This window comes from Anomaloglossus baeobatrachus, chromosome 12 (genome assembly GCF_048569485.1).
Source record: "Anomaloglossus baeobatrachus isolate aAnoBae1 chromosome 12, aAnoBae1.hap1, whole genome shotgun sequence".
Lineage (NCBI taxonomy): Eukaryota > Metazoa > Chordata > Amphibia > Anura > Aromobatidae > Anomaloglossus > Anomaloglossus baeobatrachus.
The window spans coordinates 129,027,010-129,171,188 of record NC_134364.1 but is presented as its reverse complement, the minus strand read 5'-3'; the positions used below and the strand labels follow the sequence as shown (position 1 = coordinate 129,171,188).

The 144,179-nt window shown below is 52.6% G+C and overlaps 1 protein-coding gene across 4 annotated transcripts; it reads right to left on the bottom strand.

The window, feature by feature from the left end:
* Positions 1–60,131: 60,131 nt before the first annotated feature.
* Positions 60,132–140,460, bottom strand: INTS3 (integrator complex subunit 3). 4 transcript variants are annotated; one of them, XM_075330555.1, is made up of 31 exons: positions 140,406–140,460; positions 139,021–139,148; positions 136,388–136,471; positions 135,380–135,463; positions 81,857–81,970; positions 81,659–81,743; positions 81,476–81,542; positions 79,513–79,657; positions 77,646–77,775; positions 77,044–77,141; positions 73,742–73,933; positions 73,583–73,670; positions 72,642–72,721; positions 71,998–72,089; positions 69,644–69,750; positions 69,349–69,480; positions 69,104–69,260; positions 68,954–69,008; positions 68,764–68,867; positions 66,810–66,854; positions 66,613–66,732; positions 65,553–65,706; positions 63,592–63,660; positions 63,188–63,263; positions 62,987–63,100; positions 62,856–62,904; positions 62,315–62,482; positions 61,780–61,880; positions 61,456–61,528; positions 61,173–61,326; positions 60,132–60,466 (listed from the first exon to the last, which is right to left on the bottom strand). In XM_075330555.1, the coding sequence occupies exons 2-31, from the start codon at positions 139,087–139,089 to the stop codon at positions 60,389–60,391; spliced, it is 3,084 nt and encodes a 1,027-aa protein (XP_075186670.1). In that variant the 5' UTR covers positions 139,090–139,148; positions 140,406–140,460; the 3' UTR covers positions 60,132–60,388. The 4 variants fall into 4 exon arrangements, with proteins under 4 accessions (XP_075186670.1, XP_075186667.1, XP_075186668.1 ...); XM_075330552.1 differs by lacking the exon at positions 140,406–140,460 and having other exon boundaries at positions 139,021–139,276; XM_075330553.1 differs by lacking the exon at positions 140,406–140,460 and having other exon boundaries at positions 63,188–63,257; positions 139,021–139,276.
* Positions 140,461–144,179: the final 3,719 nt, after the last annotated feature.

Here is a 144,179-nt window from a genome sequence, read left to right as displayed (position 1 = left end):
ACCTCCTGTACTATCCATCTACTACTACTCCACCTGCTCAATGTTCTCAGTACTGCACCACTAATAGTAGCGGTCACTGTGTGGTCCATTACTGGTGCAGTACTGAGAACATCCAGCAGGCGATAGTAGAGGTCCATCTACCACTACTACTCCACCTCCTGTACTGTCCATCTACTATTCCACCTCCTGTACTATCTATTTTAGCAGCCCCATATACAGCAAACCAGGGAGGAGCTGCAGTATAGACTGCCCACTCGGGAGGAGCTCCAGAAAATAGACTACCAGGGAGGTAGGATGTTCTCAGTAGGATGACTACCACCTGCTGGATGTTCTCAATACTGCACCAGTAATACACCACACAGTGACCTCTACCACCACCTGCTGGATGTTCTCAGTACTGCACCAGTAATACACCACACAGTGACCTTTACTGCCACCTGCTGGATGTTCTCAGTACTACATCAGTAATACACCACACACTGACCTCTACTACCACCTGCTGGATATTCTCAGTACTGCACCAGTAATAGACCACACAGCGACCTTTACTACCACCTGCTGGATATTCTCAGTACTACACCAGTAATACAACACACAGTGACCTCTACTACCACCTGCTGGATATTCTCAGTACTGCACCAGTAATAGACCACACAGTGACCTCTACTACCACCTGCTGGATATTCTCAGTACTGCACCAGCAGGGCCGTATTTGCCACTAGGCACCCGTGGGGGAGGCTGGGGGAGAGAGAGGCTGATGCTGGGGTAGAGAGAGGCTGATGCTGGGGGAGGCTGGGGGAGAGAGAGGCTGATGCTGGGGGAGAGAGAGGCTGATGCTGGGGGGGAGAGAGAGGCTGATGCTGGGGGGGAGAGAGAGGCTGATGCTGGGGGAGGCTGGGGGGAGAGAGGCTGATGCTGGGGGAGGCTGGGGGGAGAGAGGCTGATGCTGGGGGGAGGCTGGGGGGAGAGAGGCTGATGCTGGGGGAGGCTGGGGGGAGAGAGGCGGATGCTGGGGGAAGCTGAGAGGAGAGAGGCTGATGCTGGGGGAGGCTGGGGGGAGAGAGGCTGATGCTGGGGGAGAGAGAGGCTGAGGCTGGGGGAGAGAGAGGCTGAGGCTGGGGGAGAGAGAGGCTGATGCTGGGATAGGCTGGGGGAGAGAGAGGCTGATTCTGGGGGAGGCTGGGGGAGAGAGAGGCTGATGCTGGGGAGGCTGGAGGAGAGAGAGGCTGATGCTGGGGGAGAGCGAGGCTGATGCTGGGGGAGGCTGGGGGGAGAGAGGCTGATGCTGGGGGAGGCTGGGGGGAGAGAGGCTGATGCTGGGGGAGGCTGGGGGGAGAGAGGCTGATGCTGGGGGAGGCTGGGGGGAGAAAGGCTGATGCTGGGGGAGGCTGGGGGAGAGAGAGGCTGATGCTGGGGGAGGCTGGGGGAGAGAGAGGCTGATGCTGGGAGAGGCTGGGGAGAGAGAGGCTGATGCTGGGAGAGGCTGGGGGAGAGAGAGGCTGATGCTGGGGGAGGCTGGGAGGGAGAGAGAGAGGCTGATGCTGGGGGAGGCTGGGGGAGAGAGGCTGATGCTGGGGGAGGCTGGGAGGAGAGAGGCTGATGCTGGGGGAGGCTGGGGGAGAGAGAGGCTGATGCTGGGGGAGGCTGGGGGAGAGAGAGGCTGATGCTGGGGGAGAGAGAGGCTGATGCTGGGGGAGAGAGAGAGGCTGATGCTGGGGGAGGCTGGGGGAGAGAGGCTGATGCTGGGGGAGGCTGGGGGGAGAGAGGCTGATGCTGGGGGAGGCTGGGGGGAGAGAGGCTGATGCTGGGGGAGGCTGGGAGGAGAGAGGCTGATGCTGGGGGAAGCTGGGGGGAGAGAGGCTGATGCTGGGGGAGGCTGGGGGGAGAGAGGCTGATGCTGGGGGAGAGAGAGGCTGAGGCTGGGGGAGGCTGGGGGAGAGAGGCTGCTGCTGGGGGAGTGGGAGAGAGGGGCCAATGCTAGAGACAGAGGACAAAGGTTGAGGGATAGTGCAATGACAAAAACGATGGGGGGGGAGTGTAAGGACTCAGAATTGAGAGGGGGCAGCATTGGGAGCTCATTATGGAGAAGGGGCAGCATGTGTGGGCTCAGTATGGAGTGGAGCAATGTAGGGGAGTCAATATCAAGAGTGGGGTAGTGTGTGTGTGTGTGTGTGTGTGTGTGTGTGTGTGTGGAGGGGGGTCTCAGCATAAGCGTTAGTGTGGTGGTCTTAGTATGATGATTGGGGCAGCATGGAGGTGTCATTATGGAAAAGAGTAATGCAGCATTAGGAGCTCATGGAGAGGGGCAGCATGCATGGGACATTGTGAGGAGGGGGCAGCATGTATGGGACATTGTGAGGACAGTACAGATCATATTTCATAATCGAGGAAGGTGCGGTGGGAATAATTTAGAAGTGAGGACAGTGTAGTGTTTTAGTTTATTAGGGGCAGTGTGACAGTCGCAGTATATAAGTGGGGATGGTGGGAATATTTTATACTCATGCTATGTTTGATGTGCCTGTGGTGGTCCCCATTGGGGGGGGCTTGGTGCCCATCATTTCTCATTTATACTTTTTAAAGTGTTTTACAGAATAGATCTGCCTTAAACAGATGTCGTGTGCGAAAACTCAGTTTTAAGGAGCGCGACCACTTAAAGTGCCTAGGGCAACATGAAGGCAAAATACAGCCCTGTGCACCAGTAATAGACCACACACTGACCTCTACTACCACCTGCTGGATATTCTCAGCACTGCACCAGTAATACACCACACACTGACCTCTATTGCCACCTGCTGGATATTCTCAGTACTGCACCAGTAATACACCACACAGTGACCTCTACTACCACCTGCTGGATATTCCCAGTACTGCACCAGTAATACACCACACACTGACCTCTACTACCACCTGCTGGATATTCTCAGCACTGCACCAGTAATACACCACACAGTGACCTCTACTACCACCTGCTGGATGTTCTCAGTACTGCACCAGTAATACACCACACACTGACCTCTACTACCACCTGCTGGATATTCCCAGTACTGCACCAGTAATACACCACACAGTGACCTCTACTACCACCTGCTGGATATTCTCAGTACTGCACCAGTAATACACCACACAGTGACATCTACTACCACCTGCTGGATATTCTCAGTACTGCACCAGTAATACACCACACAGTGACCTCTACTACCACCTGCTGGATATTCTCAGTACTGCACCAGTAATACACCACACAGTGACCTCTACTACCACCTGCTGGATATTCTCAGTACTGCACCAGTAATACACCACACAGTGACCTCTACTACCACCTGCTGGATGTTCTCAGTACTGCACCAGTAATACACCACACAGTGACCTCTACTACCACCTGCTGGATATTCTCAGTACTGCACCAGTAATAGACCACACAGTGACCTCTACTACCACCTGCTGGATGTTCTCAGTACTGCACCAGTAATACACCACACACTGACCTTTACTACCACCTGCTGGATATTCCCAGTACTGCACCAGTAATACACCACACAGTGACCTCTACTACCACCTGCTGGATATTCCCAGTACTGCACCAGTAATACACCACACAGTGACCTCTACTACCACCTGCTGGATATTCTCAGTACTGCACCAGTAATACACCACACAGTGACCTCTACTACCACCTGCTGGATATTCTCAGTACTGCACCAGTAATACACCACACAGTGACCTCTACTACCACCTGCTGGATATTCCCAGTACTGCACCAGTAATACACCACACAGTGACCTCTACTACCACCTGCTGGATGTTCTCAGTACTGCACCAGTAATACACCACACACTGACCTCTACTACCACCTGCTGGATGTTCTCAGTACTGCACCAGTAATACACCACACACTGACCTTTACTACCACCTGCTGGATATTCTCAGTACTGCACCAGTAATACACCACACAGTGACCTCTACTACCACCTGCTGGATATTCTCAGTACTGCACCAGTAATACACCACACAGGGACCTTTACTACCACCTGCTGGATATTCTTAGTACTGCACCAGTAATACACCACACAGGGACCTCTAGTACCACCTGCTGGATATTCTTAGTACTGCACCAGTAATACACCACACAGTGACCTCTACTACCACCTGCTGGATATTCTCAGTACTGCACCAGTAATAGACCACACACTGACCTCTACTACCACCTGCTGGATATTCTCACTACTGCACCAGTAATACACCACACAGTGACCTCTACTACCACCTGCTGGATGTTCTCAGTACTGCACCAGTAATAGACCACACAGTGACATCTACTACCACCTGCTGGATGTTCTCAGTACTGCAGCAGTAATACACCACAGACACCTCTACTACCACCTGCTGGATATTCTCAGTACTGCACCAGTAATAGACCACACACTGACCTCTACTACCACCTGCTGGATGTTCTCAGCACTGCACCAGTAATAGACCACACAGTGACCTCTACTACCACCTGCTGGTTATTCTCAGTACTGCACCAGTAATACACCACACAGTGACCTCTACTACCACCTGCTGGATATTCTCAGCACTGCACCAGTAATACACCACACACTGACCTCTACTACCACCTGCTGGATATTATCAGTACTGCACCAGTAATACACCACACAGTGACCTCTACTACCACCTGCTGGATATTCTCAGCACTGCACCAGTAATACACCACACAGTGACCTCTACTACCACCTGCTGGATATTCTCAGTACTGCACCAGTAATAGACCACACAGTGACCTCTACTACCACCTGCTGGATATTCTCAGTACTGCACCAGTAATACACCACACACTGACCTCTACTACCACCTGCTGGATATTCTCAGCACTGCACCAGTAATAGACCACACAGTGACCTCTACTACCACCTGCTGGATGTTCTCAGTATTACACAAGTAATGCACCACACAGTGACCTCTACTACCACCTGCTGGATGTTCTCAGTACTGCACCAGTAATACACCACACAGTGACCTCTACTACCACCTGCTGGATATTCTCAGTACTGCACAAGTAATACACCACACACTGACCTCTACTACCACCTGCTGGATATTCTCAGTACTTCACCAGTAATACACCACACACTGACCTCTACTACCACCTGCTGGATATTCTCAGCACTGCACCAGTAATAGACCACACAGTGACCTCTACTAGCACCTGCTGGATATTCTCAGTACTGCACCAGTAATAGACCACACACTGACCTCTACTACCACCTGCTGGATGTTCTCAGTACTGCACCAGTAATACACCACACAGTGACCTCTACTACCACCTGCTGGATATTCTCAGTACTGCACCAGTAATAGACCACACACTGACCTCTGCTACCACCTGCTGGATATTCTCATCACTGCACCAGTAATAGACCACACAGTGACCTCTACTACCACCTGCTGGATGTTCTCAGTACTGCACCAGTAATACACCACACACTGACCTCTACTACCACCTGCTGGATATTCTCAGTACTGCACCAGTAATAGACCACACACTGACCTCTGCTACCACCTGCTGGACATTCTCAGTACTGCACCAGTAATACACCACAAAGTGACCTCTACTACCACCTGCTGGATGTTCTCAGGACTGCACCAGTAATATACCACACACTGACCTCTACTACCACCTGCTGGATATTCTCAGTACTGCACCAGTAATACGCCACACAGGGACCTCTGCTACCACCTGCTGGATATTCTCATTACTACACAAGTAATACACCATACACTGACCTCTAGCACCACCTGCTGGATGTTCTCAGTTCTGCACCAGTAATAGACCACACACTGACCTCTACTACCACCTGCTGGATATTATCAGAACTACACCTGTAATAGACCACACAGTGACCTCTACTACCACCTGCTGGATATTCTCAGTACTGCACCAGTAATACACCACACAGTGACCTCTACTACCACCTGCTGGATATTCTCGGTACTGCACCAGTAATACACCACACAGTGACCTCTACTACCACCTGCTGGATATTCTCAGTACTGCACCAGTAATACACCACACAGTGACCTCTACTACCACCTGCTGGATATTCTCAGTACTGCACCAGTAATACACCACACAGTGACCTCTACTACCACCTGCTGGATATTCTCAGTACTGCACCAGTAATACACCACACAGTGACCTCTACTACCACCTGCTGGATATTCTCAGTACTGCACCAGTAATAGACCACACAGTGACCTCTACTACCACCTGCTGGATGTTCTCAGTACTGCACCAGTAATACACCACACACTGACCTTTACTACCACCTGCTGGATATTCTCAGTACTGCACCAGTAATACACCACACAGTGACCTCTACTGCCACCTGCTGGATATTCTCAGTACTGCACCAGTAATACACCACACACTGACCTCTACTACCACCTGCTGCATATTCTTAGTACTGCACCAGTAATACACCACACAGGGACCTCTACTACCACCTGCTGGATATTCTCAGTACTGCACCAGTAATACACCACACAGGGACCTTTACTACCACCTGCTGGATATTCTTAGTACTGCACCAGTAATACACCACACAGGGACCTCTAGCACCACCTGCTGGATATTCTTAGTACTGCACCAGTAATAGACCACACAGTGACATCTACTACCACCTGCTGGATGTTCTCAGTACTGCACCAGTAATACACCACACAGACACCTCTACTACCACCTGCTGGATATTCTCAGTACTGCACCAGTAATAGACCACACACTGACCTCTACTACCACCTGCTGGATGTTCTCAACACTGCACCAGTAATAGACCACACAGTGACCTCTACTACCACCTGCTGGATATTCTCAGTACTGCACCAGTAATACACCACACAGTGACCTCTACTACCACCTGCAGGATATTCTCAGCACTGCACCAGTAATACACCACACAGGGACCTCTACTACCACCTGCTGGATATTCTCAGCACTGCACCAGTAATACACCACACAGGGACCTCTAGTACCACCTGCTGGATATTCTTAGTACTGCACCAGTAATAGACCACACAGGGACCTCTACTACCACCTGCTGGATATTCTCAGCACTGCACCAGTAATACACCACACAGGGACCTCTACTACCACCTGCTGGATATTCTCAGCACTGCACCAGTAATACACCACACACTGACCTCTACTACCACCTGCTGGATATTCTCAGCACTGCACCAGTAATACACCACACACTGACCTCTACTACCACCTGCTGGATATTCTCAGCACTGCACCAGTAATACACCACACACTGACCTCTACTACCACCTGCTGGATATTCTCAGTACTGCACCAGTAATACACCACACAGGGACCTCTAGTACCACCTGCTGGATATTCTTAGTACTGCACCAGTAATAGACCACACAGGGACCTTTAGTACCACCTGCTGGATATTCTCAGTACTGCACCAGTAATAGACCACACACTGACCTCTACTACCACCTGCTGGATATTCTCAGTACTGCACCAGTAATAGACCACACAGTAACCTCTACTACCACCTGCTGGATGTTCTCAGTACTGCACCAGTAATACACCACACAGTGACCTCTACTACTACCTGCTGGATATTCTCAGTACTGCACCAGTAATACACCACACAGGGACCTCTACTACCACCTGCTGGATATTCTCAGCACTGCACCAGTAATACACCACACAGTGACCTCTACTACCACCTGCTGGATATTCTCAGCACTGCACCAGTAATACACCACACAGTGACCTCTACTACCACCTGCTGGATATTCTCAGTACTGCACCAGTAATACACCACACAGGGACCTCTACTACCACCTGCTGGATATTCACAGCACTGCACCAGTAATACACCACACAGGGACCTCTACTACCACCTGCTGGATGTTCTCAGTACTGCACCAGTAATAGACCACACAGTGACCTCTACTACCACCTGCTGGATATTCTCAGCACTGCACCAGTAATACACCACACAGGGACCTCTACTACCACCTGCTGGATATTCTCAGTACTGCACCAGTAATACACCACACAGGGACCTCTACTACCACCTGCTGGATGTTCTCAGTACTGCACCAGTAATAGACCACACAGTGACCTCTACTACCACCTGCTGGATATTCTCAGCACTGCACCAGTAATACACCACACAGTGACCTCTACTACCACCTGCTGGATATTCTCAGTACTGCACCAGTAATACACCACACACTGACCTCTACTACCACCTGCTGGATATTCTCAGTACTGCACCAGTAATAGACCACACACTGACCTCTACTACCACCTGCTGGATATTCTCAGCACTGCACCAGTAATAGACCACACAGTGACCTCTACTACCACCTGCTGGATATTCTCAGTACTGACTGCACCAGTAATACACCACACAGTGACCTCTACTACCACCTGCTGGATATTCTCAGCACTGCACCAGTAATACACCACACAGTGACCTCTACTACCACCTGCTGGATATTCTCAGTACTGCACCAGTAATAGACCACACAGTGACCTCTACTACCACCTGCTGGATATTCTCAGTACTGCACCAGTAATACACCACACACTGACCTCTACTACCACCTGCTGGATATTCTCAGCACTGCACCAGTAATAGACCACACAGTGACCTCTACTACCACCTGCTGGATGTTCTCAGTATTACACAAGTAATGCACCACACAGTGACCTCTACTACCACCTGCTGGATGTTCTCAGTACTGCACCAGTAATACACCACACAGTGACCTCTACTACCACCTGCTGGATATTCTCAGTACTGCACAAGTAATACACCACACACTGACCTCTACTACCACCTGCTGGATATTCTCAGTACTTCACCAGTAATACACCACACACTGACCTCTACTACCACCTGCTGGATATTCTCAGCACTGCACCAGTAATAGACCACACAGTGACCTCTACTAGCACCTGCTGGATATTCTCAGTACTGCACCAGTAATAGACCACACACTGACCTCTACTACCACCTGCTGGATGTTCTCAGTACTGCACCAGTAATACACCACACAGTGACCTCTACTACCACCTGCTGGATATTCTCAGTACTGCACCAGTAATAGACCACACACTGACCTCTGCTACCACCTGCTGGATATTCTCATCACTGCACCAGTAATAGACCACACAGTGACCTCTACTACCACCTGCTGGATGTTCTCAGTACTGCACCAGTAATACACCACACACTGACCTCTACTACCACCTGCTGGATATTCTCAGTACTGCACCAGTAATAGACCACACACTGACCTCTGCTACCACCTGCTGGACATTCTCAGTACTGCACCAGTAATACACCACACAGGGACCTCTGCTACCACCTGCTGGATATTCTCATTACTACACAAGTAATACACCATACACTGACCTCTAGCACCACCTGCTGGATGTTCTCAGTTCTGCACCAGTAATAGACCACACACTGACCTCTACTACCACCTGCTGGATATTATCAGAACTACACCTGTAATAGACCACACAGTGACCTCTACTACCACCTGCTGGATGTTCTCAGGACTGCACCAGTAATATACCACACACTGACCTCTACTACCACCTGCTGGATATTCTCAGTACTGCACCAGTAATACGCCACACAGGGACCTCTGCTACCACCTGCTGGATATTCTCATTACTACACAAGTAATACACCATACACTGACCTCTAGCACCACCTGCTGGATGTTCTCAGTTCTGCACCAGTAATAGACCACACACTGACCTCTACTACCACCTGCTGGATATTATCAGAACTACACCTGTAATAGACCACACAGTGACCTCTACTACCACCTGCTGGATATTCTCAGTACTGCACCAGTAATACACCACACAGTGACCTCTACTACCACCTGCTGGATATTCTCGGTACTGCACCAGTAATACACCACACAGTGACCTCTACTACCACCTGCTGGATATTCTCAGTACTGCACCAGTAATACACCACACAGTGACCTCTACTACCACCTGCTGGATATTCTCAGTACTGCACCAGTAATACACCACACAGTGACCTCTACTACCACCTGCTGGATATTCTCAGTACTGCACCAGTAATACACCACACAGTGACCTCTACTACCACCTGCTGGATATTCTCAGTACTGCACCAGTAATAGACCACACAGTGACCTCTACTACCACCTGCTGGATGTTCTCAGTACTGCACCAGTAATACACCACACACTGACCTTTACTACCACCTGCTGGATATTCTCAGTACTGCACCAGTAATACACCACACAGTGACCTCTACTGCCACCTGCTGGATATTCTCAGTACTGCACCAGTAATACACCACACACTGACCTCTACTACCACCTGCTGCATATTCTTAGTACTGCACCAGTAATACACCACACAGGGACCTCTACTACCACCTGCTGGATATTCTCAGTACTGCACCAGTAATACACCACACAGGGACCTTTACTACCACCTGCTGGATATTCTTAGTACTGCACCAGTAATACACCACACAGGGACCTCTAGCACCACCTGCTGGATATTCTTAGTACTGCACCAGTAATAGACCACACAGTGACATCTACTACCACCTGCTGGATGTTCTCAGTACTGCACCAGTAATACACCACACAGACACCTCTACTACCACCTGCTGGATATTCTCAGTACTGCACCAGTAATAGACCACACACTGACCTCTACTACCACCTGCTGGATGTTCTCAACACTGCACCAGTAATAGACCACACAGTGACATCTACTACCACCGCCTGGATATTCTCAGTACTGCACCAGTAATACACCACACAGTGACCTCTACTACCACCTGCAGGATATTCTCAGCACTGCACCAGTAATACACCACACAGGGACCTCTACTACCACCTGCTGGATATTCTCAGCACTGCACCAGTAATACACCACACAGGGACCTCTAGTACCACCTGCTGGATATTCTTAGTACTGCACCAGTAATAGACCACACAGGGACCTCTACTACCACCTGCTGGATATTCTCAGTACTGCACCAGTAATAGACCACACAGGGACCTTTAGTACCACCTGCTGGATATTCTCAGTACTGCACCAGTAATACGCCACACAGGGACCTCTGCTACCACCTGCTGGATATTCTCATTACTACACAAGTAATACACCATACACTGACCTCTAGCACCACCTGCTGGATGTTCTCAGTTCTGCACCAGTAATAGACCACACACTGACCTCTACTACCACCTGCTGGATATTATCAGAACTACACCTGTAATAGACCACACAGTGACCTCTACTACCACCTGCTGGATATTCTCGGTACTGCACCAGTAATACACCACACAGTGACCTCTACTACCACCTGCTGGATATTCTCAGTACTGCACCAGTAATACACCACACAGTGACCTCTACTACCACCTGCTGGATGTTCTCAGTACTGCACCAGTAATACACCACACAGTGACCTCTACTGCCACCTGCTGGATATTCTCAGTACTGCACCAGTAATACACCACACAGTGACCTCTACTACCACCTGCTGGATATTCTCAGTACTGCACCAGTAATACACCACACAGTGACCTCTACTACCACCTGCTGGATATTCTCAGTACTGCACCAGTAATAGACCACACAGTGACCTCTACTACCACCTGCTGGATGTTCTCAGTACTGCACCAGTAATACACCACACACTGACCTCTACTACCACCTGCTGGATATTCTCAGTACTGCACCAGTAATACACCACACACTGACCTTTACTACCACCTGCTGGATATTCTCAGTACTGCACCAGTAATACACCACACAGTGACCTCTACTGCCACCTGCTGGATATTCTCAGTACTGCACCAGTAATACACCACACACTGACCTCTACTACCACCTGCTGCATATTCTTAGTACTGCACCAGTAATACACCACACAGGGACCTCTACTACCACCTGCTGGATATTCTCAGTACTGCACCAGTAATACACCACACAGGGACCTTTACTACCACCTGCTGGATATTCTTAGTACTGCACCAGTAATACACCACACAGGGACCTCTAGCACCACCTGCTGGATATTCTTAGTACTGCACCAGTAATAGACCACACAGTGACATCTACTACCACCTGCTGGATGTTCTCAGTACTGCACCAGTAATACACCACACAGACACCTCTACTACCACCTGCTGGATATTCTCAGTACTGCACCAGTAATAGACCACACACTGACCTCTACTACCACCTGCTGGATATTCTCAGTACTGCACCAGTAATAGACCACACACTGACCTCTACTACCACCTGCTGGATATTCTCAGTACTGCACCAGTAATAGACCACACAGTGACCTCTACTACCACCTGCTGGATATTCTCAGTACTGCACCAGTAATACACCACACAGTGACCTCTACTACCACCTGCTGGATATTCTCAGTACTGCACCAGTAATACACCACACAGTGACCTCTACTACCACCTGCAGGATATTCTCAGCACTGCACCAGTAATACACCACACAGGGACCTCTACTACCACCTGCTGGATATTCTCAGCACTGCACCAGTAATACACCACACAGGGACCTCTAGTACCACCTGCTGGATATTCTTAGTACTGCACCAGTAATAGACCACACAGGGACCTCTACTACCACCTGCTGGATATTCTCAGTACTGCACCAGTAATATACCACACAGGGACCTTTAGTACCACCTGCTGGATATTCTCAGTACTGCACCAGTAATAGACCACACACTGACCTCTACTACCACCTGCTGGATGTTCTCAGCACTGCACCAGTAATAGACCACACAGTGACCTCTACTACCACCTGCTGGATGTTCTCAGTACTGCACCAGTAATACACCACACAGTGACCTCTACTACTACCTGCTGGATATTCTCAGTACTGCACCAGTAATACACCACACAGGGACCTCTACTACCACCTGCTGGATGTTCTCAGTACTGCACCAGTAATACACCACACAGTGACCTCTACTACCACCTGCTGGATATTCTCAGCACTGCACCAGTAATACACCACACAGTGACCTCTACTACCACCTGCTGGATATTCTCAGCACTGCACCAGTAATACACCACACAGTGACCTCTACCACCACCTGCTGGATGTTCTCAGTACTGCACCAGTAATACACCACACAGTGACCTCTACTACCACCTGCTGGATATTCTCAGTACTGCACCAGTAATACACCATACAGGGACCTCTACTACCACCTGCTGGATATTCACAGCACTGCACCAGTAATACACCACACAGGGACCTCTACTACCACCTGCTGGATATTCTCAGTACTGCACCAGTAATACACCACACAGTGACCTCTACTACCACCTGCTGGATGTTCTCAGTACTGCACCAGTAATAGACCACACAGTGACCTCTACTACCACCTGCTGGATATTCTCAGCACTGCACCAGTAATACACCACACAGGGACCTCTACTACCACCTGCTGGATATTCTCAGTACTGCACCAGTAATAGACCACACAGTGACCTCTACTACCACCTGCTGGATATTCTCAGCACTGCACCAGTAATAGACCACACAGTGACCTCTACTACCACCTGCTGGATATTCTCAGCACTGCACCAGTAATAGACCACACAGTGACCTCTACTACCACCTGCTGGATATTCTCAGTACTGCACCAGTAATACACCACACAGTGACCTCTGCTACCACCTGCTGGATATTCTCATTACTACACAAGTAATACACCATACACTGACCTCTAGTACCACCTGCTGGATGTTCTCAGTTCTGCACCAGTAATAGACCACACACTGACCTCTACTACCACCTGCTGGATATTATCAGAACTACACCTGTAATAGACCACACAGTGACCTCTACTACCACCTGCTGGATATTCTCGGTACTGCACCAGTAATACACCACACAGTGACCTCTACTACCACCTGCTGGATATTCTCAGTACTGCACCAGTAATACACCACACAGTGACCTCTACTACCACCTGCTGGATATTCTCAGTACTGCACCAGTAATACACCAAGCAGTGACCTCTACTACCACCTGCTGGATGTTCTCAGTACTGCACCAGTAATACACCAAGCAGTGACCTCTACTACCACCTGCTGGATATTCTCAGCACTGCACCAGTAATAGACCACACAGTGACCTCTACTACCACCTGCTGGATATTCTCAGTACTGCACCAGTAATACACCACACACTGACCTCTACTACCACCTGCTGGATATTCTCAGTACTGCACAAGTAATACACCACACACTGACCTCTACTACCACCTGCTGGATATTCTCAGTACTGCACCAGTAATAGACCACACACTGACCTCTACTACCACCTGCTGGATATTCTCAGCACTGCACCAGTAATAGACCACACAGTGACCTCTACTACCACCTGCTGGATATTCTCAGTACTGACTGCACCAGTAATACACCACACAGTGACCTCTACTACCACCTGCTGGATGTTCTCAGTACTGCACAAGTAAAAAACCACACACTGACCTCTACTACCACCTGCTGGATATTCTCAGCACTGCATCAGTAATAGACCACACAGTGACCTCTACTACCACCTGCTGGATGTTCTCAGTACTGCACCAGTAATACACCACACACTGACCTCTACTACCACCTGCTGGATGTTCTCAGTACTGCACCAGTAATACACCACACAGTGACCTCTACTACCACCTGCTGGATATTCTCAGCACTGCATCAGTAATAGACCATACAGTGACCTCTACTACCACCTGCTGGATATTCTCAGTACTGCACCAGTAATAGACCACACACTGACCTCTACTACCACCTGCTGGATGTTCTCAGTACTGCACCAGTAATACACCACACAGTGACCTCTACTACCACCTGCTGGATATTCTCAGTACTGCACCAGTAATAGACCACACACTGACCTCTGCTACCACCTGCTGGATATTCTCATCACTGCACCAGTAATAGACCACACAGTGACCTCTACTACCACCTGCTGGATGTTCTCAGTACTGCACCAGTAATAGACCACACACTGACCTCTGCTACCACCTGCTGGACATTCTCAGTACTGCACCAGTAATACACCACAAAGTGACCTCTACTACCACCTGCTGGATGTTCTCAGGACTGCACCAGTATTAGACCACACACTGACCTCTACTACCACCTGCTGGATATTCTCAGTACTGCACCAGTAATACACCACACACTGACCTCTACTACCACCTGCTGGATATTCTCAGTACTGCACCAGTAATACACCACACAGGGACCTCTGCTACCACCTGCTGGATATTCTCATTACTACACAAGTAATACACCATACACTGACCTCTAGTACCACCTGCTGGATATTATCAGAACTACACCTGTAATAGACCACACAGTGACCTCTACTACCACCTGCTGGATATTCTCGGTACTGCACCAGTAATACACCACACAGTGACCTCTACTACCACCTGCTGGATATTCTCAGTACTGCACCAGTAATACACCACACAGTGACCTCTACTACCACCTGCTGGATATTCTCAGTACTGCACCAGTAATACACCAAGCAGTGACCTCTACTACCACCTGCTGGATGTTCTCAGTACTGCACCAGTAATACACCAAGCAGTGACCTCTACTACCACCTGCTGGATATTCTCAGTACTGCTCAAGTAATACACCACACACTGACCTCTACTACCAACTGCTGGATATTCTCAGTACTGCACAAGTAATACACCACACAGTGACCTCTACTACCACCTGCTGGATATTCTCAGTACTGCACCAGTAATACACCACACACTGACCTCTACTACCACCTGCTGGATATTCCCAGTACTAAATCAGTAATACACCACACACTGTCCTCTATTATCACCTGCTGGATGTTCTCAGTACTGCACAAGTAAGGCTACTTTCTACTTTCTCACTTGCGTTGGATGCCTTCCGTTGCTATCTGCAGCTATGATGAATTACGGTAACCGTTGCAGGAAACCAAACCGTTATATTCCGCATAGACTTCTATTACCTATGGATAGCAACAGATAGTCTTGCGTTGCATCCGCTGCACAACGCAGCGTTGTTATTTTGACGCTGCGTCGGGTGGAGTGAACGCTGCATGTAGCGTTTTTTGAGCAGCGCAATCCGTAGGATTTTGCTGCACATGCTCTCTTTGGCTCCCTGCACACGTAACCAGGATAAACATCGGGTTACTAAGCAATGCGACTTGCCTAGTTCACCGCTATTTACCCTGGCTACAGGTGCAAGGAGCCAGCGCTAAGCAGTGTACGCTGGTAACCAAGGTATATAGGTAAATATCGGGTAACAAAGCAAAGTGCTTTGCCTAGTTACTCGATATTTATCCTGGCTGCGTGTGCAGGGAGCCTGAATCTTTCCCGCTCGGCTCCGCCCCCTCCCGCTTTCCACTCTACATGTACACACGCACTCACACTCACCTGTTCCCAGCCTTGCATTCCTCGCTGCACTGACGTCCTCAGCGCCATGGCCCCGCTTGGCTCTACCCACCCCGCACTCCACCCCCTGCATTCCGCCCCCCTCAAACATTCTCGGCGGCCGAACGATCAGCTGATCACCCAGCCACCGGCTGCTGTGAGCGATCAGCTGATCATTCAAAGTAGTCTGCGACCGGTAAAACGAAGAAGAAAAAAAATAAAGATTCCATTGTTTTGTACTATCCGTTGCATCCGTTGTGCCACTAAATGAAACGCAACCGTTGCATCCGTCACACAACGCAATGCAACGGATGCCGTTCAACGCAAGTGTGAAAGTAGCCAAATGGACCTCACACAAACCTCTACTACCACTTGCTGGATGTTCTGAGTTCTGCACCAGTAATAATCCACACACTGACCTCTACTACCACCTGCTGGAAATTCTCAGTACTGCACCAGTAATACACCACACAGTGACATCTACTACCACCTGCTGGATATTCTCAGTACTGCACCAGCAATAGACCACACAGTGACCTCTACTACCACCTGCTGGATATTCTCAGTACTGCACCAGTAATACACCACACACTGACCTCTACTACCACCTGCTGGATATTCTCAGTACTGCACCAGTAATACACAACACAGTGACCTCTACTACCACCTGCTGGATATTCTCAGTACTGCACCAGTAATACACCACACAGTGACCTTTACTACCACCTGCTGGTTATTCTCAGTACTGCACCAGTAATACACCACACAGTGACCTCTACTACCACCTGCTGGATATTCTCAGTACTGCACCAGTAATACACCACTCACTGACCTCTACTACCACCTGCTGGATATTCTCAGTACTGCACCAGTAATAGACCACACAGTGACCTCTACTACCACCTGCTGGATGTTCTCAGTACTGCACCAGTAATACACCACACACTGACCTCTACTACCACCTGCTGGATATTCTCAGTACTGCACCAGTAATAGACCACACAGTGACCTCTACTACCACCTGCTGGATATTCTCAGTACTGCACCAGTAATACACCACACAGTGACCTCTACTACCACCTGCTGGATATTCTCAGTATTGCACCAGTAATACACCACACAGTGACCTCTACTACCACCTGCTGGATATTCTCAGTACTGCACCAGTAATACACCACACAGTGACCTCTACTACCACCTGCTGGATATTCTCAGTACTGCACCAGTAATACACCACACACTGACCTTTACTACCACCTGCTGGATATTCTCAGTACTGCACCAGTAATACACCACACAGTGACATCTACTACCACCTGCTGGATATTCTCAGTACTGCACCAGCAATAGACCACACAGTGACCTCTACTACCACCTCCTGGATATTCTCACTACTGCACCAGTAATAGACCACACAGTGACCTCTACTACCACCTTCGGGATATTCTCAGTACTGCACCAGTAATAGACCACACTGTGACCTCTACTACCACCTGCTGGATATTCTCAGTACTGCACCAGAAATAAACCACACAGTGTCCTCTACTACCACCTGCTGGATATTCTCAGTAGTGCACCAGAAATAAACCACACAGTGTCCTCTACTACCACCTGCTGGATATTCTCAGTACTGCACAAGTAATACACCACACAGTGACCTCTACTACCACCTGCTGAATGTTCTCAGTACTGCACCAATATTAGTGGAGGTCGTTGTGTGGTCTATTACTGGTGCAGTACTGAGAACATCCAGCAGGTGGTAGTAGAGGTCAGTGTGTGGTCTATTACTGGTGCAATACTGAGAACACCCAGCAGGTGGTAGTGGAGGTCAGTGTGTGGTCTATTACTGGTGCAGTACTGAGAATATCCCGAAGGCGGTGGTAGAGATCACTGTGTGGTGTATTACTGGTGCAGTACTGGGAACATCCAGCAGGTGGTAGTAGTGGTCACTGTGTGGTAACTATTACTGGTGCAATACTAAGAATAACCAGCAGGTGGTAGTAGAGGTCACTGTGTGGTCTATTACTGGTGCAGTACTGACAACGTCCAGCAGGTGGTAGTAGAGGTAACTTGTGGTGTATTACTGGTGCAGTACTGAGAACATCCAGCAGGTGGTAGTAGAGGTCACTGTGTGGTGTATTACTGGTGCAGTACTGAGAACTTCCAGCAGGTGGTAGTAGAGGTCACTGTGTGGTGTATTACTGGTGCAGTACTGAGAATATCCAGCAGGTGGTAGTAGAGGTCACTGTGTGGTGTATTAGTGGTGCAGTACTGAGAACATCCAGCAGGTGGTAGTAGAGGTCACTGTGTGGTGTGTTACTGCTGCAGTACTGAGAACTTCCAGCAGGTGGTAGTAGAGGTCACTGTGTGGTGTATTACTGGTGCAGTACTGAGAATATCCAGCAGGTGGTAGTAGAGGTCACTGTGTGGTGTATTAGTGGTGCAGTACTGAGAATATCCAGCAGGTGGTAGTAGAGGTCACTGTGTGGTGTATTACTGGTGCAGTACTGGGAACATCCAGCAGGTGGTAGTAGTGGTCACTGTGTGGTAACTATTACTGGTGCAATACTAAGAATAACCAGCAGGTGGTAGTAGAGGTCACTGTGTGGTCTATTACTGGTGCAGTACTGACAACGTCCAGCAGGTGGTAGTAGAGGTAACTTGTGGTGTATTACTGGTGCAGTACTGAGAACATCCAGCAGGTGGTAGTAGAGGTCACTGTGTGGTGTATTACTGGTGCAGTACTGAGAACTTCCAGCAGGTGGTAGTAGAGGTCACTGTGTGGTGTATTACTGGTGCAGTACTGAGAATATCCAGCAGGTGGTAGTAGAGGTCACTGTGTGGTGTATTAGTGGTGCAGTACTGAGAACATCCAGCAGGTGGTAGTAGAGGTCACTGTGTGGTGTGTTACTGCTGCAGTACTGAGAATATCCAGCAGGTGGTAGTAGAGGTCACTGTGTGGTGTGTTACTGCTGCAGTACTGAGAATATCCAGCAGGTGGTAGTAGAGGTCACTGTGTGGTATATTAGTGGTGCAGTACTGAGAACATCCAGCAGGTGGTAGTAGAGGTCAGTGTGTGGTGTATTACTGGTGCAGTACTGAGAATATCCAGCAGGTGGTAGTAGAGGTCAGTGTGTGGTGTGTTACTGGTGCAGTACTGAGAATATCCAGCAGGTGGTAGTAAAGGTCAGTGTGTGGTGTATTACTGGTGCAGTACTGAGAACATCCAGCAGATGGTAGTAGGGGTCACTGTGTGGTCTATTACTGGTGCAGTACTGAGAATATCCCGAAGGTGGTAGTAGAGGTCACTGTGTGGTCTATTACTGGTGCAGTAGTGAGAATATCCAGCAGGTGGTAGTAGAGGTCACTGTGTGGTAACTATTACTGGTGCAATACTAAGAATAACCAGCAGGTGGTAGTAGAGGTCACTGTGTGGTCTATTACTGGTGCAGTACTGACAACGTCCAGCAGGTGGTAGTAGAGGTGACTTGTGGTGTATTACTGGTGCAGTACTGAGAACATCCAGCAGGTGGTAGTAGAGGTCACTGTGTGGTGTATTACTGGTGCAGTACTGAGAACTTCCAGCAGGTGGTAGTAGAGGTCACTGTGTGGTGTATTACTGGTGCAGTACTGAGAATATCCAGCAGGTGGTAGTAGAGGTCACTGTGTGGTGTATTAATGGTGCAGTACTGAGAACATCCAGCAGGTGGTAGTAGAGGTCACTGTGTGGTGTGTTACTGCTGCAGTACTGAGAATATCCAGCAGGTGGTAGTAGAGGTCACTGTGTGGTATATTAGTGGTGCAGTACTGAGAACATCCAGCAGGTGGTAGTAGAGGTCACTGTGTGGTGTGTTACTGGTGCAGTACTGAGAATATCCAGCAGGTGGTAGTAAAGGTCAGTGTGTGGTGTATTACTGGTGCAGTACTGAGAACATCCAGCAGATGGTAGTAGGGGTCACTGTGTGGTCTATTAGTGGTGCAGTACTGAGAATATCCCGAAGGTGGTAGTAGAGGTCACTGTGTGGTCTATTACTGGTGCAGTAGTGAGAATATCCAGCAGGTGGTAGTAGAGGTCACTGTGTGGTGTATTACTGGTGCAGTACTGAGAACACCCAGCAGGTGGTAGTGGAGGTCAGTGTGTGGTCTATTACTGGTGCAATACTGAGAACACCCAGCAGGTGGTAGTGGACGTCAGTGTGTGGTGTATTACTGGTGCAGTACTGAGAATATCCCGAAGGCGGTGGTAGAGATCACTGTGTGGTGTATTACTGGTGCAGTACTGAGAATATCCAGCAGGTGGTAGTAGAGTTCACTGTGTGGTGTATTACTGGTGCAGTACTGAGAACATCCAGCAGGTGGTAGTAGAGGTCACTGTGTGGTCTATTACTGGTGCAGTACTGAGAATATCCAGCAGGTGGCAGTAGAGGTCCCTGTGTGGTGTATTACTGGTGCAGTGCTGAGAACATCCAGCAGGTGGTAGTAGAGGTCACTGTGTGGTCTATTACTGGTGCAGTACTGAGAATATCCAGCAGGTGGCAGTAGAGGTCACTGTGTGGTAACTATTACTGGTGCAGTACTGAAAATTTCCAGCAGGTGGTAGTAGAGGTCACTGTGTGGTCTATTACTGGTGCAGTACTGAGAATATCCAGCAGGTGGTAGTAGAGGACACTGTGTGGTGTATTACTGGTGCAGTACTGAGAACATCCAGCAGGTGGTAGTAGAGGTCACTGTGTGGTCTATTACTGGTGCAGTACTGAGAGCATCCAGCAGGTGGTAGTAGAGGTCACTGTGTGGTGTATTACTGGTGCAGTACTGAGAGCATCCAGCAGGTGGGAGTTGAGGTCACTGTGTGGTCTTATAATAGTGCAGTACTGAGAACGTCCAGCAGGTGGTAGTAGAGGTCACTGTGTGGTGTATTACTGGTGCAGTACTGAGAATATCCAGCAGGTGGTAGTAGAGGTCACTGTGTGGTGTATTACTGGTGCAGTACTGAGAATATCCAGCAGGTGGTAGTAGAGGTCACTGTGTGGTGTATTACTGGTGCAGTACTGAGAATATCCAGCAGGTGGTAGTAGAGGTCACTGTGTGGTGTATTACTGGTGCAGTACTGAGAATATCCAGCAGGTGGTAGTAGAGGTCACTGTGTGGTGTATTACTGGTGCAGTACTGAGAATATCCAGCAGGTGGTAGTAGAGGTCACTGTGTGGTGTATTACTGGTGTAGTACTGAGAACATCAAGCAGATGGTAGTAGAGGTCAGTGTGTGGTGTATTACTGGTGCAGTACTGAGAACATTCAGCAGGTAGTAGTAGAGGTCAGTGTGTGGTCTATTACTGGTGCAGTGCTGAGAATATCCAGCAGGTGGTAGTAGAGGTCCCTGTGTGGTGTATTACTGGTGCAGTGCTGAGAACATCCAGCAGGTGGTAGTAGAGGTCACTGTGTGGTGTATTACTGGTGCAGTGCTGAGAACATCCAGCAGGTGGTAGTAGAGGTCAGTGTGTGGTGTATTACTGGTGCAGTACTGAGAATATCCAGCAGGTGGTAGTAGAGGTCACTGTGTGGTGTATTACTGGTGCAGTACTGAGAATATCCAGCAGGTGGTAGTAGAGGTCAGTGTGTGGTGTATTACTGGTGCAGTACTGAGAATATCCAGCAGGTGGTAGTAGAGGTCCCTGTGTGGTCTATTACTGGTGCAGTGCTGAGAATATCCAGCAGGTGGTAGTAGAGGTCCCTGTGTGGTGTATTACTGGTGCAGTGCTGAGAATATCCAGCAGGTGGTAGTAGAGGTCAGTGTGTGGTGTATTACTGGTGCAGTACTGAGAATATCCAGCAGGTGGTAGTAGAGGTCAGTGTGTGGTGTATTACTGGTGCAGTACTGAGAATATCCAGAAGGTGGTAGTAGAGATCACTGTGGTGTATTACTGGTGCAGTACTGAAAATATCCAGCAGATGGTAGTAGAGGTCAGTGTGTGGTGTATTACTGGTGCAGTACTGAGAACATTCAGCAGGTAGTAGTAGAGGTCAGTGTGTGGTCTATTACTGGTGCAGTGCTGAGAATATCCAGCAGGTGGTAGTAGAGGTCCCTGTGTGGTGTATTACTGGTGCAGTGCTGAGAACATCCAGCAGGTGGTAGTAGAGGTCACTGTGTGGTGTATTACTGGTGCAGTGCTGAGAACATCCAGCAGGTGGTAGTAGAGGTCAGTGTGTGGTGTATTACTGGTGCAGTACTGAGAATATCCAGCAGGTGGTAGTAGAGGTCACTGTGTGGTGTATTACTGGTGCAGTACTGAGAATATCCAGCAGGTGGTAGTAGAGGTCAGTGTGTGGTGTATTACTGGTGCAGTACTGAGAATATCCAGCAGGTGGTAGTAGAGGTCCCTGTGTGGTCTATTACTGGTGCAGTGCTGAGAATATCCAGCAGGTGGTAGTAGAGGTCCCTGTGTGGTGTATTACTGGTGCAGTGCTGAGAATATCCAGCAGGTGGTAGTAGAGGTCAGTGTGTGGTGTATTACTGGTGCAGTACTGAGAATATCCAGCAGGTGGTAGTAGAGGTCAGTGTGTGGTGTATTACTGGTGCAGTACTGAGAATATCCAGCAGGTGGTAGTAGAGATCACTGTGGTGTTTTACTGGTGCAGTACTGAGAACATCCAGCAGGTGGTAGTAGAGGTCACTGTGTGGTGTATTTCTGGTGCAGTACTGCGAATATCCAGCAGGTGGTAGTAGAGGTCACTGTGTGGTGTATTACTGGTGCAGTACTGCGAATATCCAGCAGGTGGTAGTAGAGGTCACTGTGTGGTGTATTACTGGTGCAGTACTGAGAACATCCAGCAGGTGGTAGTAGAGGTCCCTGTGTGGTGTATTACTGGTGCAGTGCTGAGAATATCCAGCAGGTGGTAGTAGAGGTCACTGTGTGGTGTATTACTGGTGCAGTACTGAGAATATCCAGCAGGTGGTAGTAGAGGTCAGTGTGTGGTGTATTACTGGTGCAGTACTGAGAATATCCAGCAGGTGGTAGTAGAGGTCACTGTGTGGTGTATTACTGGTGCAGTACTGAGAATATCCAGCAGGTGGTAGTAGAGGTCAGTGTGTGGTGTATTTCTGGTGCAGTACTGCGAATATCCAGCAGGTGGTAGTAGAGGTCACTGTGTGGTGTATTACTGGTGCAGTACTGCGAATATCCAGCAGGTGGTAGTAGAGGTCCCTGTGTGGTGTATTACTGGTGCAGTGCTGAGAATATCCAGCAGGTGGTAGTAGAGGTCCCTGTGTGGTGTATTTCTGGTGCAGTGCTGAGAATATCCAGCAGGTGGTAGTAGAGGTCAGTGTGTGGTGTATTACTGGTGCAGTACTGAGAATATCCAGCAGGTGGTAGTAGAGGTCAGTGTGTGGTGTATTACTGGTGCAGTACTGAGAATATCCAGCAGGTGGTAGTAAAGGTCAGTGTGTGGTGTATTACTGGTGCAGTACTGAGAACATCCAACAGGTGGTAGTAGAGGTCACTGTGTGGTCTATTACTGGTGCAGTAGTGAGAATATCCAGCAGGTGGTAGTAGAGGTCAGTGTGTGGTCTATTACTGGTGCAGTACTGAGAACATGCAGCAGGTGGTAGTAGAGGTCACTGTGTGGTCTATTACTGGTGCAGTACTGAGAATATCCAGCAGGTGGTAGTAGAGGACACTATGTGATCTATTACTGGTGCAGTACTGAGAACATCCAGCAGGTGGTAGTAGAGGTCACTGTGTGGTGTATTACTGGTGCAGTAATGACAACGTCCAGCAGGTGGTAGAAGAGGTCAGTGTGTGGTGTATTACTGGTGCATTACTGAGAATATCCAGCAGGTGGTAGTAGAGGTCACTGTGTGGTGTATTACTGGTGCAGTACTGAGTATATCCAGCAGGTGGTAGTAGAGGTCACTGTGTGGTGTATTACTGGTGCAGTACTGAGAATATCCAGCAGGTGGTAGTAGAGGTCACTGTGTGGTGTATTACTGGTGCAGTACTGAGTATATCCAGCAGGTGGTAGTAGAGGTCACTGTGTGGTGTATTACTGGTGCAGTACTGAGAATATCCAGCAGGTGGTAGTAGAGGTCACTGTGTGGTCTATTACTGGTGCAGTACTGAGAAAATCCAGCAGGTGGTAGAAGAGGTCACTGTGTGGTCTATTACTGGTGCAGTACTGAGAATATCCAGCAGGTGGTAGTAGAGGTCACTGTGTGGTGTATTACTGGTGCAGTACTGAGAATATCCAGCAGGTGGTAGTAGAGGTCACTGTGTGGTCTATTACTGGTGCAGTACTGAGAATAACCAGCAGGTGGTAGTGGAGGTCACTGTGTGGTGTATTACTGGTGCAGTACTGACAATTTCCAGCAGGTGGTAGTAGAGGTCACTTGTGGTGTATTACTTGTGCAGTACTGAGAATATCCAGCAGGTGGTAGTAGGGGTCACTGTGTGGTCTATTACTGGTGCAGTACTGAGAATAACCAGCAGGTGGTAGTGGAGGTCACTGTGTGGTGTATTACTGGTGCAGTACTGACAATTTCCAGCAGGTGGTAGTAGAGGTCACTTGTGGTGTATTACTTGTGCAGTACTGAGAACATCCAGCAGGTGGTAGTAGAGGTCACTGTGTGGTCCTATAATGGTGCAGTACTGAGAACTTCCAGCAGGTGGTAGTAGAGGTCACTGTGTGGTGTGTTTCTGGTGCAGTACTGAGAATATCCAGCAGGTGGTAGTAGAGGTCACTGTGTGGTGTATTACTGGTGCAGTACTGAGAACATCCAGCAGATGGTAGTGGAGGTCAGTGTGTGGTGTATTACTGGTGCAGTACTGAGAACATCCAGCAGGTGGTAGTAGAGGTCAGTGTGTGGTGTATTACTGGTGCAGTACTGAGAACATCCAGCAGGTGGTAGTAGAGGTCACTGTGTGGTGTATTACTGGTGCAGTACTGAAAATATCCAGCAGGTGGTAGTAGAGGTCACTGTGTGGTGTATTACTGGTGCAGTACTGAGAATATCCAGCAGGTGGTAGTAGAGGTCACTGTGTGGTGTATTACTGGTGCAGTACTGAGAATAACCAGCAGGTGGTAGTGGAGGTCACTGTGTGGTGTATGACTGGTGCAGTACTGACAATTTCCAGCAGGTGGTAGTAGAGGTCACTTGTGGTGTATTACTGGTGCAGTACTGAGAATATCCAGCAGGTGGTAGTAGGGGGTCACTGTGTAGTCTATTACTGGTGCAGTACTGAGAACATCCAGCAGGTGGTAGTAGAGGTTACTGTGTGGTGTATTACTGGTGCAGTACTGAGAATATCCAGCAGGTGGTAGTAGAGGTCAGTGTGTGGTGTATTACTGGTGCAGTACTGAGAATATCCAGCAGGTGGTAGTAGAGGTCACTGTGTGGTCCTATAATGGTGCAGTACTGAGAACTTCCAGCAGGTGGTAGTAGAGGTCACTGTGTGGTGTGTTACTGGTGCAGTACTGAGAATATCCAGCAGGTGGCAGTAGAGGTCACTGTGTGGTGTGTTACTGGTGCAGTACTGAGAATATCCACCAATTGGTAGTAGAGGTCAGTGTGTGGTGTATTACTGGTGCAGTACTGAGAATATCCAGCAGGTGGTAGTAGAGGTCACTGTGTGGTCTATTACTGGTGCAGTACTGAGAATATCCAGCAGGTGGTAGTAGAGGTCACTGTGTGGTGTATTACTGGTGCATTACTGAGAACATCCAGCAGGTGGTAGTAGAGGTCAGTGTATGGTGTATTACTGGTGTATTACTGAGAATATCCAGCAGGTGGTAGTAGAGGTCAGTGTGGTGTATTACTGGTGCAGTACTGAGAATATCCAGCAGTTGGTAGTAGAGGTCACTGTGTGGTGTATTACTGGTGCAGTACTGAGAATATCCAGCAGGTGGTAGTAGAGGTCACTGTGTGGTCTATTACTGGTGCAGTACTGAGAATATCCAGCAGGTGGTAGTAGAGGTCAGTGTGTGGTGTATTACTGGTGCAGTACTGAGAATATCCAGCAGGTGGTAGTAGAGGTCACTGTGTGGTCTATTACTGGTGCAGTACTGAGAATATCCAGCAGTTGGTAGTAGAGGTCACTGTGTGGTGTATTACTGGTGCAGTGCTGAGAATATCCAGCAGGTGGTAGTAGAGGTCACTGTGTGGTGTATTACTGGTGCAGTACTGAGTATATCCAGCAGGTGGTAGTAGAGGTCACTGTGTGGTGTGTTTCTGGTGCAGTACTGAGAATATCCAGCAGGTGGCAGTAGAGGTCACTGTGTGGTGTGTTACTGGTGCAGTACTGAAAATATCCAGCAGGTGGTAGTAGAGGTCACTGTGTGGTGTATTACTGGTGCAGTACTGAGAACATCCAGCAGATGGTAGTGGAGGTCACTGTGTGGTGTATTACTGGTGCAGTACTGAGAACATCCAGCAGGTGGTAGTGGAGGTCACTGTGTGGTGTATTACTGGTGCAGTACTGAGAACATCCAGCAGGTGGTAGTGGAGGTCACTGTGTGGTGTATTACTGGTGCAGTACTGAAAATATCCAGCAGGTGGTAGTAGAGGTCACTGTGTGGTGTATTACTGGTGCAGTACTGAGAATATCCAGCAGGTGGTAGTAGAGGTCACTGTGTGGTGTATTACTGGTGCAGTACTGAGAACATCCAGCAGGTGGTAGTGGAGGTCACTGTGTGGTGTATTACTGGTGCAGTACTGAAAATATCCAGCAGGTGGTAGTAGAGGTCACTGTGTGGTGTATTACTGGTGCAGTACTGAGAATATCCAGCAGGTGGTAGTGGAGGTCACTGTGTGGTGTATGACTGGTGCAGTACTGAGAATATCCAGCAGGTGGTAGTAGAGGTCAGTGTGTGGTGTATTACTGGTGCAGTACTGACAATTTCCAGCAGGTGGTAGTAGAGGTCAGTGTGTGGTGTATTACTGGTGCAGTACTGAGAATATCCAGCAGGTGGTAGTAGAGGTCACTTGTGGTGTATTACTGGTGCAGTACTGAGAATATCCAGCAGGTGGTAGTAGGGGGTCACTGTGTAGTCTATTACTGGTGCAGTACTGAGAACATCCAGCAGGTGGTAGTAGAGGTTACTGTGTGGTGTATTACTGGTGCAGTACTGAGAATATCCAGCAGGTGGTAGTGGAGGTCAGTGTGTGGTGTATTACTGGTGCAGTACTGAGAATATCCAGCAGGTGGTAGTAGAGGTCACTGTGTGGTCCTATAATGGTGCAGTACTGAGAACTTCCAGCAGGTGGTAGTAGAGGTCACTGTGTGGTGTGTTACTGGTGCAGTACTGAGAATATCCAGCAGGTGGCAGTAGAGGTCACTGTGTGGTGTGTTACTGGTGCAGTACTGAGAATATCCACCAATTGGTAGTAGAGGTCAGTGTGTGGTGTATTACTGGTGCAGTACTGAGAATATCCAGCAGGTGGTAGTAGAGGTCAGTATGTGGTCTATTACTGGTGCAGTACTGAGAATATCCAGCAGGTGGTAGTAGAGGTCACTGTGTGGTCTATTACTGGTGCAGTACTGAGAATATCCAGCAGGTGGTAGTAGAGGTCACTGTGTGGTGTATTACTGGTGCATTACTGAGAACATCCAGCAGGTGGTAGTAGAGGTCAGTGTATGGTGTATTACTGGTGCATTACTGAGAATATCCAGCAGGTGGTAGTAGAGGTCAGTGTGGTGTATTACTGGTGCAGTACTGAGAATATCCAGCAGTTGGTAGTAGAGGTCACTGTGTGGTGTATTACTGGTGCAGTACTGAGAATATCCAGCAGGTGGTAGTAGAGGTCACTGTGTGGTCTATTACTGGTGCAGTACTGAGAATATCCAGCAGGTGGTAGTAGAGGTCAGTGTGTGGTGTATTACTGGTGCAGTACTGAGAATATCCAGCAGGTGGTAGTAGAGGTCACTGTGTGGTCTATTACTGGTGCAGTACTGAGAATATCCAGCAGTTGGTAGTAGAGGTCACTGTGTGGTGTATTACTGGTGCAGTACTGAGTATATCCAGCCGGTGGTAGTAGAGGTCAGTGTGTGGTGTATTACTGGTGCAGTACTGAGAATATCCAGCAGGTGGTAGTAGAGGACACTGTGTGATCTATTACTGGTGCAGTACTGAGAACATCCAGCAGGTGGTAGTAGAGGTCACTGTGTGGTGTATTACTGGTGCAGTACTGAGAACGTCCAGCAGGTGGTAGTAGAGGTCAGTGTGTGGTGTATTACTGGTGCAGTACTGAGAATATCCAGCAGGTGGTAGTAGAGGTCAGTGTGTGGTCTATTACTGGTGCAGTACTGAGAATATCCAGCAGGTTGTAGTAGAGGTCACTCTGTGGTAACTATTACTGGTGCAGTACTGAGAATATCCAGCAGGTGGTAGTAAAGGTCACTGTGTGGTGTATTACTGGTGCCGTACTGAGAAAATCCAGCAGGTGGTAGTAGAGGTCACTGTGTGGTCTATTACTGGTGCAGTACTGACAACGTCCAGCAGGTGGTAGTAGAGGTCAGTGTGTGGTGTATTACTGGTGCAGTACTCACAACGTCCAGCAGGTGGTAGTAGAGGTCACTGTGTGGTCTATTACTGGTGCAGTACTGAGAAAATCCAGCAGGTGGTAGTAGAGGTCACTGTGTGGTCTATTACTGGTGCAGTAATGACAACGTCCAGCAGGTGGTAGTAGAGGTCAGTGTGTGGTGTATTACTGGTGCAGTACTCACAACGTCCAGCAGGTGGTAGTAGAGGTCACTGTGTGGTCTATTACTGGTGCAGTACTGAGAATATCCAGCAGGTGGTAGTAGAGGTCACTGTGTGGTCTAATACTGGTGCAGTAATGACAACGTCCAGCAGGTGGTAGTAGAGGTCACTGTGTGGTGTGTTGCTGGTGCAGTAGTGAGAATATCCAGCAGGTGGTAGTAGAGGTCACTGTGTGGTGTGTTGCTGGTGCAGTACTGAGAATATCCAGCAGGTGGTAGTAGAGGTCACTGTGTGGTGTATTACTGGTGCAGTACTGAGAATATCCAGCAGGTGGTAGTAGAGGTCCCTGTGTGGTGTATTACTGGTGCAGGAGTGAGAATATCCAGCAGGTGGTAGTAGAGGTCACTGTGTGGTCTATTACTGGTGCAGTAGTGAGAATATCCAGCAGGTGGTAGTAGAGGTCACTGTGTGGTAACTATTACTGGTGCAATACTAAGAATAACCAGCAGGTGGTAGTAGAGGTCACTGTGTGGTCTATTACTGGTGCAGTACTGACAACGTCCAGCAGGTGGTAGTAGAGGTAACTTGTGGTGTATTACTGGTGCAGTACTGAGAACATCCAGCAGGTGGTAGTAGAGGTCACTGTGTGGTGTATTACTGGTGCAGTACTGAGAACTTCCAGCAGGTGGTAGTAGAGGTCACTGTGTGGTGTATTACTGGTGCAGTACTGAGAATATCCAGCAGGTGGTAGTAGAGGTCACTGTGTGGTGTATTAGTGGTGCAGTACTGAGAACATCCAGCAGGTGGTAGTAGAGGTCACTGTGTGGTGTGTTACTGCTGCAGTACTGAGAATATCCAGCAGGTGGTAGTAGAGGACACTATGTGATCTATTACTGGTGCAGTACTGAGAACATCCAGCAGGTGGTAGTAGAGGTCACTGTGGTGTATTACTGGTGCAGTACTGAGAATATCCAGCAGGTGGTAGTAGAGGTCACTGTGTGGTGTATTACTGGTGCAGTAATGACAACGTCCAGCAGGTGGTAGTAGAGGTCAGTGTGTGGTGTATTACTGGTGCATTACTGAGAATATCCAGCAGGTGGTAGTAGAGGTCACTGTGTGGTGTATTACTGGTGCAGTACTGAGAATATCCAGCAGGTGGTAGTAGAGGTCACTGTGTGGTGTATTACTGGTGCAGTACTGAGTATATCCAGCAGGTGGTAGTAGAGGTCACTGTGTGGTGTATTACTGGTGCAGTACTGAGAATATCCAGCAGGTGGTAGTAGAGGTCACTGTGTGGTCTATTACTGGTGCAGTACTGAGAAAATCCAGCAGGTGGTAGAAGAGGTCACTGTGTGGTCTATTACTGGTGCAGTACTGAGAATATCCAGCAGGTGGTAGTAGAGGTCACTGTGTGGTGTATTACTGGTGCAGTACTGAGAATATCCAGCAGGTGGTAGTAGAGGTCACTGTGTGGTCTATTACTGGTGCAGTACTGAGAATAACCAGCAGGTGGTAGTGGAGGTCACTGTGTGGTGTATTACTGGTGCAGTACTGACAATTTCCAGCAGGTGGTAGTAGAGGTCACTTGTGGTGTATTACTTGTGCAGTACTGAGAATATCCAGCAGGTGGTAGTAGGGGTCACTGTGTGGTCTATTACTGGTGCAGTACTGAGAATAACCAGCAGGTGGTAGTGGAGGTCACTGTGTGGTGTATTACTGGTGCAGTACTGACAATTTCCAGCAGGTGGTAGTAGAGGTCACTTGTGGTGTATTACTTGTGCAGTACTGAGAACATCCAGCAGGTGGTAGTAGAGGTCACTGTGTGGTCCTATAATGGTGCAGTACTGAGAACTTCCAGCAGGTGGTAGTAGAGGTCACTGTGTGGTGTGTTTCTGGTGCAGTACTGAGAATATCCAGCAGGTGGCAGTAGAGGTCACTGTGTGGTGTGTTACTGGTGCAGTACTGAAAATATCCAGCAGGTGGTAGTAGAGGTCACTGTGTGGTGTATTACTGGTGCAGTACTGAGAACATCCAGCAGGTGGTAGTGGAGGTCACTGTGTGGTGTATTACTGGTGCAGTACTGAAAATATCCAGCAGGTGGTAGTAGAGGTCACTGTGTGGTGTATTACTGGTGCAGTACTGAGAATATCCAGCAGGTGGTAGTAGAGGTCACTGTGTGGTGTATTACTGGTGCAGTACTGAGAATAACCAGCAGGTGGTAGTGGAGGTCACTGTGTGGTGTATGACTGGTGCAGTACTGACAATTTCCAGCAGGTGGTAGTAGAGGTCACTTGTGGTGTATTACTGGTGCAGTACTGAGAACGTCCAGCAGGTGGTAGTAGAGGTCAGTGTGTGGTGTATTACTGGTGCAGTACTGAGAATATCCAGCAGGTTGTAGTAGAGGTCACTCTGTGGTAACTATTACTGGTGCAGTACTGAGAATATCCAGCAGGTGGTAGTAAAGGTCACTGTGTGGTGTATTACTGGTGCCGTACTGAGAAAATCCAGCAGGTGGTAGTAGAGGTCACTGTGTGGTCTATTACTGGTGCAGTACTGACAACGTCCAGCAGGTGGTAGTAGAGGTCACTGTGTGGTCTATTACTGGTGCAGTACTGAGAAAATCCAGCAGGTGGTAGTAGAGGTCACTGTGTGGTCTATTACTGGTGCAGTACTGAGAAAATCCAGCAGGTGGTAGAAGAGGTCACTGTGTGGTCTATTACTGGTGCAGTACTGAGAATATCCAGCAGGTGGTAGTAGAGGTCACTGTGTGGTGTATTACTGGTGCAGTACTGAGAATATCCAGCAGGTGGTAGTAGAGGTCACTGTGTGGTCTATTACTGGTGCAGTACTGAGAATAACCAGCAGGTGGTAGTGGAGGTCACTGTGTGGTGTATTACTGGTGCAGTACTGACAATTTCCAGCAGGTGGTAGTAGAGGTCACTTGTGGTGTATTACTTGTGCAGTACTGAGAATATCCAGCAGGTGGTAGTAGGGGTCACTGTGTGGTCTATTACTGGTGCAGTACTGAGAATAACCAGCAGGTGGTAGTGGAGGTCACTGTGTGGTGTATTACTGGTGCAGTACTGACAATTTCCAGCAGGTGGTAGTAGAGGTCACTTGTGGTGTATTACTTGTGCAGTACTGAGAACATCCAGCAGGTGGTAGTAGAGGTCACTGTGTGGTCCTATAATGGTGCAGTACTGAGAACTTCCAGCAGGTGGTAGTAGAGGTCACTGTGTGGTGTGTTTCTGGTGCAGTACTGAGAATATCCAGCAGGTGGCAGTAGAGGTCACTGTGTGGTGTGTTACTGGTGCAGTACTGAAAATATCCAGCAGGTGGTAGTAGAGGTCACTGTGTGGTGTATTACTGGTGCAGTACTGAGAACATCCAGCAGGTGGTAGTGGAGGTCACTGTGTGGTGTATTACTGGTGCAGTACTGAAAATATCCAGCAGGTGGTAGTAGAGGTCACTGTGTGGTGTATTACTGGTGCAGTACTGAGAATATCCAGCAGGTGGTAGTAGAGGTCACTGTGTGGTGTATTACTGGTGCAGTACTGAGAATAACCAGCAGGTGGTAGTGGAGGTCACTGTGTGGTGTATGACTGGTGCAGTACTGACAATTTCCAGCAGGTGGTAGTAGAGGTCACTTGTGGTGTATTACTGGTGCAGTACTGAGAACGTCCAGCAGGTGGTAGTAGAGGTCAGTGTGTGGTGTATTACTGGTGCAGTACTGAGAATATCCAGCAGGTGGTAGTAGAGGTCAGTGTGTGGTCTATTACTGGTGCAGTACTGAGAATATCCAGCAGGTTGTAGTAGAGGTCACTCTGTGGTAACTATTACTGGTGCAGTACTGAGAATATCCAGCAGGTGGTAGTAAAGGTCACTGTGTGGTGTATTACTGGTGCCGTACTGAGAAAATCCAGCAGGTGGTAGTAGAGGTCACTGTGTGGTCTATTACTGGTGCAGTACTGACAACGTCCAGCAGGTGGTAGTAGAGGTCACTGTGTGGTCTATTACTGGTGCAGTACTGAGAAAATCCAGCAGGTGGTAGTAGAGGTCACTGTGTGGTCTATTACTGGTGCAGTAATGACAACGTCCAGCAGGTGGTAGTAGAGGTCACTGTGTGGTCTATTACTGGTGCAGTACTGAGAATATCCAGCAGGTGGTAGTAGAGGTCACTGTGTGGTCTAATACTGGTGCAGTAATGACAACGTCCAGCAGGTGGAAGTAGAGGTCACTGTGTGGTGTGTTGCTGGTTCAGTAGTGAGAATATCCAGCAGGTGGTAGTAGAGGTCACTGTGTGGTGTATTACTGGTGCAGTACTGAGAATATCCAGCAGGTGCTGGTAGAGGTCACTGTGTGGTGTATTACTGGTGCAGCACTGAGAATATCCAGCAGGTGGTAGTAGAGGTCAGTGTGTGGTGTATTACTGGTGCAGTACTGAGAATATCCAGCAGGTGGTAGTAGAGGTCACTGTGTGGTGTATTACTGGTGCAGTACTGAGAATATCCAGCAGGTGGTAGTAGAGGTCACTGTGTGGTCTATTACTGGTGCAGTACTGAGAACATCCAACAGGTGGTAGTAGAGGTCACTGTGTGGTGTATTACTGGTGCAGTACTGAGAATATCCAGCAGGTGGTAGTAGAGGTCCCTGTGTGGTGTATTACTGGTGCAGTACTGAGAATATCCAGCAGGTGGTAGTAGAGGACACTGTGTGGTGTATTACTGGTGCAGTACTGAGAATATCCAGCAGGTGGTAGTAGAGGTCACTGTGTGGTCTATTACTGGTGCAGTACTGAGAATATCCACCAGTTGGTAGTAGAGGTCAGTGTGTGGTGTATTACTGGTGCAGTACTGAGAATATCCAGCAGGTGGTAGTAGAGGTCAGTATGTGGTGTATTACTGGTGCAGTACTGAGAATATCCAGCAGGTGGTAGTAGAGGTCACTGTGTGGTGTATTACTGGTGCATTACTGAGAACATCCAGCAGGTGGTAGTAGAGGTCAGTGTATGGTGTATTACTGGTGTATTACTGAGAATATCCAGCAGGTGGTAGTAGAGGTCCCTGTGTGGTGTATTACTGGTGCAGTACTGAGAATATCCAGCAGGTGGTAGTAGAGGTCACTGTGTGGTGTATTACTGGTGCAGTACTGAGAATATCCAGCAGGTGGTAGTAGAGGTCACTGTGTGGTGTATTACTGGTGCAGTACTGAGAATATCCAGCAGGTGGTGGTAGAGGTTACTGTGTGGTGTATTACTGGTGCAGTACTGAGAATATCCAGCAGGTGGTAGTAGAGGTCACTGTGTGGTATATTACTGGAGCAGTACTGAGAACATCCAGCAGGTGGTAGTAGAGGTCACTGTGTGGTGTATTACTGGTGCAGTACTGAGAATATCCAGCAGGTGGTAGTAGAGGTCACTGTGTGGTGTATTACTGGTGCAGTACTGAGAATATCCAGCAGGTGGTAGTAGAGGTCACTGTGTGGTGTATTACTGGTGCAGTACTGAGAATATCCAGCAGGTGGTAGTAGAGGTCACTGTGTGGTGTATTACTGGTGCAGTACTGAGAATATCCAGCAGGTGGTAGTAGAGGTCACTGTGTGGTCTATTACTGGTGCAGTACTGAGAATATCCAGCAGGTGGTAGTAGAGGTCACTGTGTGGTGTATTACTGGTGCATTACTGAGAATATCCAGCAGGTGGTAGTAGAGGTCAGTGTGTGGTGTATTACTGGTGCAGTACTGAGAATATCCAGCAGGTGGTAGTAGAGGTCACTGTGTGGTCTTATAATGGTGCAGTACTGAGAATATCCAGCAGGTGGTAGTAGAGGTCACTGTGTGGTGTTTTACTTTCGCAGTAATGACAACGTCCAGCAGGTGGTAGTAGCGGTCACTGTGTGGTCTATTACTGGTGCAGTACTGAGAATATCCAGCAGGTGGTAGTAGAGGTCACTGTGTGGTGTATTACTGGTGCAGTACTGAGAATATCCAGCAGGTGGCAGTAGAGGTCACTGTGTGGTGTATTACTGGTGCAGTACTGAGAACGTCCAGCAGGTGGTAGTAGAGGTCATTTTGTGGTGTATTACTGGTGCAGTAGTGAGAATATCCAGCAGGGGGTAGTAGAGGTCACTGTGTGGTGTATTACTGGTGCATTACTGAGAATATCCAGCAGGTGGTAGTAGAGGTCACTGTGTGGTGTATTAGTGGTGCAGTACTGAGAATATCCAGCAGGTGGTAGTAGACGTCACTGTGTGGTCTTATAATGGTGCAGTACTGAGAATATCCAGCAGGTGGTAGTAGAGGTCACTGTGTGGTGTTTTACTTTCGCAGTAATGACAACGTCCAGCAGGTGGTAGTAGCGGTCACTGTGTGGTCTATTTCTGGTGCAGTACTGAGAATATCCAGCAGGTGGTAGTAGAGGTCACTGTGTGGTCTATTACTGGTGCAGTACTGAGAACATCCAGCAGGTGGTAGTAGAGGTCAGTGTGGTGTATTACTGGTGCAGTACTGAGAATATCCAGCAGGTGGTAGTAGAGGTCACTGTGTGGTGTATTACTGGTGCAGTACTGAGAATATCCAGCAGGTGGTAGTAGAGGTCAGTGTGTGGTGTATTACTGGTGCAGTACTGAGAATATCCAGCAGGTGGTAGCAGAGGTCAGTGTGTGGTCTTATAATGGTGCAGTACTGAGAATATCCAGCAGGTGGTAGTAGAGGTCACTGTGTGGTTTATTTCTGGTGCAGTACTGAGAATATCCAGCAGGTGGTAGTAGAGGTCACTGTGTGGTGTATTACTGGTGCAGTACTTAGAATATCCAGCAGGTGGTAGTAAAGGTCACTGTGTGGTCTATTACTGGTGCAGTACTAAGAACATCCAGCAGGTGGTAGTAGAGGGCAGTGTGTGGTGTAATACTGGTGCAGTAGTGAGAATATCCAGCAGGTGGTAGTAGAGGTCAGTGTGTGGTGTATTACTGGTGCAGTACTGAGAATATCCAGCAGGTGGTAGTAGAGGTCACTGTGTGGTGTATTACTGGTGCATTACTGAGAACATCCAGCAGGTGGTAGTAGAGGTCACTGTGTGGTCTATTACTGGTGCAGTACTGAGAATATCCAGCAGGTGGTAGTAGAGGACACAGTGTGGTGTATTACTGGTGCAGTACTTAGAATATCCAGCAGGTGGTAGTAGAGGTCACTGTGTAGTCTATTACTGATGCAGTACTGAGAATATCCAGCAGGTGGTAGTAGAGGTCAGTGTGTGGTGTATTACTGGTGCAGTACTGAGAATATCCAGCAGGTGGTAGTAGAGGTCACTGTGTGGTGTATTACTGGTGCAGTACTGAGAACATCCAGTAGGTGGTAGTAGAGGTCACTGTGTGGTGTATTACTGGTGCATTACTGAGAACATCCAGCAGGTGGTAGTAGAGGTCACTGTGTGGTCTATTACTGGTGCAGTACTGAGAATATCCAGCAGGTGGTAGTAGAGGACACAGTGTGGTGTATTACTGGTGCAGTACTGAGAATATCCAGCAGGTGGTAGTAGAGGTCACTGTGTGGTGTATTACTGGTGCAGTAGTGAGAATATCCAGCAGGTGGTAGTAGAGGTCACTGTGTGGTGTATTACTGGTGCATTACTGAGAATATCCAGCAGGTGGTAGTAGAGGTCAGTGTGTGGTGTATTACTGGTGCAGTACTGAGAATATCCAGCAGGTGGTAGTAGAGGTCACTGTGTGGTGTATTACTGGTGCAGTACTGAGAACATCCAGTAGGTGGTAGTAGAGGTCACTGTGTGGTCTATTACTGGTGCAGTGCTGAGAATATCCAGCAGGTGGTAGTAGAGGTCACTGTGTGGTCTATCACTCGTGCAGTACTGAGAATATCCAGCAGGCGGTAGTAGAGGACACAGTGTGGTGTATTACTGATGCAGTACTTAGAATATCCAGCAGGTGGTAGTAGAGGTCACTGTGTGGTCTTATAATGGTGCAGTACTGAGAACTTCCAGCAGGTGGTAGTAGAGGTCACTGTGTGGTTTATTTCTGGTGCAGTACTGAGAATATCCAGCAGGTGCTAGTAGAGGTCACTGTGTGGTCTTATAATGGTGCAGTACTGAGAACTTCCAGCAGGTGGTAGTAGAGGTCACTGTGTGGTCTATTACTGGTGCAGTACTGAGAATATCCAGCAGGTGCTAGTAGAGGACACTGTGTGGTCTATTACTGGTGCAGTACTGAGAACATCTAGCAGGTGGTAGTAGAGGTCACTGTGTGGTCTTATAATGGTGCAGTACTGAGAACATCCAGCAGGTGGTAGTATGGGTCACTGTGTGGTTTATTTCTGGTGCAGTACTGAGAACATCCAGCAGGTGGTAGTAGAGGTCACTGTGTGGTGTATTACTGGTGCATTACTGAGAAAATCCAGCAGGTGGTAGTAGAGGTCACTGTGTGGTCTATTACTGGTGCAGTACTGAGAACATCCAGCAGGTGGTAGTAGAGGTCACTGTGTGGTCTATTACTGGTGCAGTACTGAGAATATCCAGCAGGTGGTAGTAGAGGACACAGTGTGGTGTATTACTGGTGCAGTACTTAGAATATCCAGCAGGTGGTAGTAGAGGTCACTGTGTAGTCTATTACTGATGCAGTACTGAGAATATCCAGCAGGTGGTAGTAGAGGTCAGTGTGTGGTGTATTACTGGTGCAGTACTGAGAATATCCAGCAGGTGGTAGTAGAGGTCACTGTGTGGTGTATTACTGGTGCAGTACTGAGAACATCCAGTAGGTGGTAGTAGAGGTCACTGTGTGGTCTATTACTGGTGCAGTGCTGAGAATATCCAGCAGGTGGTAGTAGAGGTCACTGTGTGGTCTATCACTCGTGCAGTACTGAGAATATCCAGCAGGTGGTAGTAGAGGACACAGTGTGGTGTATTACTGATGCAGTACTTAGAATATCCAGCAGGTGGTAGTAGAGGTCACTGTGTGGTTTATTTCTGGTGCAGTACTGAGAATATCCAGCAGGTGGTAGTAGAGGTCACTGTGTGGTTTATTTCTGGTGCAGTACTGAGAACATCCAGCAGGTGGTAGTAGAGGTCAGTGTGTGGTGTATTACTGGTGCAGTACTGAGAACATCCAGCAGGTGCTAGTAGAGGTCACTGTGTGGTCTATCACTCGTGCAGTACTGAGAATATCCAGCAGGTGGTAGTAGAGGTCACTGTGTGGTCTTATAATGGTGCAGTACTGAGAATATCCAGCAGGTGGTAGTAGAGGTCACTGTGTGGTCTATTACTGGTGCAGTACTGAGAATATCCAGCAGGTGCTAGTAGAGGTCACTGTGTGGTCTATTACTGGTGCAGTACTGAGTATATCCAGCAGGTGCTAGTAGAGGACACTGTGTGGTCTATTACTGGTGCAGTACTGAGAACATCTAGCAGGTGGTAGTAGAGGTCACTGTGTGGTCTTATAATGGTGCAGTACTGAGAACATCCAGCAGGTGGTAGTATGAGTCACTGTGTGGTTTATTTCTGGTGCAGTACTGAGAATATCCAGCAGGTGGTAGTAAAGGTCAGTGTGTGGTGTATTACTGGTGCAGTACTGAGAATATCCAGCAGGTGGTAGTAGAGGTCAGTGTGTGGTGTATTACTGGTGCAGTACTGAGAATATCCAGCAGGTGGTAGTAAAGGTCAGTGTGTGGTGTATTACTGGTGCAGTACTGAGAATATCCAGCAGGTGGTAGTAGAGGTCACTGTGTGGTGTATTACTGGTGCAGTACTGAGAATATCCAGCAGGTGGTAGTAAAGGTCAGTGTGTGGTGTATTACTGGAGCAGTACTGAGAATATCCAGCAGGTGGTAGTAGAGGTCACTGTGTGGTGTATTACTGGTGCAGTACTGAGAATATCCAGCAGGTGGTAGTAGAGGTCAGTGTGTGGTGTATTACTGGTGCATTACTGAGAACATCCAGCAGGTGGTAGTAGAGGACACAGTGTGGTGTATTACTGGTGCAGTACTGAGAATATCCAGCAGGTGGTAGTAGAGGACACAGTGTGGTCTATTACTGGTGCAGTACTTAGAATATCCAGCAGGTGGTAGTAGAGGTCACTGTGTGGTGTATTACTGGTGCAGTACTGAGAATATCCAGCAGGTGGTAGTAGAGGTCAGTGTGTGGTGTATTACTGGTGCATTACTGAGAACATCCAGCAGGTGGTAGTAGAGGACACAGTGTGGTGTATTACTGGTGCAGTACTGAGAATATCCAGCAGGTGGTAGTAGAGGACACAGTGTGGTCTATTACTGGTGCAGTACTTAGAATATCCAGCAGGTGGTATTAGAGGTCACTGTGTGGTGTGTTGCTGATGCATTACTGAGAATATCCAGCAGGTGGTAGTAGAGGTCACTGTGTGGTGTATTACTGGTGCATTACTGAGAACATCCAGCAGGTGGTAGTAGAGGTCACTGTGTGGTGTATTACTGGTGCAGTTTTGAGAATATCCAGCAGTTGGTAGTAGAGGACACAGTGTGGTGTATTACTGGTGCAGTACTGAGAATTTCCAGCAGGTGGTATTAGAGGTCACTGTGTGGTGTATTACTGGTGCAGTACTGAGAATATCCAGCAGGTGGTAGTAGAGGTCACTGTGTGGTGTATTACTGGTGCAGTACTGAGAATATCCAGCAGGTGGTAGTAGAGGTCACTGTGTGGTGTATTACTGGTGCAGTACTGAGAACATCCAGCAGGTGGTAGTAGAGGTCAGTGTGTGGTCTATTACTGGTGCAGTACTGAGAATATCCAGCAGGTGGTAGTAGAGGTCACTGTGTGGTCTATTACTGGTGCAGTACTGAGTATATCCAGCAGGTGGTAGTAGAGGTCACTGTGTGGTGTATTACTGGTGCAGTGCTGAGAATATCCAGCAGGTGGTAGTAGAGGTCACTGTGTGTGGTCTATTGCTGGTGCAGTACTGAGAATATCCAGCAGGTGGTAGTAGAGGTCACTGTGCGGTGTATTACTGGTGCAGTACTGAGAATATCCAGCAGGTGGTAGTAGAGGTCAGTGTGTGGTGTATTACTGGTGCAGTACTGAGAACATCCAGCAGGTGGTAGTAGAGGTCAGTGTGTGGTGTATTACTGGTGCAGTACTGAGAACATCGAGCAGGTGGTAGTAGAGGTCACTGTGTGGTGTATTACTGGTGCAGTACTGAAAACATCCAGCAGGTGGTAGTAGAGGTCACTGTGTGTGGTCTATTGCTGGTGCAGTACTGAGAATATCCAGCAGGTGGTAGTAGAGGTCACTGTGCGGTGTATTACTGGTGCAGTACTGAGAATATCCAGCAGGTGGTAGTAGAGGTCACTGTGTGGTGTATTACTGGTGCAGTACTGAGAACATCCAGCAGGTGGTGGATACTGGATGTTCTCAGCACTGCACCAGTAATACACCACACAGTGACCTCTACTACCACCTGCTGGATATTCTCAGTACTGCACCAGTAATACACCGCACAGTGACCTCTACTACCACCTGCTGGATATTCTCAGTACTGCACCAGCAATAGACCACACACAGGGACCTCTACTACCACCTGCTGGATGTTCTCAGTACTGCACCAGTAATACACCACACAGTGACCTCTACTACCACCTGCTGGATGTTCTCAGTACTGCACCAGTAATACACCACATACTGACCTCTACTACCACCTGCTGGATGTTCTCAGTACTGCACCAGCAATAGACCACACAGTGACCTCTACTACCACCTGCTGGATGTTCTCAGTACTGCTCCAGTAATACACCACACACTGACCTCTACTACCACCTGCTGGATATTCTCAGTACTGCACCAGTAATAGACCAAATACTGACCTCTACTACCACCTGCTGGATATTCTCAGCACTGCACCAGTAATACACCACACAGTGACCTCTACTACCACCTGCTGGGTATTCTCAGTACTGCACCAGTAATACACCACACACTGACCTCTACTACCACCTGCTGGATATTCTCAGTACTGCACCAGTAATACACCACACAGTGACCTCTACCACCACCTGCTGGATATTCTCAGTACTGCACCAGTAATAGACCACACAGTGACTTCTACTACCACCTGCTGGATATTCTCAGTACTGCACCAGTAATACACCACACACTGACCTCTACTACCACCTGCTGGATATTCTCAGTACTGCACCAGTAATACACCACACAGTGACCTCTACTACCACCTGCTGGATGTTCTCAGTACTGCACCAGTAATACACCACAGTGACCTCTACTACCACCTGCTGGATGTTCTCAGTACTGCACCAGTAATACACCACAGTGACCTCTACTACCACCTGCTGGATGTTCTCAGTACTGCACCAGTAATAGACCACACAGTGACCTCTACTACCACCTGCTGGATATTCTCAGTACTGCACCAGTAATACACCACACAGTGACCTCTACTACCACCTGCTGGATATTCTCAGTACTGCACCAGTAATAGACCACACAGTGACCTCTACTACCACCTGCTGGATATTCTCAGTACTACACCAGTAATACACCACACAGTGACCTCTACTACCACCTGCTGGATATTCTCAGTACTGCACCAATAATAGACCACACAGTGACCTCTACTACCACCTGCTGGATATTCTCAGTACTGCACCAGTAATAGACCACACAGTGACCTCTACTACCACCTGCTGGATATTCCCAGTACTGCACCAGTAATACACCACACAGGGACCTCTACTACCACCTGCTGGATATTCTCAGCACTGCACCAGTAATACACCACACAGGGACCTCTACTACCACCTGCTGGATATTCTCAGTACTGCACCAGTAATAGACCACACAGTGACCTCTACTACCACCTGCTGGATATTCTCAGTACTGCACCAGTAATAGACCACACAGTGACCTCTACCACCACCTGCTGGATATTCTCAGCACTGCATCAGTAATAGACCACACAGTGACCTCTACTACCACCTGCTGGATGTTTTCAGTACTGCACCAGTAATACACCACACACTGACCTCTACTACCACCTGCTGGATGTTCTCAGTACTGCACCAGTAATACACCACACACTGACCTCTACTACCACCTGCTGGATATTCTCAGTACTGCACCAGTAATACACCACACAGTGATCTCTACTACCACCTGCTGGATATTCTCAGTACTGCACCAGTAATACACCACACACTGACCTCTACTACCACCTGCTGGATATTCTCAGTACTGCACCAGTAATACACCACACAGTGACCTCTACTACCACCTGCTGGATATTCTCAGTACTGCATCAGTAATAGACCACACAGTGACCTCTACTACCACCTGCTGGATATTCTCAGTACTGCACCAGTAATAGACCACACACTGACCTCTACTACCACCTGCTGGATATTCTCAGTACTGCACCAGTAATAGACCACACACTGACCTCTACTACCACCTGCTGGATATTCTCAGTACTGCACCAGTAATACACCACACAGTGACCTCTACTACCACCTGCTGGATGTTCTCAGTACTGCACCAGTAATACACCACAGTGACCTCTACTACCACCTGCTGGATGTTCTCAGTACAGCACCAGTAATACACCACAGTGACCTCTACTACCACCTGCTGGATGTTCTCAGTACTGCACCAGTAATAGACCACACAGTGACCTCTACTACCACCTGCTGGATATTCTCAGTACTGCACCAGTAATACACCACACAGTGACCTCTACTACCACCTGCTGGATATTCTCAGTACTGCACCAGTAATAGACCACACAGTGACCTCTACTACCACCTGCTGGATATTCTCAGTACTGCACCAGTAATACACCACACAGTGACCTCTACTACCACCTGCTGGATATTCTCAGTACTGCACCAATAATAGACCACACAGTGACCTCTACTACCACCTGCTGGATGTTCTCAGTACTGCACCAGTAATAGACCACACAGTGACTTCTACTACCACCTGCTGGATATTCTCAGTACTGCACCAGTAATACACCACACAGGGACCTCTACTACCACCTGCTGGATATTCTCAGCACTGCACCAGTAATACACCACACAGGGACCTCTACTACCACCTGCTGGATATTCTCAGTACTGCACCAGTAATAGACCACACAGTGACCTCTACCACCACCTGCTGGATATTCTCAGTACTGCACCAGTAATAGACCACACAGTGACCTCTACTACCACCTGCTGGATATTCTCAGTACTGCACCAGTAATAGACCACACAGTGACCTCTACCACCACCTGCTGGATATTCTCAGCACTGCATCAGTAATAGACCACACAGTGACCTCTACTACCACCTGCTGGATGTTCTCAGTACTGCACCAGTAATACACCACACAGTGACCTCTACTACCACCTGCTCGATGTTCTCAGTACTGCACCAGTAATACACCACACACTGACCTCTACTACCACCTGCTGGATATTCTCAGTACTGCACCAGTAATACACCACACACTGACCTCTACTACCACCTGCTGGATATTCTCAGTACTGCACCAGTAATAGACCACACACTGACCTCTACTGCCACCTGCTGGATATTCTCAGTACTGCACCAGTAATACACCACACACTGACCTCTACTACCACCTGCTGGATATTCTCAGTACTGCACCAGTAATACACCACACACTGACCTCTACTACCACCTGCTGGATATTCTCAGTACTGCACCAGTAATACACCACACAGTGACCTCTACTACCACCTGCTGGATATTCTCAGTACTGCATCAGTAATAGACCACACAAAGACCTCTACTACCACCTGCTGGATATTCTCAGTACTGCACCAGTAATACACCACACACTGACCTCTACTACCACCTGCTGGATATTCTCACTACTGCACCAGTAATACACCACACAGTGACCTCTACTACCACCTGCTGGATATTCTCAGTACTGCACCAGTAATAGACCACACACTGACCTCTACTGCCACCTGCTGGATATTCTCAGTACTGCACCAGTAATACACCACACAGTGATCTCTACTACCACCTGCTGGACATTCTCAGTACTGCACCAGTAATACACCACACAGTGACCTCAACTACCACCTGCTGGATATTCTCAGTACTGCACCAGTAATAGACCACACAGTGACCTCTGCTACCACCTGCTGGATGTTCTCAGTACTGCACCAGTAATACACCACACAGTGACCTCAACTACCACCTGCTGGATATTCTCAGTATTGCACCAGTGATACACCACACAGTGACCTCTACTACCACCTGCTGGATATTCTCAGTACTGCACCAGTAATAGACCACACAGTGACCTCTACTTCCACCTGCTGGTAATTCTCAGTACTGCACCAGTAATAGACCACACAGTGACCTCTACCACCACCTGCTGGATATTCTCAGTACTGCACCAGTAATAGACCACACAGTGACCTCTACTACCACCTGCTGGATATTCTCAGTACTGCACCAGTAATACACCACACACTGACCTCTACTACCACCTGCTGGATATTCTAAGTACTCCACCAGTAATACACCACACACTGACCTCTACTACCACCTGCTGGATATTCTCAGTACTGCACCAGTAATACACCACACAGTGACCTCTACTACCACCTGCTGGATATTCTCAGCACTGCACCAGTAATACACCACACAGTGACCTCTACTACCACCTGCTGGATATTCTAAGTACTCCACCAGTAATACACCACACAGTGACCTCTACTACCACCTGCTGGATATTCTCAGTACTGCACCAGTAATACACCACACACTGACCTCTACTACCACCTGCTGGATATTCTCAGTACTGCACCAGTAATAGACCACACAGTGACCTCCACTACCACCTGCTGGATATTCTCAGTACTCCATCAGTAATACACCACACAGTGACCTCTACTACCACCTGCTGGATATTCTCAGTACTGCACCAGTAATACACCACACACTGACCTCTACTACCACCTGCTGGATATTCTAAGTACTCCACCAGTAATACACCACATACTAACCTCTACCACCTGCTGGATATTCTCAGTACTGCACCAGTAATATACCACACAGTGACCTCTACTACCACCTGCTGGATGTTCTCAGTACTGCACCAGTAATACACCACACACTGACCTCTACTACCACCTGCTGGATATTCTCAGTACTGCACCAGTAATACACCACACAGTGACCTCTATTGCCACCTGCTGGATGTTCTCAGTACTGCACCAGTAATACACCACACAGTGAGCTCTACTACCACCTGCTGGATATTCTCAGTACTGCACCAGTAATACACCACACACTGACCTCTACTACCACCTGCTGGATATTCTCAGTACTGCACCAGTAATAGACCACACAGTGACCTCTACTACCACCTGCTGGATGTTCTCAGTACTGCACCAGTAATACACCACACAGTGACCTCTACTACCACCTGCTGGATATTCTCAGTACTGCACCAGTAATAGACCACACAGTGACCTCTACTACCACCTGCTGGATGTTCTCAGTACTGCACCAGTAATACACCACACAGTGACCTCTACTACCACCTGCTGGATATTCTCAGTACTGCACCAGTAATACACCACACACTGACCTCTACTACCACCTGCTGGATATTCTCAGTACTGCACCAGTAATACACCACACAGTGACCTCTACTACCACCTGCTGGATATTCTCAGTACTGCACCAGCAATAGACCACACAGTGACCTCTACTACCACCTGCTGGATGTTCTCAGTACTGCACCAGTAATAGACTACACACTGACCTCTACTACCACCTGCTGGATATTCTCAGTACTGCACCAGTAATACACCACACAGTGACCTCTATTGCCACCTGCTGGATGTTCTCAGTACTGCACCAGTAATACACCACACAGTGACCTCTACTACCACCTGCTGGATATTCTCAGTACTGCACCAGTAATACACCACACACTGACCTCTACTACCACCTGCTGGATATTCTCAGTACTGCACCAGTAATAGACCACACAGTGACCTGTACTACCACCTGCTGGATATTCTCAGTACTGCACCAGTAATAGACCACACAGTGACCTCTACTACCACCTGCTGGATATTCTCAGTACTGCACCAGTAATAGACCACACAGTGACCTCTACTGCCACCTGCTGGATGTTCTCAGTACTGCACCAGTAATACACCACACACTGACCTCTACTACCACCTGCTGGATATTCTCAGTACTGCACCAGTAATACACCACACAGTGACCTCTACTACCACCTGCTGGATATTCTCAGTACTGCACCAGTAATACACCACACACTGACCTCTACTACCACCTGCTGGATATTCTCAGTACTGCGCCAGTAATACACCACATACTGACCTCTACTACCACCTGCTGGATATTCTCAGTACTGCACCAGTAATACACCACACAGTGACCTCTACTACCACCTGCTGGATATTCTCAGTACTGCGCCAGTAATACACCACATACTGACCTCTACCACCACCTGCTGGATATACTCAGTACTGCACCAGTAATAGACCACACAGGGACCTCTACTACCACCTGCTGGATGTGATGTTTAAATGCTGGTGTCCATTTTCCATTACAGTCTCAGAAAGGAAAAAAAATTCACCTTTTTATTAATTTTACACTTTATGTATTTTTTTAAGCTCATAACTTTATATAGCTGGTTGCATGTGGGATCATACTATACAGTGTCCACCATTAACTTGAGAACGGCGGCAGCCATAGGCATAGAAGTGGTGTCTAGGTATAGTAAAGTTGAGCAGTAAAAGAGAAAGAAAATGTGCAACAAAGTGGGATCACCAATGTAACAATAAACATCATTTATTGGACACAAAAAAACCAACCATAGACATGCATTAAAAACAATTAAAAAAGCACAAGCTTATAATCATATATTTGGTGTCAATGGTATATGGCACCAAGAAAATACCCCACACCCTCAACAAGCCAAACAGCCCAATGAAAAGAGCATGGCCCTGCATACAGATTTAAACAATGTAATGCAATGAGGCAGGTGAATAAAATAACACACTAGAAAATGCCCAAACGTGAATAGAATAAATAACTGACTAACAATGCATTACAGTAAACAATACACATGGGCTTCTATCTGTATCTTCTTGCTGCAATGCACATCTGGGCCCTGCACAGCATTCTGTATCTGGCTGCAATGCACATCTGGCCTCTGCACAGCATACTGTATCTTGCTGCAATACACATCTGGCCTCTGCACAGCATACTGTATCTGGCTGCAATGCACATCTGGCCTCTGCACAGCATTCTGTATCTGGCTGCAATGCACATCTGGCCTCTGCACAGCATACTGTATCTTGCTGCAATACACATCTGGCCTCTGCACAGCATACTGTATCTGGCTGCAATGCACATCTGGCCTCTGCACAGCATTCTGTATCTGGCTGCAATGCACATCTGGCCTCTGCACAGCATACTGTATCTTGCTGCAATACACATCTGGCCTCTGCACAGCATACTGTATCTTGCTGCAATACACATCTGGCCTCTGCACAGCATACTGTATCTTGCTGCAATACACATCTGGCCTCTGCACAGCATACTGTATCTGGCTGTAATGCACATCTGGCCTCTGCACAGCATACTGTATCTTGCTGCAATACACATCTGGTCTCTGCACAGCATACTGTATCTTGCTGCAATGCACATCTGGCCTCTGCACAGCATACTGTATCTGGCTGCAATGCACATCTGGGCTCTGCACAGCATACTGTATCTTGCTGCAATGCACATCTGGCCTCTGCACAGCATACTGTATCCTGCTGCAATGCACATCTGGCCTCTGCACAGCATACTGTATCTGGCTGTAATGCACATCTGGCCTCTGCACAGCATACTGTATCTTGCTGTAATGCACATCTGGCCTCTGCACAGCATACTGTATCTTGCTGTAATGCACATCTGGCCTCTGCACAGCATACTGTATCTGGCTGCAATGCACATCTGGGATCTGCACAGCATACTGTTTCTTGCTGCAATGCACATCTGGCCTCTGCACAGCATACTGTATCTTGCTGCAATACACATCTGGCCTCTGCACAGCATACTGTATCTTGCTGCACTGCACATCTGGGCTCTGCACAGCATACTGTATCTGGCTGCAATGCACATCTGGCCTCTGCACAGCATACTGTATCTTGCTGCAATGCACATCTGGCCTCTGCACAGCATACTGTATCTTGCTGCAATACACATCTGGCCTCTGCACAGCATACTGTATCTTGCTGCAATGCACATCTGGCCTCTGCACAGCATACTGTATCTGGCTGCAATGCACATCTTGGCTCTGCACAGCATACTGTATCTTGCTGCAATGCACATCTGGCCTCTGCACAGCATACTGTATCTGGCTGTAATGCACATCTGGCCTCTGCACAGCATACTGTATCTTGCTGCAATGCACATCTGGCCTCTGCACAGCATACTGTATCTGGCTGTAATGCACATCTGGCCTCTGCACAGCATACTGTATCTTGCTGCAATACACATCTGGTCTCTGCACAGCATACTGTATCTTGCTGCAATACACATCTGGCCTCTGCACAGCATACTGTATCTTGCTGTAATGCACATCTGGCCTCTGCACAGCATACTGTATCTGGCTGCAATGCACATCTGGGCTCTGCACAGCATACTGTATCTTGCTGCAATGCACATCTGGGCTCTGCACAGCATACTGTATCTGGCTGCAATGCACATCTGGGCTCTGCACAGCATACTGTATCTGGCTGCAATGCACATCTGGGCTCTGCACAGCATACTGTATCTTGCTGCAATGCACATCTGGCCTCTGCACAGCATACTGTATCTGGCTGTAATGCACATCTGGCCTCTGCACAGCATACTGTATCCTGCTGTAATGCACATCTGGCCTCTGCACAGCATACTGTATCCTGCTGCAATGCACATCTGGGCTCTGCACAGCATACTGTATCTTGCTGCAATGCACATCTGGCCTCTGCACAGCATACTGTATCTTGCTGCAATGCACATCTGGCCTCTGCACAGCATACTGTATCTTGCTGCAATGCACATCTGCACTCTGCACAGCATACTGTATCTTGCTGCAATGCACATCTGGCCTCTGCACAGCATACTGTATCTGGCTGCAATGCACATCTAGAGTCTGCACAGCATACTGTATCTGGCTGCAATGCACATCTGGCCTCTGCACAGCATACTGTATCTTGCTGCAATGTACATCTGGGCTCTGCACAGCATACTGTATCTTCTTGCTGCAATGCACATCTGGCCTCTGCACAGCATACTGTATCTTGCTGCAATGCACATCTGGCCTCTGCACAGCATATTGTATCTTGCTGCAATACACATCTGGCCTCTGCACAGCATACTGTATCTTGCTGCAATGCACATCTGGCCTCTGCACAGCATACTGTAGCTTGCTGCAATGCACATCTGGCCTCTGCACAGCATACTGTATCTTGCTGCAATGCACATCTGGCCTCTGCACAGCATACTGTATCTTGCTGCAATGCACATCTGGCCTCTGCACAGCATACTGTATCTTCTTGCTGCAATGCACATCTGGCCTCTGCACAGCATACTGTATCTTGCTGCAATGCACATCTGGCCTCTGCACAGCATACTGTATCTGGCTGCAATGCACATCTGGCCTCTGCACAGCATACTGTATCTTGCTGTAATGCACATCTGGCCTCTGCACAGCATACTGTATCTGGCTGAAATGCACATCTGGCCTCTGCACAGCATACTGTATCTTGCTGCTCTGCACATCTGGGCTCTGCACAGCATACTGCATCTTGCTGCAATGCACATCTGGGCTCTGCACAGCATACTGTATCTTCTTGCTGCAATGCACATCTGGCCTCTGCACAGCATATTGTATCTTGCTGCAATACACATCTGGCCTCTGCACAGCATACTGTATCTTGCTGCAATGCACATCTGGCCTCTGCATAGCATACTGTAGCTTGCTGCAATGCACATCTGGCCTCTGCACAGCATACTGTATCTTGCTGCAATGCACATCTGGCCTCTGCACAGCATACTTTATCTTGCTGCAATGCACATCTGGCCTCTGCACAGCATACTGTATCTTGCTGCAATACACATCTGGCCTCTGCACAGCATACTGTATCTTGCTGTAATGCACATCTGGCCTCTGCACAGCATACTGTATCTGGCTGCAATGCACATCTGGCCTCTGCACAGCATACTGTATCTGGCTGCAATGCACATCTGGGCTCTGCACAGCATACTGTATCTTGCTGCAATGCACATCTGGCCTCTGCACAGCATACTGTATCTGGCTGCAATGCACATCTGGCCTCTGCACAGCATACTGTATCTGGCTGTAATGCACATCTGGCCTCTGCACAGCATACTGTATCTTGCTGCAATGCACATCTGGCCTCTGCACAGCATACTGTATCTGGCTGCAATGCACATCTGGCCTCTGCACAGCATACTGTATCTGGCTGTAATGCACATCTGGCCTCTGCACAGCATACTGTATCTTGCTGTAATGCACATCTGGCCTCTGCACAGCATACTGTATCTTGCTGCAATGCACATCTGGGCTCTGCACAGCATACTGTATCTGGCTGCAATGCACATCTGGGCTCTGCACAGCATACTGTATCTTGCTGTAATGCACATCTGGCCTCTGCACAGCATACTGTATCTGGCTGTAATGCACATCTGGCCTCTGCACAGCATACTGTATATTGCTGTAATGCACATCTGGCCTCTGCACAGCATACTGTATCCTGCTGCAATGCACATCTGGGCTCTGCACAGCATACTGTATCTTGCTGCAATGCACATCTGGCCTCTGCACAGCATACTGTATCTTGCTGCAATGCACATCTGGACTCTGCACAGCATACTGTATCTTGCTGCAATGCACATCTGGCCTCTGCACAGCATACTGTATCTTGCTGCAATGCACATCTGGGCTCTGCACAGCATACTGTTTCTTGCTGCAATGCACATCTGGCCCCTGCACAGCATACTGTATCTGGCTGCAATGCACATCTGGCCTCTGCACAGCATACTGTATCTTGCTGTAATGCACATCTGGCCTCTGCACAGCATACTGTATCCTGCTGCAATGCAAATCTGGGCTCTGCACAGCATACTGTATCTTGCTGCAATGCACATCTGGCCTCTGCACAGCATACTGTATCTTGCTGCAATGCACATCTGGGCTCTGCACAGCATACTGTATCTTCTTGCTGCAATGCACATCTGGCCTCTGCACAGCATACTGTATCTTGCTGCAATGCACATCTGGCCTCTGCACAGCATACTGTATCTTGCTGCAATGCACATCTGGCCTCTGCACAGCATACTGTATCTTCTTGCTGCAATGCACATCTGGCCTCTGCACAGCATACTGTATCTTGCTGCAATGCACATCTGGCCTCTGCACAGCATACTGTATCTTGCTGCAATATACATCTGGCCTCTGCACAGCATACTGTATCTGGCTGCAATGCACATCTGGGCTCTGCACAGCATACTGTATCTGGCTGAAATGCACATCTGGCCTCTGCACAGCATACTGTATCTTGCTGTAATGCACATCTGGCCTCTGCACAGCATACTGCATCTGGCTGTAATGCACATCTGGGCTCTGCACAGCATACTGTATCTGGCTGTAATGCACATCTGGCCTCTGCACAGCATACTGCATCTGGCTGTAATGCACATCTGGGCTCTGCACAGCATACTGCATCTGGCTGTAATGCACATCTGGCCTCTGCACAGCATACTGTATCTTGCTGCACTGCACATCTGGCCTCTGCACAGCATACTGTATCTTGCTGCTCTGCACATCTGGGCTCTGCACAGCATACTGTATCTTGCTGCAATACACATCTGGCCTCTGCACAGCATACTGTATCTGGCTGCAATGCACATCTGGCCTCTGCACAGCATACTGTATCTTGCTGCAATGCACATCTGCACTCTGCACAGCATACTGTATCTTGCTGCAATGCACATCTGGCCTCTGCACAGCATACTGTATCTTGCTGCAATGCACATCTGGAGTCTGCACAGCATACTGTATCTGGCTGCAATGCACATCTGGCCTCTGCACAGCATACTGTATCTTGCTGCAATGTACATCTGGGCTCTGCACAGCATACTGTATCTTCTTGCTGCAATGCACATCTGGCCTCTGCACAGCATATTGTATCTTGCTGCAATACACATCTGGCCTCTGCACAGCATACTGTATCTTGCTGCAATGCACATCTGGCCTCTGCATAGCATACTGTAGCTTGCTGCAATGCACATCTGGCCTCTGCACAGCATACTGTATCTTGCTGCAATGCACATCTGGCCTCTGCACAGCATACTTTATCTTGCTGCAATGCACATCTGGCCTCTGCACAGCATACTGTATCTTCTTGCTGCAATGCACATCTGGCCTCTGCACAGCATACTGTATCTGGCTGCAATGCACATCTGGCCTCTGCACAGCATACTGTATCTTGCTGTAATGCACATCTGGCCTCTGCACAGCATACTGTATCTGGCTGAAATGCACATCTGGCCTCTGCACAGCATACTGTATCTTGCTGCTCTGCACATCTGGGCTCTGCACAGCATACTGTATCTTGCTGCAATGCACATCTGGCCTCTGCACAGCATACTGTATCTGGCTGTAATGCACATCTGGCATCTGCACAGCATACTGTATCTTGCTGCTCTGCACATCTGGGCTCTGCACAGCATACTGTATCTTGCTGCAGTGCACATCTGGCCTCTGCACAGCATACTGTATCTTGCTGCAATGCACACCTGGCCTCTGCACAGCATACTGTATCTTGCTGTAATGCACATCTGGCCTCTGCACAGCATACTGTATCTTGCTGTAATGCACATCTGGCCTCTGCACAGCATATTGTATCTGGCTGCAATGCACATCTGGCCTCTGCACAGCATACTGTATCTTGCTGCAATACACATCTGGCCTCTGCACAGCATACTGTATCTGGCTGCACTGCACATCTGGCCTCTGCACAGCATACTGTATCTTGCTGCAATACACATCTGGCCTCTGCACAGCATACTGTATCTTGCTGTAATGCACATCTGGCCTCTGCACAGCATACTGTATCTGGCTGCAATGCACATCTGGCCTCTGCACAGCATACTGTATCTTGCTGCAATGCACATCTGGGCTCTGCACAGTATACTGTATCTTGCTGCAATGCACACCTGGCCTCTGCACAGCATACTGTATCTTGCTGCAATGCACATCTGGGCTCTGCACAGCATACTGTATCTTGCTGCAATGCACATCTGGGCTCTGCACAGTATACTGTATCTTGCTGCAATGCACACCTGGCCTCTGCACAGCATACTGTATCTTGCTGCAATGCACATCTGGGCTCTGCACAGCATACTGTATCTTGCTGCAATGCACACCTGGCCTCTGCACAGCATACTGTATCTTGCTGTAATGCACATCTGGCCTCTGCACAGCATACTGTATCTGGCTGCAATGCACATCTGGCCTCTGCACAGCATACTGTATCTTGCTGCAATGCACATCTGGCCTCTGCACAGCATACTGTATCTTGCTGCAATGCACACCTGGCCTCTGCACAGCATACTGTATCTTGCTGTAATGCACATCTGGCCTCTGCACAGCATACTGTATCTGGCTGCAATGCACATCTGGCCTCTGCACAGCATACTGTATCTGGCTGCAATGCACATCTGGGCTCTGCACAGCATACTGTATCTTGCTGCAATGCACATCTGGCCTCTGCACAGCATACTGTATCTTGCTGCAATGCACATCTGGCCTCTGCACAGCATACTGTATCTTGCTGCAATGCACATCTGGCCTCTGCACAGCATACTGTATCTTGCTGTAATGCACATCTGGCCTCTGCACAGCATACTGTATCTTGCTGTAATGCACATCTGGCCTCTGCACAGCATACTGTATCTGGCTGCAATGCACATCTGGCCTCTGCACAGCATACTGTATCTTGCTGTAATGCACATCTGGCCTCTGCACAGCATACTGTATCTTGCTGCACTGCACATCTGGCCTCTGCACAGCATACTGTATCTTGCTGTAATGCACATCTGGCCTCTGCACAGCATACTGTATCTTGCTGTAATGCACATCTGGCCTCTGCACAGCATACTGTATCTTGCTGCACTGCACATCTGGCCTCTGCACAGCATACTGTATCTGGCTGCAATACACATCTGGCCTCTGCACAGCATACTGTATCTTGCTGCAATGCACATCTGGGCTCTGCACAGCATACTGTATCTGGCTGCAATGCACATCTGGCCTCTGCACAGCATACTGTATCTTGCTGCAATGCACATCTGGGCTCTGCACAGCATACTGTATCTGGCTGCAATGCACATCTGGCCTCTGCACAGCATACTGTATCTTGCTGCAATGCACATCTGGCCTCTGCACAGCATACTGTATCTTGCTGCAATGCACATCTGGCCTCTGCACAGCATACTGTATCTTGCTGCAATGCACATCTGGGCTCTGCACAGCATACTGTATCTTGCTGTAATGCACATCTGGCCTCTGCACAGCATACTGTATCTGGTTGCAATGCACATCTGGCCTCTGCACAGCATACTGTATCTTGCTGCAATGCACATCTGGCCTCTGCACAGCATACTGCATCTTGCTGCAATGCACATCTGGCCTCTGCACAGCATACTGTATCTTGCTGCAATGCACATCTGGCCTCTGCACAGCATACTGTATCTTACTGCAGTGCACATCTGGCCTCTGCACAGCATACTGTATCTGGCTGCAATGCACATCTGGCCTCTGCACAGCATACTGTATCTTGCTGCAATGCACATCTGGCCTCTGCACAGCATACTGTATCTTGCTGTAATGCACATCTGGCCTCTGCACAGCATACTGTATCTTGCTGTAATGCACATCTGGCCTCTGCACAGCATACTGTATCTGGCTGCAATGCACACCTGGCCTCTGCACAGCATACTGTATCTTGCTGTAATGCACATCTGGCCTCTGCACAGCATACTGTATCTTGCTGCAGTGCACATCTGGCCTCTGCACAGCATACTGTATCTGGCTGCAATGCACATCTGGCCTCTGCACAGCATACTGTATCTGGCTGCAATGCACATCTGGCCTCTGCACAGCATACTGTATCTTGCTGCAATGCACATCTGGGCTCTGCACAGCATACTGTATCGTGCTGCAATGCACATCTGGCCTCTGCACAGCATACTGTATCTTGCTGTAATGCACATCTGGCCTCTGCACAGCATACTGTATCTTGCTGTAATGCACATCTGGCCTCTGCACAGCATACTGTATCTGGCTGCAATGCACACCTGGCCTCTGCACAGCATACTGTATCTTGCTGTAATGCACACCTGGCCTCTGCACAGCATACTGTATCTTGCTGTAATGCACATCTGGCCTCTGCACAGCATACTGTATCTTGCTGCAATGCACATCTGGCCTCTGCACATCATACTGTATCTTGCTGTAATGCACATCTGGGCTCTGCACAGCACACTATCTTGCTGCAATGCACACCTGGCCTCTGCACAGCATACTGTATCTTGCTGCAATGCACATCTGGCCTCTGCACAGCATACTGTATCTTGCTGTAATGCACATCTGGCCTCTGCACAGCATACTGTATCTGGCTGCAATGCACACCTGGCCTCTGCACAGCATACTGTATCTTGCTGTAATGCACATCTGGCCTCTGCACAGCATACTGTATCTTGCTGTAATGCACATCTGGCCTCTGCACAGCATACTGTATCTTGCTGCAATGCACATCTGGCCTCTGCACAGCATACTGTATATTGCTGCAATGCACATCTGGGCTCTGCACAGCATACTGTATCTTGCTGCAATGCACATCTGGCCTCTGCACAGCATACTGTATCTTGCTGTAATGCACATCTGGCCTCTGCACAGCATACTGTATCTTGCTGTAATGCACATCTGGCCTCTGCACAGCATACTGTATCTTGCTGTAATGCACATCTGGCCTCTGCACAGCATACTGTATCTTGCTGTAATGCACATCTGGCCTCTGCACAGCATACTGTATCTTGCTGCAATGCACATCTGGCCTCTGCACATCATACTGTATCTTGCTGTAATGCACATCTGGGCTCTGCACAGCATACTGTATCTTGCTGCAATGCACATCTGGCCTCTGCACAGCATACTGTATCTTGCTGCAGTGCACATCTGGCCTCTGCACAGCATACTGTATCTTGCTGCAGTGCACATCTGGCCTCTGCACAGCATACTGTATCTGGCTGCAATGCACATCTGGCCTCTGCACAGCATACTGTATCTGGCTGCAATGCACATCTGGCCTCTGCACAGCATACTGTATCTGGCTGCAATGCACATCTGGCCTCTGCACAGCATACTGTATCTTGCTGCAATGCACATCTGGCCTCTGCACAGCATACTGTATCTTGCTGCAATGCACATCTGGCCTCTGCACAGCACACTATCTTGCTGCAATGCACATCTGGCCTCTGCACAGCACACTGTATCTTGCTGCAATGCACATCTGGCCTCTGCACAGCACACTATCTTGCTGTAATGCACATCTGGCCTCTGCACAGCACACTGTATCTTGCTGCAATGCACATCTGGCCTCTGCACAGCATACTGTATCTGGCTGCAATGCACATCTGGCCTCTGCACAGCATACTGTATCTGGCTGCAATGCACATCTGGCCTCTGCACAGCATACTGTATCTGGCTGCAATGCACATCTGGCCTCTGCACAGCATACTGTATCTGGCTGCAATGCACATCTGGCCTCTGCACAGCATACTGTATCTTGCTGCAATGCACATCTGGCCTCTGCACAGCATACTGTATCTGGCTGCAATGCACATCTGGCCTCTGCACAGCATACTGTATCTGGCTGCAATGCACATCTGGCCTCTGCACAGCATACTGTATCTTGCTGCAATGCACATCTGCACTCTGCACAGCATACTGTATCTTGCTGTAATGCACATCTGGCCTCTGCACAGCATACTGTATCTTGCTGCAATGCACATCTGGCCTCTGCACAGCATACTGTATCTGGCTGCAATGCACATCTGGCCTCTGCACAGCATACTGTATCTGGCTGCAATGCACATCTGGCCTCTGCACAGCATACTGTATCTTGCTGCAATGCACATCTGGCCTCTGCACAGCATACTGTATCTTGCTGTAATGCACATCTGGCCTCTGCACAGCATACTGTATCTGGCTGCAATGCACATCTGGCCTCTGCACAGCATACTGTATCTTGCTGTAATGCACATCTGGGCTCTGCACAGCATACTGTATCTTGCTGCAATGCACATCTGGCCTCTGCACAGCATACTGTATCTGGCTGCAATGCACATCTGGCCTCTGCACAGCATACTGTATCTTGCTGTAATGCACATCTGGCCTCTGCACAGCATACTGTATCTTGCTGCAATGCACATCTGGCCTCTGCACAGCATACTGTATCTTGCTGTAATGCACATCTGGCCTCTGCACAGCATACTGTATCTTGCTGCAATGCACATCCGGCCTCTGCACAGCATACTGTATCTTGCTGCAATGCACATCTGGCCTCTGCACAGCATACTGTATCTTGCTGCAATGCACATCTGCACTCTGCACAGCATACTGTATCTTGCTGTAATGCACATCTGGCCTCTGCACAGCATACTGTATCTTGCTGCAATGCACATCTGGCCTCTGCACAGCATACTGTATCTGGCTGCAATGCACATCTGGCCTCTGCACAGCATACTGTATCTTGCTGCAATGCACATCTGGGCTCTGCACAGCATACTGTATCTTGCTGCAATGCACATCTGGCCTCTGCACAGCATACTGTATCTTGCTGCACTGCACATCTGGACTCTGCACAGCATACTGTATCTTGCTGCAATGCACATCTGGCCTCTGCACAGCATACTGTATCTTGCTGCAATGCACATCTGGGCTCTGCACAGCATACTGTATCTTGCTGTAATGCACATCTGGCCTCTGCACAGCATACTGTATCTTGCTGCAATGCACATCTGGCCTCTGCACAGCATACTGTATCTTGCTGCAATGCACATCTGGCCTCTGCACAGCATACTGTATCTTGCTGCAATGCACATCTGGACTCTGCACAGCATACTGTATCTTGCTGCAATGCACATCTGGCCTCTGCACAGCATACTGTATCTTGCTGCAATGCACATCTGGCCTCTGCACAGCATACTGTATCTTGCTGCAATGCACATCTGGACTCTGCACAGCATACTGTATCTTGCTGCACGTTGTGCAATATGGTAGGGGACACGTTTGCACAAGCCTCTGTGATACGTGGTCGTAGGTCCTGCAATGTTGGGGGAGGGGTCGCATACACCTGCTGTTTGATGTGACCTCACAGAAAGAAGTGCAATGGGGTCAGGTCAGGAGAGCGGAGGCCACTCCACACAGCCCCATACCCAATGACTTGTAGGAAGGTCTCCATGAGGTATCGCTTCACGTCCACAGCCTTGTGAGTTTTACACCTTCTAATCATAGTATTTCTGTATGCAAGGTGTGGATGCCTATTGAATTGATGATGTCCTACAACTTTGTAATTCACTTTTTTTCTCTATCTCGTTCCGTTTTCAAAATAAAAATGCTAACTCCGTTGTTTTCCCCCAGGTGGTGCTATAGGTGGACATTGCGTAGCGCATGGCTACTTTACTATACCTAGACACCACTTCTATGCCTATAGCTGCCGCCGTTCTCAAGTTAATGGCGGTGGACAGGATATGGGTGGACACACTGTATATAGGGCGCTGTGTGGGGACACACTGTATATAGGGGGCTGTGTGGGGACACACTATATAGGAGGCTGTAGGTGCTTATACTGTATATAGGAGGCTATGTAGGGGCTTATAGTGTATATAGGGGGCTGTGTGGGGACACACTGTATATAGGGATCTGTATACATGCCCATACTGTATATAGAGAGACTTTAGCATACTTAATTTTGCTCATTATTAAGTGCTAATTATTTATATTAATATTATTTGTAATTAATATATTAATATTGCGCAGATTTAATTCCAGCCTCTTGGTGCGGCCTCCCCACCCGTCAGCCTGGACAATTAATTGCCCGCCCGGCTTAGATAATGTTTTATTACAAGTGGTTAAATGTAGTATAACAGACAAAATTCCAATAAAGCAGATCCTCCATCACAAGGCCCAAGAAAGGAAGAAATCAGGGAAACGAGAGGCAGAACAGTAAACAAATAAGATAAATGTCAAAATTTGTAGCAAGCGACTTTTCTCCAGAGTCTGGTCAGTGCCATGTCCCCAACACCACAATCGTGTCAGGGGCCAAAGGGGCTGAGCCACGAGCAAGTGCACAGGACCCGGGTGACCGGTATGTCATTAGCTCACTCCCGAGATACCAGTCAGCCGACTAAAATCTGCATTCGCCAATCCTCCTCCGTACGGGACCTCTATTTGTGCTGACACTGCAGTTATCATCCACATGTAGTGTGTGAACCTGAAAAGCTGCTGACAAGGGTCTGTCGGCCGCCTTCTCCATAGCCCACTGGCTCATCTTTCATGGTCACATCGGCCTGCAGGATCAAGAGTTGCCTCCTTATCAAAGCTGGCCACTAATGTCTCGGTGAGGCCGGCCTCTTCATGTGTGCGGCCTCCACCCCACCCATATCCCACTCTCACTGCTCAAACCCGAGATGCGTTTGATTCCCTGTATGTAAATCTAATCTTGTTAGCCAAGAGGGAGGGCTCCTAGTTTTCTAATCCTAGACAGCCCCTCCCCCTCACTGATAAAATACGAGAGGTCAGGACATCAGGAATCTTTTTGTGTTTTAAAATATTTATTTTCTATAAAATCAGGGTTTGAGGCGACGTTCTCTGTCGGGAGTCGATTATTTACAGTTCAGTAAGAAAATATGAGATCTGCTGCAGTATAAAGCATCGTCCCGGGCCGGTCTTGGGGCAGGGGTGCTGGCTGGGCCCCAAATGCAAGATGGCAGCTGCCCGCTACAGACCAGAGAACAAATATGTGACAAGATCCAGGGCTCATCAGTCGCAGAGTCATCAATCACTGTCGGACCCCACCGCTGCCGAACCCTTCCGCTTCCTTTTTGAGGGTTTTGGTTTTGCGTCTTCCTCCTCCTAAATGTGACAGATCAAAAGAGGTGACCCCCAAATCGACACTCACTTTAATCTTCTGACCTCTCACTGTCACCGGTCCTCCCTCTGCCAGGCAGCAGTCGCCTCTCCTTCCTCCCTCCCTCCCTCCCCCCCCCCCCCCCCACGACAGGCAGCAGTCGCCTCTCCTCCCTCCCTCCCTCCCCCCCACGACAGGCAGCAGTCGCCTCTCCTTCCTTCCTCCCTCCCCCCCCCCACCCCACGACGACAGGCAGCAGTCGCCTCTCCTCCCTCCCTCCCACGACAGGCAGCAGTCGCCTCTCCTCCCTCCCTCCCCCCCACGACAGGCAGCAGTCGCCTCTCCTCCCTCCCTCCCTCCCCCCACGACAGGCAGCAGTCGCCTCTCCTCCCTCCCTCTCCCCGGTCAGGCAGCAGTCGCCTCTCCTCCCTCCCACGACAGGCAGCAGACGCCTCTCCTCCCCCCCCCCCCCCCCACCCGGTCAGGCAGCAGTCGCCTCTCCTCCCTCCCTCCCCCCCACGACAGGCAGCAGTCGCCTCTCCTCCCTCCCTCCCCCCTCCCCCCCACGACAGGCAGCAGTCGCCTCTCCTCCCTCCCCCCCCTCCACCCGGTCAGGCAGCAGTCGCCTCTCCTCCCTCCCTCTCCCCGGTCAGGCAGCAGTCGCCTCTTCCCCAGTCCTTCACTTCCGGACAGTGATCCCCCATTACTCACCGAGGCACTGCTGGACACGGACTCCTCTTCCATGTTTGCGGGCTGTGCCGCATTCTTCCTGCTGCGAGGACTTGTCATGGGACCTTTCCGCCGGCTCTTGGGCGGTTTTGTGGAGTCTTCATACTCTTCCGCCAGTGCAAAAAGGTCGCTGAACCTTAATTAATGGTAGAAAGCAGCTCTCAGCACCACCAGCCACCAAGCCCAAAACATATGCACCCAAATACACACAATGACCACAAGATGGCAGCCAAGCCAAGTTCTTGTTGTGGGGCTCCACACTTACTTCATCTTGTGCACCTCGTCACAGCTGGCCTGGACATGCTGCAGAGCCTGCAAGATCGGCGTCTGGCTGAAAACTAAGAAAAAGTATATATGTATACTGCTCCACATACAGTGGATACCAAAAGTCTACACACCCCTGTAAAGTGCCAGGTTCTATCATATGGAAATTGTCTCAAGAAGAAACATTTCACTGAGAAAGGAAGAAAAAAAAAAAAAACAATACCCGCCGAGGGGAGGGCGCGGGTGACCCGCCGAGGGGAGCGCGCGGGTGACCCGCCGAGGGGAGGAGACTGGTTGCCCGTCATGTAGGAGACCGGTCACTTACAGTTCTGCTTGGTGTTGGACAGGTTCAGCCGCAGATTATCCAGATGCTCCAGGATCTGCTCCAATGTCAGCTGCGCCAGCTTACTGCTCGAGCTCCGCAAACTAAGGAGGAACATGGTGGGATCATCACAGATCCAAAACCTGACCCACCCACCCTGAAAGACACAGTCTATAGGAGCCCCGGCTTACATTCCCCCCCCCCCCCCGCCTCCCGAGTATAGGGGACATCTCCAGAGTCAAGTATGGGTGCTGCAGTGGGTCCATCTCTCTCTCTCCAAGGCTAGAAAAAGCAGGGTGAGGGGCTCAGGTGCAGTGAGAGACCCCCGCAGCACTCAGGACAGTTGTCAGGAGTCCTGTTCTGGGAGCCATGCTGCTCAGGGACCTGTACTAGCAGGGAGGAGGGGGAGATGTCAGCAAAGGGGAAAGGGGGGGTGGGGGATTAGTTGTCAGCAGGCAAGGAAGGGGGGGGGGAGATGTCGGCGGAGGGGAAGGGGGGGGTGGAGGGGTAAGATGTTGGCAGGGGGACGGCCACTTACCTCTGCCGCTTGCGTGGGAGGCTGTTGTTCTTGATGAGCAGGGACTTTATGTGCTCGGCCAAGGGGTCATCGTGCTTCAGGCACCAGTGGCGCAGGATACTGGTGGTGAACTGGTCATCGGGGTGATACGGGCGGCTCAGCACCATCTTCACCATCTCCTCTGTAGGCCTGGGGCGGGGGTTTGGGGGGGGGGGGGAAGAGACAAGCTATAATGATTCACTCCTCTGCGTCGTGCCCTCAGTATCCGGGTCTTATCTCTCTTCACAGTGAAGGGATTCATTACAGAGCGCAGCTCTGCAGCCTCGTACAGATAGGAGTCGGCGCTAATTACTGATTGTCATGTGCCTCCTCGCTCCACAGAGCGGCCCACCACCCAGCACTGGCACTGCAGACACTGCCAATCCGAATACTGCAGTCACCAGGTGGCAGCGGCAAGACCAACCCTAGTACAATGCTGCCCCGATGACGGCAGCCCACCCTTACTCCCCACCATTAAGGATGGCAGCCCCCCATTTCCAGACACATGACGCCCATCACTCACTTCTCGCGCCTCAGCTGCAGCAGCAGGCAAGACAGCGCCTCCGGGTGCTCTGTAATGTAAGAATGGTGGGGGGGTCACAAACTTCTGCACTCACAAGCAGTAAGTGACACTCAGGCTCATGGGACACGGACCTTTGTACTTCAGGTGCTGGAGAATGGGGATTATGGTCTCCAGAGGAACGTTGTGCGCCAGGAACAGCTGCCAGGTACAGTACTGCTCGAACGTCTCCCAGTCCAGGCTCTGAACTGCAGGACACGGGAGCACTTATTTATCCACACCAACTGCCATCATCCCGCACACCCCTCCCCCGCCACAGGGGGCGCACCACTCACTGAGGATATTGAGCACCGAGTCCTTGCGGAACATCACTAGGTTTCCCATCATGACGTGACACACCAGCTCCTGCAGCTGCGGAGAGAAATCTGCTCAGTGGCCGGGTCACACAGCGGCGGTGGCACCGGGGGGTCACACAGCGGCGGTGGCACCGGGGGGTCACACAGCGGCGGTGGCACCGGGGGGGTCACACAGCGGCGGTGGCACCGGGGGGTCACACAGCGGCGGTGGCACCGGGGGGGTCACACAGCGGCGGTGGCACCGGGGGGGTCACACAGCGGCGGTGGCACCGGGGGGGTCACACAGCGGCGGTGGCACCGGGGGTCACACAGCGGCGGTGGCACCGGGGGTCACACAGCGGCGGTGGCACCGGGGGTCACACAAACTAAAAAAATCACTGTACCTGGGCGGAGTCAATGACAGCGACAATCATGTTCAGCAGCTCCCCACTGCGGAGCGTCTCATCCGGGAACTGAAAAAGAGGAGGAGGTCAGAGCAGCCACCACCAAAGTCTACAGAGCAGACGACCAAAACATCGCCTCGCTGTACAGTACAAGGAGGGGTCAGCACCCACCTCGCCATACACGGAGCGGTCGGCACTCACCTCGCTGTACTGTACACGGAGCGGTCGGCACTCACCTCGCTGTATATGGAGGGGTCGGCACTCACCTCGCTGTACAGTACAAGGAGGGGTCAGCACCCACCTCGCCATACACGGAGCGGTCGGCACTCACCTCGCTGTACTGTACACGGAGCGGTCGGCACTCACCTCGCTGTATATGGAGGGGTCGGCACTCACCTCGCTGTACAGTACAAGGAGGGGTCAGCACCCACCTCGCCATACACGGAGCGGTCGGCACTCACCTCGCTGTACTGTACACGGAGGGGTCGGCACTCACCTCGCTGTACTGTACACGGAGGGGTCGGCACTCACCTCGCTGTACTGTACACGGAGGGGTCGGCACTCACCTCGCTGTACTGTACACGGAGCGGTCGGCACTCACCTCGCTGTACTGTACACGGAGGGGTCGGCACTCACCTCGCTGTACTGTACACGGAGGGGTCGGCACTCACCTCGCTGTACTGTACACGGAGGGGTCGGCACTCACCTCGCTGTACTGTACACGGAGGGGTCGGCACTCACCTCGCTGTACTGTACACGGAGGGGTCGGCACTCACCTCGCTGTACTGTACACGGAGGGGTCGGCACTCACCTCGCTGTACTGTACACGGAGGGGTCGGCACTCACCTCGCTGTACTGTACACGGAGGGGTCGGCACTCACCTCGCTGTACTGTACACGGAGGGGTCGGCACTCACCTCGCTGTACTGTACACGGAGGGGTCGGCACTCACCTCGCTGTACTGTACACGGAGGGGTCGGCACTCACCTCGCTGTACTGTACACGGAGGGGTCGGCACTCACCTCGCTGTACTGTACACGGAGGGGTCGGCACTCACCTCGCTGTACTGTACACGGAGGGGTCGGCACTCACCTCGCTGTACTGTACACGGAGGGGTCGGCACTCACCTCGCTGTACTGTACACGGAGGGGTCGGCACTCACCTCGCTGTACTGTACACGGAGGGGTCGGCACTCACCTCGCTGTATATGGAGGGGTCGGCACTCACCTCGCTGTATATGGAGGGGTCGGCACTCACCTCGCTGTATATGGAGGGGTCGGCACTCACCTCGCTGTATATGGAGGGGTCGGCACTCACCTCGCTGTATATGGAGGGGTCGGCACTCACCTCGCTGTATATGGAGGGGTCGGCACTCACCTCGCTGTATATGGAGGGGTCGGCACTCACCTCGCTGTATATGGAGGGGTCGGCACTCACCTCGCTGTATATGGAGGGGTCGGCACTCACCTCGCTGTACTGTACACGGAGGGGTCGGCACTCACCTCGCTGTACTGTACACGGAGGGGTCGGCACTCACCTCGCTGTATATGGAGGGGTCGGCACTCACCTCGCTGTATATGGAGGGGTCGGCACTCACCTCGCTGTATATGGAGGGGTCGGCACTCACCTCGCTGTACTGTACACGGAGGGGTCGGCACTCACCTCGCTGTATATGGAGGGGTCGGCACTCACCTCGCTGTATATGGAGGGGTCGGCACTCACCTCGCTGTATATGGAGGGGTCGGCACTCACCTCGCTGTATATGGAGGGGTCGGCACTCACCTCGCTGTATATGGAGGGGTCGGCACTCACCTCGCTGTATATGGAGGGGTCGGCACTCACCTCGCTGTATATGGAGGGGTCGGCACTCACCTCGCTGTATATGGAGGGGTCGGCACTCACCTCGCTGTATATGGAGGGGTCGGCACTCACCTCGCTGTATATGGAGGGGTCGGCACTCACCTCGCTGTATATGGAGGGGGTCAGGTAGCACAGCAGCCGCACATCGTCCTCCTGGCACGCCTTCATGTCCATCATCAGACACGTGTGCAGATCTCCCAGCTGCGTGGCTTGAGCAAACGACTCGTACAGGTTCATCTTCCCCGCTGCCGCTTTACTACAGAGAGAGTAAGGGTTAATGCTGGAGGGTCCCCGCACCGCAGAGAGTAAGGGTTAACGCTGGAGGGACCCCACCATCCCCGCACTGCAGAGAGAGTAAGGGTTAACGCTGGAGGGACCCCACCATCCCCGCACTGCAGAGAGAGTAAGGGTTAACGCTGGAGGGACCCCGCCATCCCCGCACTGCAGAGAGAGTAAGGGTTAACGCTGGAGGGACCCCGCCATCCCCGCACTGCAGAGAGAGTAAGGGTTAACGCTGGAGGGACCCCGCCATCACCGCAGCGGTCACACCAGGACAGGAAGGAGACAGCAATGTGGAGATTAATCAGAGATTAGACAACCGAACAGAGGATGAGCGCTAATGAGGGGAAGGAAGCGGGCCGGGCGCGAGAGAGAAGGGAGTACAGAGGGTGTAACAGCGCCCTCACCTGGGGGCAGGGAGTACAGAGTGTAATGCAGCGCCCTCACCTGGAGGCAGGGAGTACAGAGTGTAATGCAGCGCCCTCACCTGGAGGCAGGGAGTACAGAGTGTAATGAAGCGCCCTCACCTGGGGGCAGGGAGTACAGAGTGTAATGCAGCGCCCTCACCTGGGGGCAGGGAGTACAGAGTGTAACAGCGCCCTCACCTGGGGGCAGGCAGTACAGAGTGTAATGCAGCGCCCTCACCTGGAGGCAGGGAGTACAGAGTGTAATGCAGCGCCCTCACCTGGAGGCAGGGAGTACAGAGTGTAACAGCGCCCTCACCTGGGGGCAGGGAGTACAGAGTGTAATGCAGCGCCCTCACCTGGAGGCAGGGAGTACAGAGTGTAATGAAGCGCCCTCACCTGGGGGCAGGGAGTACAGAATGTAATGCAGCGCCCTCACCTCGGAGCAGGCAGTACAGAGTGTAATGCAGCGCCCTCACCTGGCCTTCAGGTAGTAAAGGAGGTGGTAGCCGATCTTGGGCTGCTTCTGGTAAAGCTCGGATAGGAGGTCGAGCAGCAGAGAGAAGCCATTGCTATCCTCCTGCATCTGGATCAGGTTTCTGGAAGGAGATGTAGAAGGGCTGATGTTTCGTGGCACTGGTGCAGTGACAGTGGGGCGAGAGGAGAGAGGACTCACCTGAATATCAGGTACAGCGGCTTCCCCACAGACTCCTCCAGGGACCTGCCAATAAACAGAAGACTGTCAGAGACCCTCCAGGAGGGGGGGCGAGGGGCGGCCAGTGACGGCACAGGAGGGGGGGCGAGGGGCGGCCAGTGACGGCACAGGAGGGGGGGCGAGGGGCGGCCAGTGACGGCACAAGAGGGGGGGGGCGAGGGGCGGCCAGTGACGGCACAGGAGGGGGGGCAAGGGGCGGCCAGTGACGGCACAGGAGGGGGGGCGAGGGGCGGCCAGTGACGGCACAGGAGGGGGGGGCGAGGGGCGGCCAGTGACGGCACAGGAGGGGGGGGCGAGGGGCGGCCAGTGACGGCACAGGAGGGGGGGGCGAGGGGCGGCCAGTGACGGCACAGGAGGGGGGGGCGAGGGGCGGCCAGTGACGGCACAGGAGGGGGGGGCGAGGGGCGGCCAGTGACGGCACAGGAGGGGGGGGCGAGGGGCGGCCAGTGACGGCACAGGAGGGGGGGGCGAGGGGCGGCCAGTGACGGCACAGGAGGGGCGGCCAGTGACGGCACAGGAGGGGCGGCCAGTGACGGCACAGGAGGGGCGGCCAGTGACGGCACAGGAGGGGGCGGCCAGTGACGGCACAGGAGGGGCGGCCAGTGACGGCACAGGAGGGGCGGCCAGTGACGGCACAGGAGGGGCGGCCAGTGACGGCACAGGAGGGGCGGCCAGTGACGGCACAGGAGGGGCGGCCAGTGACGGCACAGGAGGGGCGGCCAGTGACGGCACAGGAGGGGCGGCCAGTGACGGCACAGGAGGGGCGGCCAGTGACGGCACAGGAGGGGCGGCCAGTGACGGCACAGGAGGGGCGGCCAGTGACGGCACAGGAGGGGCGGCCAGTGACGGCACAGGAGGGGCGGCCAGTGACGGCACAGGAGGGGCGGCCAGTGACGGCACAGGAGGGGCGGCCAGTGACGGCACAGGAGGGGCGGCCAGTGACGGCACAGGAGGGGCGGCCAGTGACGGCACAGGAGGGGCGGCCAGTGACGGCACAGGAGGGGCGGCCAGTGACGGCACAGGAGGGGCGGCCAGTGACGGCACAGGAGGGGCGGCCAGTGACGGCACAGGAGGGGCGGCCAGTGACGGCACAGGAGGGGCGGCCAGTGACGGCACAGGAGGGGCGGCCAGTGACGGCACAGGAGGGGGGGGGCGAGGGGCGGCCAGTGACGGCACAGGAGGGGGGGGGCGAGGGGCGGCCAGTGACGGCACAGGAGGGGGGGGGCGAGGGGCGGCCAGTGACGGCACAGGAGGGGGGGGGCGAGGGGCGGCCAGTGACGGCACAGGAGGGGGGGGGCGAGGGGCGGCCAGTGACGGCACAGGAGGGGGGGCGAGGGGGGGCGAGGGGCGGCACAGGAGGGGCGGCCAGTGACGGCACAGGAGGGGCGGCCAGTGACGGCACAGGAGGGGCGGCCAGTGACGGCACAGGAGGGGCGGCCAGTGACGGCACAGGAGGGGCGGCCAGTGACGGCACAGGAGGGGCGGCCAGTGACGGCACAGGAGGGGCGGCCAGTGACGGCACAGGAGGGGCGGCCAGTGACGGCACAGGAGGGGCGGCCAGTGACGGCACAGGAGGGGCGGCCAGTGACGGCACAGGAGGGGCGGCCAGTGACGGCACAGGAGGGGCGGCCAGTGACGGCACAGGAGGGGCGGCCAGTGACGGCACAGGAGGGGCGGCCAGTGACGGCACAGGAGGGGCGGCCAGTGACGGCACAGGAGGGGCGGCCAGTGACGGCACAGGAGGGGCGGCCAGTGACGGCACAGGAGGGGCGGCCAGTGACGGCACAGGAGGGGCGGCCAGTGACGGCACAGGAGGGGGGCGAGGGGGCGGCCGGTGACGGCACAGGAGGGGGGCGAGGGGCGGCCGGTGACGACACAGGAGGGGGTGGAGCGACTGTTGGCACAGCTGACTTACTCCTCTGTGATCTCCTCCGGAAGGACCTCGCCCCGGAAATGTGCCTTGAATAGCTCCTGGAGGCAGGATGCCAGCACGGACAGCTGCTCCGAGTCAAAGTCGTCCTGTTTGTTAGAGGGGAAGAGAGCGAGACGTTACCGGTGATGACATCACCATGTACCCGCCGCAGTATGCCTGTGATGTCACTCACCTCCAGAATCTGCTCTACGATGTCCTGCATCAGCTCGCACTGCGACTCCATGTCACTGCAACACAAGAAGATGGGAGGCCATGAGACGGGGTGGGGTCCTGACAACATGCAATATAAGGGGCATGGAGCCCCCCACTCACACCCTCGTACCTCTCTTTCTGCAGGGCGACCACCTTCTCCCGGAGCGGCTCCTCCAGCTGCTCCAGGTAAGGGGTTATGTCCACCGGTTCCTCGATGATGGGCTCCTTGATGGGGTGGAAGCGGAACTCCCTCTTTTTCCCTGTAGGGGGCGAGAGCCCGATACCATCTATATAATAGGAACCTCGCTATTAAATCTGTCTGGTACAATACAGGGGGCCGCAGGGACCGCGGGTGCACTGGAGCAGCGCCATTACCGTTGTCTGCACTCTTGCTGTTAACCTCTTCATCGTCGTCGCTGAAGGCGGCCTCCGCGCTGTCGTAGCAGCTCTCGTCCTTGTCAGCGAGTCCGCTATCCATCTCCATAGACACCGGCTCCTCCGTCTTTACTGGAGGCGCAGAGAAGGCGTTATAGTAAATGTGTTCCCGCGCCGGCCGCCTCCCGCACAAGTGCAGCGCGCAGCTCACATCAGCGGAGGCGCAGACACAGAGTGCGGCCGACAACGAGGAGACAGACAGCGAGGCCGGCACATACTCACGGGAGGCCCTTACTTTCTGAGGCCGGAGACGGAAGGTTACAGAACTCCGGGAACTTCTCTCTCAGCATCGAGCGCAACTCCTTATCCAACTTAGGGTTGTGGAAAAGAGGAGCAAGATGTCTGCAAGGAGGAACGGAAGAGCAGTCACTACCACCGCAGAGCCACACACAGGCGGCACTATAGCAATACTAACGTGCAAGGGGCAGTATTATAGTAGTTATATTGCTGTACATATGGGGCAGTATTATAGTAGTTATATTCTTGTACATAGGGGGCAGTATTATAGTAGTTATATTCTTATACATAGGGGCAGTATTATAGTAGTTATATTCTTGTACATAGGGGCAGTATTATAGTAGTTATATTCTTGTACATAGGGGCAGTATTATACTAGTTATATTCCTGTACATAGAGGGCAGTATTATAGTAGTTATATTCTTGTACATAGGGGCAGTATTATAGTAGTTATATTCTTGTACATAGGGGCAGTATTATAGTAGTTATATTCTTGTACATAGGGGCAGTATTATACTAGTTATATTCCTGTACATAGAGGGCAGTATTATAGTAGTTATATTCTTGTACATAGGGGCAGTATTATAGTAGTTATATTTTTGTACATAGGGGCAGTATTATAGTAGTTATATTCTTGTACATAGGAGCAGTATTATAGCAGTTATATTCTTGTACATAGGGGCAGTATTATAGTAGTTATATTCTTGTACATAGGGGCAGTATTATAGTAGTTATATTCTTGTACATAGGAGCAGTATTATACTAGTTATATTCCTGTACATAGAGGGCAGTATTATAGCAGTTATATTCTTGTATATAGGGGGCAGTATTATATAGTTACATTATAGTATTATAGTAGTTATTATATTCTTGTACATAGGGGGCAGTATTATAGTATATTCTTGTACATAGGGGCAGTATTATATAGTTACATTATAGTATTATAGTAGTTATTATATTCTTGTACATAGGGGGCAGTATTATAGTATATTCTTGTATATAGGGGCAGTGTTATAGTAGTTATATTCCTGTACATAGGGGGCAGTATTATAGTAGTTATATTCTTGTACATAGGGGCAGTATTATAGTAGTTATATTCCTGTACATAGAGGGCAGTATTATAGCAGTTATATTCTTGTACATAGGGGCAGTATTATAGTAGTTATATTCTTGTACATAGGGGCAGTATTATACTAGTTATATTCCTGTACATAGAGGGCAGTATTATAGCAGTTATATTCTTGTATATAGGGGGCAGTATTATATAGTTACATAGTTACATAGTTACTTAGGTTGAAAAAAGACCTAGGTCCATCTAGTTCAACCTTCCTCCACCAGTTCTACATTTAGTCACTAAGTCATTTATAACCAACAATGTTGTTTGTACTGAGGAAATCATCCAGCCCTTTTTTAAAAGCTGTTATAGTATCTGCCATTACAACCTCTTGTGGTCGGCATTCCACAGTCTGACCGCTCTAACTGTAAAGAACCCTTTCCTATTTAGGTTTCGGAATCGCTTTTCTTCCACTCGCAGTGAGTGCCCCCTGGTCCTTAGTACTGTTTTTGGAAGGAATAAGTCATGTGCCAGTCCTTTATATTGACCACACATGTATTTATACATATAATGAGATCTCCTCTGAGACGTCTTTTTTCTAAGCTAAACATATCTAACTTTTTCAACCTGCCATCATATGGGAGGCCTCCATTCCTTGTAATAATCTAGTTGCCCGCCTTTGAACTTACTAACTTCTGAATGTCCTTTTTAAAATGTGGAGCCCAAAACTGGATCCCGTATTCCAGATGTGGCCTTACAAGTGATTTATAGAGGGGTAACAATACGTTGGGATCACGGGATCTAATCTCTCTTTTTATACACCCTAGAATCTTGTTTGCTTTAGCAGCTGCTGCTTGACATTGAGTGCTGCTGCTCAGCTTATTTGTAATGAGAATACCCAAGTCCTTCTCCTGTTCTGTAGTCCCGAGTTTACTTCCATTTAATGTATACGCAGTTATAGGATTACTCCGTTCTAGGTGCATTACTTTACATTTATCAACATTAAATCTCATTTGCCAAGTATCTGCCCATTCTGACATCTTATCCAGATCTTTTTGTAATATTGTACTATCCAGGTCAGTTTTTAATATCCTACATAGTTTGGTGTCATCGGCAAAGACTGACACTGTACTATCAATCCCATCCACAATTATAGTAGTTATATTCCTGTACATAGGGGGCAGTATTATAGCAGTTATATTCTTGTACATAGGGGGCAGTATTATAGTAATTTTCTTGTACATAAGGCAGTATTATAGTAGTTATATTCTTGTACATAGGGGAAGTATTATACTCACGCCAGGACTCTCTTCTCCATGATGTGGGTGAGGGAGCTGAAGACGCCCTGCCTCACGTGCCCCTCTAGTGGTGGGTAGAAGTTGGGGATGATCTGTGAGATAAGACATGGTGAGGTCACCCATGATGATGGGCACTTGTACAGTTTCCAGGTGGGTAATATGGGATGACCTGAGCCTTGTGGCCAGCACACCTATCACCCATATCCCCCCACACACTGTACACCACGCTCCTGCAGGCTCGGTTCGGTTTGTCACACATGATTTGTAATTTTCAATGCAGAGAATTCAGAATCTGCAGCAAATGAGAAAAACCTGGAGACTGCACACAGAACAATCATCTGCAATAGGGGGGGATTAGAGCAGAGGGCGGGGGTCCCACAGGACGTGTTACTGCAGCCCAACTCCAAAATTGGGCACATTGTTTGCATTTTCTGAGTGTCTCCAGGGACCAGTGGAGGGGACGGGGGGGAGATGGGGGGGGCAGCCATGATTAAGAAATGATTCTAGGACCCAGATCCTGTGCGATGCACCCCCTGCTGGCCGGGGGTAACGCTCCAGTGATAACAGTGGGCTCCCACTCAAGAGATTCGGCTCCATCACCATAAAATATGTGGCCTCAGCTCAGTAGACCTGTCACCTCTTACCCGGCACATGAAATCCAGCAGCGTGGCTGTGATGGCAGGATGCGGCTTCATTGAGTGATGCATCACCAGGATCGCTGGCTCTGCGGAGAGAGAAAGCGGGCACCATGAGAAAAAAAGAGGGCGCCGCGAGAAAAAGAGGGCGCAAGGCCTGGTGAGGAGAAGAAGAAGAAGGGACAGCAAGAAAGAAGGCGAAACAGAGAAGAAGAAGGCGAAACAGAGAAGAAGAAGGCGAAACAGAGAAGAAGAAGGCGAAACAGAGAAGAAGAAGGCGAAACAGAGAAGAAGAAGGCGAAACAGAGAAGAAGAAGGCGAAAAAGAGAGAAGAGGCGAAAAAGAGAGAAGAGGCGAAAAAGAGAGAAGAGGCGAAAAAGAGAGAAGAGGCGAAAAAGAGAGAAGAGGCGAAAAAGAGAGAAGAGGCGAAAAAGAGAGAAGAGGCGAAAAAGAGAGAAGAGGCGAAAAAGAGAGAAGAGGCGAAAAAGAGAGAAGAGGCGAAAAAGAGAGAAGAGGCGAAAAAGAGAGAAGAGGCGAAAAAGAGAGAAGAGGCGAAAAAGAGAGAAGAGGCGAAAAAGAGAGAAGAGGCGAAAAAGAGAGAAGAGAAAGAGAAGAGAGAAGAGGCGAAAAAGTGAGAAGAGAAAGAGAAGAGAGAAGAGGCGAAAAAGAGAGAAGAGAAAGAAGAGAGAAGCTAGGGAGAGCAAAGTAGGGAGAGAGTGTGGAGAAGGTGGAGTGTGAGGCAGCAGTATTACGCTGGGAGGAGACCGAGGAGCTCATTATCAGACCCTCAAGGCCACTGACAAGGTTGCATCCTTCTCAGGTCCAGGCCTCACTGGAATGAGGAGAGTCTGCATAGAGAGTGAATGACGGCCAGACAAGAGGCCAGCAGAGCATCGCGTCCTACACGTCACAGCCTGCAGAGCATCACACCTTCTACACCTCAAACTTACCAATGTTCATGATGCTGTCTTTCTCGGGACTGAAGAAGAGCCAGTCGTAGAACAGGGCCAGTTTGGCATTGGAGGCGGCCACATTGGACTGTAAGACATAGGTGGAGTCATGAGAAGGAGGCCTGCGTGTAATGCACCCACAATGCCGAGCACACTCACCGTACAGGTGGTCAGTAGCCACCCGATGATGGCCCAGCGGGGCAGGATGTCGGAGCTAAGCACCTCGTTGGACGGGTGCACCACGCCGCAAATGTAACGGATCAGATCGCAGCGTAGGGACTGGCTGTCCGGGGTGGAGAGGTACTGACGCTGGAACCAGTCCTGGTATCGCTTCTGCTGCCCGAACCGAACCTGAGGGAAAGAGGCCAAAAGGGTGAGAGAAGAGCTGCAGTGTACAGCATGGGGGAGAGACTGGAAGGGAGTCTACAACAGCAGAACAGAGAGGAGCTCAGTGTACAGCATGGTGGACAAACAGGGGCTCAGTGTACAGCATGGGGGAGAGACTGGAAGGGAGTGTACAGCATGGGGGACAAACAGGAGCACAGTGTACAGCATGGGGGACAAACAGGGGCACAGTGTACAGCATGGGGGACAAACAGGGGCTCAGTGTACAGCATGGGGGACAAACAGGGGCTCAGTGTACAGCATGGGGGACAAACAGGAGCTCAGTGTACAGCATGGGGGACAAACAGGGGCACAGTGTACAGCATGGGGGACAAACAGGGGCTCAGTGTACAGCATGGGGGACAAACAGGGGCACAGTGTACAGCATGGGGGACAAACAGGAGCTCAGTGTACAGCATGGGGGACAAACAGGAGCTCAGTGTACAGCATGGGGGACAAACAGGAGCTCAGTGTACAGCATGGGGGACAAACAGGAGCTCAGTGTACAGCATGGGGGACAAACAGGGGCACAGTGTACAGCATGGGGGACAAACAGGGGCTCAGTGTACAGCATGGGGGACAAACAGGGGCACAGTGTACAGCATGGGGGACAAACAGGAGCTCAGTGTACACTGTACAGCATGGGGGACAAACAGGGGCACAGTGTACAGCATGGGGGACAAACAGGAGCTCAGTGTACAGCATGGGGGACAAACAGGAGCACAGTGTACAGCATGGGGGACAAACAGGAGCTCAGTGTACAGCATGGGGGACAAACAGGGGCACAGTGTACAGCATGGGGGACAAACAGGGGCTCAGTGTACAGCATGGGGGACAAACAGGGGCTCAGTGTACAGCATGGGGGACAAACAGGGGCACAGTGTACAGCATGGGGGACAAACAGGGGCACAGTGTACAGCATGGGGGACAAACAGGGGCACAGTGTACAGCATGGGGGACAAACAGGAGCTCAGTGTACAGCATGGGGGACAAACAGGAGCTCAGTGTACAGCATGGGGGACAAACAGGAGCTCAGTGTACAGCATGGGGGACAAACAGGAGCTCAGTGTACAGCATGGGGGACAAACAGGAGCACAGTGTACAGCATGGGGGACAAACAGGAGCTCAGTGTACAGCATGGGGGACAAACAGGAGCTCAGTGTACAGCATGGGGGACAAACAGGAGCTCAGTGTACAGCATGGGGGACAAACAGGGGCACAGTGTACAGCATGGGGGACAAACAGGGGCTCAGTGTACAGCATGGGGGACAAACAGGAGCTCAGTGTACAGCATGGGGGACAACAGGAGCTCAGTGTACAGCATGGGGGACAAACAGGGGCACAGTGTACAGCATGGGGGACAAACAGGAGCTCAGTGTACAGCATGGGGGACAAACAGGAGCTCAGTGTACAGCATGGGGGACAAACAGGAGCTCAGTGTACAGCATGGGGGACAAACAGGGGCACAGTGTACAGCATGGGGGACAAACAGGGGCTCAGTGTACAGCATGGGGGACAAACAGGGGCTCAGTGTACAGCATGGGGGACAAACAGGAGCTCAGTGTACAGCATGGGGGACAAACAGGAGCTCAGTGTATAGCATGGGGGACAAACAGGAGCACAGTGTACAGCATGGGGGACAAACAGGAGCACAGTGTACAGCATGGGGGACAAACAGGGGCTCAGTGTACAGCATGGGGGACAAACAGGAGCTCAGTGTACAGCATGGGGGACAACAGGAGCTCAGTGTACAGCATGGGGGACAAACAGGAGCTCAGTGTACAGCATGGGGGACAAACAGGAGCTCAGTGTACAGCATGGGGGACAAACAGGAGCTCAGTGTACAGCATGGGGGACAAACAGGAGCTCAGTGTACAGCATGGGGGACAAACAGGAGCTCAGTGTACAGCATGGGGGACAAACAGGGGCACAGTGTACAACATGGGGGACAAACAGGGGCTCAGTGTACAGCATGGGGGACAAACAGGGGCACAGTGTACAGCATGGGGGACAAACAGGAGCTCAGTGTACACTGTACAGCATGGGGGACAAACAGGGGCACAGTGTACAGCATGGGGGACAAACAGGAGCACAGTGTACAGCATGGGGGACAAACAGGGGCTCAGTGTACAGCATGGGGGACAAACAGGGGCTCAGTGTACAGCATGGGGGACAAACAGGGGCTCAGTGTACAGCATGGGGGACAAACAGGGGCTCAGTGTACAGCATGGGGGACAAACAGGGGCTCAGTGTACAGCATGGGGGACAAACAGGAGCTCAGTGTACAGCATGGGGGACAAACAGGGGCTCAGTGTACAGCATGGGGGACAAACAGGAGCTCAGTGTACAGCATGGGGGACAAACAGGGGCTCAGTGTACAGCATGGGGGACAAACAGGAGCTCAGTGTACAGCATGGGGGACAAACAGGGGATCAGTGTACAGCATGGGGGACAAACAGGAGCTCAGTGTACACTGTACAGCATGGGGGACAAACAGGGGCACAGTGTACAGCATGGGGGACAACAGGGGCTCAGTGTACAGCATGGGGGACAACAGGGGCTCAGTGTACAACATGGGGGACAAACAGGAGCTCAGTGTACAGCATGGGGGACAAACAGGGGCTCAGTGTACAGCATGGGGGACAAACAGGGGCTCAGTGTACAGCATGGGGGACAAACAGGGGATCAGTGTACAGCATGGGGGACAAACAGGAGCTCAGTGTACAGCATGGGGGACAAACAGGAGCTCAGTGTACAGCATGGGGGACAAACAGGAGCTCAGTGTACAGCATGGGGGACAAACAGGAGCTCAGTGTACAGCATGGGGGACAAACAGGAGCTCAGTGTACACTGTACAGCATGGGGGACAAACAGGGGCACAGTGTACAGCATGGGGGACAAACAGGGGCTCAGTGTACAGCATGGGGGACAAACAGGAGCTCAGTTTACAGCATGGGGGACAACAGGGGCTCAGTGTACAGCACAGTGGCAGTGTAGAGCATAGAGGACAGACAGGACAAGATATAAGACTAATGATTGCAGCTCTGGAGGTGGGCAGTGGGTGATGTAGGTTGTACCCGGGAAGTCATGAACAGCAGCTTGGTCTCCATATCGGGCGTCAGACGACATGCTAGGAATTTCCGGGAAGTGCGAGACTGTAGAAGCTGTAGGATTCCTGGAGGACGGAGAAAAGGAGACATGGTAAGAGATGAGGGCCGCACAGAAAGTGAGAAGCGGCAGGGCACCAGCCGCCACCGCTCATCTCATCCGGAAACGACTCGCGGCAGCAGCAGATTACCCTTTGTGGATTCTGGGAGAGCTGGGTGATGGCGGCCATACTGGCTGTCACACAGCCCCCCAGCTGCAGTGCTGCCACCCATCTGATGGGGCTAGTAGTACTCCTCATTATCCTGCAGCACCTCACAGACCAAAGGCTCACAGAGAAGGGGGAGGGCGCGCTGCTGCGGACAATCAGTGGGCAGAGAGGTGGTCGCTGAGGCGAGAAGCGCAGATATAAATAGATGTGGAGGAGCGTGGGGAGCTAATTAAGCTCTGTCTGAAGGATGGGGGAGCGCGCCATCATCCGCACCCCCACCGTCTCCACAGCGGGGAGATCAGCAGCACAAAAACCAGGCGCACCAGGCCGCGATCCTGCACCTATTACTGAGGGGGGACGTACCTGTGAACTGGGGGTTCAGCGCCTGCGGGTTGTGCAGCATATCCTTCCATAACGAATCAAACTCCGGAAGGCGCGCGACGTTCTGCAGCAGCCGCACCAGGTCTCTGCCAATCATAAAGCAGTCCATGAACTGCGCAGAAAACAAAAAGGAAAAAGGTGAGAAGGACGAGGAGCACACGCCATAACTGTGACCAAGCCAGTCACTATATACTGCTGCAGAGCAGCAATCATAACACTGCGTTATGCCAGAGACACTGTTACATAATCTGCTCAGTGACCGTGCAAATGGGAGGCCCGAGAGCGCCAGAGGGAGGGAGGAAGGGGGCAAGGCGACCAGAGAGCGCCAGAGGGAGAGGGGGGAAGGGGGCAAGGCGACCAGAGAGCGCCAGAGGGAGAGGGGGGAAGGGGGCAAGGCGACACGAGAGCGCCAGAGGGAGAGGGGGGAAGGGGGCAAGGCGACACGAGAGCGCCAGAGGGAGAGGGGGGGGAAGGGGGCAAGGCGACACGAGAGCGCCAGAGGGAGAGGGGGGGGAAGGGGGCAAGGCGACACGAGAGCGCCAGAGGGAGAGGGGGGAAGGGGGCAAGGCGACCCGAGAGCGCCAGAGGGACAGGGGGGAAGGGGGCAAGGCGACCCGAGAGCGCCAGAGGGAGAGGGGGGGAAGGGGGCAAGGCGACCCGAGAGCGCCAGAGGGAGGGAGGAAGGGGCCAAGGCGACCCGAGAGCGCCAGAGGGAGGGAGGAAGGGGCCAAGGCGACCCGAGAGCGCCAGAGGGAGGGAGGAAGGGGCCAAGGCGACCCGAGTGCGCCAGAGGGAGGGAGGAAGGGGCCAAGGCGACCCGAGAGCGCCAGAGGGAGGGAGGGAGGGAGGGAGGAAGGGGCCAAGGCGACCTGAGAGCGCCAGAGGGAGGGAGGGGGCAAGGCGACCCGAGAGCACCAGAGGGAGGGAGGGAGGGAGGGAGGGAGGGAGGGAGGAAGGGGGCAAAGCGACCCGAGAGCGCCAGAGGGAGGGAGGGAGGGAGGAAGGGGGCAAGGCGACCTGAGAGCGCCAGAGGGAGGGAGGGAGGGGGCAAGGCGACCCGAGAGCACCAGAGGGAGGGAGGGAGGGAGGGGGCAAGGCGACCCGAGAGCGCCAGAAAAAGGGGGGAAGGGGGCAAGGCGGCCCGAGAGTGCCAGAGGGAGTCGGGGGAAGGGGCAAGGCGGCCCGAGAGTGCCAGAGGGAGGGGGGGGAGGGGGCAAGGCGGCCCGAGAGTGCCAGAGGGAGGCGGGGGAAGGGGCAAGGCGGCCCGAGAGTGCCAGAGGGAGGGGGGGAGGGGGCAAGGCGGCTGGAGAGCGCCAGAGGAGGGGAGGGGGGTAAAGGAGCAAGGCGGCCCAAGTGCGCCAGAGGAGGGGAGAAGGGGCAAGGCGGCCCAAGAGCACCAGAGGAAGGAAGAAGGGGGAAGGGGCAAGACGGACGGAGAGCGCCAGAGGAGGGGAGGGGGGGAGAGGCAAGGCGGCCCGAGAGAGCCAGAAGAGGGGAGGAGGGAAGGGGGCAAGGCAGCCCGAGAGCGCCAAAGGAGGGGGAAGGGGAAGGGGAAGGCGGCCCGAGAGCATGAGAGTGATAAGGATGACAGAGGACACAGTGATCGTTATTCAGTGACATATAGCTGAGTACACAGCAGGTGATGTACGGCTGGTGACTATCAGTGTATTCCCATACAGACCACCATAGGTCATTGCCACCACAGCTTCTAGAAGCGTTTGTCTCTGGGAAAGGTGAGTGAACATGCCGACAGGGGCTGTTTGGGCCTAAAAATGGCCGTTTCCAACAGACTATGTACTGAGATGACGACCACTGCAGGTCAACTCAGGGGCAGCGTGGGACATGTTACCCGTTCTCTTAGCAGCATGGTGCAGAAGTCCACCTCCTTCTGTCGCAGTGCCAGGAGCTGGGGGGTACCATGGTGGTCGACTATCAGCCGTAGGTAAGTATACACAGACATGGCAATGAGGAGGCTGCTCTTCATCACCCACTCCCTGAAAGACAAGAGACGTGTTGAGTACAGTCATGGCCCAAAGTGCTGGCACCCTTGAAATTATTCCAGAAAATGAAGTATTTCTCCCAGAATAGTATTGCAATTACACAGGTTGTGTTAGGCTATGTGCGCACGTTGCGTACTAGCCCTGCAGAAATTTCTGCAGCGATCTGAAGAGCACACGTGCGCTTCAAATCGCTGCAGAAAATGTCCGTAGAGAAAAAAAAAAAAAAAAGCCGATTCCATGCGCTCTGCCTGCAGCTCCTGCCATAGACAGAGCGGGGGCTGCCGGCAAAGCGCACGGAAGAAGTGACATGTCACTTCTTAGAACGCAGCGCTTCGGGCAGCAGCCGAAGCGCTGCGCTCTTAGACGCCACGTGCGCACGGCCCCTGCACAATCTCCATAGACTGTGCAGGGGACGCAGGACGCATGCAGTTACGCTGTGCTACAAAGCGCAGCGTAACTGCATGTATTTACGCAACGTGCGCACATAGCCTTAACACGTTTATTTCCTTTGTGTGTATTGGAACACAACAAAACAAAAAAACAAAACAAAAACAGAAAAAAATGCAAACTTAGCCACAATGCCATGAGTTGTACACTTCTGATTTTGTTGTGCACCGTGGAAAAAGGAACATCAAGAGCTCTGCAAACTTGAGATTGTTGACATTTTTCAACAGTATTGTTTGTCAAGCCCTTAGACTCTCCTCTTCCCCTCCTTCTGTTCTCCATGCTTAGTGTGGCGCACACACAGACACACAATGCACAGGTGGAGTCAACTTCTCCCCTTTTTATCTGCTTTCAGGTGTGATTTTCATATTACCCACTCCCGTTATTGCCACAGGGGAGTCTGAACGAGCATCACACGCTTGACAAAGTTATTTACCAACAATTTTGGAAAGGTCCCAACAATTATTGAAGTTCTGTTTCAAATCATGACCAATTTGCCTTTTTTTCTGTTTTTGCGTGTTGTCCAATACAAACAAATATATAATTGTAATAATAATCTGAGAGAAATACTTTATTTTCTGGGACAATTTCAGAGGTGTCAACACGTTCGTCCATGAGGATCCATGTGAAAGCAATAAATCATGTCAGTATAAAAGCCTCGCCGGAACAGAAAAAAATGTAAGTACGTCCATCTCTGCTCCCCCACGGCCACTCCACATCTGTGATTAGGTATAGGTGCCCTCTAACTCTACAGACTGATGTCTCGTCCTGCACTGATGAGCTTCAAAAAGAGAGAAACAGAATTTCTATAGAAGACTCAGTGAGTGACTCAGCGAGTCTTCTCTGACTTTTCATTTCTGTCTTGTCCTGCGCTGATGAGCCTCGTGCAGGGTGAAACACGTTTCTACTGAAAACCCACCTGCGCTTTTACATATAATGTCTCCCCCGCTCTCACTGGCTGCATACAAGTCTAAAGGAAGCAGCAGAAAGCAGGAGTGAGTGAGGGAATACAAAAAAAAAAAATCTGAGGAATGTCTGACTTTCTCAATATAGAGCAATTAGCGCAGGATTCACGGCTGGCGGCTCACGTCCTATTTATAAGTCAGACATTTTACATTTCTTCCTTGGAAGCCTGAAAATAGCTAAACATTCTGAGCTAACGCTGACTATTAGTCCCCACGGGGACAGACGATGACCACAGAGCTTCCCAGTAGGACGGGAGTGGGGGGGGGGGGGGGGGTGTGGACAACCTGGCAGTGAGGGAAAGTCGCCCACACAGTAAAGCAGGTCCTGTAGAAAATGGTAGACAACCCTGTATAGGCAACGTAAAGCCACCAGCGCTGGGGCGAGACCCTTGGGAGCACTCACCTCTGATCCATCAGAATATCCAGGACGTTCTCCGCCAGCCAGATATTCTTAGCAGATACGTCACCCCCTGGGTTGTGCACACAGTGATGGATGCCAGGAGACAAAGAAGACGTTATCATCCCCCACCTTCCTGCCACCATGACATGCCCGGTATCGCACCCACCCTCCCGGCCGTGCACTCACCCGCGATCTGCTTCATGAAGGTCATGCAGACCCCGTCCGCTCCCAGGACACCACTCTTCACCAGCTCTCGCACCAGCCACACCAGCTGAAAGGAGACGTCATTGAGGCCACGTACGATGTTGTGCTGACGTGGCAGTGTGCAGAATGTTACCATCACCTGCAGGAAGCCCCGTCTCCATTCACATCGGATCCCCCTACCTGCGTCCGACACGTGTCCTGCAGCTTCAGGTACTTCTCCATTAGCAGCTGGTTGATTTTGTTGAGTACGATGTTCATGCCGTCGCGGCTGACGAGTGCCAGGTCGCGGTAACTCTGCAGAGAGAGGGAGGGAAGGGTTAAATCATCCAGGGCGATGTGTAAGACAGACTATGGGGTACAATACTATCATTTTATGGACCCCCACTTGTGTATCATGTGCCCTGTCATGACTCTCAATCCCGGCGTCCCCCTGCAGCGAGGACGTAGATTTCCAGCCACTGCCATCACGCAAAACCCTTTAGAGTTTTCAGAATAAAATTCCTTTTTTCGTTGCAGATTCAGCTTCCGCCATCATCTACGATTCTGTCACAACTCCTCCATTACCATAACGTTTCCCAGTGGGGATCGGATGTATTTTCAGGTACAAAGAAGCCTCCGTGTGGATGTACCCGCGCCTGAGAGCGAGGCGCCGCGCTAATGACCCCAGCGCGAGATGCTCCACGTCACATAAATAAAAGATGACAGAAAATCCAAGCGGAGAAAAGACGAGGCGGGGGCGCCATGTCTCCACAATGCCTGGCGCTGAAAGGGTTAGCACGTGGGGGGCTCAGACGCAGGTGCAGTCGCTGACACCTCCAGGCCGAGCTCAGTGTCAAGTCGGCATCAAAGCGGCAGATCTAATTATCCGGAGCCGAGCATCCTGCAGCACAGCCCGAGACACGGATCAAAAGCCACGTCAGGAAGAAGAACTAACGAGAGATATCCGGGAGATGCGGGAAGAGAGAGGGAAAGCAAGAGAGAAGCAAAGCCGGAGAGGAAGAAGAACGAGAGAGATCCGGGAGACGCCGGAGGAGGGAAGGCAAGAGAGAAGCAAAGCCGAGAAGAACGAGAGAGATCCGGGAGACGCCGGAGGAGGGAAGGCAAAAGAGAAGCAAAGCCGAGAAGAACGAGATCCGGGAGACGCCGGAGGAGGGAAAGCAAGAGAGAAGCAAAGCCGAGAAGAAGGAGAGAGATCCGGGAGACGCCGGAGGAGGGAAAGCAAAAGAGAAGCAAAGCCGAGAAGAACGAGAGAGATCCGGGAGACGCGGGAAGAGGGAAGGCAAGAGAAGCAAAGCCGAGAAAAGAAGAACTAACGAGAGAGATCCGGGAGATGCGGGAAGAGGGAAGGCAAGAGAGAAGCAAAGCCGGAGAAGAAGAAAAAAAGAGATCCGGGAGACGCCGGAGGAGGGAAAGCAAGAGAGAAGCAAAGCCGGAGAAGAAGAAAAAACGAGAGAGATTCGGGAGACGCCGGAGGAGGGAAAGCAAAAAAAAAAGAGAAGCAAAGCCGAGAAAAGAAGAAGAACTAACGAGAGAGATCCGGGAGACGCCGGAGGAGGGAAAGCAAGAGAGAAGCAAAGCAGAGAAAAGAAGAAGAACTAACGAGAGAGATCCGGGAGACGCGGGAAGAGGGAAGGCAAGAGAGAAGCAAAGCCGAGAAGAAGAAAAAACGAGAGAGATCTGGGAGACGCCGGAGGAGGGAAAGCAAAAGAGAAGCAAAGCCGAGAAGAAGAAAAAACGAGAGAGATCCGGGAGACGCCGGAGGAGGGAAAGCAAGAGAGAAGCAAAGCCGAGAAGAACGAGAGATATCCGGGAGACGCGGGAAGAGGGAAGGCAAGAGAGAAGCAAAGCCGAGAAAAGAAGAAGAACTAATGAGAGACATCCGGGAGACACGGGAAGAGGGAAGGCGAGAGAAGCAAAGCCGAGAAAAGAGAAAACGAGAGAGATCCGGGAGACGCGGGAAGGCAAGAGAGAAGCAAAGCCAAGAAGAAAAAACGAGAGCGAAAGCGAGAGAAAACCGCAGCCAGGAAAGAAAAGAGGGCAAAAAGGCACAAAAAAAAAAAAAGATAAAAAGCAAAAAAAGAAAAGACAGAAAATAGAAAAGAAAGCAAGGAGGAGTAACAGCAAAAGAAGAAAGGGAAAAAGGTGAAGAGGACAAAAGGTAAAAATAGAAAAGAAAGTGAAGAGGACAGAAGGCAAAAATGAAGGCGGCGAAGCGGACAGAAGGCAAAGAAAAGAAAGAAGAGGGCAGAAAGTCACAAAAAAAAAAGATAAAAGCAAAAAAAGAAAAGTTAACGATAAAGACGGAAAAATAGAAAAGAATGCAAGTAGGAGTGACAGCAAAAGGCAAAAAAGGAACAAGGTGAAGAGGACAGAAGGCAAAAAAGGAACAAGGTGAAGAGGACAGAAGGCAAAAAAGGAACAAGGTGAAGAGGACAGAAGGCAAAAAAGGAACAAGGTGAAGAGGACAGAAGGCAAAAGAAGGGAATTTTGTTTACTTACCGTAAATTCCTTTTCTTCTAGCTCCAATTGGGAGACCCAGACAAGTGTGACAAGTGGGTGTATAGGCTATGCCTCCGGAGGCCGCACAAAGTATTACACTAAAAGTGTAAAGCCCCTCCCCTTCTGCCTATACACCCCCCGTGCTCCCACGGGCTCCTCAGTTTTGGTGCAAAAGCAAGAAGGAGGAAAAAAATTATAAACTGGTTTAAAGTAAAATTCAATCCGAAGGAATATCGGAGAACTGAAACCATTCAACATGAACAACATGTGTACACAAAAAAACAGGGGCGGGTGCTGGGTCTCCCAATTGGAGCTAGAAGAAAAGGAATTTACGATAAGTAAACAAAATTCCCTTCTTCTTTGTCGCTCCATTGGGAGACCCAGACAAGTGGGACGTCCAAAAGCAGTCCCTGGGTGGGTAAATTAATACCTCGTAATAGAGCCGTAAAACGGCCCCTTCCTACAGGTGGGCAACCGCCGCCTGAAGGACTCGTCTACCTAGGCTGGCATCCGCCGAAGCATAGGTATGCACCTGATAGTGTTTCGTGAAAGTGTGCAGGCTCGACCAGGTAGCCGCCTGACACACCTGCTGAGCCGTAGCCTGGTGCCTCAAAGCCCAGGACGCGCCCACGGCTCTGGTAGAATGGGCCTTCAGCCCTGAGGGAACCGGAAGCCCAGCGGAACGGTAAGCTTCGAGAATTGGCTCCTTGATCCATCGAGCCAGGGTTGATTTGGAAGCCTGTGACCCTTTACGCTGGCCAGCGACAAGGACAAAGAGTGCATCCGAGCGGCGCAGGGGCGCCGTACGAGAAATGTAGAGTCTGAGTGCTCTCACCAGATCTAACAAGTGCAAATCCTTTTCACATTGGTGAATTGGATGAGGGCAAAAAGAGGGTAAGGAGATATCCTGATTGAGATGAAAGGGGGATACCACCTTGGGGAGAAATTCCGGAACCGGACGCAAAACCACCTTGTCCTGGTGAAACACCAGGAAAGGGGCTTTGCACGACAACGCTGCTAGCTCAGACACTCTCCGAAGAGAGGTGACTGCTACTAGGAAAACCACTTTCTGCGAAAGGCGTGAGAGAGAAATATCCCTCATTGGCTCGAATGGTGGTTTCTGAAGAGCCATCAGCACCCTGTTCAGATCCCAGGGTTCTAACGGCCGCTTGTAAGGAGGAACGATGTGACAAACCCCCTGCAGGAACGTGCGTACCTGTGGAAGTCTGGCTAGGCGCTTCTGGAAAAACACAGAGAACGCTGAGACTTGTCCCTTAAGGGAGCCGAGCGACAAACCCTTTTCCAGTCCAGATTGAAGGAAGGACAGAAAAGTGGGCAAGGCAAAAGGCCAGGGAGAAAAACCCTGAGCAGAGCACCATGACAGGAAAATTTTCCACGTCCTGTGGTAGATCTTGGCGGACGTTGGTTTCCTAGCCTGTCTCATAGTGGCAATGACCTCTTGAGATAATCCTGAAGACGCTAGGATCCAGGACTCAATGGCCACACAGTCAGGTTGAGGGCCGCAGAATTCAGATGGAAAAACGGCCCTTGAGACAGCAAGTCTGGTCGGTCTGGTAGTGCCCACGGTTGGCCGACCGTGAGATGCCACAGATCCGGGTACCACGACCTCCTCGGCCAGTCTGGAGCGACGAGGATGACGCGGCGGCAGTCGGCCCTGATCTTGCGTAACACTCTGGGCAACAGTGCCAGCGGAGGAAACACATAAGGGAGCTGAAACTGCGACCAATCCTGAACTAAGGCGTCTGCCGCCATAGCTCTGGGATCTTGAGACCGTGCCATGAACGTCGGTACCTTGTTGTTGTGCCGGGACGCCATGAGGTCGACGTCCGGCACCCCCCAGCGGCAACAGATCTCCTGAAACACGTCCGGGTGAAGGGACCATTCCCCTGCGTCCATGCCCTGGCGACTGAGATAATCTGCTTCCCAGTTTTCCACGCCCGGGATGTGAACTGCAGAGATGGTGGAGGCCGTGGCTTCCACCCACATCAAGATCCGCCGGACTTCCTGGAAGGCTTGCCGACTGCGTGTGCCGCCTTGGTGGTTGATGTATGCCACCGCTGTGGAATTGTCCGACTGAATTCGGATCTGCTTGCCTTCCAGCCACTGCTGGAACGCTTTCAGGGCAAGGTACACTGCCCGTATTTCCAGAACATTGATCTGAAGTGAGGACTCTTGCCGGGTCCACGTACCCTGAGCCCTGTGGTGGAGAAAAACCGCTCCCCACCCTGACAGACTCGCGTCCGTCGTGACCACCTCCCAGGATGGGGGTAGGAAGGATTTCCCCTTCGATAATGAAGTGGGAAGAAGCCACCACCGAAGGGAAGCTTTGGTCGCCTGAGAGAGAGACGTTCCTGTCGAGGGACGTCGGCTTCCTGTCCCATTTGCGAAGGATGTCCCATTGAAGAGGACGCAGGTGAAACTGCGCGAAAGGGACTGCCTCCATTGCTGCCACCATCTTCCCCAGGAAGTGCATGAGGCGCCTCAAGGGGTGTGCCTGACCTTGAAGGAGAGATTGTACCCCCTTCTGTAGCGACCGCTGCTTGATCAGCGGAAGCTTCACTATCGCTGAGAGGGTATGAAACTACATGCCAAGATATGTCAGCGATTGGGCCGGTGTCAGATTCGACTTTGGAAAATTGATGATCCACCCGAAACTCTGGAGAGTCTCCAGAGTAGCGTCGAGGCTGTGTTGGCATGCCTCTTGAGAGGGTGCCTTGATCAGGAGATCGTCCAAGTAAGGGATCACCGAGTGACCCTGAGAGTGGAGGACCGCTACTACAGTAGCCATAACCTTGGTGAAAACCCGTGGGGCTGTTGCCAGGCCGAACGGCAGTGCCACGAACTGCAGGTGTTTGTCTCCTATGGCGAAGCGCAAGAAGCGCTGGTGCTCTGGAGCAATCGGTACGTGGAGATAAGCATCTTTGATATCGATCGATGCAAGGAAATCTCCTTGGGACATTGAGGCGATGACGGAGCGGAGGGATTCCATCCGGAACCGCCTGGTCTTTACGTGTTTGTTGAGCAGTTTCAGGTCCAGGACAGGACGGAAAGACCCGTCCTTCTTTGGGACCACAAACAGGTTGGAGTAAAAACCGTGACCCTGTTGCTGAAGAGGAACAGGGACCACCACTCCTTCTGCCTTCAGAGTGCCCAGCGCCTGCAGAAGAGCCTCGGCTCGCTCGGGAGGCGGGGATGACCTGAAGAATCGAGTCGGGGGACGAGAGGTGAACTCTATCTTGTAACCGTGAGACAGAATGTCTCTCACCCAGCGGTCTTTTACCCGTGGCAGCCAGGTGTCGCAAAAGCGGGAGAGCCTGCTGTGAGGCAAATCCCGGGATATGAAGATGAATTATGACTCCAGTCATGATCGCTCTCATCACTCCCTGGCAGTGCCCCCTCCCTTCTTGTTCTCAGTGTTCCACTTACACCTCCATGGCCATGTCCTGTGATATGGAGATGAGGTGGTGTGGGAACAATGGACACAGGATGACTCCCTGCCGTCACCCTGTAGTAGGGCTGCTAGCTAGTTAGCAAGGCTATGGAAATAGCCAGACAGAACGACTCCAGTAAAAAATGGTTCATATCTCGCAAGCCATATTTCCGATAAATATGGCAACCATAAAAATGGTGTCTCCGCATGCAGACGATGCCGGCACACCCTTTTTTATGGGAGCAGGACATTGGGAAATGCCCCAGGCGTGATATCAGCCAATGGGGAACTGGCAGACAGGTCATGAGTCCCCTCGTTCTGTAGCTAAATTCATAACTGTCACAATGAGAGCATTGGCGTCTGCCTACGACGCTCCCAGGCAAAGTTATGGCCAATATCCCCTTTGCTGGATAATTCTGATCCATGCAGGGGGAGTGGCAGTGCTTCCCTGTGAGGTCACTAAGGTAGGAGGGGACCTGGATCTGCCCAGGTTGATAACCCTACTTCGGCCATTTTCCAGCGTTCTTTCGCTGGGGGTCACGTGTAGGAAACATCTGTGGGAGTTCCTGGAAACCTGGTCTACAGCGCCCCCCTGTGGCCAGACGCACAAGGTAACTGATTGAATTTGCATACCTGTTTGTAAACCATGCTTTGATTGTAACTGTACTCTGACATATGTATATTCTGTAGATTCCCTATTGTATATATTGTATTTTCTAGTGTGCTTTAGGCTGATTAAATTATATAATTAATCTTGGGCTGTTCTGTTATCTCGATCTTGAATCCCACGTCTGTGTGTTCGGCTAATAGTTACCGTAAATCGGTTGGTGGCAGCGAGTTTGTGCCAAGGATTATTGTGGGGAGGCCAGTGAGATTCGGGGAGATTTTATATATTCCGCCCGCAGAGGTCGGGGGAATATATCCCCTACTCTCACCGGGGACCCTTCAATAATCGGCATAAGTAGTATAGCGGCCTCCTTGCTTATTGTGGGGCAATTCCATAATTGGCCTGACTATAAGAGGGGCGCTAGAGAGCGCGTCACGTGCTCTGTCTGTCGGTCGGGAGGTATAAAGGAGGGGTGACCCCCACTTGTTACCCCCCGATTGTGACGTACTGGTAGCCAGCGCGGGGGATTTCTGAGTGACCCCCCGGTGGTTTGTGACATATTGGTGGCAAGCGGTGGGATCGAGATAATAGTGTGTGTGAGTGTGAGACCCATACTCCCAGACACTAAAGACTGCCTGCAGCAGCCAGAAAACCGTTCTGCAGAGGACATTGCACAACCTAGCAATTATGGACAAGATGAGGAGCAGCTCACCCAAGGGTCCTCAACGAGCCAGATGCCAGCCCTCCGCTCTGCAAGGGACAGTGAAGCACCAGGCCCCGCAGCGGGCCGCAGATCACCACGTGCCATTCCACCGAGCCTGGGAGGCTCGGATAGCCTTCTCCAAATGGCTATGGCCCTTCTCCAGGCGGGAGACCGGGATACCTACGAGATACTCATGGCAGAGCGCAGGGCAGAGCGGCAGGCAGCGCGTGATGCTGTGGCTGCGGAGCGGCAAGCAGCGCGTGAAGAGCGCCAGGCAGAGCGTGAGGCTGCGGAGCGACAGGCAGACCGTGACTACCAGCTGCATCTAGCTCAGCTCCGGCCCTCATCAGCCACACGTGACCTTCAAGACACCAAACTTCCAAAGGTCCGTGTTGAGGACTTCCCAGTGCTGGAGAAGGATGGAGACTTGGACTCTTTCCTGACTGCTTTTGAACGGACTTGCTTGCAGCACCATCTGGACAAGGACCAGTGGGCCAAATACCTGACCCCCCGTTTAAGGGGTAAGGCCCTGGATATCCTTGGGGACTTGCCTGCTGAGGCAGATCAGGGCTACGACACCATCAAGCGGGCCCTGATCCAACAGTACAACCTCACTCCAGAGTCCTACCGCAAGAAGTTCCGGAGCCTACAGAAGGGACCAAAGGACTCCTGGGCTGACCACAGGCGGGCACTTGCCCGAGCTGCCGACCACTGGACCCAAGGCCTGCAGCTTTCCACCGGACCGGAGATCCTGGACTTGTTCATCACGGAGCAACTCTTGTGGAACTGCCCTGAGGATCTCCGCCAGTTCATCCGAGACCAGAAGCCAAAGGGGTCCACGGCTACAGCTGCCCTTGCCGATGACTACACCAACAACCGGGCCCCTGAGGCCAGGAGAGCGGCCACCAGCAGCACCTGGAGAGGGGGTAAGATGAATTCTGCGACTGCCCCACCTGCCCCTAGACTGCAGGGGGTGTCCCCCTCAACTCCCCTCTCCAGGCCCGTGGCGGAACCAAGACGGTGCCACCAGTGCAACCTACCTGGACACTTCAAGGCCATGTGCCCTCAGCGTCCCAAGGCCCCGGCTCCGTCCCCGTCCCAAGGGCCGCCCAAGGTGTATTGTGTGGGTGGGGGTGGTGGTAGGTCCCTGGACAGCTTCCAACCTGTCACCGTCGGCCGGTCTGTGACCATAGGACTGCGAGACAGCGCCTCGGAGGTGACTCTGGTGCGGCCTGAGATGGTGTCCCCCCAAGACTTGATCCCTGGAAAAACCCTCGCTGTCTCCGGGATTGGAGGCACTGACCCGGCGCTGCCTGTTGCTGACATTTATGTGGACTGGGGCGCAGGGCGGGGGGTGAGGGAGGTGGGGGTAACTGATCGGATCCCTGCAAACGTGCTACTTGGGACAGATTTGGGGCAGATAACCTCCCAGTTTGGGCCCCAACCAAGGGCTGAACCTTCAGCCAGTACTGACATGCCTCCGGACAATGTTAATGTGTTATCTATGAATGATGTAAGGGAGGAGGGAGTGAACTCTGATATTTCTGCTTGCATAGACACCATAGACACACACTCAGCTGCAGCTGTGACAGGGGAGGGGGTCAGAGAAAGGTGTGACAATGCCTCTACAAGTAACCAGCCTGTGAGCTGGGATCTGTTGCCCTCTGCAGGGATAAGCAGAGAGCAGGGTGCTGCAGGGGGAGGACCAGTGTGTGGGGTGGGGGCTACCACAGCAAATGTGGGGTCCCCAGAGATTTCACAGCGGGGTTCTGTTGCTGCAGGAGGGGAACAGGCAGGTGAGATTGGGGCCGGTCCAGGAGCGGAAGTGCTCCCAGGTAAGATCTCGGTGCATGGTTCCCCCACAACCGGGGTGTCAGGAAGCCAGGTAGGTCTGCCTGAACCGGCGACTTGGTCAGGAACGGAGGAGGAGCAGGCACGACCCACGGTCGCAGCGGCTGTGGCCGCTGTCACCCGCAGTGGGAGTGCTGGAAGCCAAGGGGCCTCCCGGAGGTCCGATAGCTCTTCCCCTTCTGACCAAGTGGCAGCCGAGTCAGGTGGAGGCCAGGACACAGGTCCCGGGGTACTGACTGAAGATGTGACAGTCTCGTCGATTCTGGCCACATCTAGTCAGGGGTTTCAGGCAGCGTTAGAAGCTGACGACAGCCTGAAAGCTCTTAAGGAGCAGGCGGCACAGCCTCCCTCGGACTCGGACCCGGAGCGAGTGGTCTGGGACCAAGGACGGCTGTACCGGGCCACGGTCCAGCAGGGTTCACCGGAGGCGTGGCCCAGGGACCGACAGTTGGTGGTACCCTATCCGTTCCGGACGGAGTTGTTGCGGATCGCACATGAGATTCCGATGGCCGGACACCTAGGGATCGCTAAGACCAAGGCCAGGTTAAACCAGCATTTCTACTGGCCAAAAATGGGGGCCGATGTGGCTGCCTACTGCCGTTCGTGTGAAACCTGTCAGAGAGTGGGGAAGGCGGGGCCACGCCCCAAAGCCCCACTGGTATCTCTGCCCATCATCGATGAGCCTTTCAGGAGGGTGGCTGTGGATCTGGTCGGCCCGCTGGCCATCCCCAGCAGCTCCGGGAAACGCTTCATACTGACGGTAGTGGACTATGCCACCCGGTACCCAGAAGCAGTGGCCTTGTCGTCCATTCGGGCTGACAAGGTGGCCACCGCATTGCTGGAGATTTTCTCCCGAGTGGGTTTTCCCCAGGAAATGCTCACTGACCGGGGGACCCAATTCATGTCCCAGCTGATGGAGGCCCTCTGTAAGCAAGTCCAGGTGCGACATCTGGTGGCCAGCCCGTACCATCCACAGACTAATGGCCTGTGCGAGCGGTTCAATGGCACCTCAAAGCAGATGCTTAAGATGTTGGTCGACTCCCATGGGCGTGACTGGGAGCGGTATCTCCCACACCTGTTATTTGCTTACCGGGAGGTTCCACAGGCCTCAACAGGATTCTCACCGTTTGAGCTCCTGTACGGGCGACGTGTGCGGGGCCCCCTGGCTCTGGTGAAAGAGGCTTGGGAAGGGGATTTGGCCACCCCTGGAGTGTCGGTTATAGAGTATGTCATGCGCTTCCGGGACAAAATGCAGGCCTTGACGCAACTGGTACACGACAATATGGCTCAAGCCCAGGCCGATCAGAAGCGTTGGTACGACCAGAACGCTTGTGAGAGGACCTACCAAGTGGGTCAAAAGGTGTGGGTACTGGTCCCCGTGCCACAGGACAAGCTTCAGGCAGCCTGGGAAGGCCCATACCTCGTGTACCAGCAGCTCAACCCTGTGACGTACCTGGTCACCCTGGACCCTGCCCGTGGAAGGCGGAAGCCCTTCCATGTGAACATGATGAAGGCACATCATGAGCGGGAGGCATGTGCGCTCCCCGTGTGCAACCTGCCCGAGGAGGGAGAAGCGGAAACCCTCTTGGATATGCTAGCCCAGGTTAGGGCAGGCGGATCCATTGAGGATGTGGAGGTTGGCCACCAGCTCTTGGAGGACCAACGGTCCCAGCTGTGGGCCACCCTACACCCCTTCCGGGGGTTGTTTACCAACCAGCCCGGAAGGACTGACTTGGCTGTCCATCACGTGGACACTGGGGATCATCCCCCGATCCGGCGTTCAGCATATCGGGTCTCCCTGGAGGTGCAGCAACACATGCGCCAGGAGATTGACGAGATGCTGAAGCTGGGGGTGATCCAGGCATCCAACAGCGCTTGGGCCTCGCCTGTAGTCCTCGTCCCTAAGAAGGACCGAACCACTCGGTTCTGCGTGGACTACAGGGGGCTCAATGCGGTCACGGTCGCCGATGCGTACCCAATGCCACGCATCGATGACCTGCTCGATCAGTTGGCCGGGGCTCAGTACCTGACCATCATGGATCTGAGCCGGGGATATTGGCAGATCCCCCTGACTCGCAAGGCCAGGGAACGCTCTGCCTTTATTACCCCATTTGGACTGTACGAGTCCACGGTGATGCCATTCGGGATGAGGAATGCCCCTGCCACTTTCCAGCGGATGGTCAACACCCTGCTCAAGGGACTTGAAGGGTACGCGGCCGCGTACCTGGATGACATTGCCGTCTTCAGTCCCACCTGGGAGGACCACCTAGAGCATCTAGCACAGGTGCTCAGGCGGATCCACCGGGCAGGTTTGACCATCAAGCCGGGAAAGTGTCAGCTGGCCATGAGCGAGGTCCAGTACCTCGGTCACCGGGTAGGTGGGAGAACACTGAAGCCCGAGCCTGAGAAAGTGGAAGCCATCGCATCCTGGCCCACCCCCAGGACCAAGAAGCAGGTGATGTCCTTCTTGGGGACCGCTGGGTACTATAGGAGGTTTGTTCCATGCTATAGTAGCCTGGCAAAGCCCTTGACGGACCTCACCAAGAAGAAGCTGCCCTCTGCAGTCGATTGGACAATGGACTGCGAGACAGCCTTCCGGGCCCTAAAGGACGCCCTGTCCAGCCCGCCCGTGCTACAGGCAGCCGACTTCACGCGGCCGTTTGTAGTACAGACCGACGCCAGTGACTTCGGCCTCGGTGCGGTGCTCAGCCAGGTGGACTCTGCGAGCCAAGAGCACCCAGTCTTGTACCTGAGCAGGAAGCTGTTACCAAGGGAAGTTGCCTATTCCACGATGGAGAAGGAGTGCCTGGCCATAGTGTGGGCCCTGCAGCGTCTGCAACCCTATCTATACGGGCGCCACTTCATCGTGGAGACGGACCACAATCCCCTCAGCTGGTTGCACACCGTCTCTGGGACGAATGGGCGATTGTTGCGATGGAGCCTTGCGCTCCAGCAATACAACTTCACCATTCGCCACAAAAGGGGCCGTGACCACGGTAACGCAGACGGGCTGTCCCGACAAGGAGAGGTTGCGGACGGGCGCACGGGGGAACACCGGAGTGTGCTGCCCCCTAGCGCCCTCAAAAGGGGGGAGGTGTGAGGCAAATCCCGGGATATGAAGATGAATTATGACTCCAGTCATGATCGCTCTCATCACTCCCTGGCAGTGCCCCCTCCCTTCTTGTTCTCAGTGTTCCACTTACACCTCCATGGCCATGTCCTGTGATATGGAGATGAGGTGGTGTGGGAACAATGGACACAGGATGACTCCCTGCCGTCACCCTGTAGTAGGGCTGCTAGCTAGTTAGCAAGGCTATGGAAATAGCCAGACAGAACGACTCCAGTAAAAAATGGTTCATATCTCGCAAGCCATATTTCCGATAAATATGGCAACCATAAAAATGGTGTCTCCGCATGCAGACGATGCCGGCACACCCTTTTTTATGGGAGCAGGACATTGGGAAATGCCCCAGGCGTGATATCAGCCAATGGGGAACTGGCAGACAGGTCATGAGTCCCCTCGTTCTGTAGCTAAATTCATAACTGTCACAATGAGAGCATTGGCGTCTGCCTACGACGCTCCCAGGCAAAGTTATGGCCAATATCCCCTTTGCTGGATAATTCTGATCCATGCAGGGGGAGTGGCAGTGCTTCCCTGTGAGGTCACTAAGGTAGGAGGGGACCTGGATCTGCCCAGGTTGATAACCCTACTTCGGCCATTTTCCAGCGTTCTTTCGCTGGGGGTCACGTGTAGGAAACATCTGTGGGAGTTCCTGGAAACCTGGTCTACAGCGCCCCCCTGTGGCCAGACGCACAAGGTAACTGATTGAATTTGCATACCTGTTTGTAAACCATGCTTTGATTGTAACTGTACTCTGACATATGTATATTCTGTAGATTCCCTATTGTATATATTGTATTTTCTAGTGTGCTTTAGGCTGATTAAATTATATAATTAATCTTGGGCTGTTCTGTTATCTCGATCTTGAATCCCACGTCTGTGTGTTCGGCTAATAGTTACCGTAAATCGGTTGGTGGCAGCGAGTTTGTGCCAAGGATTATTGTGGGGAGGCCAGTGAGATTCGGGGAGATTTTATATATTCCGCCCGCAGAGGTCGGGGGAATATATCCCCTACTCTCACCGGGGACCCTTCAATAATCGGCATAAGTAGTATAGCGGCCTCCTTGCTTATTGTCGGGCAATTCCATAATTGGCCTGACTATAAGAGGGGCGCTAGAGAGCGCGTCACGTGCTCTGTCTGTCGGTCGGGAGGTATAAAGGAGGGGTGACCCCCACTTGTTACCCCCCGATTGTGACGTACTGGTAGCCAGCGCGGGGGATTTCTGAGTGACCCCCCGGTGGTTTGTGACACCTGCCACCGACCGAGGATGCAGATTGCGGAGGCCGAAAGTCATGAGGAAGCCGCTTTGGTAGCGGCACCTCCGGTGGTCTTTTTAGGACGTGACTTAGACCGCCATTGATCTTTCTGAGGCCTTTTGGACGAGGGGAATTGGGACCTGCCCGCGCCCCGAAAGGACCGAAACCTCAACTGCCCCCTCCTCTGTTGGGGTATGTTCGGTTTGGGCTGGGGTAAGGATGTATCCTTTCCCTTGGATTGTTTGATGATTACATCCAAACGCTCGCCAAACAATCGGTCGCCAGAAATTGGCAAACTAGTTAAGCGCTTTTTGGAAGCAGAATCTGCCTTCCATTCCCGTAGCCACAAGGCCCTGCGGAGTACCACCGAATTGGCGGATGCAACCGCCGTACGGCTCGCAGAGTCCAGGACAGCATTAATAGCGTAAGACGCCATTGCAGACGTCTGAGCGGTTATGGACGCCACCTGCGGCGCGGAAGTGCGTGTGGCTGCGTCGATTTGCGCTTGACCTGCTGATATAGCTTGTAGCGCCCATACGGCTGCGAATGCTGGGGCAAAAGAAGCGCCGATAGCTTCATAGATGGATTTCAACCAGAGCTCCATCTGCCTGTCAGTGGCATCTTTGAGTGAAGCCCCATCTTCCACTGCAAGTATGGATCTAGCCGCCAGTCTGGAGATTGGAGGATCCACCTTGGGACACTGAGTCCAACCTTTGACCACGTCAGGGGGAAAGGGATAACGTGTATCCTTAAGGCGCTTAGAAAAACGCTTATCTGGACAATCATGGTGATTCTGGACTGCCTCTCTGAAATCAGAGTGGTCCAGAAACATACTCTGTGTACGCTTGGGAAACCTGAAACGGAATTTCTCCTGCTGAGAAGCTGACTCCTCCACCGGAGGAGCTGAGGGAGAAATATCCAACATTCGATTGATGGATGCAATAAGATCGTTTACTATGGCGTCCCCGTCCGGAGTAACAAGATTGAGAGCGGCCTCAGGATCAGAATCCTGATCAGCTGTCTCCGCGTCATCAACCAGAGATTCCCCCCGCTGAGACCCTGAACAATATGATGATGTCGAGGGAATTTCCAAGCGAGCTCGCTTAATTGGTCTGGGGCTGGGGTCCGTGTCAGAGCCCCCAGCCTGGGATCTATGAGATACCCCGGGGGGACATTGTTGGTCCAACTGAGGGGGGCCAGGAAACAATGATTCAACAGAGTCCCTGTGCTGAGATACCGGTCTGGACTGCAAGGCTTCTAGTATCTTAGCCATAGTTTCAGAGAGTTTATCCGTAAAGACTGCAAACTCCGTCCCTGTCACCTGGAGAGTGTCAGCAGGTGGCTCCCCCTGGGCCCCTCTTAGCAGAGGCTCCGGCTGAGCAAGTGCAGTAGGGGCCGAGCAGTGCACACAATGAGGGTCAGTGGAACCTGCAGGTATCGGCGTCGTACATGCGGCGCAGGCAGCATAGTAAGCCTGTGTTTTGGCACCCCTGGATTTTGTGGGCGCCATGCTATTGTCTTCCCTGAGCAACACAATAGGGTATATAGCCAGAAAACAACTGTGCACTATACAGTGTAAAGTATATACCATAAACATATAATTACACTTCTGCACAATGGGGCTAGCACCACAGGTGCTGCTTACCACCCGCTTAAAGCGGTTGTGAGGCCACTAGAATCCCTGCCTGGGTCTCCCAGAATTTGTCCCCCTCTGCAGCGTCCGAGGAGCTGACAGGAATGGCTGCCGGCGTCCTGAGGAGAGGAGGGAGCCGTGGGCGTGACCCAGAAAGTGCGGGAACTGGTGCCCCACAGTGCACAGTGAGGGGGGTGGAGTATGCAAAGCATTCTCCAGCCCTCATTGCTGCTCGTCTGTACAGCGTCCCGCCCTTCCCCTGCTTGTCAGGGCTGTGGGCGGGAGGAAGAAAGACTAGGTCGCAAAAGCCGGGGACTCGAGTAATAAGCGCGGCCGCCGTAAAAGCGCGGCCGCGCGGAAGTCCCCGGCGCACTACAAGTCCCAGCCGCGCCTCAGTGCTAAACATGGCGGCGGCGGTCAGCGCGGTAGTCCCCCTACATAAACACACTCAGCGACGCTGAGTGTGTAATGGCACATTTAACCCGGTCAGCGCCGCGGTCCCCGGTGCACTAGCACACCCAGCAATGCTGGAGTGTTGCTGTGCTCGGTCCCCACGGGGACACAGAGTACCTCCAAGTAGCAGGGCCATGTCCCTGAACGATACCCGGCTCCTATCCAGCAGGCTCCCAGGAGTTGTGGATGAAGCACAGTCTCAGTGCCTGGAGACCGATAGGATCCCACTTCACCCAGAGCCCTAAGGGGGATGGGGAAGGAAAACAGCATGTGGGCTCCAGCCTCCGTACCCGCAATGGATACCTCAACCTTAACAACACCGCCGACAAGAGTGGGGTGAGAAGGGAGCATGCTGGGGGCCCTATATGGGCCCACTTTTCTTCCATCCGACATAGTCAGCAGCTGCTGCTGACCAATCTATGGAGCTGTGCGTGCATGTCTGCCTCCTTCGCACAAAGCATAAAAACTGAGGAGCCCGTGGGAGCACGGGGGGTGTATAGGCAGAAGGGGAGGGGCTTTACACTTTTAGTGTAATACTTTGTGCGGCCTCCGGAGGCATAGCCTATACACCCACTTGTCACACTTGTCTGGGTCTCCCAATGGAGCGACAAAGAAAAGGAACAAGGTGAAGAGGACAGAAGGCAAAAAAGGAACAAGGTGAAGAGGACAGAAGGCAAAAAAGGAACAAGGTGAAGAGGACAGAAGGCAAAAAAGGAACAAGGTGAAGAGGACAGAAGGCAAAAAAGGAACAAGGTGTAAAGGACAGAAGGCAAAAAAGGAACAAGGTGAAGAGGACAGAAGGCAAAAAAGGAACAAGGTGAAGAGGACAGAAGGCAAAAAAGGAACAAGGTGAAGAGGACAGAAGGCAAAAAAGGAACAAGGTGAAGAGGACAGAAGGCAAAAAAGGAACAAGGTGAAGAGGACAGAAGGCAAAAAAGGAACAAGGTGTAAAGGACAGAAGGCAAAAAAGGAACAAGGTGAAGAGGACAGAAGACAAAAAAGGAACAAGGTGAAGAGGACAGAAGGCAAAAAAGGAACAAGGTGAAGAGGACAGAAGGCAAAAAAGGAACAAGGTGAAGAGGACAGAAGGCAAAAAAGGAACAAGGTGTAAAGGACAGAAGGCAAAAAAGGAACAAGGTGAAGAGGACAGAAGGCAAAAAAGGAACAAGGTGAAGAGGACAGAAGGCAAAAAAGGAACAAGGTGAAGAGGACAGAAGGCAAAAAAGGAACAAGGTGAAGAGGACAGAAGGCAAAAAAGGAACAAGGTGTAAAGGACAGAAGGCAAAAAAGGAACAAGGTGAAGAGGACAGAAGGCAAAAAAAAGCAAATTAAGAGGACGAAAGACAAAAAAAAACAAAACTAAAAGACAAGACTGAAGAGGTTAGCATTAAACGATCAAACAGAAGTGGACCCCGCACTGTTGTAAGAAGATGGTCAGCAGAAATGGTTAAATCGTGATTTTATTACGCGTTTCGGATATCACATCTCCTTCCTCAGATTTGCTGTACATGTGTGATTTATCTGAGGAAGGAGATATGATCTCCGAAACGCGTAATAAAATCACGATTTAACCATTTCTGCTGACCATCTTACGATAGTGCGGGGTCCACTTCTGCTTGATCGTTTAATGCAGAGGTCTCAGACACACGGCACGCGGGCTGCATGCGGCCCCTCAGGCCGCTTCGTGCGCCCCCCAGGCCGCTTCATGCGGCCCTCAGGCCCGTGCCCCTGTTCACTATCGCGGCTGGTGCAGGGGCCGTAGCCACTGTCTGCGCTTTTGTCAGATGAATGTTTTGCCGGCACTGCACTCAGAGTCCATAACATAAATCGCTGACAGTGGTTACTGCCACTGCACTGGCTGCGATAGTCACCGGGGGCACGGCCTGCAGACAGCAAGAAGCAGAGGTAAGGCAGCCGAGGGAACGCGGGACAGGTGAGAAGAATTGTGTGGGGTTTTTTGTGTGTGTATGTGAAGGACGGCACATTAACCCCTTAGCGACCTATGACGTACTGGGTACGTCATGGCTCCCTGGTACTTAAGGACCCATGACATACCCAGTACGTCATGGCGAAATCGCGGCCCCAGAGGCTGCGATCGCTGCAATTACCTTAGATTCGGGAAGGAGGGGACCTCTGCCTGACCTCAGGAGGGGTGGTGTCTCCTCTCCGGACCTACGGAGGCTGTGATTGGCTGATGAACGTCGCTCAGCCAATCACAGCCACTGTAATGTTTAAGCCATTGTGAATGGCTGAAAACATTGAAATCCAGCCATGATCAGTGCAGCTGTAGCCCTGATCATTGGCTGGAGCTGGGTGACCTCTGTATCACCCGCCCCCAGCTGTGATTGGAGAGACCGGCCTTGTGAACGATCTCTCCAATCACTGTAGATCTGGGGCTGGAGACCGCTCCCCTCAGCTTCACTCCGGCATCTGTGGAATCTGAGGGGTGCGATCGGTAAGTTATAGCCACTGCCCCCTTTCAGCCGCCGCCGCCACTGCCCCCCCCCCATTACTACAGGATGGGGACATTACTATAGGATGGGAACAAGGTGGGTACATTACTACAGGATGGGCACATTACTACAGAATTGGGACAAGGTTGGGGACATTACTAAAGGAAGGGGACATTACAAGGATGGGCACAATACTATAGGATGGGGAAAAAGTTGGCACATTACTATAGGATGGGGACATTACAGTAGGATTGGCACATTACTACAGAATGGGACAACTATATGATGGGGACAGTACTACAGGATAGGGAGATTGCTACAAGGGGAAAAAGGATGGCAAAACATTACTATAGGATGGGGACAAGAATGAGACATTACTGTAGGATGGGAACATTACTATAGGATGGGGACAAGAATGAGACACATTACTGTAGGATGGGAACATTACTATAGGATGGGGACAAGGATGGGGCACATTACTGTAGGATGGGGACTAGGACGTGGCACATTACAACAAGATGGGGAACATTACTAAAAGATGTTGGCCAAAATTTCTATATAATGCTAATTGTAACACTATTAGCTACAAGAAAGGGATCAAATGTAAAAAAAAACAAAACAAAACTCAAAATAAGGCATGACTTTTTTTTACCATCAAAATTATTTTATATATATATATATTTAAACAAAGAATGTGCACATTTGTTATAATAAACAAGTGAAAAATGTTCAGAATCAGTGCTCCAAAAGGTGTGTGGGAAAAAAAAAAAAAAAAAAAAAATCTATATATGGTACCAATAAACATGTCACTTTGTCCTGCAAAGAATGCGTCCCCCCCCCAATGATTTTTTTTCCCTCTGTGCGGCCCATATACCCAGCCGAGTTTGACACCCCTGGTTTAATGCTAAGCTCCTCATGGTGCTTCTGCAGCCATAACACACGCTTTAACCCCTTCAGCCCCGGGGCACTTTCCGTTTTTGCGTATTTGCTCCCCTTCTTCCGAGAGCCGTAACTTTTTTATTTTTCCGTCAATCTTGCCATATGAGGGCTTGTTTTTTGCAGGACAAGTTGTACTTTTAAATGAAACCATAAGTTTTACCATATGGTGTACTGGAAAACAGCAAAAAAATTCCAAATGCGGAAAAATTGCAAAAAAAGTGTGATGGCACAATAGTTTTTGGGATGTTTTATTCACGGTGTTCACTATATGGTAAAACGGATGTGTGGGTATGATGCCTGAGGTCGGTGCGAGTTTGTAGACAACAAACATACATAGGCTTACTTGTATCTAAGGGGTTAAAAAAAATTCACAAGCTTGTCCAATAAAAGTGGCGCACGTTTTGCACCATTTTCCGAAACACGTAGCGTTCTTATTTTTTGGGATCTAAGGCTCAGTGATGGCTTATTATTGCGTCTCGAGATGACGTTTCTAATGGTAGCATTTTTGCGCAGATGCTACGTTTTGATCGCCTGTTATTGCATTTTGCATTAAACTTGCGGCGAGTAAAAAGAAGGGAATTTTGTTTACTTACCGTAAATTCCTTTTCTTCTAGCTCCAATTGGGAGACCCAGACAATTGGATGTATAGCTACTGCCTCCGGAGGCCACACAAAGCATTACACTAAAAGTGTAAAGCCCCTCCCCTTCTGCCTATACACCCCCCGTGCCTCACGGGCTCCTCAGTTTTGGTGCAAAAGCAAGAAGGAGGAAAAAATTATAAATTGGTTTAAAGTAAATTCAATCCGAAGGAATATCGGAGAACTGAAACCATTCAACATGAACAACATGTGTACACAAAGAACAACAGCCCGAAGGGAACAGGGGCGGGTGCTGGGTCTCCCAATTGGAGCTAGAAGAAAAGGAATTTACGGTAAGTAAACAAAATTCCCTTCTTTGTCGCTCCATTGGGAGACCCAGACAATTGGGACGTCCAAAAGCAGTCCCTGGGTGGGTAAATAATACCTCATAATGGAGCCGTAAACGACTCCGTCCTACAGGTGGGCAACCCCCGCCTGAAGGACTCGCCTACCTAGGCTGGCATCTGCCGAAGCATAGGTATGCACCTGATAGTGTTTCGTGAAAGTGTGCAGGCTCGACCAGGTAGCTGCCTGACACACCTGCTGAGCCGTAGCCTGGTGCCGCAAAGCCCAGGACGCACCCACGGCTCTGGTAGAATGGGCCTTCAGCCCTGAGGGAACCGGAAGCCCCGAGGAACGATAAGCTTCGAGAATCGGTTCCTTGATCCACCGAGCCAGGGTTGATTTGGAAGCCTGTGACCCTTTACGCTGGCCAGCGACAAGGACAAAGAGTGCATCCGAGCGGCGCAGGGGCGCCGTACGAGAAATGTAGAATCTGAGTGCTCTCACCAGATCTAACAAGTGCGAATCCTTTTCACATTGGTGAACTGGATGAGGACAAAAAGAGGGTAAGGAGATATCCTGATTGAGATGAAAGGGGGATACCACCTTAGGGAGAAATTCCGGAACCGGACGCAGAACCACCTTGTCCTTGTGAAACACCAGGAAAGGGGCTTTGCACGACAACGCTGCCAGTTCAGACACTCTCCGAAGTGAAATGACTGCTACTAGGAAGACCACTTTCTGCGAAAGACGTGAGAGAGAAATATCTCTCATTGGCTCGAACGGTGGTTTCTGAAGAGTCATCAGCACCCTGTTCAGATCCCAAGGCTCTAACGGACGCTTGTAAGGAGGGACGATGTGACAAACCCCCTGCAGGAACGTGCGTACCTGTGGAAGTCTGGCTAGGCGCTTCTGAAAAAACACAGAGCGCAGAGACTTGTCCCTTAAGGGAGCCGAGCGACAAACCCTTTTCCAATCCGGATTGAAGGAAGGACAGAAAAGTGGGCAAGGCAAATGGCCAGGGAGAAAACCCCTGAGCAGAGCACCACGACAGGAATATCTTCCACGTCCTGTGGTAGATCTTGGCGGACGTTGGTTTCCTAGCCTGTCTCATAGTGGCAATGACCTCTTGAGATAACCCTGAAGACGCTAGGATCCAGGACTCAATGGCCACACAGTCAGGTTGAGGGCCGCAGAATTCAGATGGAAAAACGGCCCTTGAGACAGCAAGTCTGGTCGGTCTGGTAGTGCCCACGGTTGGCCGACCGTGAGATGCCACAGATCCGGGTACCACGACCTCCTCGGCCAGTCTGGAGCGACGAGGATGGCGCGGCGGCAGTCGGCCCTGATCTTGCGTAACACTCTGGGCAACAGTGCCAGAGGAGGAAACACATAAGGGAGTTGAAACTGCGACCAATCCTGAACTAAGGCGTCTGCCGCCAGAGCTCTGTGATCTTGAGACCGTGCCATGAATGTCGGGACCTTGTTGTTGTGCCGGGACGCCATTAGGTCGACGTCCGGCATGCCCCAGCGGCAACAGATCTCCTGAAACACGTCCGGGTGAAGGGACCATTCCCCTGCGTCCATGCCCTGGCGACTGAGAAAGTCTGCTTCCCAGTTTTCTACGCCGGGGATGTGAACTGCGGATATGGTGGAGGCTGTGGCTTCCACCCACAGTAGAATCCGCCGGACTTCCTGGAAGGCTTGCCGACTGCGTGTCCCGCCTTGGTGGTTGATGTATGCCACCGCTGTGGAGTTGTCCGACTGAATTCGGATCTGCCTGCCTTCCAGCCACGGCTGGAACGCCTTTAGGGCAAGATACACTGCCCTTATCTCCAGAACATTGATCTGAAGGGAGGACTCTGTCTGAGTCCAAGTACCCTGAGCCCTGTGGTGGAGAAAGACCGCTCCCCACCCTGACAGGCTCGCGTCCGTCGTGACCACCGCCCAGGATGGGGGCAGGAAGGATTTCCCCTTCGACAGAGAAGTGGGGAGAAGCCACCACTGAAGGGAAGCTTTGGCTGCCCGCGAAAGGGAGACGTTCCTGTCGAGGGACGTCGACTTCCTGTCCCATTTGCGGAGAATGTCCCATTGAAGTGGACGCAGATGAAACTGCGCAAAAGGGACTGCTTCCATTGCTGCTACCATCTTCCCTAGGAAGTGCATGAGGCGCCTCAGGGGGTGTGACTGGCCTTGAAGGAGAGATTGCACCCCTGTCTGTAGTGAACGCTGCTTGTTCAGCGGAAGCTTCACTATCGCTGAGAGAGTATGAAACTCCATGCCAAGATATGTCAGAGATTGGGCCGGTGTCAGATTTGACTTTGGAAAATTGATGATCCACCCGAAACTCTGGAGAGTCTCCAGAGCAATGTTCAGGCTGTGTTGGCATGCCCCTTGAGAGGGTGCCTTGACAAGCAGATCGTCTAAGTAAGGGATCACCGAGTGTCCCTGAGAGTGTAGGATTGCCACCACTGTTGCCATAACCTTGGTGAAGACCCGTGGGGCTGTCGCCAGGCCAAAAGGCAGTGCCACGAACTGAAGGTGTTCGTCCCCTATGGCGAAACGCAGGAAGCGCTGATGCTCTGGTGCAATCGGTACGTGGAGATAAGCATCTTTGATGTCGATTGATGCCAGGAAATCTCCCTGGGACATTGAGGCGATGACGGAGCGGAGCGATTCCATCCGGAACCGCCTGGTTTTCACATGCTTGTTGAGCAGTTTTAGGTCCAGAACAGGACGGAAGGATCCGTCCTTTTTTGGCACTACGAACAAGTTGGAGTAAAAACCGTGACCCCGTTGCTGAAGAGGAACAGGGATCACCACTCCTTCCGCCTTCAGAGTGCACACCGCCTGCAGAAGAGCATCGGCTCTCTCGGGGGGCGGAGAAGTTCTGAAGAAACGAGTCGGAGGACGAGAGCTGAACTCTATCCTGTAACCGTGAGATAGAATGTCTCTCACCCATCGGTCTTTTACCTGTGGCAGCCAGGCGTCGCAAAAGCGGGAGAGCCTGCCACCGACCGAGGATGCGGTTTGAGGAGGCCGAAAGTCATGAGGAGGCCGCTTTGGGAGCGGTGCCTCCGGCGGTCTTTTTAGGACGTGACTTAGACCGCCATGAATCGGAGTTCCTCTGATCTTTCTGAGGCCTTTTGGACGAGGCGAATTGAGACCTGCCCGCGGACCGAAAGGACCGAAACCTCGATTGTACCTTCCGTGGTTGAGGTCTGTTTGGTTTGGACTGGGGTAAGGATGAGTCCTTTCCCTTGGATTGTTTAATGATTTCATCCAATCGCTCACCAAACAAGCGGTCGCCAGACAATGGCAAACCGGTTAAGAACTTTTTGGAAGCAGAGTCTGCCTTCCATTCTCGTAGCCACATGGCCCTGCGGACTACCACCGAATTGGCGGATGCTACCGCCGTACGGCTCGCAGAGTCCAGGATAGCATTAATGGCGTAGGACGCAAACGCCGACGCCTGAGAGGTTAAGGACACGACTTGCGGGGCAGATGTACGAGTGACTGTATTAATCTGCGCCTGACAAGCTGAGATAGCTTGGAGAGCCCATACGGCTGCGAATGCTGGAGCAAAAGACGCGCCGATAGCTTCATAGATGGATTTTAACCATAATTCCATCTGTCTGTCAGTGGCATCTTTGAGTGAAGCCCCATCTTCCACTGCAACTATGGATCTAGCCGCCAGTCTGGAGATTGGAGGATCCACCTTAGGACACTGAGTCCAGCCCTTGACAACATCAGGGGGGAAGGGATAACGTGTATCCTTAAGGCGCTTGGAAAAACGCTTGTCTGGACAATCCCGGTTTTTCTGGACTGCCTCCCTGAAGTCAGAGTGATCCAGAAACGTACTCAATGTACGCTTGGGAAACCTGAAACGGAATTTCTCCTGAGAAGCTGACTCCTCAATTGGAGGAGCTGGGGGAGAAATATCCAACACCTGATTGATGGTCGCTATTAGATCATTCACAACGGCGTCACCTTCAGGTGTATCTAGGTTGAGAGCGGCTTCAGGATCAGAATCCTGATCTGTTACCTCCGCTTCATCCTCCAGAGAGTCCTCGTGCTGAGACCCTGAACAGTGTGATGAGGTGGAGGGAATTTCCCAGCGAGCCCGCTTAAGCGGCCTGGGACTGCGGTCCGTGTCAGAGACCTCACCCTGGGACCTATGGGTCACCCCAGGGTCACTTTGCTGTTCCAATTGAGGGGGACCTGGGGTCAAAGACTGAACAGTGCCCGGGACCTGAATCACCGGTCTGGACTGTAAGGCTTCTAGTATTTTAGCAGACCATCTATCCATACTCTCAGACAGTTTGTCAGCAAAAGCTGCAAACTCCGTCCCTGTCACCTGGACAGTGGGAGCAGGTGGTTCCACCTGGGCCACCTGTAGCAGAGGCTCCGGCTGAGTAAGTGCCACAGGGGCAGAGCATTGCACACAATGAGGGTCAGTGGAACCTGCCGGTAGTATAGCTGCACATGAGGTACAGGTTGCAAAGTACGCCTGTGCTTTGGCACCCTTGCTTTTTGCGGACGACATGCTGTTGTCTCCTCTGAGAACAATCCAGGAGGGCATATAGCCAAAAATCAACAGAGCGACCGTACAGTGCAAATGTATAGCCTATAAGCCTATATATATATATATATATATATATATATATATATACACTTCGGCACTCAGTGGGGCCAGCACCACAGGTGCTGCTTACCGACCGCACAGAGCGGTTGTGTGATCACCAGAATCCCTGCCTGGGTCTCCCTGTGATGTCTCTCCTCTCCAGCGTCTGAATCGCTGACAGGAATGGCTGCCGGCGTTCTGTGGGGAGGAGGGGACCGTGGGCGTGCCCAAGAAAGTGCGGGAATCCAGTGCCCCAGTGTACTGAGTGAGGGGGGAGGAGGATACAAATGTATGCTCCAGCCCTCAGCGCTGACGATCTGTGCAGCGTCCCGCCCTTCCCCTGACTGGCAGGCCTGTGGGCGGGAATATGCGACACTAGGCCGCAGAAGCCGGGGACTAAAGTTATAAGCGCGGTCGGCAATAAGCGCGGCAGTCCCCGGCGCACTAACACACCCAGCAGTGCTGGAATGAGTATGGCACAAGCGCTCCATGCGCGGTCCCCACGGGGACACAGAGTACCTCACAGTAGCAGGGCCTTGTCCCTGACGATACCCGGCTCCTGTCCAGCAGATACCCCAGGGGCTGCGGAGGGAGCACGGTCCCCGTGCCTGGAGACCGATTCGGATCCCACTTCACCCAGAGCCCATAAGGGATGGGGAAGGAAAACAGCATGTGGCTCCTGCCGTGTACCCGCAATGGGTACCTCAACCTTAACAACACCGCCGACAAAGTGGGGTGAGAAGGGAGCATGCTGGGGGCCCTGTTATGGGCCCTCTTTTCTTCCAACCGACATAGTCAGCAGCTGCTGCTGACTAAGCTGTGGAGCTATGCGTGGATGTCAGCCTCCTTCGCACAAAGCATGAAAACTGAGGAGCCCGTGAGGCACGGGGGGTGTATAGGCAGAAGGGGAGGGGCTTTACACTTTTACTGTAATGCTTTGTGTGGCCTCCGGAGGCATAGCTATACACCCAATTGTCTGGGTCTCCCAATGGAGCGACAAAGAAATTCCCTTCTTCTTTGTCGCTCCATTGGGAGACCCAGACAATTGGGACGTCCAAAAGCAGTCCCTGGGTGGGTAAAATAATACCTCGTAATAGAGCCGTAAAACGGCCCCTTCCTACAGGTGGGCAACCGCCGCCTGAAGGACTCGCCTACCTAGGCTGGCATCTGCCGAAGCATAGGTATGCACCTGATAGTGTTTCGTGAAAGTGTGCAGGCTCGACCAGGTAGCCGCCTGACACACCTGCTGAGCCGTAGCCTGGTGCCGCAAAGCCCAGGACGCACCCACGGCTCTGGTAGAATGGGCCTTCAGCCCTGAGGGAACCGGAAGCCCAGAAGAACGGTAGGCTTCGAGAATTGGCTCCTTGATCCACCGAGCCAAGGTTGACTTGGAAGCCTGTGACCCTTTACGCTGGCCAGCGACAAGGACAAAGAGTGCATCCGAGCGGCGCAGGGGCGCCGTACGAGAAATGTAGAGTCTGAGTGCTCTCACCAGATCTAACAAGTGCAAATCCTTTTCACATTGGTGAACTGGATGAGGACAAAAAGAGGGTAAGGAGATATCCTGATTGAGATGAAAGGGGGATACCACCTTAGGGAGAAATTCCGGAACCGGACGCAGAACCACCTTGTCCTGGTGAAACACCAGGAAAGGGGCTTTGCACGACAACGCTGCTAGCTCAGACACTCTCCGAAGTGAAGTGACTGCTACTAGGAAGACCACTTTCTGCGAAAGGCGTGAGAGAGAAATATCCCTCATTGGCTCGAACGGTGGTTTCTGAAGAGCCATCAGCACCCTGTTCAGATCCCAGGGTTCTAACGGACGCTTGTAAGGAGGGACGATGTGACAAACCCCCTGCAGGAACGTGCGTACCTGTGGAAGTCTGGCTAGGTGCTTCTGAAAAAACACAGAGCGCAGAGACTTGTCCCTTAAGGGAGTCGAGCGACAAACCCTTTTCCAATCCGGATTGAAGGAAGGACAGAAAAGTGGGCAAGGTAAATGGCCAGGGAGAAAAACCCTGAGCAGAGCACCACGACAGGAATATCTTCCACGTCCTGTGGTAGATCTTGGCGGACGTTGGTTTCCTAGCCTGTCTCATAGTGGCAATGACCTCTTGAGATAACCCTGAAGACGCTAGGATCCAGGACTCAATGGCCACACAGTCAGGTTGAGGGCCGCAGAATTCAGATGGAAAAACGGCCCTTGAGACAGCAAGTCTGGTCGGTCTGGTAGTGCCCACGGTTGGCCGACCGTGAGATGCCACAGATCCGGGTACCACGACCTCCTCGGCCAGTCTGGAGCGATGAGGATGGCGCGGCAGCAGTCGGCCCTGATCTTGCGTAACACTCTGGGCAACAGTGCCAGAGGAGGAAACACATAAGGGAGTTGAAACTGCGACCAATCCTGAACTAAGGCGTCTGCCGCCAGAGCTCTGTGATCTTGAGACCGTGCCATGAATGTCGGGACCTTGTTGTTGTACCGGGACGCCATTAGGTCGACGTCCGGCATGCCCCAGCGGCAACAGATCTCCTGAAACACGTCCGGGTGAAGGGACCATTCCCCTGCGTCCATGCCCTGGCGACTGAGAAAGTCTGCTTCCCAGTTTTCTACGCCCGGGATGTGAACTGCGGATATGGTGGAGGCTGTGGCTTCCACCCACAGCAGAATCCGCCGGACTTCCTGGAAGGCTTGCCGACTGCGTGTCCCTCCTTGGTGGTTGATGTATGCCACCGCTGTGGAGTTGTCCGACTGAATTCGGATCTGTTTGCCTTCCAGCCACGGCTGGAACGCCTTTAGGGCAAGATACACTGCCCTTATCTCCAGAACATTGATCTGAAGGGAGGACTCTGTCTGAGTCCAAGTACCCTGAGCCCTGTGGTGGAGAAAGACCGCTCCCCACCCTGACAGGCTCGCGTCCGTCGTGACCACCGCCCAGGATGGGGGCAGGAAGGATTTCCCCTTCGACAGAGAAGTGGGGAGAAGCCACCACTGAAGGGAAGCCTTGGCTGCCCGAGAAAGGGAGACGTTCCTGTCGAGGGACGTCGACTTCCTGTCCCATTTGCGGAGAATGTCCCATTGAAGTGGACGCAGATGAAACTGCGCAAAAGGAACTGCCTCCATTGCTACTACCATCTTCCCTAGGAAGTGCATGAGGCGCCTCAGGGGGTGTGACTGGCCTTGAAGGAGAGATTGCACCCCTGTCTGTAGTGAACGCTGCTTGTTCAGCGGAAGCTTCACTATCGCTGAGAGAGTATGAAACTCCATGCCAAGATATGTCAGAGATTGGGCCGGTGTCAGATTTGACTTTGGAAAATTGATGATCCACCCGAAACTCTGGAGAGTCTCCAGAGCAATGTTCAGGCTGTGTTGGCATGCCCCTTGAGAGGGTGCCTTGACAAGCAGATCGTCTAAGTAAGGGATCACCGAGTGTCCCTGAGAGTGTAGGATTGCCACCACTGTTGCCATAACCTTGGTGAAGACCCGTGGGGCTGTCGCCAGGCCAAAAGGCAGTGCCACGAACTGAAGGTGTTCGTCCCCTATGGCGAAACGCAGGAAGCGCTGATGCTCTGGAGCAATCGGTACGTGGAGATAAGCATCTTTGATGTCGATTGATGCCAGGAAATCTCCTTGGGACATTGAGGCGATGACGGAGCGGAGCGATTCCATCCGGAACCGCCTGGTTTTCACATGCTTGTTGAGCAGTTTTAGGTCCAGAACAGGACGGAAGGATCCGTCCTTTTTTGGCACCACGAACAAGTTGGAGTAAAAAACGTGACCCCGTTGCTGAAGAGGAACAGGGATCACCACTCCTTCCGCCTGCAGAGTGCACACCGCCTGCAGAAGAGCATCGGCTCTCTCGGGGGGCGGAGATGTTCTGAAGAAACGAGTCGGAGGACGAGAGCTGAACTCTATCCTGTAACCGTGAGATAGAATGTCTCTCACCCATCGGTCTTTTACCTGTGGCAGCCAGGCGTCGCAAAAGCGGGAGAGCCTGCCACCGACCGAGGATGCGGTTTGAGGAGGCCGAAAGTCATGAGGAGGCCGCTTTGGGAGCGGTTCCTCCGGCGGTCTTTTTAGGACGTGACTTAGACCGCCATGAATCGGAATTCCTCTGATCTTTCTGAGGCCTTTTGGACAAGGAGAATTGAGACCTGCCCGCGGTCCGAAAGGACCGAAACCTCGATTGTACCTTCCGTGGTTGAGGTCTGTTTGGTTTGGACTGGGGTAAGGATGAGTCCTTTCCCTTGGATTGTTTAATGATTTCATCCAATCGCTCACCAAACAAGCGGTCGCCAGACAATGGCAAACCGGTTAAGAACTTTTTGGAAGCAGAGTCTGCCTTCCATTCTCGTAGCCACATGGCCCTGCGGACTACCACCGAATTGGCGGATGCTACCGCCGTACGGCTCGCAGAGTCCAGGATAGCATTAATGGCGTAGGACGCAAACGCCGACGCCTGAGAGGTTAAGGACACCACTTGCGGGGCAGATGTACGAGTGACTGTATTAATCTGCGCCTGACAAGCTGAGATAGCTTGGAGTGCCCATACGGCTGCGAATGCTGGAGCAAAAGACGCGCCGATAGCTTCATAGATGGATTTCAACCATAGTTCCATCTGTCTGTCAGTGGCATCTTTGAGTGAAGCCCCATCTTCCACTGCAACTATGGATCTAGCCGCCAGTCTGGAGACAGGAGGATCCACCTTGGGACACTGAGCCCAGCCCTTGACAACATCAGGGGGGGAAGGGATAACGTGTATCCTTAAGGCGCTTGGAAAAACGCTTGTCTGGACAGTCTTGGTTTTTCTGGACTGCCTCCCTGAAGTCAGAGTGATCCAGAAACGTACTCAATGTACGCTTGGGAAACCTGAAACGGAATTTCTCCTGAGAAGCTGACTCCTCAATTGTAGGAGCTGGGGGAGAAATATCCAACACCTGATTGATGGTCGCTATAAGGTCATTCACTACGGCGTCACCTTCAGGTGTATCTAGGTTGAGAGCGGCTTCAGGATCAGAATCCTGATCTGTTACCTCCGCTTCATCCTCCAGAGAGTCCTCCTGCTGAGACCCTGAACAGTGTGATGAGGTGGAGGGAATTTCCCAGCGAGCCCGCTTAGGCGGCCTGGGACTGCGGTCCGTGTCAGAGACCTCACCCTGGGACCTATGGGTCACCCCAGGGGCACTTTGCTGTTCCAATTGAGGGGGACCTGGGGTCAAAGATTGAACAGTGCCCGGGGCCTGAATCACCGGTCTGGACTGTAAGGCTTCTAGTATCTTAGCAGACCATTTATCCATACTCTCAGACAGTTTGTCAGCAAAAGCTGCAAACTCCGTCCCTGTCACCTGGACAGTGGTAGCAGGTGGTTCCACCTGGGCCACCAGTAGCAGAGGCTCCGGCTGAGTAAGTGCCACAGGGGCCGAGCATTGCACACAATGAGGGTCAGTGGAACCTGCCGGTAGTACAGCTGTACATGAGGTACAGGTTGCAAAGTACGCCTGTGCTTTGGCACCCTTGCTTTTTGCGGACGACATGTTGTCTCCTCTGAGAACAATCCAGGAGGGTATATAGCCAAAAATCAACAGAGCGACCGTACAGTGCAAATGTATAGCCTATAAGCCTATATATATATATATATATATATATATATATATATATATATATATATATATATATATATATATATATATATATATATATATATATATATATATACACTTCGGCACTCAGTGGGGCCAGCACCACAGGTGCTGCTTACCGACCGCTCAGAGCGGTTGTGTGATCACCAGATTCCCTGCCTGGGTCTCCCCGTGTTGTCTCTCCTCTCCAGCGTCTGAATCGCTGACAGGAATGGCTGCCGGCGTTCTGTGGGGAGGAGGGGACCGTGGGCGTGCCCAAGAAAGTGCGGGAATCTAGTGCCCCAGTGTACTGAGTGAGAGGGGAGGAGGATACTAATGTATGCTCCAGCCCTCAGCGCTGACGATCTGTGCAGCGTCCCGCCCAACCCCTGACTGGCAGGCCTGTGGGCGGGAATATGCGACACTAGGCCGCAGAAGCCGGGGACTAAAGTTATAAGCGCGGCCGGCAATAAGCGCGGCCGCGCGGTAGTCCCCGGCGCACTAACACACCCAGCAGTGCTGCAATGTGTATGGCACAAGCGCTCCATGCGCGGTAGTCCCCGGCGCACTAACACACCCAGCAGTGCTGTAATGTGTCTGGCACAAGCGCTCCATGCGCGGTCCCCACGGGGACACAGAGTACCTCACAGTAGCAGGGCCTTGTCCCTGACGATACCCGGCTCCTATCCAGCAGATTCCCAGGGGCTGCGGAGGGAGCACGGTCCCCGTGCCTGGAGACCGATTCGGTTCCCACTTCACCCAGAGCCCATAAGGGATGGGGAAGGAAAACAGCATGTGGCTCCTGCCTGTGTACCCGCAATGGGTACCTCAACCTTAACAACACCGCCGACAAAGTGGGGTGAGAAGGGAGCATGCTGGGGGCCCTGTTATGGCCCTCTTTTCTTCCATCCGACCTAGTCAGCAGCTGCTGCTGACTAAGCTGTGGAGCTGTGCGTGCATGTCTGCCTCCTTCGCACAAAGCATAAAAACTGAGGAGCCCGTGATGCACGGGGGGTGTATAGGCAGAAGGGGAGGGGCTTTACACTTTTAGTGTAATACTTTGTGTGGCCTCCGGAGGCATAAACTATACACCCAATTGTCTGGGTCTCCCAATGGAGCGACAAAGAAACGTAATTTTGGGGTTTGGAATTTTTTTTGCCACTACACCGTTTACCAATCAGATTAATTGATTTTATATTTTGATAGATCGGGCATTTCTGAACGCGGCGATACCAAATAGGTGTATATTTATTTTTTAACCCTTTAATTTTCAATGGGGTGAAAGGGGGGCGATTTTGAACTTTTAGGTTTTGTTTTTTTTTTTTAAAACTTTTTTTTTATTTTACTAGTCCCCCTAGGGGGCTATAGCGAGCAGCAATCCGATCGCTATTATCTATCTGCTGATCACAGCTATACAGCTGCAAACAGCAGATGCAGTCACTTTCTTTTTCCCTCTGTTCCGCGCCGAGGGAAAACGAAAGTGAAACATCACAGCTGCAGGCGTCATCACATGACCCGGTGCTACGATGGCAACCACCGATAGTCACGTGATCACGCACGTGACTTCCGGTGGGGGCGGCGGTAAGTAAAAAACATGGCCGCGCGCATTTAGATCTTGCTGCCAGACTTTGGCAGCAAGATTTAAGGGGTTAATGGCCGCGGGTGGAAGCGATTCCACCCGCGGCTAGCAGGCACACATGTCAGCTATTGAAAACAGCTGATGTGTGCCGACCGCCGCCTGCCCGCGGCAGGGGGCGGGGCTTAACGGGACACGCTCCATGACGGATATATCCGTCCATGGTCGTGAAGGGGTTAATAGTAGTGGTGATTGTTTCACAACTACATCAGGTGAGCACATCTGATTTTATCTATGGACATTCTTTAACGGTATTACCCTATTAGCGTCTTTTCAGTCCTCTTCATATTGTGCTAAGGCAGTGAAGAGGACCGAAGGGGGGGGGAAAGAGCAAGAGGACCGAAGGGGGGGAAAAAGAGCAAGAGGACCGAAGGGGGGGAAAAAGAGCAAGAGGACCGAAGGGGGGGGAAAAGAGCAAGAGGACCGAAGGGGGGGGGAAAAGAGCAAGAGGACCGAAGGGGGGGGAAAAGAGCAAGAGGACCGAAGGGGGGGGAAAAGAGCAAGAGGACCGAAGGGGGGGGAAAAGAGCAAGAGGACCGAAGGGGGGGGGAAAGAGCAAGAGGACCGAAGGGGGGGGAAAAGAGCAAGAGGACCGAAGGGGGGGAAAAAGAGCAAGAGGACCGAAGGGGGGGGAAAAGAGCAAGAGGACCGAAGGGGGGGGAAAAAGAGCAAGAGGACCGAAGGGGGGGGAAAAAGAGCAAGAGGACCGAAGGGGGGGGGAAAAAGAGCAAGAGGACCGAAGGGGGGGGGGAAAAAGAGCAAGAGGACCGAAGGGGGGGAAAAAAGAGCAAGAGGACCGAAGGGGGGGAAAAAGAGCAAGAGGACCGAAGGGGGGGAAAAAGAGCAAGAGGACCGAAGGGGGGGAAAAAGAGCAAGAGGACCGAAGGGGGGGAAAAAGAGCAAGAGGACCGAAGGGGGGGAAAAAGAGCAAGAGGACCGAAGGGGGGGAAAAGAAGGGAATTTTGTTACTTACCGTAAATTCCTTTTCTTCTAGCTCCTATTGGGAGACCCAGACGATTGGGTGTATAGCACTGCCTCCGGAGGCCACACAAAGCAATTACACTAAAAAGTGTAAGGCCCCTCCCCTTCTGGCTATACACCCCCAGTGGGATCACTGGCTCACCAGTTTTAGTGCAAAAGCAAGAAGGAGGAAAGCCAATAACTGGTTTAAACAAATTCACTCCGAAGTAACGTCGGAGAACTGAAAAACCATTCAACATGAACAACATGTGTACCCGAAAAACCACCAAAAATCCCGAAGGACAACAGGGCGGGTGCTGGGTCTCCCAATAGGAGCTAGAAGAAAAGGAATTTACGGTAAGTAACAAAATTCCCTTCTTCTTCGGCGCTCCATTGGGAGACCCAGACGATTGGGACGTCCAAAAGCTGTCCCTGGGTGGGTAAAGAAATACCTCATGTTAGAGCTGCAAAGACAGCCCTCCCCTACGGGGATGTCACTGCCGCCTGCAGGACTCTTCTACCTAGGCTGGCGTCCGCCGAAGCATAGGTATGCACCTGATAATGTTTGGTGAAAGTGTGCAGACTCGACCAGGTAGCTGCCTGGCACACCTGTTGAGCCGAAGCCTGGTGTCGTAATGCCCAGGACGCACCCACGGCTCTGGTAGAATGGGCCTTCAGCCCTGATGGAACCGGAAGCCCAGCAGAACGGTAGGCTTCAAGAATTGGTTCTTTGATCCATCGAGCCAGGGTGGCTTTGGAAGCCTGCGACCCCTTGCGCTGGCCAGTGACAAGGACAAAGAGTGCATCAGAGCGGCGCAGGGGCGCCGTGCGGGAAATGTAGATTCTGAGTGCTCTCACCAGATCTAACAAATGTAAATCCTTTTCATACCGGTGAACCGGATGAGGACAAAGAAGGGAATTTTGTTACTTACCGTAAATTCCTTTTCTTCTAGCTCTTATTGGGAGACCCAGACGATTGGGGTATAGCTACTGCCCTCTGGAGGCCACACAAAGCACTACATTAAAAGTGCAAGGCCCCTCCCCCTCTGGCTATACCCCCCCCCGTGGTATCACGGGTTCTCCAGTTTTAGTGCCAAAGCAAGAAGGAGGAAGCCAATAACTGGTTTAAACAAATTAACTCCGAATAACATCGGAGAACTGAAAAACCGTTCAACATGAACAACATGTGTACCCGCAAACAACAAAAAAACATCCCGAAGGACAACAGGGCGGGTGCTGGGTCTCCCAATAAGAGCTAGAAGAAAAGGAATTTACGGTAAGTAACAAAATTCCCTTCTTCTTCAGCGCTCTATTGGGAGACCCAGACGATTGGGACGTCCAAAAGCTGTCCCTGGGTGGGTAAAGAAATACCTCATGTTAGAGCTGCAAAACAGCCCTCCCCTACGGGGGTGTCACTGCCGCCTGCAGGACTCTTCTACCTAAGCTGGCATCCGCCGAAGCATAGGTATGCACCTGATAATGCTTGGTGAAAGTGTGCAGACTGGACCAGGTAGCTGCCTGGCACACCTGTTGAGCCGAAGCCTGGTGACGTAATGCCCAGGACGCACCCACGGCTCTGGTTGAGTGGGCTTTTAGCCCTGAAGGAACCGGAAGCCCCGCAGAACGGTAGGCCTCTAGAATTGGTTCTTTGATCCATCGAGCCAGGGTGGCTTTAGAAGCCTGCAACCCCTTGCGCGGACCAGCGACAAGGACAAAAAGTGCATCGGCACGGCGCATGGGCGCCGTGCGGGAAATGTAGATTCTGAGTGCTCTCACCAGATCTAGCAAACGTAAGTCCTTTTCATACCGGTGAACCGGATGAGGACAAAAAGAAGGCAAGGATATATCCTGATTAAGATGAAAAGAGGATACGACCTTAGGGAGAAACTCCGGAATAGGGCGCAGCACTACCTTGTCCTGGTGGAACACCAGGAAGGGAGCCTTGGATGACAGAGCTGCCAGCTCAGACACTCGCCGAAGCGATGTGATCGCAACAAGAAACGCCACTTTCTGTGACAGCCGAGAAAAGGAAACTTCCTTCAGAGGCTCGAAGGGCGGCTTCTGGAGAGCAACTAGTACCCTGTTCAGATCCCATGGATCTAACGGCCGCTTGTACGGGGGCACAATATGACAGACCCCCTGCAGAAACGTGCGCACCTTAGAAAGACGTGCTAGACGCTTCTGAAAAAACACGGATAGTGCCGAAACTTGCCCTTTAAGGGAGCTGAGCGACAATCCCTTTTCTAACCCCGATTGCAGGAAGGAAAGAAACTTGGGCAATGCAAATGGCCAGGGAGACACTCCCTGAGCAGAGCACCAGGATAAGAAAATCTTCCACGTTCTGTGGTAGATCTTAGCCGAATTCGACTTTCTAGCTTGTCTCATTGTGGCAACGACTCCTTGAGATAATCCTGCAGATGCTAGGATCCAGGACTCAATGGCCACACAGTCAGGTTCAGGGCCGCAGAATTCTGATGGAAAAACGGCCCTTGGGACAGTAAGTCTGGTCGGTCTGGCAGTGACCACGGTCGACCGATCGTGAGATGCCACAGATCCGGATACCACGACCTCCTCGGCCAGTCTGGAGCGACGAGTATGATGCGGCTGCACTCGGATCTGATCTTGCGTAGCACTCTGGGCAAGAGCGCCAGAGGCGGAAACACGTATGGGAGCTGAAACTGCGACCAATCTTGAACCAAGGCGCCTGCCGCCAGAGCTCTTTGATCGCGCGACCTCGCCATGAATGCCGGGACCTTGTTGTTGTGCCGGGATGCCATTAGGTCGACGTCCGGCACTCCCCAGCGGCGACAGATTTCCTGAAACACGTCCGGGTGAAGGGACCATTCCCCTGCGTCCATGCCCTGGCGACTGAGGAAGTCTGCTTCCCAGTTTTCTACGCCTGGGATGTGAACCGCGGATATGGTGGATGCTCTGTCCTCCACCCACATTAGAATGCGCCGGACTTCTTGGAAGGCTTGCCGACTGCGCGTCCCTCCTTGGTGGTTGATGTATGCCACCGCTGTGGAGTTGTCCGATTGGATTCGGATCTGCTTTCCTTCCAGCCACTGTTGGAAGGCCAGTAGAGCAAGATACACTGCTCTGATCTCCAGAACATTGATCTGAAGGGTGGACTCCTGCGGAGTCCACGTCCCCTGAGCCCTGTGGTGGAAAAATACTGCTCCCCACCCTGACAGACTCGCATCTGTCGTGACTACTGCCCAGGATGGGGGCAGGAAGGATCTTCCCTGAGACAATGAGGTGGGAAGGAGCCACCATTGTAGGGAGTCCTTGGCCGTCTGGGAAAGCGAGACTTTCCTGTCCAGGGACGTTGACTTCCCGTCCCATTGGCGGAGAATGTCCCATTGAAGTGGGCGCAGATGAAACTGCGCAAAGGGAACTGCTTCCATGGCTGCCACCATCTTCCCTAGGAAATGCATGAGGCGCCGCAAGGGATGCAACTGGCCCTGCAGAAGAGATTGCACCCCTGTCTGTAGTGACCGCTGCTTGTTCAGCGGAAGCTTCACTATCGCTGCTAGAGTATGAAACTCCATGCCAAGATACGTTAGTGATTGAGTCGGTGATAGGATCGACTTTGGAAAGTTGATGATCCATCCGAAAGACTGTAGGGTCTCCAGCGTAGCATTCAGGCTGCGCTGACATGCCTCTTGAGAGGGAGCTTTGACCAATAAATCGTCTAGGTAAGGGATCACCGAGTGTCCCTGAGAGTGCAAGACTGCTACCACCGCCGCCATGACCTTGGTGAAGACCCGTGGGGCTGTCGCCAGACCAAATGGCAGAGCTACGAACTGAAAATGGTCGTCTCCTATCACAAAACGTAGAAAACGTTGATGTTCTGTAGCAATTGGCACGTGGAGATAAGCATCTTTGATGTCTATTGAGGCAAGGAAGTCTCCTCTGGACATTGAGGCAATGACAGAACGCAGGGTTTCCATCCGGAACTTCCTGGCGTGCACATGTTTGTTGAGCCGTTTTAGGTCCAGAACAGGACGGAACGAGCCGTCCTTTTTTGGAACCACAAAGAGATTGGAGTAAAACCCTTGCCCTTGTTCCTGAGGAGGGACTGGGATCACCACTCCTTCCTCTCTTAGGGAGTCCACCGCCTGCAGCAGAGCATCTGCTCGGTCTGGATGTGGGGAGGTTCTGAAGAACCGAGCTGGAGGACGAGAATTGAACTCGATTCTGTACCCGCGAGACAAAATGTCCGTCACCCACCGGTCTTTGACCTGTGACATCCAAATGCCGGAAAAGCGGGAGAGCCTGCCCCCGACCGACGATGCGGAGTGAGGGGGCTGGAAGTCATGAGGTAGCCGCTTTGGAAGTGGTACCTCCATTTGCTTTCTTGGGGCGCGTGTGAGCCCGCCACGAATCTGAGTTTCTTTGCGTCCTCTGAGTCCCTTTGGACGAGGTAAACGGTGTCTTGCCCGAACCTCGAAAGGACTGAAACCTCTGCTGCCACTTTTTCTGCTGAGGTTTGGTTGTTCTGGGTTGTGGTAAAGAGGAGTCTTTACCCTTGGACTGCTTAATGATATCAGCCAATGGCTCGCCAAACAGTCTATCTCTAGATAAAGGCAAACTGGTTAAACATTTTTTGGAACCAGCATCTGCTTTCCAGTCCTTTAACCACAAGGCTCTGCGCAAAACTACCGAATTGGCGGACGCCATTGAGGTGCGACTGGTAGATTCTAGGACCGCATTGATAGCGTAAGACGCAAACGCCGACATCTGCGTGGTAAGGTGCGCCACTTGCGGCACTGCTGGATGTATGATAGCATCCACTTTTGCTAAGCCAGCTGAAATAGCCTGGAGTGCCCATACGGCTGCGAATGCCGGAGCAAACGACGCGCCGATAGCTTCATAGACAGATTTTAACCAAAGGTCCATCTGTCTGTCATTGGCATCTTTAAGTGAAGCGCCATCCTCCACTGCAACTATGGACCTAGCTGCGAGTTTGGAAATCGGGGGGTCTACCTTTGGACACTGTGTCCAGCGCTTGACCACCTCAGGGGGGAAAGGGAAACGCGTATCTTTAGATCGTTTAGAGAAACGCCTTTCTGGGTGAGCGTCGTGCTTCTGGATTGATTCTCTGAAGTCAGCGTGATCCAACAAAGCACTCAATTTACGCTTGGGATAAAGGAAACGAAACTTCTCCTGCTCCGCAGCCGCCTCTTCTGCTGAAGGGGCTGGGGGAGAAATATCCAACAGCCTATTGATGGCTGAGATAAGGTCGTTTACCATGGCATCCCCATCAGGGGTATCCAGGTTGAGAGGGGTTCCAGGAATGGATTCCTGATCACTCTCATCAGACACATCACAGGGAGACTGATTGCGCTGAGACCCTGAGCAGTGTGATGACGTCGAGGGTCTTTCCCAGCGAGCTCGCTTAGGGTGGCTGGGGCTATCATCTGAGTCATAATCCTCGGCCTGTGAAGCCGGGGACCCCCCTGTGGGCTGGATTAATTCCAAGTGAGGGGGACCTGAGGACAGAGGCCTCGCCGTGCCCAAAGACTGAGCCCCATGCATAGATTGCAAGGTTTCAAGGATTTTTGCCATAGAGACAGACATATTATCAGCAAAAACTGCAAAGTCTGTCCCTGTCACCGGGGCAGAACTTACAAGCGTCTCAGCCTGGGTCACTACCTCTCCTGACTCCGGCTGGCGAAGCAGCACCGGGTCGGAGCATTGCACACAATGGGGGTCATCGGAGCCTGCTGGTAGATTAGCCCCACATGCAGCACACGCAGTATACACAGCCCTAGCCTTGGCAGCCTTGCGTTTTGAGGATGGCATGTTGTTGCTTCCACAGAGGGATCTGGGAGATGCAGCCAGAAGCGACCTCACAGTGCAAGAAATACAATATCTCTATATCCTACACAGTACACCGATACACCGTGAGGCACTAGAGGGACCAGCACAGAAAAATCGCTTACCGCCCGCTTAAAAAGCGGGTGTGTGGTCGCCAGATAGCCCCTAGTCCAGGTCTCCCAGAGCCTTGCGTCCTTCCTCCAGCCAGACTGCATGTAATGGCTGCCGGCGTCCTGAGAGAGAAGGGGGGCGGGCCCTGGGCGTTCCTGGCTAAGAGCGGGAAGCCTGCTTCCCTCTGTGCCTAGTGTGAGGGCTGGAGCATGTAAATCAGGCTCCAGCCCTCGTCGCTGCTAGCGAACAGCGTCTCTCCCCTACCCTGAATGACAGGGTGGGGGCGGGAACGAATCGGAGCTGCCGGCGTCCTAGGCCCAAAAAGCCGGGGACTCAATTTATAACCGCCGCCGCCGTAAAAGCGCGGACGGCGGATCCCCGGCGCACCACAAGTCACAGCAGCGCCGCCCGGTCCAGAGGGGGTCGGCGCTGCGTTCCCATACACAAAAAATCCCCCAGTAATCTGTAGGGACACTAACTCCAACGTTGCGGTCCCCGGCGCACTACAACACCCAGCCAGCCCGGAGTGTGTCTGTGCCTGCCGGGGACACAGAGTACCTGTATGATGCAGGGCCTGTCCCTGATCGTACTCCTGCTCCGTCTCCATCAGGTTCTAATGGGTCTGTGGATGGAGCCCGGCGTCAGAGCTGAGAGGCCGGCAGGATCCCACTTCCACAGAGCCCTACCAGGGGATGTGGAAGGAAAACAGCATGTCAGGCTCCAGCCCTGTACCAGCAATAGGTACCTCAACCTTACAACACCATCCAGGGGTGAGAAGGGAGCATGCTGGGGACACTATATGTGTCCTCTTTTCTTCCATCCGAAATAGTCAGCAGCTACTGCTGACTAAAAACTGTGGAGCTATGCATGGAATGTCTGACCTCCTTCGCACACAAAGCTAAGAAGGGAATTTTGTTACTTACCGTAAATTCCTTTTCTTCTAGCTCTTATTGGGAGACCCAGACGATTGGGGTATAGCTACTGCCCTCTGGAGGCCACACAAAGCACTACATTAAAAGTGCAAGGCCCCTCCCCCTCTGGCTATACCCCCCCCGTGGTATCACGGGTTCTCCAGTTTTAGTGCCAAAGCAAGAAGGAGGAAGCCAATAACTGGTTTAAACAAATTAACTCCGAATAACATCGGAGAACTGAAAAACCGTTCAACATGAACAACATGTGTACCCGCAAACAACAAAAAAACATCCCGAAGGACAACAGGGCGGGTGCTGGGTCTCCCAATAAGAGCTAGAAGAAAAGGAATTTACGGTAAGTAACAAAATTCCCTTCTTCTTCAGCGCTCTATTGGGAGACCCAGACGATTGGGACGTCCAAAAGCTGTCCCTGGGTGGGTAAATAAATACCTCATGTTAGAGCTGCAAAACAGCCCTCCCCTACGGGGGTGTCACTGCCGCCTGCAGGACTCTTCTACCTAAGCTGGCATCCGCCGAAGCATAGGTATGCACCTGATAATGCTTGGTGAAAGTGTGCAGACTGGACCAGGTAGCTGCCTGGCACACCTGTTGAGCCGAAGCCTGGTGACGTAATGCCCAGGACGCACCCACGGCTCTGGTGGAGTGGGCTTTTAGCCCTGAAGGAACCGGAAGCCCCGCAGAACGGTAGGCCTCTAGAATTGGTTCTTTGATCCATCGAGCCAGGGTGGCTTTAGAAGCCTGCAACCCCTTGCGCGGACCAGCGACAAGGACGAAAAGTGCATCGGCACGGCGTATGGGCGCCGTGCGGGAAATGTAGATTCTGAGTGCTCTCACCAGATCTAGCAAACGTAAGGCCTTTTCATACCGGTGAACCGGATGAGGGCAAAAAGAAGGCAAGGAAATATCCTGATTAAGATGAAAAGAGGATACGACCTTAGGAAGAAACTCCGGAATGGGGCGCAGCACAACCTTGTCCTGGTGGAACACCAGGAAGGGAGCCTTAGATGACAGAGCTGCCAGCTCAGACACTCGCCGAAGCGATGTGATCGCAACAAGAAACGCCACTTTCTGCGACAGCCGAGAAAAGGAAACTTCCTTCAGAGGCTCGAAGGGCGGCTTCTGGAGAGCAACTAGTACCCTGTTCAGATCCCATGGATCTAACGGTCGCTTGTACGGGGGCACAATATGACAGACCCCCTGCAGGAACGTGCGCACCTTAGGAAGACGTGCTAGACGCTTCTGAAAAAACACGGATAGTGCCGAAACTTGCCCTTTAAGGGAGCTGAGCGACAAGCCCTTTTCTAACCCCGATTGCAGGAAGGAAAGAAACTTGGGCAATGCAAATGGCCAGGGAGACACTCCCTGAGCAGAGCACCAGGACAAGAAAATCTTCCACGTTCTGTGGTAGATCTTAGCCGAATTCGACTTTCTAGCTTGTCTCATTGTGGCAACGACTCCCTGAGATAATCCAGCAGATGCTAGGATCCAGGACTCAATGGCCACACAGTCAGGTTCAGGGCCGCAGAATTCTGATGGAAAAACGGCCCTTGGGACAGTAAGTCTGGTCGGTCTGGCAGTGACCACGGTCGACCGATCGTGAGATGCCACAGATCCGGATACCACGACCTCCTCGGCCAGTCTGGAGCGACGAGTATGACGCGGCTGCACTCGGATCTGATCTTGCGTAGCACTCTGGGCAAGAGCGCCAGAGGCGGAAACACGTATGGGAGCTGAAACTGCGACCAATCTTGAACCAAGGCGTCTGCCGCCAGAGCTCTTTGATCGCGCGACCTCGCCATGAATGCCGGGACCTTGTTGTTGTGCCGGGATGCCATTAGGTCGACGTCCGGCACTCCCCAGCGGCGACAGATTTCCTGAAACACGTCCGGGTGAAGGGACCATTCCCCTGCGTCCATGCCCTGGCGACTGAGGAAGTCTGCTTCCCAGTTTTCTACGCCTGGGATGTGAACCGCGGATATGGTGGATGCTCTGTCCTCCACCCACATTAGAATGCGCCGGACTTCTTGGAAGGCTTGCCGACTGCGCGTCCCTCCTTGGTGGTTGATGTATGCCACCGCTGTGGAGTTGTCCGACTGGATTCGGATCTGCTTTCCTTCCAGCCACTGTTGGAAGGCCAGTAGAGCAAGATACACTGCTCTGATCTCCAGAACATTGATCTGAAGGGTGGACTCCTGCGGAGTCCACGTCCCCTGAGCCCTGTGGTGGAGAAATACTGCTCCCCACCCTGACAGACTCGCATCTGTCGTGACTACTGCCCAGGATGGGGGCAGGAAGGATCTTCCCTGAGACAATGAGGTGGGAAGGAGCCACCATTGTAGAGAGTCTTTGGCCGTCTGGGAAAGCGAGACTTTCCTGTCCAGGGACGTTGACTTCCCGTCCCATTGGCGGAGAATGTCCCATTGAAGTGGGCGCAGATGAAACTGCGCAAAGGGAACTGCTTCCATGGCTGCCACCATCTTCCCTAGGAAATGCATGAGGCGCCGCAAGGGATGCAACTGGCCCTGCAGAAGAGATTGCACCCCTGTCTGTAGTGACCGCTGCTTGTCCAGCGGAAGCTTCACTATCGCTGCTAGAGTATGAAACTCCATGCCAAGATACGTTAGTGACTGAGTCGGTGATCGGATCGACTTTGGAAAGTTGATGATCCATCCGAAAGACTGTAGAGTCTCCAGCGTAGCATTCAGGCTGTGCTGACATGCCTCCTGAGAGGGAGCTTTGACCAATAAGTCGTCTAGGTAAGGGATCACCGAGTGACCCTGAGAGTGCAAGACTGCTACCACCGCCGCCATGACCTTGGTGAAGACCCGTGGGGCTGTCGCCAGACCAAATGGAAGAGCTACGAACTGAAAATGGTCGTCTCCTATCACAAAACGTAGAAAACGTTGATGTTCTGTAGCAATTGGCACGTGGAGATAAGCATCTTTGATGTCTATTGAGGCAAGGAAGTCTCCTCTGGACATTGAGGCAATGACAGAGCGGAGGGTTTCCATCCGGAACCTCCTGGCGTGCACATGTTTGTTGAGCCGTTTTAGGTCCAGAACAGGACGGAACGAGCCGTCCTTTTTTGGAACCACAAAGAGATTGGAGTAAAACCCTTGCCCTTGTTCCTGAGGAGGGACTGGGATAACCACTCCTTCCGCTTTTAGGGAATCCACCGCCTGCAGCAGAGCATCTGCTCGGTCTGGACGTGGGGAGGTTCTGAAGAACCGAGCTGGAGGACGAGAATTGAACTCGATTCTGTACCCGCGAGACAAAATGTCCGTCACCCACCGGTCTTTGACCTGTGACATCCAAATGCCGGAAAAGCGGGAGAGCCTGCCCCCGACCGGCGATGCGGAGGGGGGGGGGCTGGAAGTCATGAGGTAGCCGCTTTGGAAGCGGTACCTCCATTTGCTTTCTTGGGGCGTGTGTGAGTCCGCCACGAATCTGAGTTTCTTTGCGTCCTCTGAGTCCCTTTGGACGAGGTAAATGGTGTCTTGCCCGAACCTCGAAAGGACTGAAACCTCTGCTGCCACTTTTTCTGCTGAGGTTTGGATGTTCTGGGTTGTGGTAAAGAGGAGTCTTTACCCTTGGACTGCTTAATGATGTCAGCCAATGGCTCGCCAAACAGTCGATCTCTAGACAAAGGCAAACTGGTTAAACATTTTTTGGAACCAGCATCTGCTTTCCAGTCCTTTAACCACAAGGCTCTGCGCAAAACTACCGAATTGGCGGACGCCATTGAGGTGCGACTGGTAGATTCTAGGACCGCATTGATAGCGTAAGACGCAAACGCCGACATCTGCGTGGTAAGGTGCGCCACTTGCGGCACTGCTGGATGCATGATAGCATCCACTTTTGCTAAGCCAGCTGAAATAGCCTGGAGTGCCCATACGGCTGCGAATGCCGGAGCAAACGACGCGCCGATAGCTTCATAGACAGATTTTAACCAAAGGTCCATCTGTCTGTCATTGGCATCTTTAAGTGAAGCGCCATCCTCCACTGCAACTATGGATCTAGCTGCAAGTTTGGAAATCGGGGGGTCTACCTTTGGACACTGTGTCCAGCGCTTGACCACCTCAGGGGGGAAAGGGAAACGCGTATCTTTAGATCGTTTAGAGAAACGCCTTTCTGGGTGAGCGTCGTGCTTCTGGATTGATTCTCTGAAGTCAGAGTGATCTAACAAAGCACTCAATTTACGCTTGGGATAAAGGAAACGAAACTTTTCCTGCTCCGCAGCCGCCTCTTCTGCTGAAGGGGCTGGGGGAGAAATATCCAACAGCCTATTGATGGCTGAGATAAGGTCGTTTACCATGGCATCCCCATCCGGGGTATCCAGGTTGAGAGGGGTTCCAGGAGTGGATTCCTGATCACTCTCATCAGACACATCACAGGGAGACTGATTGCGCTGAGACCCTGAGCAGTGTGAAGACGTCGAGGGTCTTTCCCAGCGAGCTCGCTTAGGGTGGCTGGGGCCATCATCTGAGTCATAATCCTCGGCCTGTGAAGCCGGGGACCCCCCTGTGGGCTGGATACATTCCAAGTAAGGGGGACCTGAGGACAGAGGCCTCGCCGTGCCCAGAGACTGAGCCCCATGCATAGATTGCAAGGTTTCAAGGATTTTTGCCATAGACACAGACATATTATCTGCAAAAACTGCAAAGTCCGTCCCTGTCACCGGGGCAGAACTTACAAGCGTCTCAGCCTGGGTCGCTACCTCTCCCGACTCCGGCTGGCGAAGCAGCACCGGGTCGGAGCATTGCACACAATGGGGGTCATCGGAGCCTGCTGGTAGATTAGCCCCACATGCAGCACACGCAGTATACACAGCCCTTTTTGCCTTGGCCGCCTTGCGTTTTGAGGATGACATGTTGCTGCTTCCACAGAGCGATCTGGGATATGCAGCCAGAAGCGCACCTCACAGTGCAAGAAATACAATATCTATATATCTGTACCCAGTACACTGATACACAGTGAGGCACTAGAGGGACCAGCACAGAAAAATCGCTTACCGCCCGCTTAAAAAGCGGGTGTGTGGTCGCCAGATAGCCCCTAGTCCAGGTCTCCCAGAGCCTTGCGTCCTTCCTCCAGCCAGGCATGCATGTAATGGCTGCCGGCGTCTCGAGAGAGGAAGGGGGGCGGGCCCTGGGCGTTCCTGGCCAAGAGCGGGAAGCCTGCTTCCCTCTGTGCCAAGTGAGAGGGCTGGAGCATGTAAATCAGGCTCCAGCCCTCGTCGCTGCTAGCGAACAGCGTCTCTCCCCTACCCTGAATGACAGGGTGGGGGCGGGAACGAAACGGAGCTGCCGGCGTCCTAGGCCCAAAAAGCCGGGGACTAAATTTATAACCGCCGCCGCCGTAAAAGCGCGGACGGCGGATCCCCGGCGCACCACAAGTCACAGCAGCGCCGCCCGGTCCAGAGGGGGTCGGCGCTGCGTTCCCAAACACAAACAATCCCCCAGTAATCTGTAGGGACACCAACTCCACGTTGCGGTCCCCGGCGCACTACAACACCCAGCCAGCCCGGAGTGTGTCTGTGCCTGCCGGGGACACAGAGTACCTGTATGATGCAGGGCCTGTCCCTGATCGTACTCCTGCTCCGTCTCCATCAGGTTCTAATGGGTCTGTGGATGGAGCCCGGCATCAGAGCTGAGAGGCCGGCATGATCCCACTTCCACAGAGCCCTACAAGGGGATGTGGAAGGAAAACAGCATGTCAGGCTCCAGCCCTGTACCAGCAATAGGTACCTCAACCTTACAACACCATCCAGGGGTGAGAAGGGAGCATGCTGGGGACACTATATGTGTCCTCTTTTCTTCCATCCGAAACAGTCAGCAGCTACTGCTGACTAAAATCTGTGGAGCTATGCATGGAATGTCTGACCTCCTTCGCACACAAAGCTAAAACTGGAGAACCCGTGATACCACGGGGGGGGTATAGCCAGAGGGGGAGGGGCCTTGCACTTTTAATGTAGTGCTTTGTGTGGCCTCCAGAGGGCAGTAGCTATACCCCAATCGTCTGGGTCTCCCAATAGAGCGCTGAAGAAAAACTGGAGAACCCGTGATACCACGGGGGGGGGTATAGCCAGAGGGGGAGGGGCCTTGCACTTTTAATGTAGTGCTTGTGTGGCCTCCAGAGGGCAGTAGCTATACCCCAATCGTCTGGGTCTCCCAATAGAGCGCTGAAGAAAAGAAGGTAAGGAGATATCCTGATTAATATGAAACGAGGATACTACCTTAGGGAGAAACTCCTGAATGGGGCGCAGCACTACCTTGTCCTGGTGGACCACCAGGAAGGGAGCCTTGGATGACAGCGCTGCTAGCTCAGACACTCTCCGAAGAGACGTGATCGCTACCAGAAAGGCCACTTTCCGTGATAGTCGAGAGAGTGAAACATCCGTCAGAGACTCGAAAGGCGGCTTCTGGAGAGCAACTAGTACCCTGTTCAGATCCCATGGATCTAACGGCCGCTCGTACGGGGGGGACGATATGACCAAACCCCCTGCAGGAACGTGCGTACCTGCGGACGTCGTGCTAGACGCTTCTGAAAAAAACACCAATAGCGCCGAGACTTGCCCTTTAAGGGAGCCGAGCGACAAGCCCTTTTCCAACCCAGATTGCAGGAAGGAAAGAAAAGTAGGCCATGCCAATGGCCAGGGGGACACTCCTTGTACAGAGCACCAGTAAAAGAAAAACTTCCACTTCCGTGGTAGATCTTAGCAGACGTGGGCTTCATAGCCTGTCTCATGGTGGCAACGACCCCGTGGGATAATCCTGAGGACACTAGGATCTAGGACGCAATGGCCACACAGTAGGTTCAGGGCCGTAGAATTCAGATGGAAAAACGGCCCTTGGGACAGTAAGTCTGGCCGGTCTGGTAGTGCCCACGGTTGACCGACCGTGAGATGCCTGTCGCCAGAGCTCTTTGATCGTCATGAAAACCGGGACCAAGCTGTTGTGCCGATTCGTGAAACCCGTCCGGGTGCAGAGACCATTCTCCTGCGTCCACGCCCTGGTGACTGAGGAAGTCTGCTTCCCAGTTTTCTACGCCCGGGATGTGAACTGCGGATATGGTGTATGCTCTGTCTTCCACCCCTAGCAGAATCCGGCGGACTTCCTGGGAGGCTCGCCGACTGCGTAGTCCGCCTTGGTGGTTGATGTATGCCACCGCTGTGGATTGTCCGACTGAATTCGGATCTGTTTGCCTTCCAGCCACTGTAGGAAGTCTTGCAGGGCCATATGCACTGCCCAGAGCTCCAGACAATTGATCTGAAGAGTGGACTCCTCTGAAGAGAGTCCTTGATCGTCTGAGAAAGGGGGACGTTCCTGTGTAGGGACATCGACTTCCCCTCCCATTAGCGAAGAATGTTCTATTGAAGTGGACGCAGATGAAACTGCGTGAAAGGGACTGCCTCTGGATGAGGTGTCTCCTTGAAGGAGAGACTGCACCCCCGTCTGTAGTGACCGCTGTTTGTCCAGTGGAAGCTTCACCATCGCTGAGAGAGTGTGAAACCCCAAGCTAAGATATGCCAGCGATTGGGTTTAACTTTGAAAAGTTGAGGACCCACCCGAAACTCTGGGAAGTCTCCAGCGCCATGTTCAGGCTGTGTTGGCATGCCTCTTAAAAGAGTGCCTTGACAAGTAGATGGTCTAAGTAAGGGATCACAGGGTGACCCTGAGAGTGCGGGAGTGGTCCCACTGCTGCCATGAACTTGGTGAAAACCCGTGGGGCTGTCGCCAGACCGAAGGGTAGGGCTACGAACCGAAGATGCTCGTCTTCAATAACGAATCGTAGCAAACGCCGGTGCTCTGGAGCAATCGGCACGTGGAGATAAGCATCCTGATGTCTATTGATGCTAGGAAATCTCCTTGAGACATTGAGGCAATGACGGAGCGGAGGGATTCCATCCGGAACCGCCTGGTTTTCACGTGCTTGTTGAGCAGTTTAAGGTCCAGAACGGAACGGAAGGAGTCGTCCTATTTTGTCACCCCGACCAGATCGGAGTAAAAAGTGTCTCTTGTTCCTGAGGAGGAACCGGGATTACGACTCCTACTGCCTGCAGAAGAGCCTCGGCTCGGCCGGTGAGGAAGTTTTTGCGACAAACTGTCTCTCACCCACCGGCCATTGACCTGTGGCAGTGAAATGTCGCTAAAGCGGGGGAGTCTGCCACCGACCGCGGACGCGGAGAGAGAGGGCTGAAAGTCATGAGGAAACCGCCTTGGTAGCGGTTCCTCCGGCTGCCTTCTCCGGGCGTGATTGAGCCCGCCAGGAACCTGCGCCCCTCTGAGCCTTTTGAGTCCTGTTGGACGAGGGCAATTGGGACGTGCCCGAGCCTGGGAAGGACCGAAACCTCGACTGTCCCTTCTCCTGATGGGTCATGTTTGATAGCTGGGGTAAGGAAGAATCCGTACCCTTGGACAGTTGAATGATTTAATCCAACCGCTCACGAAACAGTCTGTCACCAGATAAAGGCAATCTGGTTAAGCACATTTGTGGAAGCAGCATCTGCTCCAATCCCTTAACACTAGGAGCGTAACAACACGGAGTTGGCGGACGCCACTGACGTACGGCTCGTAGAGTCCAGGACAGCATAAACAGCTTGAGTCGCAATGCCGACATTGCGAGGTGAAGGACGCTACTGCGGCCAAGATGTACATGTGACCGCGTCCCTCTGCGCAATACTAGCTGAAATAGCTTGGAGTGCCTCTATGGCTGCGAATGCCGGGGCAACCGACCCGCCGATAGGGCTGTCTGTCTGTCAATGGCATCTTTAAGTGAATTCCCATCTTCCACTGCAACTATAGATCTAGCCGCAAGCCTGGAGATTGGGGGATCCACCCTTGGAGCGCTTGAGCACGTCAGGGGGGGAAGAGACAACGCGTATCTTCAATACGGTTGGAGAAAAGCTTATCGGGATAAGTGTGGTGTTCCTGGACTGCTTCTCTGGAGTCAGAGTGACCAGAAAAGTACTCAATATACGCTTGAGATACCGAAATAGGGATTTCTTCTGCTGTGAAGCTGACCCCTCCACTGGAGGAGTTGAGGGAGAAATACCCAACCTTCCATTGATGGACGCTATAAGATTATTCACTATAGCGTCACCATCCGGTGTATCCGGATTGAGAGCGGTCTCAGGATCGGAGTCCTGAACAGCTACGTCTGCCTCATCATACAGAGAGTACTGTGATGAAGTCGAGGGCCGTTCTTAGGGAGCTCGCTTAGGCCGTCTGGGACTGTCGTCCGTGTCAGAGCCTGCACCCTGGGATGCATGGGACCCTCCTGGAGCCATGATTTGTTTCGAAATCAGGGTGGCCAGGGGCATTGAATCAACATTGCCCAAGGTCTGTCTGGACTGCAAAGTCTGTAAGATGTTAGTCATAGCCACAGACAATATATCAGCGGAAACTGCAACTCCGTCCCTGGACAGGGATCACAGGTGGTTCTTTTGGCCACCTGTAGCAGAGACCCCGTTGAGTAATTGCACACACTGGGGGTCCTGGAACAGTCGCATGCAGTACAAGCAGCATAGAAAGCGTGTGCCTTGGCACCCATGCCTTTTTTTTTTTTTTTTTTTTTTGCTGTTGCTGTCTAGCCATCTAGGAGCATTAGCCAAGAATAGCGACCGTACAGTGCAATGTATAGCATACAAGCATGAAGTACAATAAACACTTCAGCACATGCAGTACAAGGAGCATAGAAAGCCTGTGCCTTGGCACCTTTGCTTTTCTGCTGCCGTTGTCTAGTTATTCAGGAGCATTAGCCAGGAAAAGCGACATACAGTGAATGTATAGCATACAAGCATGAAAATAACCACTGCAGCACATGCAATCCAAGCAGCATTGAAAGCTTGTGCCTTAGCACCCTTGCTTTTCTGCTGCTGTTGTCTAGTCATCCAGGAGCATTAGCCAAGAATAGCGACATGCAGTGAATGTACAAGCATGAAAATAAACTCTGCAGTACATGCAATCCAAGCAGCATTGAAAGCTTGTGCCTTAGCACCATTGCTGTTTGCTGCCGCTGTCTAGCCATCTAGGCGGGTAGACAGCCAAGAATAGCCCTTACAGTGCAATGTAAAGCATACAAGCATAAAGGACACATGACACTGCAGCACATGCAAGACAAGCAGCATATAGAGTCTGTGCTTTAGCACCCCTGATCTTTTGCTGCTGTTTCTAGGTCTGCATCCTGAATAGCGACCGTACAAAAGTACAACAGGACACTTCGGCATTAGTGGGTCAGCACTTTAGTTGCCGCTTACCGCCCGCACAAAAGCGGGTGTGTGGCGCCGGAATCCTGTGCTGGTAGCTCAGTGTCTCCGTTTTCCCGCTCTGCGTGCCGGAATGGCTGCCGGCGTCCAGAGGAGAGGGGCGGGCCGAGGGCGTGCCCGAGACAAGAGCGGGAACCCGGCGCCCACTGTGTCTAGTAAAGGGGGCTGGAGAATGCAAATAAGGCTCCAGCCCTCGGCGCTGCTATAGAACAGCGTCTCTCCCTGTCCCTGAGTGACAGGGTGGGGGCGGGGAACGAAGCGGCGCTAGGCCGCAAAAGCCGGGGACTAAAGTTAGAAGCGCCGCCGCCGTAAAAGCGCGGTCGGCGCGTCCCCGGCGCACTACAAGTCGCAGCTGCGCCGCCGCTCCAGGGGCGGTCGGCGCGGCGGTCCCCACACGTAAAGTCCCCCAGTAATCTGCAGGGACTATAAGCCCAGCGCACAGCGCTACAGTCCCCGGCGCACTAGCACACCCAGCAAGCCTGGAGTGTGCGTGGCCTGCCATACGGGGACACAGAGTACCTGAAAGTTGCAGGGCCTTGTCCCTGAACGGCACTCCCGCTCCACATCCAGCAGGTTCTATGGGTCTGTGGATGGAGCCCGGCCTCAGGGCTTGGTGGCCGGAAAGATCCCACTTCCTCAGAGCCCCTCAGGGGGATGGGGAAGGAAAACAGCATGTGGGCTCCAGCCTCCGTACCAGCAATAGGTACCTCAACCTTACAAACCGCAAGTGGGGTGAGAAGGGAGCATGCTGGGGGCCCTAGTATGGGCCCTCTTTTCTTCCATCCGATATAGTCAGCAGCTACTGCTGACTGAACAGTGGAGCTTATGCATGGATGTCTGACCTCCTTCGCACAAAGCAGAAAACTGGTGAGCCAGTGATCCCACTGGGGGTGTATAGCCAGAAGGGGAGGGGCCTTACACTTTTTAGTGTAATTGCTTTGTGTGGCCTCCAGAGGCAGTGCTATACACCCAATCGTCTGGGTCTCCCAATGGAGCGCCGAAGAAAGAGCAAGAGGACCGAAGGGGGGGAAAAAGAGCAAGAGGACCGAAGGGGGGGAAAAAGAGCAAGAGGACCGAAGGGGGGGAAAAAGAGCAAGAGGACCGAAGGGGGGGAAAAAGAGCAAGAGGACCGAAGGGGGGGAAAAAGAGCAAGAGGACCGAAGGGGGGGAAAAAGAGCAAGAGGACCGAAGGGGGGGAAAAAGAGCAAGAGGACCGAAGGGGGGGAAAAAGAGCAAGAGGACCGAAGGGGGGGAAAAAGAGCAAGAGGACCGAAGGGGGGGGGGGGAGAGCAAGAGGACCGAAGGGGGGGAAAAAGAGCAAGAGGACCGAAGGGGGGGAAAAAGAGCAAGAGGACCGAAGGGGGGGAAAAAGAGCAAGAGGACCGAAGGGGGGGAAAAAGAGCAAGGGGACCGAAGGGGGGGAAAAAGAGCAAGAGGACCGAAGGGGGGGAAAAAGAGCAAGAGGACCGAAGGGGGGGAAAAAGAGCAAGAGGACCGAAGGGGGGGAAAAAGAGCAAGAGGACCGAAGGGGGGGAAAAAGAGCAAGAGGACCGAAGGGACAAAAGAGGAAGAGGACCGAAGGGACAAAAGAGGAAGAGGACCGAAGGGACAAAAGAGGAAGAGGACCGAAGGGACAAAAGAGGAAGAGGACCGAAGGGACAAAAGAGGAAGAGGACCGAAGGGACAAAAGAGGAAGAGGACCAAAGGGACAAAAGAGGAAGAGGACCAAAGGGACAAAAGAGGAAGAGGACCAAAGGGACAAAAGAGGAAGAGGACCAAAGGGACAAAAGAGGAAGAGGACCAAAGGGACAAAAGAGGAAGAGGACCAAAGGGACAAAAGAGGAAGAGGACCGAAGGAACAAAAGAGGAAGAGGACCGAAGGGACAAAAGAGGAAGAGGACCGAAGGGAAAAAAGAGGAAGAGGACAGAAGGGGGAAAAAAGAGGAAGAGGACAGAAGGGGGAAAAAGAAAAGAAAGTGAGACAGAAAAAGCAAGGAGGACTGAAAGTAAAAAAACCGAAGCGTTGAGGGCAGAGCAAAGACAGGAACGGAGTAGGGCAAAGAGGAAGAGCCCGGTCCTCTTTATTATTACTGCTGATAGAGGAGATCCATGCTTGGCACAGAGAGTGATGCCACCAGGGCGGCGCTGTACATTCCACTGGTGGCCACAATACTGAGGAACTGACAACTCACATGAGAAATGGTAGCCTAGGTTGTCACCGTGCTTTCCACAGACCCCGATGACGTGCGTGCAGGCTCCCCCCTCTCACCCGCTGAGCCCGGAGTAGGACGGCATCTGTGATATGAGCGCGTTCATTAAGGTCCATGGAGACTGTAAACCCCGAGATGGAGCGATCACAGAGAAATAATAATGAATGCCTGGCCTTGGAGAGCGGTCCTCGCAGACCGGACTACTGGAGGTCCAGCCCTTAAGTATCAGCTCGGGGTTCATTAGCAGCGGAGCAGCGGCACCCCCCACCTTCCATCACTAATAATCCCCTGCCATCTTTAGAAAGTAATTAGCTGCTTGAAAGGAGCTTGCAGCACCGGCGGCCGAGAGACCCACTGCGGGAAAGAACGCCTCGAGCCGATCAGACTCAGGAACTTAACCCTCGCCTGCCTGCAACATACAAAGTCCTGCATTTACTACACAGAGCCCTCTGCCTCAGATCAGACCCCCGCACGTTTCCAGGACCCCCACTCATCCACACGATATATGGGGAAGGGGTCTCCAAGAGTGACAGCTCAGTCTGGGAAAACCCCTCTCATCAGGCAGGCGATCCCTCGTGTCTCTCAGCACATCCCCCTGAAATCCTCTGTGCTGCTTAGCCTTCCTGTACAGGTAATCAGACAGCGGCCGGTCCCAGGAGCTGACAGTCGGCAGTTTCCTGCGCTCCGCGCGATCTCACATCCCTGATTGTAATTACCCAAGAAGTATGCGGAAAAAGAAAATACGGCGCTCGCCAGGGTCGTGCCCTCTCCCAGGGAGAACGTGTTTGCTTAATGTTTCCCGAAATATCGAGGGCGCCTCCCCTGCCCGCCATGCTGGGAATGTGGGGGCACAGAACACTGGGCAGAGGGAACCGCGGCCTGCGGGAAGGAAGGGGTTAACCCAATGTTAATGTTACACCAGGAAACCAGCCCCCGACCCCCATCATCTACCCCAGCACCGGCCCCCCGACCCCCATCATCTGCCCCAGCACCGGCCCCCGACCCCCATCATCTGCCCCAGCGCCGGCCCTCCGACCCCTATCATCTGCCCCAGCCCCCCGACCCCCATCATCTGCCCCAGCGCCGGCCCCCCGACCCCCATCATCTGCCCCCCAACCCCCATCATCTGCCCCAGCGCCGGCCCCCCGACCCCCATCATCTGCCCCAGCTACAGAGCCAGCACCGGCCGCCCATCATCTGCCCCGGCTATAGAGCCAGCACCGGCCCAGGACCCCCATCATCTGCCCCGGCTATAGAGCCAGCACCGGCCCAGGACCCCCATCATCTGCCCCGGCTTTAGAGCCAGCACCGGCCCAGGACCCCCATCATCTGCCCCGGCTATAGAGCCAGCACCGGCCCAGGACCCCCATCACCTGCCCCGGCTATAGAGCCAGCACCGGCCCAGGACCCCCATCACCTGCCCCGGCTATAGAGCCAGCACCGGCCCAGGACCCCCATCACCTGCCCCGGCTATAGAGCCAGCACCGGCCCAGGACCCCCATCACCTGCCCTGGCTATAGAGCCAGCACCGGCCGCCCATCATCTGCCCCGGCTATAGAGCCAGCACCGGCCCACTAAACCAGCATTTGCTCCAGTGTAGGTGTAGAATGAGCCCCGGATCCCTCATGGCTGGCATTTACCTTCTGTGCCTGCGCGGCATCTGACAGCACCAGGCAGAACAGCCCCAGGCACACCTCCTCGTGCTGGCTCGCTCCTTTACACACCTGGAAACAACAGATAAAACAGAATAAATGAAGCAACGGAGGAAAGCAGAGCGCTCAGTGATCCAGGGCGGGGGAAGGGAACAAAGCGCTCAGTGATCCGGGACGGCATGAGAGAGGACTGTGGAGCACTCAGTGATCCGGGGTGGTGGGGAATGGTGTGATAAGTCAACTGGAGGATGGGGGAGTGTAGAGGTAGGGGGGGGCAGAGCGCTCAGTGACCGCGGGGGGGGGGGGGTTTGTTGGGGGGTGAGCAGAGTGCTCAGTGATCATGGGGCATTGGGCAGGAGGGGGGAGCAGCAAGGGCTCAGTGATTGCAGAAAGGGGGGGGGAGGGGGGAGCAGAGCGCTCAGTGACGGCGGGGGGAGCAGAGCGCTCAGTGACGGCGGGGGGAGCAGAGCGCTCAGTGACGGCGGGGGGAGCAGAGCGCTCAGTGACGGCGGGGGGAGCAGAGCGCTCAGTGACGGCGGGGGGAGCAGAGCGCTCAGTGACGGCGGGGGGAGCAGAGCGCTCAGTGACGGCGGGGGGAGCAGAGCGCTCAGTGACGGCGGGGGGAGCAGAGCGCTCAGTGACGGCGGGGGGAGCAGAGCGCTCAGTGACGGCGGGGGGAGCAGAGCGCTCAGTGACGGCGGGGGGAGCAGAGCGCTCAGTGACGGCGGGGGGAGCAGAGCGCTCAGTGACGGCGGGGGGAGCAGAGCGCTCAGTGACGGCGGGGGGAGCAGAGCGCTCAGTGACGGCGGGGGGAGCAGAGCGCTCAGTGACGGCGGGGGGAGCAGAGCGCTCAGTGACGGCGGGGGGAGCAGAGCGCTCAGTGACGGCGGGGGAAGCAGAGCGCTCAGTGACGGCGGGGGGAGCAGAGCGCTCAGTGACGGCGGGGGGAGCAGAGCGCTCAGTGACGGCGGGGGGAGCAGAGCGCTCAGTACTTACGTAAGCATTCAGAGCATCGTTGGCCTCTCGCTCCGACACACCGTTAGTCATAGAGGTGACCAGCGCCACGCAGCGCTCCAGCCTCTGAAAGACACAACAGGAGGGTCAGACGGGTGTCTGCTCTCTGTAAGGATGAGCCCCCACTAATGCCACCCTCTAATATCAGGGGCCTCAAGAGTCCAGCAGCATCTGTAATAAGTAATAGCACTCCCGCCCCTGGGGGGCAGGGTGGTCCTGCCCCTCTGCCCTGGTCCCTGGTCATCACCCCCAAGGATGAACACGGCAACTAATTGTCACAGCCATTACTGAATACCCGGCAATAGATGGGTGAAGCACAGGATGAAGAGCGCGCGGGATCTGGACTCCTGCATCAAAGCCCCTCATTTTATGAGGAGGGGAGCGCTCCCCGGTGATGGCTGCCGACAATTATAAATTCCCTCTGAACCGCACCCTCCGGGCCCAGGACCTCCGCACAAAGAGAATCACTGATGCGGTGCAAGGGCCCGGCAAGCACAAGAGTCATTAAGTCTCTCCATTCCGGTCACCACGAGCACCACCTATAAAAGAGAACCGTAGTACCATACAATACCGGGAGCACCCCCCAATGGTCGCCGCGCCCCCGGGACCACCCACCGCAAGGACCGCTGCCGTACCATTGGAAGGGCCCGCAAGGGCTGTCGCCATAGCACCACACCCTGCAAGGGCCGCCGCGCCCCCGGGAGCAACACCCGCCAGAGCCACCATGCACAAATGAACTGAAGCAGGCAGGTTCTGAAGCGCTCCCCTACGACATCGCCCTCACTGCCGGGTACCGGATAACAGCGCCACCCCCCCCCGTATAAGAGGCAGCTCTCTTGGTGACGGACATCAGGTGCGATCACTGACCACGAGCCCCGTGGGGGTCAGGTAACTGCCGACCTCCAGTTACTTCTGTGTAGGATACGTGGAGGCTTGACGTGGCCACACGGCTTCGTTACCTATTCTTCGGCATTATTTAACCCTTTTCAGTAGCGTCATTGATCCAGAACCACCCGAGTGCTCATCAGCTTCCATCTCTACATCTCGCGGTCGTATTTCGGCTCCGGGGTCAGCGCCGCTACTAAACTGATGCCCTCATTAAAGCACAATGGTTTAATTGATCATTAACCCCGACCCCTCTAAGTGAGCCAGTAACTATAGCAACTGAGCAAACAGAAGGCCGGGGTTCCCCCTCTCCTCAGGACAAGAATCGAATGCAGCTCGGTGTCCCCCCATCCACCCAGACGTGTACAAGGCCCCTCCCCCCGGACACGTACGGGCCACGCCGCCCCCCCTCCCCCCGGACAACGTACGGGCCAACGCCGCCCCCCCCTCCCCCCTGACACGTACGGGCCACGCCGCCCCCCCTCCCCCCCATGACACGTACGGCCACGCCGCCCCCCCCTCCCCCCCCTGACACATACGGGCCACGCCGCCCCCCCCTCCCCGACACGTACGGGCCACGCCGTCCCCCCCTCCCCCCCCCGGACACGTACGGGCCACGCCGTCCCCCCCTCCCCCGGACACGTACGGGCCACGCCGTCCCCCCTTCCCCCCCGGACACGTACGGGCCACGCCGTCCCCCCTTCCCCCCAGGACACGTACGGCCCACGCCGTCCCCCCCTTCCCCCCAGACACGTACGGGCCACGCCGTCCCCCCCTTCCCCCCAGACACGTACGGGCCACGCCGTCCCCCCTTCCCCCCCGGACACGTAAGGGCCACGCCGTCCCCCCTCCCCCCGGACACGTACGGGCCACGCCGCCCCCCTCCCTCCCCCCGGACACGTACGGGCCACGCCGTCCCCCCTCCCCCCGGACACGTACGGGCCACGCCGTTCCCCCCTCCCCCCGGCCCCAACGTAACGGGGCCACGCCGTCCCCCCTCCCCCCCGGACACGTACGGGCCACGCCGTCCCCCCCTCCCCCCGGACACGTACGGGCCACGCCGTCCCCCCCTCCCCCCCGGACACGTACGGGCCACGCCGTCCCCCCTCCCCCCGGACCACGTACGGGCCACGCCGTCCCCCCCCTCCCCACCCCCGGACACGTACGGGCCACGCCGTCCCCCCCTCCCCCCGGACACGTACGGGCCACGCCGTCCCCCCTCCCCCCGGACACGTACGGGCCACGCCGTCCCCCCTCCCCCCGGACACGTACGGGCCACGCCGTCCCCCCCTCCCCCCGACACGTACGGGCCACGCCCGTCCCCCCCTCCCCCCGGACACGTACGGGCCACGCCGTCCCCCCCTCCCCCCGGACACGTACGGGCCACGCCGTCCCCCCCTCACCCCCGGACACGTACGGGCCACACGCGTCCCCCCCCTCCCCCCGGACACGTACGGGCCACGCCGTCCCCCCTCCCCCCCGGACACGTACGGGCCACGCCGTCCCCCCTCCCCACGGGACACGTACGGGCCAACGCCGTCCCCCCTCCCCCCGGACACGTACGGGCCACGCCGTCCCCCCCCCCCCCCCCCCCCTCCACCCCCCCCCCCCGGACCCGTACGGGCCACGCCGTCCCCCCCTCCCCCCCGGACACGTACGGGCCACGCCGTCCCCCCCCCTCCCCCCCCGGACACGTACGGGCCCGCGCAGTCGACCCCCAGACACTTTACCTCCTCCAGTTCATCCTTGGCGTCCAGGCTGGTGGAGATCAGCAGTTTTCCTTTGGATTTTTGCTCCATTTTGGGGGGAGTCTCTTCCAATTTCTCACCTTTAAATGGGGGGCCTCCAAGGCAGGGTGCTATATACAGGGAATGAGGAGGGTACTCGAGGGGCTGGGACGTCCCCTCAGACATTTACAAGAAAATTAGGGGCAAACTATGAAATAAGGGGGCTTCTCTAAAAATATCTGGGCTCAATAAAGATCATTAAGAAAAGATCATTAAGAGCGTAAATGTACAACAGATAGATCACATAAAAATGGGTGGGGCTATAAGGATGGGCGCCCCCAACTTACACTGGAGGGCTGAGCAGGATGGGGACCCCAGATTATACTCAGAGGGCTGAGGATGGGAGGTAACTGGTTTATTCTGGGGGCTGAGGATGGGAGATCCCAGATTATACTGGTGGCTGAGGAAGGGGGGTCCCAGATTATACAGGGAGGCTGATGATAGGGGGGGGGTAACAGGTTACACTGGGAGGGTTGAAGATGGGGGTCCGATGTTATACTGGGGTTCTGAGAATGGGTGGGGGTAACGGGTTATACTGGGGGGGCTGAGGATGGGGGTAACAGGTTATTCTGGGGGGCTGAGAAGGATGGGGGTAACAGGTTATTCTGGGAGGACTGAGAAGGATGGGGGTAACAGGTTATTCTGGGGGGCTGAGAAGGATGGGGGTAACAGGTTATTCTGGGGGGCTGAGAAGGATGGGGGTAACAGGTTATTCTGGGGGGCTGAGAAGGATGGGGGTAACAGGTTATTCTGGGGGGCTGAGAAGGATGGGGGTAACAGGTTATTCTGGGGGGCTGAGAAGGATGGGGGTAACAGGTTATTCTGGGGGGCTGAGAAGGATGGGGGTAACAGGTTATTCTGGGGGGCTGAGAAGGATGGGGGTAACAGGTTATTCTGGGGGGCTGAGGATGGGGGTAACAGGTTATTCTGGGGGGCTGAGAAGGATGGGGATCCGAGGTTCTACTGGGAGGACTGAGAAAAATAGAGGTCACAGGTTATACAGGGGAGCTGAAGATAGGGGTCCCAGGTTATTCTGGGGGACTTAGAATGGGGGGTCCCAGGGAACACTTGGGGGCTATAGGAATGGGGAGTCCCAGGTTATATTGGGGGCTGGGAATGGGGGGTCTATAGTGGGAGCTATGAGAAGATGGGGTACCCCAGCTCCTAGCAACGGTCTCTGGGAAGGATGGGGTACCCCTGGCTGCCTACAGGGGCTCTTCAAAGCCTGTGCGTACAGCAGTCTGCCGCGAACCCTATCAGTGATAACACTGAGAATTCGCCCTGTTTCCCGCCTGTACGGCCTCCCCGGGCTTCCCCCCGTCACACACCGGCACCGGAGCTCGCTCCTCCGCTCCTAGTATACACAGGAAGCCATCCCGAGCCCAACAGCCGACGGCCGGAAGCTCCCGCCCTCTCTCCTCCGGCTACCCAATCACACCAAGCAGAAAGTCATGATTGATGGACGTTTTCCCCGCCTCTTTTCGTGACGTTACTTCTACTGGCGTGCTGACAAAGCGTAGACAGGAAGTCCACCGTCCACGTGACCTCCGCTTGGTGCAGGCGGACATGTTTGTTGAGGGCGCTTCGCCACAGGTTGAGTTGTGAGGTGATTCCTGTGAGGGAGTAATAGGCTCTGTTCACACAATGCATCTTTTTTCTGTGGTCCAAAAAAACGCATGACGTTTTGCTGCGCTTTTGCCACGTTTTTGTAAATGCGTTTTTTAAGGAGAAACAAAGTATGATCGGATAATTGATAGAGAATAGATAATGAGAAAGACCAGATAGAATAGCTGCATAGAGGGACAGCAGCTGGGACAGCTGGACAGAGGGACAACAGCTGGGACAGCTGGATAGAGGGACAGCAGCTGGGACAGCTGAATAGAGGGACAGCAGCTGGGACAGCAGCTGGGACAGCAGGATAGAGGGACAGCAGCTGGGACAGCTGGACAGAGGGACAGCAGCTGGGACAGCTGGATAGAGGGACAGCAGCTGGGACAGCTGGATAGAGGGACAGCAGCTGGGACAGAGGGACAGCAGCTGGGACAGCAGGATAGAGGGACAGCAGCTGGGACAGCTGGATAGAGGGACAGCAGCTGGGACAGCTGAATAGAGGGACAGCAGCTGGGACAGCAGCTGGGACAGCTGGATAGAGGGACAGCAGCTGGGACAGCTGGACAGAGGGACAGCAGCTGGGACAGCTGGATAGAGGGACAACAGCTGGGACAGCTGGATAGAGGGACAGCAGCTGGGACAGCTGAATAGAGGGACAGCAGCTGGGACAGCAGCTGGGACAGCAGGATAGAGGGACAGCAGCTGGGACAGCTGGACAGAGGGACAGCAGCTGGGACAGCAGGATAGAGGGACAGCAGCTGGGACAGCTGGACAGAGGGACAGCAGCTGGGACAGCTGGATAGAGGGACAGCAGCTGGGACAGCTGGACAGAGGGACAGCAGCTGGGACAGCAGGATAGAGGGACAGCAGCTGGGACAGCTGGATAGAGGGACAGCAGCTGGGACAGCTGGATAGAGGGACAGCAGGATAGAGGGACAGCAGCTGGGACAGCAGGATAGAGGGACAGCAGCTGGGACAGCTGGACAGAGGGACAGCAGCTGGGACAGCAGGATAGAGGGACAGCAGCTGGGACAGCTGGACAGAGGGACAGCAGCTGGGACAGCTGGACAGAGGGACAGCAGCTGGGACAGCTGGATAGAGGGACAGCAGCTGGGACAGAGGGACAGCAGCTGGGACAGCTGGATAGAGGGACAGCAGCTGGGACAGCTGGATAGAGGGACAGCAGCTGGGACAGCTGGATAGAGGGACAGCAGCTGGGACAGCTGGATAGAGGGACAGCAGCTGGGACAGCTGGACAGAGGGACAGCAGCTGGACAGAGGGACAGCAGCTGGGACAGCTGCATAGAGGGACAGCAGCTGGGACAGCTGCATAGAGGGACAGCAGCTGGGACAGCTGGATAGAGGGACAGCAGCTGGGACAGCAGGATAGAGGGACAGCAGCTGGGACAGCTGGACAGAGGGACAGCAGCTGGGACAGCTGGATAGAGGGACAGCAGCTGGATAGAGGGACAGCAGCTGGGACAGCTGGATAGAGGGACAGCAGCTGGGACAGCTGGACAGAGGGACAGCAGCTGGACAGAGGGACAGCAGCTGGGACAGCTGCATAGAGGGACAGCAGCTGGGACAGCTGCATAGAGGGACAGCAGCTGGGACAGCTGCATAGAGGGACAGCAGCTGGGACAGCTGCATAGAGGGACAGCAGCTGGGACAGCTGCATAGAGGGACAGCAGCTGGGACAGCTGGATAGAGGGACAGCAGCTGGGACAGCAGGATAGAGGGACAGCAGCTGGGACAGCTGGATAGAGGGACAGCAGCTGGGACAGCTGCATAGAGGGACAGCAGCTGGGACAGCTGCATAGAGGGACAGCAGCTGGGACAGCTGCATAGAGGGACAGCAGCTGGGACAGCTGGATAGAGGGACAACAGCTGGGACAGCTGGATAGAGGGACAGCAGCTGGGACAGCTGGATACAGGGGCAGCAGCTGGGACAGCTGGATAGAGGGACAGCAGCTGGGACAGCTGGATAGAGGGACAGCAGCTGGGACAGCTGGATACAGGGGCAGCAGCTGGGACAGCTGGATAGAGGGACAGCAGCTGGGACAGCTGGATAGAGGGACAGCAGCTGGGACAGCTGGATAGAGGGACAGCAGCTGGGACAGCTGGATAGAGGGACAGCAGCTGGGACAGCTGGATAGAGGGACAGCAGCTGGGACAGCTGGATACAGGGGCAGCAGCTGGGACAGCTGGATAGAGGGACAGCAGCTGGGACAGCAGCTGGGACAGCTGAATAGAGGGACAGCAGCTGGGACAGCTGAATAGAGGAACAGCAGCTGGGACAGCTGGATAGAGGGACAGAAGCTGGGACAGCTGGATAGATGGACAGAAGCTGGGACAGCTGGATAGATGGACAGCAGCTGGGACAGCTGGATAGAGGGACAGCAGCTGGGACAGCTGGATACAGGGGCAGCAGCTGGGACAGCTGGATAGAGGGACAGCAGCTGGGACAGCTGGATAGAGAGACAGCAGCTGGGACAGCTGGATAGAGGGACAGCAGCTGGGACAGCTGGATAGAGGGACAGCAGCTGGGACAGCTGGATAGAGGGACAGCAGCTGGGACAGCTGGATACAGGGGCAGCAGCTGGGACAGCTGGATAGAGGGACAGCAGCTGGGACAGCAGCTGGGACAGCTGAATAGAGGGACAGCAGCTGGGACAGCTGAATAGAGGAACAGCAGCTGGGACAGCTGGATAGAGGGACAGAAGCTGGGACAGCTGGATAGATGGACAGCAGCTGGGACAGCTGGATAGAGGGACAGCAGCTGGGACAGCTGAATAGAGGGACAGCAGCTGGGACAGCTGGATAGAGGGACAGCAGCTGGGACAGCTGGATAGAGGGACAGCAGCTGGGACAGCTGGATAGAGGGACAGCAGCTGGGACAGCTGGATAGAGGGACACGCAGCTGGGACAGCTGAATAGAGGGACAGCAGCTGGGACAGCTGGATAGAGGGACAGCAGCTGGGACAGCTGGATAGAGGGACAGCAGCTGGGACAGCTGGATAATGGGACAGCAGCTGGGACAGCTGGATAGAGGGACACGCAGCTGGGACAGCTGAATAGAGGGACAGCAGCTGGGACAGCTGGATAGAGGGACAGCAGCTGGGACAGCTGGATAGAGGGACAGCAGCTGGGGGTTTTATTTGTTTTCGTTAAAAATATGACGTGGGGTCCCCCCCATTTTTCTAAAACTACCCATGGTACAGCAGACAACTGGGGGCTGATATTATTAGGGTGGGAAGGCCCAGCATTATTTGGCCCTTTACAGCCTAACAATAGCAGCCCAAGATGCACACAAAATACTGCCCCCTCAGTGCCCCACACACTTGCCACATGCTACTCCCACAGTGCAGTACACATATAATAGTGCCGCTACATTCCCCCACAAAGTATTTTGCCCCCACAGTTCCCCACACACAGTATGCTGCCCTCACAGTTCCCCACACACAGTATGCTGCCCCCACAGTGCTCCACAA

What these genes read in the sequence shown, in the direction of transcription:
- INTS3 (XM_075330552.1), bottom strand. Translation starts at nt 139,203, where the DNA reads ATGTCTGAGGGGACGTCCCAGCCCCTCGAGTACCCTCCTCATTCCCTG. An exon ending in ACGATGCTCTGAATGCTTAC is followed by an intron (nt 135,464 to 136,387) that starts GTAAGTACTGAG and finishes TGTTGTTTCCAG; the next exon opens with GTGTGTAAAGGAGCGAGCCA. An exon ending in GGCTACTGACCACCTGTACG is followed by an intron (nt 73,671 to 73,741) that starts GTGAGTGTGCTC and finishes TATGTCTTACAG; the next exon opens with TCCAATGTGGCCGCCTCCAA.